The following is a 144,179-nucleotide window of genomic DNA, read 5'->3' as shown; positions in this document are numbered from 1 at the left end:
TGCAAAAACCTCCAAATGTTTCTTTAGGGTTCAAGAGGTGGAATACTTGGGTCATATTGTATCTCATGAGGGTGTTAAGATAGATCATAACAAAATTAAAGCTATAAAGGAATGGAAAATCTCCACAACCCTAAAGCATCTTTGAGGATTTCTCAAGTTGACAAGGTATTATCGTAATTTTGTTAAGGATTATAGGGAAAATAGTAGCACCTCTAACAACATTTCTGAAGAAATATGCATTTTTTTCGACTCCAAAAGCAACTAAGTCCTTTGAACATCTTAAAGAGGAAATGTTCCAAGCTCCGATTTTTGCTACTCCAGACTTCACAAAAACCTTTATGGTGGAATTTGATGCCTTAAAAAATGGGATTGGTGTTATTTTAATGCAATAAGGAATACCCATTGCTTTTGAAAAGCATCCAATCAAGGGAAAATATTTACACAATCCTATTTATGAGAAGAAAATGTTGGCCATACTATATGACCTAAAGAAATGGTGCCCTTACCTAATGGGAAGACAATTAATGGTAAAAATAGATCATGATAGTCTTAAATACTTTTTGAAACAAATTTTGTCTTCAAAAGAGCAGCAAAAATGGGTCATTAAGATGTTGGGTTATGAATTTGAAATCATCTACAAAAAGAGGAAGCAAAATGTTGTTGTTAATGTACTCTCAAGAAGGGATTAGGATGTGGAAGCATTGTTCTATGCCATTTCTATTATCCAACCTGATTGGATAACTCAAGAGAGGAGGAATGGAAGGATGATGAAGAGGTGTGGACACTCATTCAAAAGTTGTAGTAAGATTCCAAAACATCTGATACATTTACCAGGAAAAATGACTCATTATGGCACAAAGATTTCTTATATCTATGTAATAATTCTCAAGTCAAATAAAATATTCTTTTGGAATTGCACGCATATCCTTTAGGAGGGAACTTGGGAATTTTAAAAAATTACCACAACGTCAAGAAGAATTTTTTTTTGGATTTCCTTAAATCTAATATTCAAAAGTTTGTGGCATAATGTTTAGTTTTCCAACAAAATAAAGTTGAGATAATTAAGAGATCAAGTTTGTTACAACCCTTATCCATTCCAAGTTAGCATTAGGAGGAAATATTAATGGATTTTATCACAAGTTTACCCAAGTCCAAAGGAAAAAGTGTCATCATGGTAGTAGTTGATAGACTTACCAAGTATGCGCACTTTTGTGCATTATCTCATCCTTTTAAGTGAGTACAGTTTCTACTGCATTTATGGAAACAATTCAAAATCTAACTAGAAACCGAAAGATTATTGTAAGTGACAGAGATCCCATTTTCACTTGAAATTTTTGGACAGAAATATTTTCTTGTATTGATACTCGATTAGCTCATAGCTCATCTTATCATCCTCAATCTGATGGGAAAACTGAAATAGTGAACAAATGTTTGGAAGGATATCTTCATTGCTTTGTATCTGATAAATAAACACAATGGGTCAAGTGGTTACCTCTGGTTAAATGGTCGTATAATACTTCTTTCCATATTGCAGCAAAAATGGACATATTTATGGCACTTTATGGATATCATCCACCGTCCATCGCATCATCCTAAGAGAAAATTATAAGGTTCAAGAAGTGGAAGATCACATTGAGCATCAACAACAATTTCTCCAACTCTTAAAGGATAACCTCACTCTAGCACAGAATCGAATGAAACATCAAGTAGATCAACATCGCAGTGAAAGAGGTTTTGACGTACGCGACTGGGTATTTTTATGGCTATAACCATATAAACAAATGTCCCTCAAGCAAGCTAAGAAGGGTAATAAATTATCACCCAAGTACTATGGTCTTTACAAAGTGTTGCAAAATATTGGTACTATGGCATACAAATTGGAGTTTCCTGCATCTTCTCGAGTACACTCATTTTTCCATGTTTCATGCTTAAAGAAAGTTATCAGTGACAAGCTCCCAATTCAAACAATATTGTCAGAACTTGATGAGGAAGGAAAAATCATATTGGATCTTGAAGTAGTCCTAGCAACAAGAACTTGACAGCTACAGAATCAAACAATTTCATAGTATTCTCCTTAAGTGGAAGAACTTACCCACTGAAGGTTCCACATGGGAGGATGAAAATTTTATCGATAAGCATCTAGAACTACTCAAGCATTGAGGAAAACAATTTTTTGGAGAGATTCATGTTAGGTCCCTATAATAATACTATATTTCCCTTATTGTTATTGTTAGTGTAGCCCCCTTATTGTTATTTTCGTTCCCATGTAACCCCATATTGTTATTTTTGTGCCCCATAAAATCCCAATATTGTTATTATTGTGCCCTTACATTATTATTATTATGTAGGCTCTCATTATGTTGTGACCCCTTAGATTCCTATATATACCAAGCAGGTTTTGTCATTTGTATCATCCAAGAATTATTCATTTATGTGATTTGAAGGAGGTTCCCCCCTCAAAGAGGCTAATTTTCAAGTCGTTGATCTATTTTTTATTTTGTATTATGATCTGGTTGCATAACACTAACGGGGAAAATTTATTTGATCATTCCATTCGTGTGTTTATTTCTATTGGTTGATATGCCCTCTTATATTACTTAGATGAACATAGAAACTATATAATAATTAGATATTCAATTTAACCAATATTTTCCTTAATATCCACATGAATCTCTTGATTGATCTTTATCCCTAGCTTCTTCTTTTTTGTAATCATCATTGTGGCTTATGAATACTTTTATGAAAACTCTACTCCATCTACATGTTACCATCTATTCATCAAATATCATGAGTTAAACCTTATAAATTACACCTTAACATAGGCCATAAGAATATTACAATCAACCCTTCCCAATCAAAACATCAACTTGTTAGAAGACTAGGGTGGCAATAAATTGGATAAGACTTGTCAAACTTTTGTGACCACCAAAATAGATCCATCTTAACACTAAATCTATCAAGTACTAAGAAAGATCAAATCTTTGAAGACGTATATCATTTCATATAAATCTGTACATGTAATCTCACCCAACTTTATAAACTCACAACTTACCAAAATATATGTAAAAATACAAATTTGATTATTATTAAAGGATGTATCTTACAATATAAGAAAATTCCATATAAATATTTTATATTTATATTTATTTTTAAAATACTAATTGTTTTATCATATATAAATATATATATATGTCTTTATATAATAATTTTATTCTTACTTTCATGCATATGTATATATGCATTATACTTATTTATTTAATTATTAATTATTATTATTATTTTAAATCACCAAAATATAGTGAAGCGACTACCATAAAATTAAGTGTTAAAGCTTATTGGTAGAGTAGGAATTTAGTGGCCTATGATTGTACACCAAATTCTCACAAAGCTTCTAATCATGATATTTTCCATGAAGTCCAATTTGTGAAATTCTAATATTGTTACAATTAACTGGTTATTATTCACCTATCAATTCATTATTTTTCTTTTCAATTAATTATGGAAAACATTGAATAAAACACTACTGCAATTTCACAAAAACATAAATGAATCAAAAGAACTCAGAAAATTATTGCACACACACAAAATAATGGAAACCAATATTATTGGACAAATGTCCCTAGAAAACCCCCAGTGTGGGGAAAACCAATTTTGCAAATAAGTAATTTTATTAATTCTTCAACAAAATCTATGATGGAGAAATTATAATCATTTTCTGTAAATTAGAAAACCTATGAAAATTAATCTTATCACTTTTACAAGTTGATCTACCCTCCTAGAAGCAATTTGGAATCCTCTAATCAATTCAGCCTCCCTCCAGCTCCTGAATGGGTCACACGTGCAGCCTGGCTCATGCCCTTCTCTGGAAAACTTGCACTGTTGAGGAAATGAACTCGGCCCCCACTGGATTTTGATCTAAACTATAGATTTTGAATTTCCTATATAAATCTATCTCTCTGACAATCTATCTCCTTGCTCTGGTAATTCGTCCTCTCTGGAGAAATTTGCACTCCTTTCTGGAGAAACTTGCACCAATAGAAAATCGGCCTCTCTTTGTAGAAAGTAGATCTCCAAAAATAATCAGGAAATAATTGTGATAAATCTCATCCGAAAAGCATGTGCCCAAACACTACTAATATTAATTTGTTGATGCCCCTGTGTTGCCTCTACGCCCTTTCTACCACTGCAATTCTTTGTCTCGATGTTGTGTTCTCCAAATTTCCATTGATTTCCTCTTATAATCTCTTGTTAATGAATCAATGACCATGATCTAATCTCAATCGATGGCTAAGATCATCTTGACCCCTTAAAATGATTTTTCTAGAAGTCACTAGAGGAAAATTGATTTCCTCAATTAATTTTGATTGATTAAACCAATCCATTTCCCTAAGATAAACTTAGGAAAATCAATAAATTGGCTAATAGCTAATCAAGGTCTTTTATTGTGAAAATTTTTATAGCTATTGGATAAAATGTGTTCCTTAGCCTCATAGAAACCATCTGAGAATAGAACATCTATCTGAGCTACATAAATTAACAATCCCTCTTAGCAAGGAAGGTGCTCTGCATAACACCAAACTTGTCTCTGAATAAGATGAATCTTGCCTTCCCCAAAGCCTTTGTCAGTATATTTGCTACCTGGTCATCTACAGATATATATTGTAGTTGAATGATCTTGTGTTGCACAATCCTTGATGAAATGGTACTTGATGTCTATATGCTTGGACATGTCATGAAACATTGGATTCTCTAACAATTGGATGCAACTCTGATTGTCATTTAGGGCCAAAACCTCTCCCACTTGAGAGGAAAACTCGAACAAATTCTTGTTCTTATAGAGACTTCAATTGACGAATACCATGACCAAGACCCTTAACCTATTTTTCACTCTAATACCAAGACACAAAGCTTCCTTGATGAGGTCCTTCTTCCTTGAGTCAACGTTAGTCAATCCTCATTATTCTTCCTTCTTCTTGGCCACCCTTCAGAATCTTGGTCCCCTGGTTCAGCATTGTACTTCTTGTATATATTAAGAAATCCTAGCACATGAGTTTGACCAACTTTCATTCTTTGTCTTCATCACTCCAAAAGGAGACTTTTTCTTGCCACTTCATCTTGATATCTTTCTTTTTATTCACCCAAAATCCTCTGTCACTATGACTGTAATATTTTGGCCTTCTTCCTACAATCTATAGGTCTGCAATCTCACATGTGAGGAGGTAATTTGACCCAAAAAATAGTCTCAAAACAAAGTTAAAAACCTGTTATGCTCCTTCCCTTCTCCTTGTAGGTTATAGGGTTTATATTTGGTGACCTTCTCACTTCTTTATTTCAGACTTGCTTCATCAAAATTGTGTCTTCTGAAATGAGGCCGAGCTACCTATTTATAGTCATTGGAGCCTCCATAATAAGATGACATGAACTAAGGGTGAGTCGATGTGTCCTTTTGAGATATTTCATTATTCTTTTGAATCTGACTTGAAGGAGGTGACTTTGCTTGTTCTTGGAGATCCTTCTTATATATTTAATGACTCATATAAGAATGTAACATTCCCAAGAAGGGTCCTTCATACATGACATTGACTTAATTTGACTTTTATGACTAGATGACAAAAACCTAAAGGTTCACAATGGGAACCTTAACTAAAATAAAATTTCTTGATTATGAAACCCATGAATCAAGTACTAAAAAGATTATTTTCTTATTTTCATCAATTACATAAAATCACAATTACATATGTCATTATGAAGACTAAACCTAGTTACACTTTTCAACACTCCCTCTTAACTAGGTAGGTATTCATAATGGAACTTGGTCATTCTCAATCTGAATAATTTCTCATAAGAAGAGTTGGATTGGTAACCCATCTATATAACATCATATCAACTGCATTGTAACATTTTTATCTCTTCATGAGATATTAGATCAATGCTTGCGAGACCAACGATGTATAAACACCCTCATCATTGTCTCTCTCGGAACATACTCCACCTGGGTTCTCAGGTGTGTTCCACCAGGAATATTCTTATCTTGGATTCCCATTCCTCAAATAATATTGGTCCTTTATGACTACTCTTATCTTGGATTCCCTAACTCATCCTCAAAGACTATCAAATGTCAAGTTTTTATCCAATCCTCCATTCTATCTTCCCAAGTGAAGACAAGAATGATGTGTCTATATCTCCCTCTTAATTAGAGAGGACATATCTATTCCAGTAAAGGAATGTACTCATTCATGTGGAAGGAATGTACCTAAGCTCCCTCTTTGGATTAGGAATTTTTATTTTGAGTTTCTTCCAAGTAAGAAACTTATTTCCAAGCTCCCTCTTAATTAGGGACCTACAACATCCCTTCAGGTGGAGATGATTGGATAACCATCTACTTGAATAACTCCTCCTCATGATGTCATGAACTTCTTTCCATTATTCAGGAGTCTTCATGTTTTGGATTTCTTCATAGGGCACAAACCATCCATCACTTTCATCCATGAGTTAGTCTTGTCATCATCAGAAATTGATTCATCAGTTGAAGCCCATCCTGATACACAATAAAGATGCACCTTTCAAATTTACTATCCAACTTGGTTCTTTTATCCTTTAGAACATGTACATATGTATCATAGCCAAATACCCTCAGATGTGAAAGAGAGGGTTTCTTTAAAAGTCCATACCTCATGCGGGGAATTATCCTCCAAAGTTGATGAACGTGATCTATTAACTAGGTAACATGCAATCTCCACTGCCTCTACCCGGAATTCATGTCCTAACCCTAAGAAGACATCCCCACCATCATATTTCTCATACTCGCAGAACCATTCCCTATGGGGAGTGAAGTGAAAGGATGCACATGATTCAATCAACCATGTCTCATGGTATATATGTGTACTTGAAGAAGAAGCCATGTACACATCCCCACTTCATCTAAGGTGGTTTTCACAAGGAGCATCATCAAATCTCTTTCCTTTCTCAAGAGTTCTAGATCTATAGTCCTTTTTGAAGTGCCCTTCCTTTCTACATTTCCATCACACCCTTACAAGTTTTCCTGGAGATTTAGATCTCCCTCTAGATTTAGATCTCCCACTCAAGGACTTATTTCTGTTCTATTTTGGGACCTTCCTCGTAGAGACAAGGCATCTCCATTCTAGCCCTCCATATTTTTCCATCTCATCTCCTCCAATGACAAGGACGAGACTATTTCATCAAAATTCAAGCTAGTTGTATTGCTACCTATTGCAACAACCAGACTATCCCACGAGTCTCATAGAGAACACAACAAATTGATGCACTTATCTTCATTTGAAATTTTAATATCAACAAATAACAACTAGCTTACCACAATATTAAAGGCATTTAGATGCTCCGTCACTAAGTCTCCATCCTTTATCCTCAAGTTATACAACTTTTTTCCCAGGAACAGTTTGTTCACCAAAGACTTAGATTGGTACAAAGTCACTAACTTGTCCCACAAAGCCTTTGTCGTAGCTTCCCCTGATACATTCAACAATACTAAATCTGAGATACACTATTGTATTGTGCTCTTTACTTTCTGATCAAAATTTGTCCAATATTTATCTAATATTGTCGTTGGTTTAGTACCCATATCTACCATGCTCCACTGATCTGTATACACCAGCAGATACTCCATCTTGAGTTTCCACAACTCAAAACTCTGACCATTAAATGTCTTGATCTTTATCTTTCCACTACTCGCCATCTTCCTTCTTTGCAAGAATCGATCTCGCATATCTCCAACTGAATAGGGTCTACCATAGGCCCAAGCGAAACCTCTCAGCAGCAAAGGCATCCCCTTGAAGCTGAAACAACTCTGAAACCAAATGTAGGTTTTAACCCTGTATATAAATTACCTGCATATGAATTCTAAAAATAGAAAATAAACAATGGCGAGAGAAATAGATATACACAGAGATTTTCCCCTGGATCCCAAATTGGGACTACCAGATTGATTTTTCATTATATTCCTTTCAATGTTACAACACATTTATATACATGTCGAAGCATTCATAAATCCCATTCTATTAACCCTAGATTAGAACATAATCGTAGTTCCCTTAACCAAATCTACAAGATATCATAGGTAGAAAACCATCATGCAAAACCATATGAAAAACCCATGCACAAAACCATAGGTAGGTCCACCCACCTAATATAGGGTCAAAAAAAAAAATATCTTGGGGCGTTTCCTCGGACCCCATAGGGGGTTTCCACTACACTCAGTGCAACAAAGGGGGAGCTTCCCCCCCCCCAAACTTCGCACATGGAGCTAGTCATGGAAAGAATATAACACACACCAAACATTCTTCATGCCATGTTTCCATAAGTATCTCTCATCCTTCTACATGGGCATCAGTGGTGGAAGTTATCCATAGATCTTCCTTCGGAAACCCTACATAAACCCATTTAGATATTTGTTCAAAAATAGATATATGAACATTAAATCAAAATTACCTTTTTGATGGTCTCTCATCATGACATCTTTTGGTTTACATCAGCACCCTGCATACATGTCGACACATCTTCCAAAGATATATATTTTCAAGGGTCTCTTTCTTTTTAAAACTTCATTAGATTCTACATATATTTCATGGAGATATATTAGTCAAATTTCTTGGTTCTTATATGTTGATTTCCTTTTCCATGGTATCCATGATCTCTTCCTTCCTTTCTTCACACATTTCATTTCCAGTAATCTCCAATCATAATTCCTTCAATTGTTGTTAACCACTTCATATTACATATGGGAGCATATTATGTTTATTTGATCTAGTGAATGTGTTATCTATGCATTCCTACATTCCTTCAAAGAAGTATATCCTTCCTTTTGATTATGCTCTCAAGATGGAGCATTGATCCATGTTACCTGCAACCATATGGCATGACTCTACAATATTGAATATAAGCATACATACCTCATTTTCCTTTAGGTCATCTAGAATGTCTGCAACAGCTTCCTTGATTGAAAGAGATTTAATCCCATGATCTACTTTACCTTTTATGCCATCATGCAATCATCCCATGAATTCCACCAGTTTGGAATTTTTTATGAAACACATGCTTCCTCTCTTGATTAGTGAACCTTTCGATGAAGATTCCATCAGAGAATTTTGAGGATCTAGAGTATCCCCATCCAATAGATGTTTCCTTTTGACAGATGTACGCTGATCCTTGTACTAGATGACCTTTTTCTTTATTTTCTATAAGTACCACCTATGTTACTAGTGAGGTTTCTAAGAGCTATATCCTTCCATGGGTGACTGCCATAGACTTCAACTTCAACCATTTTTCATGCTTATCTATGAGCTCTTTCTTTCAATGCTTTTATGATGCCATGATGCACCCCATCATTTTCTTAGTGAATCGTAATAGTCATATCTTTCAATAGAATACTTAGGAACTTGAAAAGAACTTATGTGAGGAAGACTATCTCAATCATAATAGAGATCTCTTACTTACTCTTTCTTGGATTTCTTATTTTCAGTTTCCTTCATTTCTTTGGTGATATGGGTTTCTTCTCTTCCTCTTTTTTATTGTCCTTCTTGATCTTAGGACAATCTCTTTTGTAGTGCCCATATTCTTGACACCCATAGCATTGAATCTTAGCCATGTCCTTCTTCTTTTTCCGAGAACCAAAATTCCAAAATTTTCCCTTTATTCTTGTCATTGTAGCATAATATTAATTTTTTTCACCTTCTCCCACACCATATTTCGCCTTTAGTCTATATTCCTCAATATTGGAGTGTGACCATAGATCCTGGAATGGAGTAGCTTCTTTCTTCCCATAAATACTTGAAGTATAGTTACCCCACTCCTCTAGTAGTACATTTAGTACAAATGTAGTCATTTCTCTATCAGACATGACTTCTCCCAGATCTTGAAGTTGATCCTAGATATTTGATATCCTCATAAAGTATGAGGCTATTCCATATTCCCTTGACATATTCAACTTGTAGAGTTCTCGACTTAACGAGATGACTTCTCTAGTAGTGCTTATGGATTATAAGTCTACCAGTTTTTCATATGTTTCTTTTGAAGTTTTGAGCTTAGATACATATGGGATGAGGGGATCCTTAATGGATTTTATGAGAATCCTTTGAGACCTATCTTCTGATTTCATATAATTTTCAAGAGCTTGAGTATATTCCTTTCCTGGTTTGGTGATTGATCATTTGACATGTTCCATAACCTCATTCTCAATGAGATTCAGATCTGCCCTTTTCTTCCATGCAAGATAGTTTGAAGCCCTAACCAATTTGTTGCTTTCCTTGCAAAAAAACATTTTGATAGATTTAGATGTGGAAATAAATATACTTATTTGATAGGATGCTCCTTCTCCTTGATGCTTCCTTTATGTTGATGATGATATGGAGAAAATATAAAATTTCTCCTTAATTAAGATAGTTTTCTTCCAATAATAATCCTTGATCCCATAAAGAGGGATAAACCTTTGGATCCTTTGATGGTGGGGTCTTTATTGATGAATATCAATGATGAATTCTCGATGATGTCTTCAATGGTAAGAACTATGTTTCAATGAGAGAGATATCTCCTTAGAATATTGATGACAATGTTCTTGGTCTTGCTTGATGTAAAAGTCCTTTAACTTTAGGGTCTTTGAGGTCTCTTGAGATGGCTTGAGGATTCCAAACCTTCTTTGTAGACTTCTTATTTGATCTAAGGTTAATATTATTTATTTGTATATATTGACTTCAAGATGATCTTCTCTTTGATGCCTTCCTTGATATTTGATTCTTGATTTTCCCTTGATAATATTCCCTTCCTTGACTTAGTCACCTTAGCTCTGATACCATGTTGAGAAATCTAGGGCATAAAAATTAGGTGATTTCTATTCTATTGATAACTACTTGTGAATTGTTTTTACATATTAGATTAGGATATTCTTTTACATATGTTATTATAGTGTTATTCTTCATCAAACATATACCATTGCATAAACCATAAAGAGACAAGAGAAACAAAATATGGGCTATCATCCAGGGCCAAAACCTCTCCCACTTGAAAGGAAAACTCGAACAAATTCATGTTATTATAGAGACTTCAATTGACGAATACCAAGACCAATACCCTTGACCTATTTTCCACTCTAAGACCAAGACACAAAGCTTCCTTGATGAGGTCCTTCTTCCTTGAATCAATGATAGTCAAACCTCTTGCTTCTTACTTCTTCTGGGCCACCCTTAAGAATTTTGGTCCCTTGATTTAGTATTGTACTTCTTGTCTCTATTCAGAAACCCTAGGACATGAGTTTGCCCAAATTTCATTATTTGTCTTCATCACTCCAGAAGGACACTTCTTCTTGATACTTTGTCTTGAGATCTTTCTTGTTCTTCAACCAAAATCCTCTCTCACTGCGACTGTAATATTTTGGCCTTCTTCTTGCAATCTACAGGTCTACAATCTCACATGTGAGGAGGTAATTTGACCCAAAAAATAGTCCCAAAAGAAAGTTAAAGACCTCTTTTCTCCTTCCCTTCTCATTGTTGGTCATAGGGCCTATATTTGATGATCTTCGCACTTCTTGATTTTAGACTTGCTTCACCTAAATTGTGTCTTCTAAAATGAGGTCAAGCTGCCTATTTATAGTTTTTGGAGCCTCCATAATGAGCTGACATGAACTAAGGGTGATACAATGTGTCCTTTTAAGAGATTTCATTATTCTTTTGAATCTGACTTGAAGTAGGTGACTTTTCTTGGTCTTGGAGGAGCTTCTTATATATTTAATGACTCATACAAAAATGTAGCATGCCCAAGAAGGGTCCTTCATACATGACATTGACTCAATTTGAATTTTATGAGTAGATGACAAAAACCTAAAGGTTCACAATGGGAACCTTAACTAAAATAAAATTCCTTGATCATGAAACCCATGAATCAAGTACTACAAAAATAATTTTATTTCCTTCTTTCCATCAATTACATAAAATCACAATTACATATGTCATTATGAAGACCGAACCTAGTTACACTTTTCAATAGTCTCAACCCTTTAACCAAACAAGGCTACTAGAAGCTTCTGAAGCGAAATAGCCTCATGCATATCCATGCTCATTTCTGTGTACTTTTCCTTTGCATAACTTAGTGCCACGAAATTCTTCTTTCTGTTGTACCAAAAAACAACTCCTGATTTGATGTTGAAATAGCACCCTAAAGTGCTTTTCTGATCCACTATGTTACTTGCCCAGTTTGCATTAGTCTATCCAACCAACCTGGCACTATCACCTGTAGGAATTTACAGGGTAAGTTTCTTATACATAACACCAAAGGACACCGCTCAAAAACAGATTACAGATCAATACACCAGTATTGTTAACATGGTTAAAACCCTCAAAGAGGGAAACAGTCCACAGCCTGGCCAACACGGCCACTTCAGGCAATTTTTTAATAAAAGAATGAAAAATTGCATAAGCTTCTCTCATGAACGGTTACCCTACAAATGACCCTCCATGCTCTTTAAATAGAGATCATGGACCAATCAGGTGTTAAGCCACGAATCAAGTTTCGGTAATACCGAGGAGAGAATGAGCCGTCGGATTACTACATATCATGACCGTCGGATTGTAAGTTACAAAAGTACATATTAAAGAAACACACTTTACCTAACTCTACACTAGACCAAGTTATACTTAACTATTTCCTATGTGTCGGAATATCCTAACGTCCACCCTTAAGAACAACTTGGGATAGGATTGAAGGATGTACAAATATGACACAATAGGAGAAGGAAGGAGGCATTATTGCCTATCCCCCCTTAGTGACAACTTCCTGAACTCCAACCATAAATCAAAGTTTAGTAAACTTCGTCTCTATGAGAGCCTTTGTAAAGATGTCTGCAACTTGATCATCTGTTGAACAATATTTCACTTCAAGAACATGGTCGTGAATGACCTTTCTGGTGAAGTGCATGTGCAGTTCAATGTGTTTGTTGCACTGATGTTGGACTAGATCTTTGCATAGTTGAATGGCACTTTGATTATCACACCAAAGTGTAGTCGGATGTTGTTGCTGAAATCCAAACTCTAACAAGATCTGATGAAGCCACAGGGCTTCCTTACTAGCTTCTACGACACCACGATAGTCTGCTTCTACTGAAGAAAGAGAAATGGCACTTTGTTTCTTGCAAGCCCATGTAATAGGTCCTAAACCAAGAGTGAACACATAACCTGCAGTAGACTTTCGATCATCAGGGTCACCAGCCCAATCAGAATCAGTGAAACCAACCAATAGAGGAGATGCTTTTGTGTTGTAATGAATCCCAAATTGAACTATACCTCGAACATAATGAAATATTCTTTTAACTGCTTTCCAATTACTTTCATGTGGGTTTTGCATAAACCGAGAAATAATGCCAGCAACAAAGGAAAGGTCAAGATGAGAATGGGTCATATACAAAATTTTTCCTATAAGTTAACAGTATAAGGTAGCATCAACTTCAAGAGAAGTACAAGTGACTGAATTGGCTCTAGACTGAAAGGGATAAGGGGATGGATTACAGTCTTCCATGTGAAAATGGCTTAGAAGATCACATGCATACTTGGACTGGGAAAGGGAAATACCTTCCTTGGATTACAAGACTTGAAGACCAAGAAAATAATGCAAGTGTCCTAAGTATGTCATTTCAAACTTCTTTTTAAGGCTAGAATTCACATGGTTTATAAGGTTGGGATCACTACTAGTAAGGATAATATCATCAACATAAAGAACAAGAATGATAAGAGACTTGCCCACTTTCTTGATGTAGACAGTATTGTCAGAATGACACCTAGAAAATCCAGTTTCTAAAAGAAAGCTATCCATTTTGGCATACCAAGCCTGAGGGGCTTGCTTGAGACCATAAAGGGATTTCTTCAGCCGACATACAAGGCTGGAGTCTGTTTGTATAAAGCCAATAAGTTGTTCCATATAGATATCTTCATGCAAGTCCCCATGCAAGAAGGCAAATTTAACATCTATCTGATGGAATTTCCATTTGAAAGAGGCAGCAAGGGAAAGAACAAGGCGGATAGAGTTCATATTGGCAACAGGGGAGAAGGTTTCAGTATAGTTAATGCCTTCAACTTGTGAAAAACTCTTAGCAACAAGATGAGCTTTATGTTTATCAACTTTTCCATCTGGTCCATACTTGGTTCTATAAACCCATTTGCATCTAACAAGTTTTTGTCCCTTTGGAAGGGGAACAAGATCCCATGTATCATTTGCCAATAATGAACGGTATTCTTCATTCATAGTTGCATCCAAATCTGGATGTCCTGAAGCTTCTGCAAAGGTGTCAGGATCATAATTAGTTGAAGCTTGAGCTAGTAAAGAAGAGGCTCTATTGAACTAAGAACGTGTACGTTATTGATCTGTAGGATCACTGGTAAGAGCGCCCGCTGCATCCCAAGTAGCATGGACCCATTTTGGAAGTTGAGGAGCTGAAGGAGGATCTTGAGAAGGTGGGGGAGGATTTTCATCCTCGTTGTCATCATCTGAAGAAGAAATATTTTTAGAAGTATAAGGGATAGAGAGAGGTGGCACAATCGCCGAACTAGGCTCATAGGCCGATATATTTTCAGCAAACTTTACATCTCTTCTAATGATAAATTTTTTGGACTTAAGTGGAATAATTCTGTATCCTTTGAAATCTTTAGAATATCCAACAAAAATACATTTTTCACTCTTAGGTTCTAAAGCTTTATGTATCATCTGGAATATCAGCCCATGCTTCACTTCCAAAAACACGAAAGTGACTTACATCTGGTTTAATTGAGCTCCATGCTTCTTCTGGAGTGATATTCTTTAAAACCTTAGTAGGAGTGCGATTTATTATGTAATTTGCACAATAAATTGCTTCTGCCCAAAAATTAAGACTAAGTCCTTTAGATTGAAGGGTACAATTAGCCATTTCCTTTAAGGTGTGATTCTTCCTTTCAGCTACACCATTTTGTTGTGGAGTATATGGAACATTATGTTGCATTTGAATTCCATTCTCAGTGAAAAAGTTGATGAGTTTGTTGTTAACATATTCTTTGCCATTATCAGATCTTAGCTTAAGAATTTGATGTCCATATTGTTCTTCAACAAAGGCCTTAAAGGCCAAGAACATGTTAAATACTTCACTCTTGAGTTTTAAGAAGTATACCCAAGTGCGTCTGGAGAAATCATCAATGGAAGTTAAGAAATACTTGTAGCCAGAGAATGAAACAACTGGAAGTGGACCACATAAATCACTATGCACACGCTGTAAAGGGGTTGAGGTGTGCCAAGAGGCACATTTTTCAAAACTATCCCCAAGATGTTTTCTGAGTACACATCCGGAACAAACACCATCTTTGCAAGATACCATTGGAAGACATGTCACCATATTTTCTTTACATATATTTTGAAGGGAGCAATAGTTTAAGTGACCAAATCGCTCATGACAAAGTTTTCTCACTTCATCATTATGAGCAACAAATACCGAGGGAAGATTTGATGACCCAAAGTTGTTAAACTTATACAACCTTGTAGAATCATCAGTATTGCTAGTGGCTCAAATCTGTCTAGGATCTCTTAGGTCCTTAATTACAACATCGTGAGGTGAAAATTCGACGATTTTAACTTCACCTGAATGAGTTATCTGATATACAGATAGAAGGTTGCAGGATAAGGTTGGAACACATAATACATCATTGAATTGACCATTGTCTATATGAACAGTTCCAGTCCCTACAACACTAAGAGATCTATAATCACCAACATATATATTTTTGGTGCTACAATCATTTAAAGAAGAAAACATGGCTTTGTTTTTTGCCATGTGATAAGAAGCTCCAGAATCAATGAGCCACTCATGAGAATGAGAAGAAGAAGATACATTTAGTGCATATCCAGACCGAGATGCTTGACAACCACATGCAGAAAGTGTTATTCCTGAAGATGAAGTTGAAGTTTTGAGTGCTCCAAATGGATGTTATGCTTATTCATTACTACTTCTAAGGCTTCCATCTTCTTAAAGCATTTGGATTCTAAGTGGTCATCTCGATTACAACAGTGGCAATGTCTATCAGTCTTCTTCCCTTTGTTTTTATTTGCCTTATCGTTTTGTTGAAATATTTTTCATTTTGAGACTAAAATGTATTAGGACCCTTGTTTGGTTTAGGACCATTCTTTTTAGGATACGGATTCTTATGATTCTTTGAATTTGGTTGTTGTTGGGAGGCTAAGGCTTTCTTAGAAGAGTTTCCAAGATTAAGAAGACCAAGATGTAAGAGTTTTTCTTGTTCTCTTATTAAAGAATCACAAAATGCATCCAAGGAAGTGAACTTGTAGTCTTGTCCTTGAGAAATGAAGGCATCTCTTGTAGAATGGAAGGTGGAAACTGTTATGAAACCAGCTCAAGAAAAGATAGAAAAGATAGATCAACGCCTTATAATTCAACCTCTTCGAGGGGGAAACCTCCTTTACATTACATAAATGATCAATTATTCGATGATACAAATGAAAAAACCTCCTTTCTATATATAGGAGTCTAAGGAGTCACAATATAATCCAGCCGACCTAACAATAATAATATAAAGCCACAAAAATAACAATAGAGGGATTCTATGGGGCACAGAAATAACAATATGGGGGTAATAAGGGCACAACAATATAAGTAAGGGGTATAACTACAATAGTAATGGGGTAATCACTAGTATTATAGGGACCCAACATGCCCCTCTCCTTCAAAAAAATGTTGTCCTCAACGCTTGAGTAGTTCTGGATACTTCTGCATAAAATTCTCATCCTCCCATGTGGAATCTTCAGCGTATAAGTTCTTCCACTTGATAAGATACTCTGAAATTGATCGATTTCATAGTTGTCGAGTTCTTGTTTCTGTGACAGCTTTCGGTTCCAATATAATTTTTCCTTCCTCGTCAAGTTCTGGCAATATTGTTTGAATTGGGAGCTTGTCGCCTATAACCTTCTTTAAACATGAAACATGGAAAACTGGGTGCAATCGAGAAGCTGCAGGAAGCTCCAATTTGTATGCCATGGTACCAATCTTTTGCAACACCTTGTACGGACCATAATACTTTGGTGATAATTTATTATCCTTCTTAGCTTGCTTTAGGGACATTTGCTTATATGGTTGTAGCCGTAGGAATACCCAATCACCTACATCAAAACTTCTTTCACTGCGATGTTGATCTACCTATTGTTTCATTCTATTTTGTGCCAACACGAGGTTATCCTTTAAGAGTTGGAGGACTTGTTGTTGATGTTCGATGTGATGTTCCACTGCTTGAACCTTAGAATTTTCTCTTAAATATGATGTGATGGATGGTGGTTGATACCCATAAAGTGCCATAAATGGGGTCATTTTTGTTGTTGTATGGAAGGAAGTGTTATACCACCATTCAGCCATAGGCAACCATTTGACCCATTGTGTCTGTTTCTCAGATACAAAGCAACGAAGATATCCTTCCAAACATTTGTTTACTATCTCAGTTTGCCCATCAGATTGAGGATGATAAGATGAGCTATGAGCTAACTGAGTACCAAGACAAGAAAATAATTCTGTCCAAAAATTTCCAGTGAAAATGGGATCTCTGTCACTTAAAATAATCTTTGGGTTTCCATGTAGATTTTGAACTATTTCCATAAATGCAGTAGAAACTGTACTGGCTTTAAATGGATGTGATAATGCACAAAAGTGTGCATACCTGGTAAGTCTGTCAACTACCACCATGATGACACTCTTTCCCTCAGACTTGGGTAAACCTGTGATAAAATCCATTGAAACCTCCTCCCAACGTTGGCTTGGAATGGATAAAGGTTGTAATAGACTAAGTGTCTTAATTGTTTCAACTTTATTTTGTTGGCAAACCAAACATTCCGCCACAAACTTTTGAATATCTGATTTAAGGCCATCCCAAAAAAATTCCTTCTTAACCCTGTGGTAAGTTTTTAAAAATCCTGAGTGCCCGCCTAAGGGAGAAGTATGCAATTCCATAAGAATCTTTTGTTTTAGCTGGGAATTCTTACAGAGGTATAAGCGATCTTTGTACCATAACGAATCATTTTGCCAGCTAAATGTATCAGAAGTACTGGAATCTTGTTGTAGCTTTCGAATAAGTGCCCACACTTCTTCGTCATTCTTCCATTCCTCGCTTGCTTCGTTTATCCAATCTAGTTGGATAATAGAAATGGCACACAACAATGCTTCCACATCCTTATCCTTTCTTGAGAGTGCATCTGCCGCCACATTTTGCTTCCCTTTTTTGTAGATGATTTCAAAGTCATAACCCAACATCTTTGTGACCCACTTTTGTTGCTCTTCAGAGGATAATCTTTGTTCTAAAAAGTATTTAAGGCTGTCATGATCCGTTTTTACCTTGAAGTGTCTTCCCATTAGGTAGGGTCCCCATTTCTTAAGTGCATGGAGTATTGCCAACATTTCCTTCTCATAAATAGCTTTGCTTAAAAACTTTCATTTGATTGGACGACTTTCAAAAGTAATGGGTCTTTCATCTTGCATTAGAGCAGCACTAATTCCATTTCCTGAAGCATCACATTCCACAATAAAGGTTTTTGTGAAGTCCGGTGTAGCTAAGACCGGTGCTTGGCACATTGCCTCTTTAAGATGTTCAAAGGCCTTTGTTGCTTCCAGAGTCCATGAAAATGAATCTTTCTTCAATAATGTTGTTATAGGTGCTGCTATTCTCCCATAATTCTTAACAAACTTGTGATAATACCCTGTCAAACCAAGAAATCCTCACATATGCTTTATGGATGTGGGGATTTTCCATTCCTTAATGGCTTTAATTTTGCTAGGGTCTACCTTAACTCCTTCATGAGATACAATATGACCCAAATATTCCACCTCCTGGACTCCAAAGAAACATTTGGATCTTTTTGCATATAATTGTTTCTCCTCCATTAGTTGTAGCACCCTTTCAACATGTTCAACATGATCCTTCCAAGACTTGCTGTAGATTAGTATATCATCAAAAAATACTAACACAAGTTTTCTAAGGAATGGTTTGAAAATTGAATTCATCAAACCTTGAAATGTTGAAGGTGCATTGGTAAGGCCAAAAGGCAAGACCAAAAATTCATAATGACCCTCATGAGTTCTAAATGTCGTTTTCGGAATGTCTTCAATCTTCATTCTGATTTGATTATATCCCGAACGAAGATCCAACTTGGTGAAGAAAATTGATCCATGCAATTCATCCAGTAATTCATCAATGACAAGAATGGGGAACTTATATTTAATAGTGAGCTTGTTGAGCTCCCTATAATCCGGACACATGCGCCATGATCCACCCTTCTTTTGCACCAATACTACTGGAGTTGAGAAACAACTTTGACTCGGTTGAATTATACCAACCTCTAGCATTTCTGCAACCATACGTTCAATTTCACTTTTTTGGACATAGGGATATCTGTACGGCCTGATGTTTGGAGGAACACTTCTTGGAATCAGATGAATAGCATGATCATGATCACGCATAGGTGGGAGACCTTTGGGAGTCTCAAATACCTTGGAATGATTGTCCAGGACTTTTTGGAGATCTGGAGAAATAGATGATTCCAATGTGGAAACATCTAGCGAACATAATTGTGCAATTACACATCTTTGCTCCTTTTTTAGAAGCTTTGTCATGCCATTGGAGCTGATTATATTTCCTGGTTTCCCTGCAATACCCCTTAATTCAACTTCCTTTGCTTCCATAGAAAATTTGATGAAAATTTCTTGAAAATTAAAAGCTATTGTACCCAAGGATTGTAGCCATTGGACTCCTAGTACAACATCAGCACATCCCATTGGAATGGAAAGCATTGGGCTAGTCAATACATATTCTCCCATGGATAGCTTGATATTATGGCACTTTCCAAAGCAATTTATTGTTCCTCCATTTGCAATCATCACTTGACACTCTGGTGCTGGATATAGGAAGCAATTCAATTCTTTTGCTACCCTACAATGAATAAAATTTTGGGTGCTTCCTGAATCAATCAACACTATTACCTTTTTCTTCTTGATTTGTCCTTCTATATTGATGGTTTGAGGAGTGGTAATTCCCGCCAATGCATTACAAGATATGGTCGGATTTATTTGTTCTTCATCTAGGCTTTGTTCCTGGAGTATATCCTCTTCTTTTGACCTTTCTTGCTCCTTTTCTTCTTCCTCTTCACAATCTATGTAGAATAATTTCTTCTCAGCACACTTATGACCTTTTGTGTATTTGCTATCACAATTGTAACAAAGCCCTTTTGCTCTTTTTCCTTCTATTTTTTCTGGTGTCAACCTTGTAGGTTGTGGAAGACTGGGGGCAACAACGCTTCCGTCTTTATAGTTGTGGATGGTATGCTTCCTAGTTGCCATAATTTTGCTTTGCATTTTTCTTGCTAACCTGAATGCCTTCTTTAATGAATCAGGTTCCCAAAGGCGAACATCATGTTGGATATTATCCTTTAAAGACCCTATGAACACATCAATCCTATGCTCCTCTGGAATATCTTTTACCCTTATTTTCAATTTTTGGAACTCCTCAATGTGCTCCATTATTGAACCCTTTTGTTTGAGACTTATCAATTGGCTAAAAAAAGTGTTGTTTTTTGTATCCTCATAATGTGCTATCAATTCTTCCGTAAAAATTGCCCAAGTGATAAATTGTTTACGAGAACAAAGCCATTGATACCATACAAACTGATTTGGTTCCAAATATACAGTTGCTATACGTACCTTTTGTGCGTTTTGCACATTATTGAGATCGAAGAATTGCTCCATCTGTAATATCCATGTGGCGGGATCCTTGCCATCAAACTTCCTCATATCGATTTTTAGAATATGGTGATTCTTCGATCCAACATTAGCGTCTATGGAATCATGATTAACATTTCTTTTGTTCTCATCATGAGTTTCCTTTACTACCTTTTCACCATTAGTAAGTATTTCTTATAGAAAATTTGTCAAATTTGTCTTCAAATCTGCCATGCCTGTCTTCAAATTTGTGTTCAAATCTATCTTCAAATTGTCCATCTTAGCTTCCATTCCATTCATCTTAGCTTCCATGCCATTTATCTCAGCTTCTGTTAACTTTTGTGAGCGTGACATTTGTTGCACTTGTTCTTGTAATTTTGATATATCATGTAGCATTTCTTCCTCTTCTTCATGAGTCCTGCTAGAGCTTTCAGGTTCCTTACTAGGTGTTTGCATTTTCTTTCCTCGGGGCATCAGTTACCGATAATAATGCTCTACTATGCCCTTTGAATTCCTTCAAAATAAATTTTCAAACCATGCTTAAGCAAAAATTTAAAAAATCTACACACCTTTTTTCACTTTGTGGGAGCTTGATATTGTGTCTGATGTATCTCTGTACTTTCCAATCATCTAGTTCTAAATTTCTGACCAGTAGTAGCTCTCTATGTCCTCCTTCCAATGCCACCAGTCTGATCCAAATTGGATTCTCCAAGAAAGAGTTATGCACAATCTCCCAAGATGACCTGATTATAGACCTTTCCAGAAGAGCGAACTTGTATGAAGTTCCACGTGTACAATTTTCGATCTTTGGTTCTGAAAAAGATATACAAGAAACTACAGTCCGTCCTCTTTCTGTACCTTCTTACAAAATTTCAATCTGATTCCCAAAGAGAAATTTATGACGATTTTCCCCAAGTCACCTGTTTTGAATGTAATTCAAGAGTCTGCAAAAAGACCAACTTCCGCAGGTCATATCTCAGCAAATATCACGCGCAAAGCTCTAAAATTTGAAGCCAAGGTTCAACACAATTTCTTCTCAAATGGGTTTTTTTTGTGACTTCTGAAACATCACAAAACAAAAGTTATAGCGAAAATGGCACGATGACCTGTTTGGAGCGGCGAAACCCTAGAATCCAAAGCTCTAATACCAAATGTTATGAAACCAGCTCAAGAAAAGATAGAAAAGATAGATCAACGCCTTAGAATTCAGCCTCTTCGAGGGGGAAACCTCCTTTACATTACATAAATGAACAATTATTCGATGATACAAATGACAAAACCTCCTTTCTATATAGGAATCTAAGGAGTCACAATATAATCCAGCCGACCTAACAATAATAATATAAAGCCACAAAAATAACAATAGAGAGATTCTATGGGGCACAGAAAAAACAATATGGGGTTAATAGGGTCACAACAATATAAATAAGGGGTATAACTACAATAGTAATGGGGTAATCACTAGTATTATAGGGACCCAACAGAAACAAACACTGAGTAGGTTGGTCCCAACTTAGTAAGAATGGAATAGATAAGGTTACCATATTCTTTCTTAACCTTAACACCTTCCAAGGGAAGTCTAAGGGTCTTGAACTTGGACAAAAAATATTCAATGGAAGAAAAATAATTTGGGTCCAATGTAAACAACTCATTTTCGAGTTGATGGGCTCTAAGTTCATTTTTAATTCCAAAAACTTTAGTGATCTGTTTCATTGCTTCATTAGGAGTATCAAGTTCTACAATATGGAATCTAAGGTCCGGAGAAATAGACATCCCTATCAACACACGTGCTTGATCTTGCCTATTTTCCCATTTGGATACCTTATCTTCATCTTTTGGTTTGGTTTCTTGGCCTGAGGCTATTCTGTAAAGATATTTACTTCTAAGTAAATCCACAATGTAGGACCACCATTAGAAGTAGTTGGTGTTGTCAATAATAACATGGCATAGACTTTCCATTTTAACAGAAACTGAAGTTATAGATGCTAAACTAAGTGTTCCAATGGAAATATCTCGAAAATTTAGGCTGATTCAAAAAAAACAACTTTGAAAACAGCTTCCGGATGAAGTTATGGTTTTTTGAAGAAAAGTTGTTGAAGACGCCGACGAAGTGCAGGAATATGCGGAAATGAATGATAGTGTTATATTTAAAAAAAATCTGGCCCCTTTCCAAACTTAATCTAATTAGCTCAACAAAAAGAAAGACTTGAACTCAAGACCTATATCCTCATAAAGTAGCTTTGGACCAAGTGAGCTAGATTAAAAGGTTAGTAATTTTTGGAAAAGAGGAAGGGCCTTTTTTTTAGTCACTGAAGCTTTGGGATGCGTGCTTAATTCTTTTTTGCCTACAAAACAAAAAACACAAAACCCAACATGGACATACAAAAAAAAACAAATTGTACAGCTTGAAGTTAGCTTTAGCCAGGAACTAAATATTTTCCTCTCTGTTTTTGAGATCACACTAAGGCGCGGCGGAAAAGAGCATACGCATGAGAAAAATTCTTCCTTTCTATTTCTGATTTTCCCAGATCGCATAGAGTCACAGAGCAAAGAGCATATGCAGAAATGAAAGGTATAGATCCAGTAATAAAAAAAACAAAGAGCTAAATAAATCAAAATAAACAGAGAGAAAATAACTAAAAGCAAATAAACATTGCATACCTCCAGATCTTAAAAATGACGTAGCTAGGGCTACCAGAAACCTTTTTGCATCAAACGAAAGGGGTTCCTCACTATAGCAGATGTTCCTAACACAATAGAGTAGTCCTCTAGGCCCGAAAGCAGTCAGTGATAATAGATCTAGGAAACGACAGTCGGATGCAGTTCTACTGGCTTCAGATTTGGATCACCAATGGATCCGGCCCTCAAATAGCTCTGATACCATGTAGGAATTTACAGGGTAAGTTCCTCAGACAGAACACTAAAGGACACCAGTCACAAAAAAATCACATATCAATACACCAATATTGTTGACATGGTTAAAACCCTCAAAAAGGGAAACAGTCCACGGCCTAAGCCAACGCGGCCACTTCAGGCAATTTATTAATAAGAGAATGAAAATTTACATAAGCTTCTCTCATGAATGTTTACCCTACAAATGACCCTCCATGCTCTTTAAATAGAGATCATGGACCTATCGGGTGTTAAGCCATGAATCAAGTGTCGGTAATACCGAGGAGAGAATGAACCATCGGATCACTACATATCATGACTGTAGCATCATAAGTTACAAAAGTACATAGCAAAGAAACACACTTTACCTAAATCTACACTAGACCAAGTTATACTTAACTATTTCCTATGTGTCGGAATATCCTAACATCACCTCGATCATACTTTATCTCATACTTCATAGTTGATGGGCCTCTAAATTAGACATAAATTAAGGCTCATCTGACCATCCTTCAACCCCAAAAACCTCACTTTTTGCATTAGATAATGTATTTTTAACTTTAATATGTTCATTAGGAAGGTTTATGGATAATTGCATATTTGTGCCTAATATTATTTATTTTTGTGAAATATTGTGAGAATATTTGGATGGAGAACGAGGTAATCTAGGGACTTGCTCTCTACTATAGAAGGATCAATATTAAATAATAAATTAACAAGATAATCTGGAATTATTTCACAGCTTGTGGAGCTCCAATGAATGAGAAAATCTAGGAATGTGTTCCCTTCCATTTAATGTAGATTCCTAATATTGGGAACCAGATCCATTGGTCAGGGGGTTTTTGTGGGAAAAGCTTCCTCCTTTCATGGGGAATGATTCCTAATCATTTTTTATAAGTACCAAGTCGAATTTTCCTCTAGGGGTGGATTTTAATTAGTCTTCTTGGGGAGAGAAATCGTATTTTTTAGCTCCACTTTCATTTTCTGCAGGGATGTAATTATATTAATGGAAATAATGAATATTGGTGAAATTTTCAGCTTCTAAATCTTGGTCTCCTTCTTAGGAATCTGAGTTTCCTTGGGATTCTCCATCCCAGGAGACTCAGATCCCTTTAGTATCATTTAATTTTCTTCTTTTCACTTCTTATTCACATGCATCTCGTGTTCTTGTCTTTTTTCTATTTCTACATTTAGTATTAATGATCTCTTATTGTAGGATTGGGTTAAATGGTTGAAGTAAGTTCTTTTGCAGGATCACAACCATCATTTCATCTTTGGAACATATTTGGAAGGTCATAGTAATCATTGAACTACTTGGATTAGTTTGCTTATTCCCAAATCTAGATTTTTGGAAGTCTGTAAATTTATGCTATTTTTTTAGAGCATTCTAACGAGCTTCAATCGAGTTGATTCCATTTGCATTATATCACAAAAACATTCTAGTTAATAACAAAAATTACCCCATTTAATTTTCTCTTGATTAGGTTACTCATTTGATAGATTTACGAGCTCACTAGTTCGTGAATTTATAGATTTTAGACTAGTAATTTTATGCCATTTTTAAGCATTGGTTAACAGAGGTTTTTTGAGTGATTCAACTTGGAATGGAGACCTAAGACATCCTAGTCAATAAAAAAAATTGTCCCATCCAATTTATATTTGATTTTCTGAGTCATTTGGTGAATTATAGTTTCTTGTAGTAAATATGTTGTTTCCTGTAGTACTCTTCCAGCATGTATATACTTGTCTAGATTTGCTCAAGAAGATTGGTTTTGGTCCCTTAGGGTTGAATCATGACCCATGTGCTCTAAATAAATGATTAGGGAAGACTAAATTCCACATAAAACTTTCATCATTACTCATGCAAAACATTTCAACGATTTGGGTTAATGGACAAATTTATGCATTGGATAATGTTATCGCTCAGAAGTCTTCCCTAGAAGTTATCAGAAGAAGGAATAATCCGAGGTAACCACAAACCTAATCTTTTAGACTCAGGTTCTAGCCAACCTAAGTCAAGAGAGGGCTCTCTCTTTATAATTTACCTTTGTTTTGGGTGGGATTTTAGGCTAGTTCTTAGTGCTCATGAGGTTTTGATTTTGGTTGAGTGATGGAATTCTGAAAATAGATGGATAGAGCAAGGCCTTCAATCCATTGGGCTATCAAGTCAATCAAAGGATGGCTTAACTAGATCAGATCAATCACTAAAGGGAGAGATCACAGGGTAGGCTAGCAAAGCAAAAGGAAAATCTTCAGGTTCAAAAGGATGAGGTAGTCCTAACCAGGGTGAAAGGGCAATGAAGAATCCTTAGCCTGGGATCAAGATGAAGAGTAGGAGGTGATCATGAGAAAAGGGCAACTAAGAATCCTTTACTATAGACCTAGGGTGGAAACTATGGAAGTAAGGGAGCAATTAAGAATTCCCAAACTAAGATAGTTTAGCAGAAAACATTAAGAATGTAAACAGTCAAGACAGAGAGCATTAAAACCAGTTCTGAAATATCATTCCTAGTTTAACATTCAGATTTCATAGAAATATATATGATTATAAATAAACATAAAGAGAAATAGTAGTAACATGAGGGAGAGAATACTTATTCAATTTCTGCTTTACATAAGAATCCTGTGAAATGTCTTTACTTTATTCCTTGATTTAAGCAAGCCAATCCAATCTTGATACAATAGAACTTTAACTTGAGAGGAAAATGTCTATAGAAATGTCTTTGAATCCACACTAATTACTTCAAAATGTGAAGTATTTATACAAAAAATATTACAAAATATCTCATAACAGTTTGAGAATTAATCTAGGAAATCAAAATATCTTCAAGCATGAAGATAGAGACAGATGAAAAACTGCATCATGTTGTCCCGTTTATTGTGATTGTGCTGGTTGTTTGCGGTTCGAATTTAGCGTTTTAAGTTGGCTGATATTTGTATGTTGGAATCACCTTTTGTCTTCAATCTTTTACTGACACTTTTTAACCTGTTACTCTTTGACCGTGTTTACCTGTTTCATCTAGCTACCATGTAGATTTACAGTGGTAACTTATAGTAAATATGTCATTTCTACCCACCATTCACCTTCAGGTAACTTTACCTTGAGCATCCTTCTATATATCTCGTCTGCCTCAGTGTATTTGGAAAAATTTGGCTTGTTTACAAATAGATGCTTTACCTCATGCTCTAAGAAGAATAGATTTTCTAAATTATCATATAATACTTTCCCTGTGGGCAATTCTTTGACCCCTGAAGTGCTTGCTTGTTCTTTGGACAATTTCTTTAATCTATCAACATAATCCAATTGGGTCATAAGTTTTTCATCAATTACCATGGGATTGGGAAGGCCTTTATCCATTAAAATTTGAAGTTTTTTCATGAATCTGTCAATAGCGACCTACATGTCATGGCATTTTTCCTCCAGGTTAAGCATAAGGTTTCTTTTAGAAAGAACCTTTTTGATTTTGATGATGGTTTTAGTTCTGTCCTCCACACCAAGCTCATTTAGTTCATGCCTATTCTTGCTATTCAAGAATTTGATGAGTCAATTAGCATCATTAGGCTAGTCTCCTAGGTCTTCTTTTACCTTTTGTATTGCTTCGGTGGCCACTTTCACCAAATCTGTTTGCTCGAATATTATCTGAACTGATGGCCAAACATCATTGATAGAGTCAATGATATTGGCCCTGAGCATCTCCTTAATTTTTCCTAGTGGCTTTTGCAATGTTCAATCTTTTTCAAGGAACTTTATCCTCTCACCCATCCTTAGGGCTTTCTGTGCTTCTTCTTTCTGTTGTATTTGGGAAAGTTTATAGTCAGTTTCTAGGATTGTAACTTTCTCCTTAAGCTTTTTTAGCTCTGTAGCCTAGATAGACATGTCCTCCATGGCTTTCACTAACTCTGTTGTCTTTTTTGTTGATGTACCTGCAGTTGTAGACTCAGTTGTGACTGGCAGTGCTGTAGCGGGTGGAGTTGTTAGTGCTAAAGAGGCTGCCAGTGTTGAAGGGACTACAGTTGTTACTGTGGGAATAGCAGTCACTGGAGTGGTGGCCAATTCACTCTGTTTAGACTGAATCAATGTGTCCAACTCTTTCTCTGTTTCGTTCAGCTTATCATTTAGCTTAAGGACCAAGTCCATAAGCTCTTCTTGTCCTTTTTGTGTTTCCAAGACTTCTGTTGTTTGTGGATGGTGAAATGGTGGAACCTTGAGTTGTTTCTTCAAAGCAGTTATGTCATCATTCTTCCTTTTTAGTAACCTTTCTGTAGCCTTAACATCTTTGGGATCATGTCCCAGCTCTATGATTAAGTCCTCCAAGGACTTGATTCTGGTATCCTTGGCCTGTGAGGAGGCCTTCTCTAATTGAAACTGTGCTAATATATTATTCAGTGAATTTTGTAACTGGTGGGCTGCAATGGCTTTTCTTGTAAAAGTAGAATATACCATCTCTCCTGTCTGCTTATGCAATTCAATCTGGTCAATAGGATGTATGTCCTTTTCCAGTACTTCAGAATCTGTCTTCTGGTAGTCAGTTGTTGATCTGGGCTACTGAGTGGTGGGCTTCATGAAAGTCATCTGCATTTTGCCTTCTTTCACATCAAAGGCTACATAGGCCTTGTTTGGTTGGTGGGAGCCATTTTAAAGTACTGTGCATAGCTTTTGGCTTTTAGCCTTTCATTCCTGGCCTTTATTTCCTTGTACTATTCTCTGATATCTTGGTCTTGGTCAGCTAGAATCCTTAATGAGGACGCTTCCACACTTTGTTGTCTTTCCAACATCTGATCAGGTGTTGTGGAAGGTTCTTGTGTTCCTCCAAAGGGAGTAGCATGCCTACTCCCTTCTCTTTCTTTGCTTGTGGCTCCAACTGTTTCTTTTCTGAATTCTTGCTCGGAGAAAGGATTTAACCTTTGCCTTTTGACATATGTTTATGAAATGGCTCTGCCTGAAAGAGTGGCCTCCTCCCTATTCATTTTGAGGTTCTTCTCCTCATTTAAAGGAGTTTACAAGTTAGGGGGAGTACTCATATTGTGCTCTGGTAGTTTTGTTTAAGTCAGTTCTTCTGCTTGTTGTTCACTGTGTGCCTGCGATTTTCCTTGTGCTTGAGATTCTCCTGGCACCTGCAAGAAAGAACCTTCATCAAGCCTCCTCTCTAGATCAATTAATGCATTTTCAACAGCAACTTTAGTGCTATCTCTGTCCACTAGAGTATTCTCTGCCCATTCCAATTGATTTGCATATTTTTCTATCTCAGGGACTCTGTGGTGGATATAGGGAGACAACTTGTTTTTATGTCTTCTATTGCAGATGAAAGCAAAGGGGTCATATCTCCATATGAAGCTTTATTTTAGTTTGAGCCTTTGAAGGATTTCTTCTGCTTCTCTTCCAGCTTCTCGACTATTGCACACAAAGGGGCCTAGTTGATCTTTGATTCTGAGTTGAACCTTTTTTTAGCTTTAACAAAATCTACCTCATCTGAATTGATTATATGCCTATAGTACTCCAGAGTAAATAACCTCATTGGGAGGTATCTAGGTAGCTTGTATGGTGCTAACTCACAGCCATAGATCCTAATTTCAGAGTGATTTTGGTACAAGTATCAATCTCCCACTTTGTGTTGTTTTCACAGCTGCAGGATCCTCCTAATATCTAAACTGATCCTTGGAGGAGGACTTCCTAGCAGCATGGTCACTACATGATGTACAAAAATATCTATGAAGTCTGTGTATGGATATGGTGATTCATATTTGTGGATCAAAGGATTAGAGGTGATTTTAGGGGCGAATGTTCGCCCTTTGGCGAAATTAAGGGGTTTTAAATTTTTAGTGGGCGATTATTTTGTATCATAGTACATTTTTACAAATCACCTCAAATAGCCCACCTTCTTTTAAGGGAGAGGGTAAAAAAGGTAAATTTAGCCCTTGAAATTCGGAGTTACAACTTTCCATTCGCCCATTTTCAAGAATAGGTTTTATTTAAGTGAATCCTATGGGCCAAAGGCCCAAATACCATATTTATAAAAGAGGTATGGTAAATTAATAAAAATATAAATAAATGAGAAGTATGGTAAATAAATAAAACATTTTTTATATTTACTCCATAAGTCACTTTATATACATGAAAGGGTGTAAACAAATAAAAATATAAGTAAAGTGGAGGTATGGTAAATAAATAAAACGTTTTTTTTATACTTACTCAAAAGGTATGGTAAATAAATAAAAATATAAATAAACTAGACGCATGGTAAATAAATAAAACCTCTTTTTATATTTAGTCCATAACCCTCGTTCTATTTATGAAGGCTCAAGAAAGAGGTTTTATTTAAGTGAATCCTATGGGCCAAATACCATATTTGTAAAAGAGGTATGGTAAACAAATAAAACATGTTTTTATATTTACTCCATAAGTCACCTTATATTTACGAACACTCAAAAAATGCGTTATATTTAGGTGAAAACTATGGGACAAATACCATGGACTAGATTGTTATTAATACCATGCAAAAAAACATTATTAACCCTAATATTAGTATTAATAAAAATAAAAATGGCACATGGTATTGACCCATGGTATTCACCAAAATGGCACATGGTATTGACCCATGGTATTCACCTGGAATGTAGCCTATTTAAATGGGGGAATTAAACTAGCATAGATCCATCTTTACTCTGGATCTACTAACCCCCGAGAGGTATCAAATATCGTGATATGCAAACTAGCATAGAGTGAAAAATATTTGATCCGATCAAGAGTAAAAATGGATGTTGTAATTTAATGTATGTTAAACATTTTAGCTTGGTTAAAATAAAAAATAAAATAAAAATCAACTATTAATTTTATTTATTTTTATAAATTACTAATAGTAATTTTTAAGCTCCGGGTTTATGATAACCCATGGTATTGACCCATGGTAATACCATGGTATTCATGTGAGCATAGACTATTTAAAGGGGAAATTTTATCATCTTAGATCCATCTTAATTCTGGATCTGCCAAGTGCTCAGAGGGATAAATAGATTTCATCCCCCTAAGAGTGGTAGATGTGGAGTTAAGATGGATATAGGTTGGTTTTTATGATAATAAAGATATTAAATAGACTTAGGAAATTATATTGTAAAAACATCTTAAGGTGAATGGTTAAAGCATAGACATTGGACAAGTATATTTGTATACTTCTGTTTTAAACTGAAACAAATCCATAGCTAAAAGGAATGGATTGATTACACTAGTCATCCTTCTATAACTTTCCAACATATGCTGGAGTAAACAGATTGTAATTTGGGTCATTTTTCTAATTGCAAACCGGAACATACTTGTGTATTGGCAGGGTGGTTACGAGTTCCCTAGAAGTGATGAATTTGAATTTTTCTTGGTTTTATATATAGTATTAGTTTTTTTCTCATGTTTTCTGTGAATGGCACGGGTGAATTTTATCCTACACCTACTAGGTTATCAATATGTAATTTCGGTAATTTTGATTTCAAAAGATATTTTAAAGAAATGAAATGATTTCATTTGTGTATTCAATAAACACAAGATTTTATAATTGAGTAAAATATTCGCCATGCCTGGTGAGAGATTCCCCAAAAAATTATATATACATATCATATTATTCATAAAATCGCCTTCCATTTTTCCTATATACCATGGAGATTCGCCCATTTATTATACATGTAAATTTAGGGGGGGTTCTTAAAATTTTCCCTGCAAAGGATTCCAGAAGATCACTGACCTAGGATGACCTTTAGTGTCAAGATTTTCAAGAGTAAATGGGAATTTATCAGCTTGATAATATAAGAAAAGGTGGTACAAAACTGAGGAATATTTGAATACTCTTTCATTGCTCATTCTCAAGAATTGATCATGCATTTTGTCTGCTATGAATTTGGCATAATCATAAATGATGGCAGGGGGTTCTCCTGGAGTAAATATAGACATGAAATCTAGGATGATTTCATCAATATACTCACGGGTAGTATAGCCTAAGACACTAGATATTATTGACACAATGTCTTGGCCAAGTTTAGAAGATATGGTCCACATGTATGGGGGAGGGTCATTTGGAATATGTTTCTCTTCCATAATAAAGGTTTGGAATATTTCAGTAAGTCTGGCAGGGGTAATCTTGGGGAATTTTCTAGCAGGTCTCTAATGGAAATAGGGGTCAGATTTTGTCCTGGTTGCAGTTGCAACATTTCATTGACTAACTCAGCAGCAATGGTAAAAAGTATGGTTTGGTCAGGGGATATCACTGCTCTTTTACTGGGAATGTAGTTTGCATGGAAATAATGAACAATCTCAAGGAAAATGTGCACCTCAAGGAATTTATACTTGGGAAAATTAGACTCCCAAAGACCTATTTTATCATCTTGGTTTAGGTATTGGTCCCTGTATTGGCAATACAGTTTGATAGGGGATTCACGGACAGCAGTGTCCTTAATTTGGAAATCTTTATCTGCTAGAGGGAGATGGTCTAAGTCCATATGGGGAGTTGTAATTGGCCTGACATCCATGGCAATAGGGCAGACATTCTTAGTTCTTGTGGATTTAATAATTGGGGGACAAAACTTACACTTTCTTGAGGGCAATGGGGTTTTTCAATCAATTAGGGAAATTGAGTTCGAATGCAGAGTAGTTTGGGGTCGCAGTACAGTTCCTTTACTTTATTTCTTAATAATTTCTAAGCAATAAAGTAACAGGCTCAGGAATGAGATAGGGTTTCTGGTGAATTTGAGTAAATACCTGGAATTTCTGGGAACTTTGGCTCTGAATGGGTCGACGGGCGACTGTGCACGATTTGTAGAAGTTCTACATGAACTGGAGTGCAGACAGAGAGTTGAGTGGCTTCTACAGGTGGGCGGTTGGACGTAGGTTGGCATTTTGATGTCGTTAGTTGCGTGCATGGAGGTCAGGGATGTTTGTTTCCACGATAAAACAAAAATAATGAGGTTTTTTGGTTTTATTAACAAATTCAATGATTTAGCAGGAATATGGGAATAGTAGTACATTTGGCTTTTAGCGGGATGACGTGATGCTTTTTCGTTTAGCAAGAGGCGATAAGCGGGTTTGTTCGCACTGCTTTTGTGGGCTAGGTGTTTTTGGGGGAAGGTCACCCGATCCCACTCATCGGGCACCTCGTCGCATTGGGGCCCAAAGAAAAACAACCCATATCGGGTGGGCAAAGTTCGGGTGTTGAGGCTGCCTGATATGTTTAATAACTGTTGGATTAAGGGGAGGCGATCGCACGGTGATTGGGGTGGGGATTTGGTACGAAGGGTAATGGATGGGCCCGACTAATATTTAATCACGGCGGGTTTTAATCAAATGATGATTTAAGGTGGGTTTAGGGCGTCGGAGGTGATTTTATTGGCAGAGGGTTTTGATTACTAATTAATCGATGACCGATTAATTAACTCATTAGTCAGGTTTCGGTATTAATAAAGTTTATATTCAAACTTTTGGGGGCAGGGTATTAATAAAAAGGATTTATTTATAACTATAAAGGAAGGGTTATTTCTTTTCTTCATGAATTATTATAGATAAACGTTAGAAATTTATATGATAATGTTGGAGGATAAAAAAGCGCTAAGTATAATGTATCAATTGCCTTTGTTTGCTTTTAGCACACATATATTATGACTTAGGCTAAAAGTATTTTTGGGTTTTTTGATAAAATGAGTCTTTTTCATGGGGTGATCACTTTTCCTAGGGTAACAAGATTTTATCCTTTAAAAATGGGTTTATTAGGGGAAAATGACTTATCCTTAGGAAAATGGTGTTTTTCGTAGGAAAAGGGATTTGTTTGGGATTATGAGTGAATTGAAGGGGGGTGAATGTTTATGAGGGAGTTTTAGTACTTAGGACCTGTAAGTCATTGGGCCGAGGGTCTGGTCCCTCCAGATGTCAAAGAAATTCTCTGAGCCCCTTTGACATAATATTTTGGGTACTTAAGACTTTTTATTGGAAATTAGTTAAGTGCAAGGTGTAATGAGTGAGGGAAGTTAATCAATTTGACTTTGTGGACTTGATGCATGTCCAATTTTCATACATACTTAGAACTTAGATGATGAAGGTGAATAATATGCTTTTGTCTAACAATCATCACAATTCTGCAACCTTTCTTCTACTTACCCACCTACTCATCCTACCATTTTTATTAGGGTGCACTTAAGCTGGAAAACCCTTATCAAAACATTTTTCTTTTCTTTTACAGTAGTAATCTAACTAAGTCTAACCTTATTACATCCAAGGGTTCAGATTAAACAGTTGAGCTCCTTTTATTCACTCTACCTAATCTACTTATCTGCCAAGATTACACTGTTTGATCAGATTTTATTTCTCTACCTATAAACATGAAATAGCCAAGTTTAAACATTTTGACTCTCATGGATTGTGGCAAAGATTACAAGCTACACACAGTCATTTATTTTGCACAAAAAGTAAATAGTAGTGGCATTTTGACTTGCACACTTTCATGGTATTTTCTTTTTTTTGGGTTCATATTTTCATCTTTTTTTACCTTTTTTATTCTTTTTGTCCTTTGATTTTTCTTTTAGGACATACCCTCTTTACATTTTTTTAATTTTTTGAATATGGAAAACATTTGCAGAAAGCAAAGGTATGTACATATTACAGGTTTAACCTCAGCCATTCAAAAATTATGACTCATATTGGTATAGGAACCTAACAGTGGCTCCACTTGGGGATGGAATTTCCTGGTGAAATGTCAAGAACTTGTAGATCAATGGCCATTCTGAATTGTTGTGATCTTTAATCTGTAGCTTTTCCCTTTCACTTTTCTGCATTGTTGCTATTTATGACAGTAAAAATTTTGAAACTTAGGGCCTTCTCTTCGGGCTTCAATACCAAAAATTCACTATCCAATCAACTCTAAACTTTTGAAAAATAGAATATGTACAAGTGATTAGTGAAATCAGCAACTAGGTTCTATGTAGTGCTTAAGCATTCGACCATTAACTGGTCCACCTTCTGCTTCTATGCCATCCAATTCTTTGAGGAAAAAAGCATTATTACCCCTAAAAGAATATATGATATATGGGCCTTTCCATAGGAAGTCAAACTTCCCATGTTTACTGTTATCCTCTCTCCTTGAATCCCATTTCAAAACTTTATGTCTTAGGTCAAAATATTCTGCCTTAGTCCTTTTGTCAAAAGCTTTATTGATCCTTTCCTGCACAATTTGGGATCTAATGTACACTTCTTCCCTGTTTTGTTGTAAGTGAATTGTCTGGTTGATTCTCCTTTGAATATCATTTGGCTCAATCTGCACCTCTTGGAGTAATTTCATCACTGGTGTTCCCAAGGAAGATGGGAAAACAACCTCCATTCCATAAACTAATTGATAAGGATTGGTGCCATTGGATTTCTTTGTGGTCAGCCTATCTGCCCCCAAGGCATTTACTAGCTTTTTGTCCCAGGTTTTCTTGTTATCTTCCAATAATTTTTTGATGATATTCACTAAGCTCTTGTTGGAAGACTCTACTAGTCCATTTATTTGGGGATAGTAGGTTGTGGAGTGACCCAGGGTTATGTGATACTTGTTACAGAAATCAATCATTCTCTTAGTTTTGAAATTTGTTGCATTGTCAGTGATGATTTTGGTGGGGCATCCAAATCTGGACAGAATGTTGGCCTCAAGGAAGTTTATTATGAAAATGTCAATGGCCTGTCTTCAGGGTATGGCTTCTATCCACTTTGTGAAATAATCTGTAGCAGTCAAGATCCATCTATGTTGGGCAGAGGAAGGGGGATGGATTTCACCAATGAATTCAAGACCCCACTGTTGAAATGGTGCTTTGGCAGACATTGGTTTCAAAGATAAGGTTAAAATTCTTTTCTTTCCTTCAAAAATTTTGCATTTATGACATGAGGTTACAAATTTCTTTACATCAGAAAACAAAGTGGGCCAACAAAAACTAACTCTTAGAATCTTGTCAGCTGTGGTTTTCTAGTAAATATGTCCCCCACAGTCACCTACATGAAACTCCTGTAATACCTTGTCAGATTCTTCTTTTAATAAATAGATAAGAAAGATGCCTTCATGATTCCTCCAAAATAGAGCATTGTCAATTATGCAAAACTGTAAAGATTTCATTTTTAAGAACCTACTTTTAGTCCTGGATAGTTTAGGAGAAGATTGTAAATTTTGTAAAACATATATGATGTCAGCATACCATGGTGATTCAATAAAGGCATGGCTGATCGGTGGAGTCGCCATCTCGTCTCCATTATACATTTCTTCAATGAAATTTATGTCTAAGGCCTAACAGTTCGATTCAACCATGAGCTTGGCTAAACCTTGGCCTTTGATCAATTTTGTAGGTTTAATTTCTAGGTCATATTCTAATATAGTAGCTATCCACTTCCCTCTCTTTCCATCTGCACCATCCTGAGTTAGGATGTCTTCGACCACAGTGTTGGGAACATAAGCTATTACATGGGAATATAAGATGTAAACTCTGAAATCTTTGATGGCTTTAACTAAAGAAAAAGCTTGCTTTTCCATTATATTATACTTTAAAGGGGCATCCCTCAGGGCTTTGCTAAAGAAGGCAATAGGTTGTTCAAAACCCTCATCATTCTTCTACAGTAGGACTGCAGCAATTGTGTGTTCTGAGGCAAAAGAAAATATAATGAAATCCCTATCAAACATTGGACTGATTAGAACTGGTGTTTGTGTTAAGGCTAGCTTAATATCTTCAAAAGACTTCTTAGCCTCAAGTGTCCATTTAATATTCGAATCTTTTTTCAACATGTTATTTAATAATCTAATTAGTTCTGCTAAGTTAGAAATAAATCTTCTAAGAAAGTTTATTTTACCTAAAAACGCTTGTAGTTCTCTTATGCTCCTAGGATGTGGTATCTGTAAGATGGCTTCAATTCTTCCGGGATCTATTCGGATACCATCTTTAGAGATTATGTGGCCTAACATTTTTCCCTCTTCCAACCCAAATAAAGATTTTTTAGGATTCAAATAAATTCCATACTTTCTACACTTGATAAAGACCTGCCTTAGATTATCTATGTGTTGTTCATCAGATTTAGAGAATACTGTGATATCATCTAAGTATATTACAAGGAATTCATGGATTTCCTTAGCAAAAGCTATCCATAGCTCTTTGAAAGGTGGCCCCTGCATTCTTTAACCGAAAAGGAATCTTCACATACATGAATGTGCCCCATAAAGTAGTGAATGCAATTTTTTCCTGGTCATCTGAGTTTACTAAAATATGGTTGTGACCAGAAAACCCATTTAGTAATGAGATCCTAGTTGAACCTACTACCCTTTGTAATATGTGATCCATTTTGGGGAGAGGGTAGTTGTCCTTGAGTGAAACTTTATTGAGATTCCTAAGATCAACGCATAGTCTAATCTCACCATTTTTCTTTCTTGTGGGCACCAAATTAGAAACCCAATCAAAGAATCTAATTGGTGCTATGATCATGGCTTCATACATTCTTTTGATTTCCTTTTCAATAGAAGGCAATAGAATGGGGTTAATCCTTCTAAGTGTTTGTTTAAAAGGTTTCTGATTTTATTTTAAGGGGATGGTATGTTGTATTATGCTGGTGTCATAAGACTTGAGGTCCTCATAACTACAAGCAAAAACATCTTGGAATTCTTTTAGCAGTTCTATGTATTTCACTTTTTCAGCAGGAGGTAAAGACTTTGAAAGTTTTATCAATTTAGGATCTTCCTCAGAGCCTATGTTACACTCCTCTATGTCATATTTTAAGGGTTCCATTTTCGGCTTTCTAGGGATATCGTTTGAATCAAGCAAATCCTCTAAAGGAGTTAATCCTTTGGGCAAAAGATTGTATTTGAGGTTGATGATTTCAGAGTCTTTGTCAATTATCTCAACAATTTCAATTTGCTTTATGTTTTGAATATCTGATTTTGTAAACTTTCTGGGATGGAATCTATCTATCTCTGAATCTTCTAACCTGTTAATTTCTATTTTATCTGTAAAATCAAGATCTAGTGTTATGTCAGTGTCTATGTTGCTATTTACAAATTCTTCCTCTAAAGTTAGAAAATTGTTTATTTGTTGATCATTAGTGAATACTTGACATTTTTTTAAGTTGTCAGGGATAGCAGGTCTGTGCCTAACCTCAACAATGTACTGATGGTTAGGTTGAAATGGTAACTTACAAGTGTTGTCAAACATTGCTAAATTATGAGCATGCATATTGTGTTTTCTTGGGATGACTGCAAGCTTAGTTTCTAAAAAAATATTCAATATTTCTACAATTGTTCCTCTATAAAAACCTAACCTGGGATCTCTAGTCGTATATACAGCATTGATTTGTTTTATAACCAATTTAGAATCTCCCATAATAGAAACTCTTATGGCTCCTAACCTTTTAACAAATTTGAGGCCTAAAAGAAGTGCTTCATACTCGGCCATGTTGTTAGTGCATTTGAAGTTTAACTTGTAGGCATGGCCCTCTGAGTGATCATTTTCTAAATTGTAAATCCACACTCCTGCTCCTGCACCTAGTTTGTTCATTGACCCATCAAATTCAAGATGCCATAGTATTTCATGTTCATAATTCTTACTGTCTGGGGGAACAAAATCTTCTTTGATTAAGGTATCTTGATCATCTTTTCCTCTAAAAGCTCTTGAATTTGGACAATTTGATTTTCTATTGCAACTATAGTTTCTTTTGGTTCTGAAGTAATGTTGTTTGAAGTGTTTTCTTGGTTTGGTTCAGCATTGTACAGAATGAAAGAATCGATGTTAGAATGCATGGAATATATAGGAAATTTTTTAGGCCTCTCCTAGCTAATCACTACATACTTCATCAGGGTCTCTCTGTATAGTTTTTTTAGGATGTCCAAAGACTAATATTGTAGCATATGACATGTCAAGTTACAGGGATCCTTGGATTTTAGCTCCCCATGATCTAGACAACAGCGTGCCATATTTAGGTGGTATATCAGCAACAACTATATCCATAAGAATGGTCTTAGCAGGGTACTGCACTAGGGAAACACACAAATATTTTATTAGTGTTAGGCACTTAACTTGACTTGGATCGAATGAAAACAGGTCCTTGTAAGGCCTAGTGATATCCAAGTTCAATTTTTCCATAACAGATTTAGGCATTAGATTGTGTGAAGCCCCAGAGTCTAGCATAGCATTGTGTAGGATTTTATCGTAAATGTTAAGGATAATGTAAAAGGGTGGTATCCCTCCTTCCACTGGTTTTCCATTAACATCAGGACCAAAAATTAACTCAAGCTGATCATCAAATAAGTTAACAGAGTCTTAATTCTCAACGAAGTTTAAAGATTTTCTAATCTGAGATTTGTAAGTTTCATGTTTAATCAGTTTTGTTAAAGGAACCAAGATTTTCCATTTGGCCACCTCTGCCCCCAAACTGAAAGGCAAAGGGGATTTCTCTGTTTGAGTGCTTGGAATTTTAACAGCAGGGTTTGGAGCAGATTGTTCTTCTTTTTCAATGTTTGGAGTCTTTTTTAGTGGCTTTTCTAATACAATTTCTGGAGATTGTTCCATTGTTTCCTTGGAGGGAACTGGAGTGGAAGTTTCCTCATTCGAAGGTTGGTCATTGGTTACATCTACAATGGTGGGACTGGGGGGGTTCTGATTTGGTCTAGAGAGGATTTGGAGAGTTTTTGTAACTGGAACTGTTTTAATTTTCTTAGGTTGATTTGACACTGCTTTCTTGTTTTGGTCCGGAGCATCAGTGTTCTTTTTACTCCTCAAATTGTATTGTTTGTGCACTTCAAAGATAGCATAATCATACCCTTGCTTGTAATCGAATCATTCTCCTGATTGTGTTTGCAACCACTGAATCATATATAACTCTTCATCATCTTTAGTCAAAAAGACAGTTTCCTCCTCATCTAATCCCATTAAGTTAATTTGGGTGTCTTGTTCAGGGTCTTCTGAATGGGAAGTTTCAGCATAGTTTTCTTGAAAATGTGGCCTAATATTCTGATCAGGTCCATTTTTTCCAGTGTTCTGATTTTGATTCTTTCTAAAGTTTGGATTTCTCACTGGAGGTGCCTGTTGATTATCCCAGTGAGGTTTTCTTTCAATGTTCTCCATCCTATCCATCAGTTTTTCCATTCCTTTGGCTAGGGCATCCATTTTAAGGTCAAAGGGTGAGGTTTCATCTTTCAAGAGTTCTCTTTGTTCATTCCTAACCCTAGCTCTTTTTGCTATCAGATTAGATTTTACACTAACTACTACACTCTGCATATCTTCTAGAGTTGGTGGATTTCTTTCTCTAAGTTGAAATGCCATATCAGTGTCAAACCCGTCTGGAAACTTTATCAGAGCTAAACTAGGTGGGGGTCTAAGGTCGACTAGTATTGCATTGTACACATTGTTAAATCTAGTATAGTAGTCCTATACTGTTTCGTTTGGTCCTCTCTTGATGTTTTCATATTCTGAAAGGATCTATAGAGGATTCTTTTTCTTTTTGCATCTATTTAAAAATTGTTGGTAAAATACTTCTAAACTATTTATACTATTGTTAGGTAAAGATCTAAACCATCTTCTCACATCGCCAGCTAGAGTCTGGGCAAAAATTCTCATTTGGACATCTCCAATATCGATTGCATGCAATTCAAAATGATCTGTCATCTTTCTTGTATTTTTTTGTGCAGTGTAGGATCCTGTGCCATCAAATAGGACAATTTTTCTCTGGTAATCTGGTGGCATGGCACCTTGTGGAGTAGGCATCACAAGGGGGGCATACCTGTTTTCCATGGCTCTAAGTTGGGTAGGACTAAGAAGTGGAGTTTGAGTACCAGAAGTTGATACAATGGGTAATGGAGAACTGGGAGTGATAGGTGACTGATGTGTAATGGTAGGTTGGTGGGGAAGTGAAGGTATAAATGGAGGTATGGAATGAACTTCAGAGATGGAAGGGAATAATGGTGAACTAAAGGAAGTTGAAACTGATTCAGAAAGCTCAGGGATATTATCAGTAGAAAGGGATGACTGAGGGGAATTTAGAATGTATTGATCAATTGACAAGTTTGCCCTTTAGATTTCAAGTTCTACTGTAAATTCTGGATCTAGAACTATGTCATCAAGTGCACTCTCAGACCTAGTTCTAAATAGGGAAAGGTCAAAAACCTTGTCAAAGGGGAGATCTTCTAAAAACAACCACTCATCCAGGTAAGAATTTGCTTCAATTGAAGGTGTAGGACTGACTGAGCTTTCCTGTATTCTGGATGTTCTTGAAATCAGATTAGGATTATCAAATACTTAGGGAGGGTTTGGATCAGGGTTGGCCCTAGTATAGTGAGTTCTCCTTAAAGCCAGAGTTTCAAACTTTTCTAGTTACTTTATTTTTATGAGATTTTTTTAAACAACTTCTAATAAGTCCTTCAAGAGACTTGAAATAAAGATTTGAAATTTATCAAAGATTTATTAAGCCTGAGGGTTCGATCCCCAGTATGGTCACCACTATGTTATCACTCAGAAGTCTTCCCTAGAAGTTATCAAAAGAAGGAATAATCTAAGGTAACCACAAACCTAATATTTTAGACTTGGGTTCTAGCCAACCTAAGCCCAGAGAGGGATCTCTCTTTATAATTTAACTTTGTTTTGGGTGGGATTTTAGGCTAGTTCTTACTGCTCATAAGGTTTTGATTTTGGTTGGGTGGTGGAATTCTAGGAACAGATGGATAGAGCAAGGCCTTCAAGCCATTGGACTATGGGGTCAATCAAAGAATGGCTTAACTGGATCAGATCAATCACTAAGGGGAGAGTTCACAGGGCATGCTAACAAAGCAAAAGGCAAATCCTCAGGTTCAAATGGATGAGGTAGTCCTAACCAGGGTGAAAGGGCAATGAAGAATCCATAGACTGGGATCCAGATGAAGAGCACGAGGTGATCATGAACAAAGGGCAACTAAGAATCCTTTACTATAGACCTAGGGGGGAAACTACGGAAGTAAGGGAGAAATTAAGGATTCCCAAACTAAGATAGTTTAGCAGAAAACATTAAGAATGTAAACAGTCAAGATAGAGAGCATTAAATCCAGTTCTGAAATATCATTCCTAGTTTAACATTCATATTTCATAGAAACACATATGATTATAAATAAACATAAAGAGAAACAGTAGTAAAAATGAGGGAGAGAATACTTATTCGATTTCCGCTTTACACAAGAATCCTGTGAAATGTCTTTACTTTATTCCTTGATCTAGCAAGCCAATCTAGTATTGATACAATAGCACTTTAACTTGAGAGGAAAATGTCTATAGAAATGTCTTTGAATCCACACTATTTACTTCGAAATGTGAAGTATTTATACAAAAAATATTACAAAATATCTCATAACAGTTTGAGAATTAATCTAGGAAATCAAAATATCTTCAAGCATGAAGATAGAGACAAATGGAAAATTGCATCATGTTGTCCCTTTTATTGTGATTGTGTTGGTTGTTTGCAGTTCGAATTTAGCTTTTTAAGTTGGCTAATATTTGTATGTTGGAATCACCATTTGTCTTCAATCTTTTACTGATAATATTTAACATGTTACTCTTTGACCCTGTTTACCTGTTTCATCTAGCTTCCATGTAGATTTATTGTGGTAACTTATAGTAAATCTGTCATTTCTACCCAGCGTTCACCTTCAGGTAACTTTAATTTGAGCATCCTTCTATATATCTCGCCTGCCTCAGTGTATTTGGAAAAATTTGGCTTGTTGACAAATAGATGCTTTACCTCATGCTCTAGGAAGAATAGATTTTCTAAATTATCATATATTACTTTCCCTATGGGCAATGCTTTGACTCCTGAAGTGCTTGCTTGTTCTTTGGACACTTTCTTTAATCTGTCAACATAGTCCAATTGGGTCATAAGTTTGTCAAAAATTACCATGGGACTAGGAAGGCCTTTATCCATTAAAATTTGAAGTTTTGTCATGAATCTGTCAATAGCGACCTGCATGTCATGGAATTTTTCCTCCAGGTTAAGCATAAGGTTTCTTTAGAAAGAACCTTTTTTATTTTGATGATGGTTTCAATTCTTCCCTCCACACCATGCTCATTTAGTTCATGCCTGTTCCTGATGTTCAAGAATTTGATGAGTCAATTAGCATCATTAGGTTGGTCTCCTAGATCTTCCTTACCTTTTGTATCGTTTCGGTGGCCACTTTCACCAGTTCTCTTTGCTCGAATATTATTTGAATTGATGGGAAAAAATCATTGACAGAGTGAATGATATTGGCCCAAAGCATCTCCTTAATTTGTCCTAGTGGCTTTTGCAATGTTAAATCTTTTTCAAGGAACTTTATCCTCTCACCCATCCTTAGGGCTTTCTGTGCTTCTTCTTTCTGTTGTATTTGGACAAGCTTACAGTCAGTTTCTAGGCTTGTCACTTTCTCCTTAAGATTTTTTAGCTCCGTAGCCTGGATGGACATTTCCTCCATGGCTTTCACTAACTCTGTTGTCTTTTCTGTTGATGTACCTGCAGTTGTAGACTCAGTTGTGACTGGCAGTGCTGTAGCAAGTGGAGTTTTTGGTGCTAAATAGGTTGCCATTATTGAAGGGACTGCAGTTTTTACTTTGATAATAACTGTCACTGGAGTGGTGGCCAACTCACTCTGTTTAGACTGAATCAATGTGTCCAACTCTTTCTCTGTTTCTTTCAGCTGATCATTTAGCTTAAGGACCAATTCCATAAGCTCTTCTCATCCTTTTTGTGTTTCCAAGACTTCTGTTGTTTATGAATGGTGCAATGGTGGAATCTTGAGCTATTTCTTCAAAGCAGTTATGTCATCATTCTTCTTTTCTATTAACCTTTCTGCAGCCTTAACATCTTTTGGATCATGTCCCAGCTCTATGATTAAGTCCTCCAAGGACTTGATTCTGGTATCCTTGGCCTATGACGAGGCATTCTCTAATTGAAATTGTGCTGATATATTATTCAGCGAATTTTGTAACTGGTCAGCTGCAATGGCTTTGCTTGTCAAAGTAGAATATACCATCTCTCATGTCTGCTTATGCAATTCAATCTGGTCAATAAGATGTATGTCCTTTTCCAGTACTTCAAAACCTATCTTTTGGTAGTCAGCTACTGATCTGGGCTGTTGAGTGGTGGGCTTCATGAAAGTCATCTGCATTTTGCCTTCTTTCACATCAAAGGCTTACATAAGCCTTGTTTGGTTGGTGGGAGCCATTTTAAAGTATTGTGCATAGCTTTGGGCTTTTAGCCTTTCATTCCTGGCCTTTATTTCCTTGTACTTTTCTCTAATATCCCGGTCTTGGTCAGCTGGAATCCTTAATGAGTACACTTCCACACTTTGTTGTCTTTCCAACATCTGAGCAGGTCTTGTGGAAGGTTCTTGTGTTCCTCCAGAGGGAGTAGCATGCCTGCTCCCTTCTCTTTCTGTGCTTGTGGCTCCAACTGTTTCTTCTCTGAATTCTTGCTCAGAGAAAGGATTTGACCTTTCCCTTTTGACATATGTTTGTGAAATGGCTCTGCCTGAAGGAGTAGCCTCCTACCTATTCCTTTTGAGGTTCTTCTCATCATTTAAACAAGTTTGCAAGTTAGGGGGAGTACTCATATTGTGCTCTGGTAGTTTTGTGCTTGTTGTTCACTGTGTGCCTGTGATTTTCCTTGTGCTTGAGATTCTCCTGGCACCTATAGGAAAGAGCCTTCATCAAGCCTCCTCTCTAGATAAATTAATGAATTTTCAATAGCAAATTCAGTGCTATCTCTTTCAACTAGAGTATTCTCCACCCATTCCAATTAATTTGCATGTTTTTCTATCTCAGAGACTCTGTGGTGGATATAGGGAGACAACTTGTTTGTCTGTCTTCTATTGCAGATGAAAGCAAAGGGGTCATATCTCCATATGAAGGTTTGTTTTAGTTTGAGCCTTTGAAGGATTTCTTCTACTTCTCTTCCAGCTTCTTGACTATTGCACGCAAAGGGGCCTAGTTGATCTTTGATTCTGAGTTGAGACCTCTTTTTGGCTTTAACAAAATGTACCTCATCTGAATTGATTATCTGCATCTAGTACTCCAGAGCAAATAACCTCATTGGGAGGTATCAAGGTAACTTTTATGGTGCTAACTCACAGCCATAGATCCTAATTCCAGAGTGATTTTGGTACAAGTACCAATCTCCCTCTTTGTGTTGTTTTGACAGCTGCAGGATCCTCCCGATATCTGAACTTATCCTTGGAGGAGGACTTCATAGCAGCATGGTCACTACAGGATTTACAAAAAGATCTATGAAGATTGTGTATGGATATGGTGATTCATATTTGTGGATCAAAGGAGTCCAGAAGATTATTGACCTAGGATGACCTTTAGTGTCAAGATTTTGAAGAGTAAATGGGAATTTATCAGCTTGATAATATAAGAAAAGGTGGTACAAAACTGAGGAATACTTGAATACTCTTTCATTGCTCATTCTCAAGAATTGATCATGCATTTTGTCTGCTATGAAATTGGCATAATCATAAATGATGGCAGGGGGATGTCCTGGAGTAAAGATAGAAATGAAGGCTAGGATGATTTCATCAATATACTCACTGGTAGTATAGCTTAAGACACTAGATATCATTGACACAATGTCCTAGCCAAGTTTAGAAAATATGGTCCACATGTATGGGGGAGGGTCATTTGGAATATATTTCTCTTCCACAATAAAGGTTTGGAATATTTCAGTAAGTCTGGCAGGGGTAACCTTGGGGAATTTCTCTAGCAGGTCTCTAATGGAAATAGGGGTCAGATTTTGTCCTGGCTGCAGTTGCAGCATTTCATTGACTGACTTGGCAGTGATGGTGAAAGGTATGGTTTGGTCAGGGGACATCACTGCTTTTTGACTGGGAATGTATTTTGCATGGCAATAATGAAAAATCTTAGGGAAAATGTGCACCTCAGGGAATTGATACTTGGGAAAATTAGACTCCAAAAGACCTATTTTATCAGCATGGTTTAGGTATTGGTCCCTATATCGCCGGTACAGTTTGATAGGGGATTCACGGATAGTAGTGTCCTTAATTTGGAAATATTTATCTGCTAGAGGGAGCTGGTCTAAGTCCATATGGGGAGTTGTAATTGGCCTGACATCCATGGCAATAGGGGCATACATTCTTAGTTCTAGCGGATTTAAGAATGGGGGGGGCAGAACTTATAGTTTCTTGAGGACAATGGGGTTTTTCATTCAGTTAGGGCAACTGGGTTCCAATGCAGTAGTTTGGGGTCGCAGTGCAGTTCCTTTACTTTATTTCTTAATAATTTCTAAGAAATAAAGTAACAGGTTCAAGAATGAGACAGGGTTTCTGGTGAACTTGGGTAAATACCTGGAATTTCTAGGAATTTTGGCTCTGAATGGGTCGACGGGCGATTATGCATGGTTTGCAGAAGGTCTACGGGAACTGGAGTGCAGACAGAGAGTTTAGTGACTTTTGTAGCTGGGTGGTTAGACGTAGGTTGGTGGTTTGATGTTGTCAGTCATGTGCATGGAGGTCTGGGACGTTTGTTTCCACGATAAAACAAAAATAATGAGGTTTTTTGGTTTTATTAACAAAGTCAATGATTTGGCGGGCGTATGGGAATAGTAGTACTTTTGGCTTTTAGCGGGATGACGTGATGCTTTGTCGTTTAGCGGGAGGCAATAAGCGGGTTTGTTTGCACCACTTTTGTGGGCTAGGTGGTTTTGGGGGAAGGTCGCCTGATCCCACTCATCGGGCGCCATGTCACATCGGGGCCCAAAGGAAAACAGCCCACATTGGGCAGGTAAAGTTCGGGTGTTGAGGCCGCCTTATATGTTTAATAACCGTTGAATTAAGGGGAGGCGATCGCACAGTGATCGGGGTGGGGAGTTTGTACGAATCGTAGTGGATGGGCCCAACTAATATTTAAGCACACCGGGTTTTAATCAAATGATGGTTTAAGGCAGGTTTAGGGCATCGAGGGTGATTTTATTGGCGGAGGGTTTTGATTATTAATTAATCGTAGACCGATTAATTAACTCATTAATCGGGTTGCTATATTAATAAAGTTTATATTTCAAAATTTTGGGGGCGGGGTATTAATAAAAAGGATTTATTTATAACTATAAGGGAAGGGTTATTTCTTTTCTTTGGGAATTATTATACATAAACGTTCGAAATTAATATGATAATGGAGGAGAATAAAAAAGCGCTAAGTATAATGTATCTATTGCCTTTGTTTGCTTTAGCACACATATATTATGACTTAGGCTAAAAGTATTTTTGGGCTTTTTGAGAAAAGGGGTCTTTTTCATGGGGTGATCACTTTTCCTAGGATAACAAGATTTTATCCTTAGAAAAAGTGGTTTATTAGGGGAAAATTACTTTTCCTTAGGAAAATGGTGTTTTTCTTAGGAAAAGGGATTTGTATGGGAATATGAGTGAATTGAAGGGGGTTGAATGTTTATGAGGGGGTTTTTAGTACTTAGGACCTGTAAGTCAATGGGCCAAGTTTCTGGTACCTCTAGAAGTCAAAGAAATGCTCTAAGCCCCTTTGACTTAAGATTTTGGGTACTTAAGACTTTTTATTGGAAATTAGTTAAGTGCAAGGTGTAACGAGTGAGGGAAGTTAATCAATTTGACTTTGTGGACTTGATGCATGTCCAATTTTCATCCATACTTAGAACTTAGATGATGAAGGTGAATAATATGCTTTTGTCTAACAATCATCACAATTCTGCAACCTTTCTTCTACTCACCCACCTACTCATCCTACCATTTTTACTTCTCTTTATTAGGGTGCACTTAAGCTGGCAAACACTTATCAAAACATTTTTCTTTTCTTTTACAGTAGTAATCTAGCTAAGTCTAACCTTATTACATCCAAGGGCTCAGATTAAACAGTTGATCTCCTTTTATTCACTCTACCTAATCTACTTATCTGCCAAGATTACACTGTTTGGTCAGATTTTATTTCTCTACCTATAAACATGAAATTGAGACATGAAATAGCCAAGTTTAATCATTTTGACACTCATGGATTGTGGCAAAGATTACAAGTTGCACACAATCATTTATTTTGCACAAAAAGTAAATAGTAGTGGCATTTTGACTTGCACACTTTCATGGTCTTTTCTTTTCTTAGGGTTCATATTTTCATCTTTTTTGACCTTTTTTATTATTTTTGTCCTTCGATTTTTATTTTAGGACATACCCTCTTTACATTTTTTTAATTTTTTGAATATGGAAAACATTTTCAGAAAGCAAAGGTATGTACATATTATAGGTTTAACCTCAGCCATTCAAAAATTATGACTCCTATTGGTATAGGAACCTAACAGATAATACAATGATGATTTTCTTGATTGCCACATCCAATGAACTCTGTTAATGGATCTAATCTCTTTGAAATGTAATGGTTGACATTTAGTTCATGATCTTTACTTTATGCAATTAGAATAGGTTTCTTTCCTTGTATTTTCCTTCTTGTAATAAGTTAAGGTTTCCATTTCGAGCATTTCATTTTCTGCGATTAGTCTAGGATCTGGTTTTATTACATTCACTCCATTACATCATGATAGCAAAGGAAGGACACATTCTATGTTGCAAATATAGTGTTGATGACTCTTAAGTTTGTACGAACCCCGAGTTGATAACTAAAGTTGGTAGTCTTGGGAGTTGTAACATTCTTGTTGCAATCCCGAGGCTCATCACTTTTTGGCATCATTGTTGGGGAAGTGACAAAGTATGCATTGTTTTCTTCCCTAGTTGATTCATTTCTTTTACTTTATGCATAAACAAAAAAAAAATCATTAGGCATATTTCATTTCAAAAAAAGAAAATTGCATTACATTAGCATTCTTATTCAAAAAAAAAATACTTCCCCACACCAATCCCCCCCCCCCATTTGATCATGTGGTGCAGTAAGAGCCACATCACCCTTCATTTTTGCAGGTAGAAGAAGAAGAGGTGGTAGAGAAGGAATAATAAATGGATGGCAATGATGATAATGAAGAAGATCCTCTTGAATTTCTCATTCAAGATACTGATGTCAATATGCAAATGAATAACATCCCTCCGTATTTTCTTCCAAACTTTCATGGTCTAAAGTCAGAGGATCTGGAAACCTTTCTCTTTGAATTTTAAATCATTTGTAGATCTTATGGTTACTTATTAAACACTCAAAACTAAGAATGTTTCCGGCAACATTGAAGGATAGAACGCTTAAATGTTTCATGAGTTTAGGGACTAATTCAATAAGATCATGGAATGATAAGCAAAACATATTTCTAGAAAAATATAAATATCATGATCTTAAAGAAGATATCTTTAGACTGGATCAAAAAGAAGATGAGAGCCTTGAGGATCTAATAGAGAGGTTCATGTATAATGTTAAGAGGGAAAAAATATATTATTTAGGATCTGACACACTAAAACCTCATACTTAGAACAATTAGGGATGAGTAGATTGATCTCCTTGATCGCATGAGTAGAGGAGACGTATACCAGCTGTCATTTGAAGAATTTTGTGAAACATGCAAACACATATCAAGAGGAAGGGCAAGAGTAATTCAATCAGCATCAAGATCGGTAAGTCGCGCTAAACTTGGAAATTTTCTTTATAACCTTAAAACACAAATTCTTAGCAATCTAAGTGAAGTATAAATGTTAAGAATACAAAATAATAAAAAATAATATGATGAAATTTGTGTTGTCCATGCAGAATCACATGATGTTAAATATTACCTCTCATTACCAAGGTTGAATGAATTTTACCAACAGGACAATGGAGCAAGTCAATTGCTAATGTAGCTATATTATGTAGCTCCAAGAGGACCATGGAAGCCTATTCAACCTGATATGATGCAAGAACCTAATTCATAATTTCAAGCTTATGCACATCCATCTCAAATTAATTGGAACACACCCTTTCCTTGGCAACCTTGTCCATATCAACCCCAAAACCATTCATGGCAACAAGGTTGGTGAGGAACTTATGGGAGCCATCCACAATATCCTCAATATTTTCCTCAATATCATCCATACCCAACTCCATGTTATCCCTACCATTCACCTCCACCACAACCACATCCATCTCAAATATCTACTCCCACTCAACTAGTTGTACCACCATTTCTGAATCCACACAATGAAGTAGCTCAGCCCACTTACAATGTTGAGGTACAACACTTCCAAACATCTCCTCTTGATCTAAATGGTATCCATATTAGCTCAGGAAGAGTATCACAAAAAAATTCTCTTGATATCATTGAAGGAAAACATACAAAAAAAGAAGATTCAAATGAGAAGACCAAAGAATCATGGGCTCCACTTGACGAAGAACAGACATCAGAATCAGAGATTGGGAAAGTGCCCTCATGTTTACCATCAGATCCTCTATGTGTTCAAGAGAATAATTAGAAAAAAGAAGAAGATTTGAATTTCATGGAAGAAGAATACATCCAAGATTATCCAAATCAACAAATGGACCAGGAGCATCACAACTATATTGAAGTATGGTCCCAGCAAAGTGTCAAGTTGCAGCAACCCACTCTTCTTCAACAATTCATGATCTCATCTCAATGAAATAAGTCGGTCTCTCATATTTAGGCACCTTTCAAATCATATATTTCAAGCCTACACACCAATTTATTTGTCATCTCGATGTGCACTTGGCTTCATTAGAATTATTCCTACACTTGAAAGTGATTTTGTTTTTTCAAGTAGAGTAGGATAGGAAAAAAATGAAAATGAAGAATAAGAGAAAAAATAAAATATCAGGTGAAAACCTCCTTTGAGGTGCCTGAGATTGGCTCATTGATTGAAAACCTTGATGAAGTAGTCAATGGGTTGGAAAAAAAGAGAAAAAAGAGAAAAAGAAAATATTATAGGTGAAAACCTCCTTTGAGGCACCTAAGCAGACCTACTAGTTGAAAACCTCATTGAGACAACTAGTACGCCTAGAAGAAAGAAAGGAAAACATATAAAATATTTTCTCCATATATCTATCTGATGAATGCACGTAATCTCCAACTTCTTCAAGCAACAAAAGCAAGTTGCACCAAAAAAGAAAAATTGGTCAAAATTCTAGTCAAAGGAAGTCAAACTTGGACTTTCTCCTCCTTTGCTCAGATGCTCCAGAAGTACCAAGGCCATGCCAATGCATCACCCTCATCTATTTCCACCATCCACTCATCATTTCCAAGCTTTTACTACTCATTTTCCTTGTGGTCCTAAAATACTACAAGAAGGCTCTGTTTTACAATAGGACATAGAAATACATAGAACAAAAAAATATTTTTCTCATATCTTTAGAACCATGCATCCATTTGTGAGGTTATTTCAGGTGGAGATGAATATGGATGATGGTAACATTCTCAAGTGATTACAGCAAATTCCAGTGCACAATTTTTGAGAAATCGGTCTCCATTACCTACAGCCATTTTTTTATTTTCTCGAAATCCGTGCATCCATTTACAAATTTGTTTCATGTGTAGATGCATATGGATGATCGTAACATGGCCAACCAATTTCATAAAATTCCACTGCACATTTTCCAAGAAATCGACCTCCATCAACTTCATCCATTTTTAATTTTTCTTGAGATTCGTGCATCCATTGGCCAAACGTTTTTATGGGGAGGTGCATAAGGATGATGGCAACATGCTCAGAAAATTTCAAGTCAATCCAGTATACCGTTTGGGAGATATGTGTTTAAACAACATGCTACAAGGTCTCTTGTCGTACTAAAGGATGTCCTAGTTTACTACAGGAAATAGGCTGAAAGCTATAGGAAGGTATGGAAGGTGAAATAAAGTGTGGGAAAGGTATCTAATGGTGGAGAAAGGTATAGGGAAGGTGAACATCACCCATGGCTAACCCCAACACTCCAAGAAGGTCGGGTTTGACTAAGATAGCTTGCTCATGGTAACTAGATGACAGAGGTTTAGAATTATGAAGCTATGAAGACTTGTGTAGAGGAAAACAAAGGAAATCATCACCTCCAGAGGACCATGGATCGATCATCAACTCACCAGCAACATGTATCCATCTCCAACAACCATCAGGTAGGTACAAGTATGCAATATTCTTGACCTCTTCTCTTGAGCATATTATAGTTAGAAATTTGTTGTCAGTGCATTAGAGATGAGATTTTATAAACTAAGGATGATTCAGCAGTCTCGTCCACCTTCAACTAGTTAATTGTAGCTCACCCCTTCACTCCTGCAATGTTGAAAAGACAAATTAGTGAGGGTGATGATTTCGAGGAATAGGGACAATAGTTAAAAGAAGAAATTTCTGCAAAGGCCAAGCCACCACAGCACTCCAAACCCTCTATCCACTTCATATCCACTATCTATCCATCATTTATCCATCCGATTTCATAAGAAAAAATTTAATATTTTTCAAGAACAAACCCTACACTCTATCTCACCCTGAAAATTTCTTGAAAAAACACATAAAGCACATCCTCTCCATTTTCACAAACCTACACTACTCCCTCTAAGCCCTAGCATCATCCTCCAACCTCTCTACATCATTTCTCATCACTCCCATACAGTTAGAAGACCCTGAAAGAGAAGGAATTACTGCTACAGGAAGGCAGAATTTTGCTACAAGAAGGAAGAAATGAACAAATTGTGCTAAAACCCAAAATGTCAGTGCCTAAGAGATACCTAATCACAACAGAGAACTCCAAGGCCATTAGGCAATCATCTATGCCACAAAAGAGAAGAAGGCAAGAAAATACAAGAAGGCATTCACCATCAAAATAGAACTCATATTGCAGTGACGAAAAGAGGATTTCCAAGAGGTCCTAATCTCTTTATAGCTTTTTTCCAAGGCCTAAAATATGTTATAGAAAGGGGAAAAAGGCATGGAAGTCAAGTTGATGGCCTACCCTAGGCTCAGACTACCTTTTCTACTCAAAACAGGCTTAAACAGGTTGATACAAGGTTTCTTGTAGTTACTACAGGCTGCTACACGGTTTCCTGTAGTTACTACAGAGTGCTACAGTGTTTCCTATAGTTACGACAAGAATTACTACAAGATGTCCTAGTTATCGTCTAAAGGTGTTTTGAAGGTTTCATAGGTGTCCAAATGGTAGAAAAAGGTAGCAGAAGGTTTGAAAAGGATGTGGAAGACCTTACAAAACTGAAAAATGTTTAAGGACCCATCTTGAATAAGGGTAAGAAGGCAAGCTAATGGTCTCAAGAAACACAATTATTTTTCTATGCACAAATAGTTTTGGAAAAATGAGTGAAAATGGAATGAAGGTTTCAAGGGGGTGGATATGAATGAAATGCATCTACAAGTCAACAGAGTTCACTTGTAAAGAGGAAAGTTATGTTTTTTTTGCTTGAAATACTGTTAAACAATCATGAAAAGAACAACCACATTTTTGTGATTGTCCTTGTAGAACTTACATCCAATATTCTTAAGAGAAAGGATTGAGGAATGCACAAGAGAGAGGCCACCAGGGCCACGAATGAGGCACAATGAGGTCACTAAGTTTCTCAACGGATGAGAAACACTTTCAGCATGGGGGTATGATGGGCCTCTAAATTAGACATAAATTAAGGCCCATGCCTCTAAATTAAGCATAAATTAAGGTCCATCTAACCATCATTCAACACATTAAACCTCTCTTTTTGCATTAGATAATGTATTTTTAATTTTAATGTGTTCGTTAGGAAGGCTTATGGATAATTGCATATTTGTGCCTGATATTATTTATTTTTGTGGAATATTGTGAGAATATTGGGTAGATTATGGAGATTTGGAGGAGATAATATAGGGACATGCTCCCTACTATAGGAGGATCAATATTAAGTAATAAATCAATAGGATATTCTAGAATTATGGCACAAATTGTGGAGCTCCAATGATTGAGGAAATCTAGGAATGTGTTCTCTACTATCTAAAGTAGATTCCTAGTATTGGGAACCAGATCCACTAATCAATGGATTTTGGTGGGGAAATATTCTTCCTTTCATGGGGAATGCTTCCTAACCATTTTGTATAAGTACCAAAGTGAATTTTCCTCTAGGGGTGGATTTTTATTAGTCTTATTGTGGAGATAACTCATATTTTTGCAGCTCCACCTTTATTTTCTGCAGGGATGTAATTGTATTGATGGAAATAATGAAGATTGGTGACATGTTCAGCTTCTAAATATTGGTCTCCTTCATAGAACATAATTTCCTTGGGCTTGGCCATCATAGCAGCCTCAGAGCCCTTTTGTATCATTAACTTTTCTTCTTTTCACTTTTATTCACATGCATCTCTTGTTCTTGTCTTTTTTCTATTTTTGCATTTAGTATTAATGATTTATTGTTGTAGGATTGGGTTAAATGGTTGAAGTAAATTGTTTTTCATGATCACAAGCATAATTTCATTAATGGAAAAGCTTTGGAAGGTCATAGTAATCATTGATCTACTTGGATTAGTTTGTTTATTCCCAAATCTAGATTTATAGAAGTCCCTTGTGACAAATAATAGTAAATTTCTGTTATTTTTTGGAACATGCTAACGAGCTTCAATTGAGTTGATTCCACTTGAATGAGATCAAAAAAACCTTCTATTTAATAATAAAATTCATCCCATTTCATTTTCACTTGATTAGCTTAGGCATTTGATAGATTTACTAGCTCACTAGTTCTTGAATTTCTATATTTTAGACTAGTAATTTTCTGCCATTTTTTAGCATGGGTTAACAGAGGTATTTTTGAGTGATTCCACTTGGAATGGAGACCTAATACACCCTATTCAATAACATAATTTTTCACATCCAATTTAGATTTGGTTTTCTAGGTCATTCGGTGAATTATAGTTTCATGTAGTAAAATTGTTGTTTCATGTAATACTCTTCCAGCGTGTATATATTTTCCCAAATTCTCTCAAGAAGATTGGTTTTGGTCCTTTAGGGTTGAATCATGACCCCTATGCTCTAAATAAATGATTATGGAATATTAAAGACCACTTAGGACTTTCCTCTTTACCCATGCAAAACATTTAAAAACTGGGTTAATGGACAAATTTATGAATTGGATAATACAATGATGATTTTCTTGATTGCCACATCCAATGAACTCTATTAATGGATCTAAACTCTTTGAAATGTAAATGGTTTACATTTAGTTCATTATCTTTACTTTATTCAATTAGAATAGGTTCCTTTCCTTGTATTTTCTTTCTTGTAATAGGTAAATATTTCCATTTTGAGTATTTCATTTTCTGCAATTTGTTTAGGATCTTATTTTATTACATTCACTCCATTACATCATGATAGCAAAGGAAGGACACATTGTATGTTTCATATATAGTGTCTATACCTCTTAAGTTTGTATGAATCCTATGTTGATAATTAAATTTGGTAGCCTTGGGAGTTCCAACATTCTTGTTGCAATCCTGAGGCTCATCAATAGTGTTACGCAAATATCTCAGCACATGTTTCAATGTCGTCCAATGCACTCTCTTTGGCTCCATCATGAACTGAATGAGAGATTTTACTACATAAGATATATTTGGTTTTGTGTTAACCAAATACATGAGATATCCTATCAATTTCCTATACAAGTTGGGGTTCGAATCCTTCTCCCTGGATGCATGTATCTCTCTCCAATTAGTCATCTTGGGTGTGGACATGGCTCTATGATCCTCCATCTTGAACCTCTTCAAGATCTCGATGTAGTATTTCCCTTGTTCAAGTAAAATATCACTTTCCATCTATCATACCTCTATGCCTATAAAATAGTGCATGAGCCCCAATTCCATCATCATGAACTCAGTTGCAAGGTCCCTCTTGCACTCATTTATGAACCTTATTGAACTTGTAAGAAAAAAGTCATCCACGTCTAAGACAAGAATGAGTACATATCCTCTAACCACCAAGAAGTAGAGTTTCACATTTTCCTCACTCTTCACCAAGGCCATGCCCTACAAGTATCTGTCGATGTGCTCATACCATGCCCTAGGAGCCTGCTTGAGCCCATATAAAGCTCTCTTCAACCTGCACATGTGGGTCTCTTCATTGTGTGCCACAAATTCCTCTGATTGTTCAATGTATACCTCCTCCTCTAGTTCACCATTCAATAACTTTTCCTTGACATCCATCTGATGGATTTTTCATACAATTTCTATTGCTAATGATATAACGGCTCATATAGAAGTATACCTAGTCACAAGAGAATATGTCTCCTCATAATATATTCCCTCCTTCTGAGAGAATCCCTTAGCCATGAACCTAGCCTTGTATTTCTCGATAATACCATCTACAACGTGCTTAATCTTATAGATCTAGCATGATCCAACTACCTCCTTGTCTGTCAGTCTCGATACAACCTCCCACACATTGTTCTACATGATTGAGGAGTATTCTCAACCATTGCATCCTGCCAGATGCTATGCGTCCTCTTGATAGTTCGAAGGCTCGCTATCTACCAACTGACTGACCAACACCATGTAGCTAGTGTACCTCCTTGGTTTTCTTTTCTCTCTCATGCTTGTTCTAGGAGTCCCCCCAAACTTTTGATCATCCTTGAGTGTTTGTTGAACCTCGCAGTTCCTCCTACCAACAATGCAGTTAGGAATATCCACCTCTATATCCTCCTGATGCATCTCCCTAATCTCTTGCATTTGTTGCTCCATGTTATGAAAACCCTCAGGAACATCTGCACCTGAGCTAGTACTCATACTAATGATTGTATTTGTGCTCTGTTTCCCCTAATCCTGCTACTCAAATTTAGGAGCTTTTGATAGCTCCTCACTTTGATCGTTACCTAATGGAAAATATGTATACCTCATGTATGTCTTTTCCTCCATGAACTTGAAATCTCTCCTAACAATGATCTGTCTAATCCCTGGAATAAATATCTAATAAGCCTTAGAGGTTTCGTTGTAACCAATGAAATAACCTCACTCTACAGTCAGATCTAGCTTTGAATGCATGTCTCCTAGAATGTGATAATATGTTAGGCTTCCAAATATATTGAAATGACTGACATATGGCCTCTTCCTTGTGAATGCCTCCTCAACTGTCATATTGTCAAGCACTCTACGCAGGACCTTGTTATGTATATAAATTATCATACTGCATGCCTTAGACCATAAATAGCATGGGAGATCTTAGTCATACAGCATCGCTCTCACTTCCTCCAAAATAGAACAGTTATTCCTCTCAATAACCCCATTATATTGCAGGATGTAAGGAACCATCCACTTTCTCCCAATTCTTGCCCTGGTATAAAAATCGTGGAATTCATTATTAGTGTACTCACCTTCATTGTATGACTAAAGCATCTCGATCCTTTTTCCCATCTCATTCTCCACTAGAGCCTTAAACTCCTAAAAGCAAATGAAGACCTCATAGTTAGTATTCAAGAGGTAGATCCAGGTCTTTCTGGAGAAATCATCGATAAAAGATACAAAGTACTTGTATCCCCTGAGATATTTCATAAACATTGGCCCACATAAATCTGAAAGCACTATGTGAATTATCCCCTGTGATCTATTGTCACTCCTTGTAAAATTTGTTTTCGCAAACTTCACAAACACACATCCTCTACAAACGTCATCGTGTTCTGTGCCCACCTCTGGAACATTTGTCACTCTCTCATGAAGAAATATAAGTGCTCCATGATGTATATGGCCCATCCTCTTATGTCATGGTTCCCACTGATCCCTAGGATTTTTGTTAACCAATTCCTTAGGAGTGTCCATCTACAACCAATACAATCGGTCAATCCTAACTCCAATCGTTATAGGTTACCTTCAATCCTTGTGCTTCAATAGAACATCATACCCTTTATCTTGAAGGATAGATATGAAGATCAAGTTCATCCCTAATCCTGGTACATGCAACACTTCATGAATAGGAATTGGCTTGCCATTCTCCCTCTGAAATAGAACAGTCCCTCTTGTAATTGGATTGCAATTGGACTTGTTCCTCATTTGAATATGAAATATGATATCCTCGTCCTTATAACTAGAGAAATACTCTCTAACTCTTGTCATATAGAATGACTTTTCGTTGTTTATACACCAAACACCATGAGAAGTTGATCTAGATAGTTAAGAGATCAATGTAAATTCCTGATCCATCCTATTAGAGAGCTCATCTGCACAAGTTGAAGTTGTTTCTTCCTTCTTACCCTTCTTCTTCATTTGTGGGTAATCACTAACATAGTGGTCGAACTCATGACATCCATAGCACTTGAATTTCGAAAGGTCATTTTTCTTCTTATCACCTTTTGAGCTTGATCCCTTGTAGGATCCTTTCTTTTCCTTTCCTTTTCTTGCTATAGGTATGTTTTCATGTTCCCTCTCAACCTTCGATTTTTTGTCATTATCGATGCTACTTCCATTAACTAATTTGAGCCTAAGCTCTTCTTGAGTGAAATCACTCCATAGGCAATCCCATCGTGGTAGTGTATCTCATCCATTGATCACTTAGATGAACACATCCCACTACTTAGAGAACCCATTTAGGGCTATTTACACCAGCTCATCATCACTTAGCTTATCTCCAACTACAGCCAATTCATTCGTGGCAAGTCGAACTCTGGTGAGGGAGGAAACTACGTCTTCACCCATTTTCATCTTGTTGGTCCTAAGGCTTTCTCTAAGAATCAATTTCCTTTTTTCTGTAAGATTTTGGTACAGGTTTACAATCACGCCCCACATCTACATCATTGTGTCCTTCTCTGTGATATGAGGGACTATATGGTCCTTGACTCCTTCAAGGATAATCCTCTTGGCTTTGGCTTTCTCTTTTTGGTAGGTTTCCATTTGTTTTGGATCTGTTGGTACAGATATAAGATTCTATGCATACTCCTTTAGTCCATATTCATCCAATAGAAAAGACATTTATATTTCCAAATGCAAAATTTGGAGGCTTCATCCAATCTGCCATTATCTCCCAAACCTATTGCATATATCTATGAAAATCTAGCGTAACCCAAATAATCTAGAGAATATAAACTAGGTTAAAATCTCGAACTTTCTATTCATGTTCGTGCGTATATCCTCCTTCTACCCTCAAATCATCTCTAATACCATGTGAAATTTTAATATTTTTGTTGTTCATTGTTTATTCACCTATCAATTGATTATTTGTCTTTTCTATTAATTGTAGAAAATACTTAATAAAACACTACTGCAAATTCATAGAAAAATAAATGAAGCATCTAAACTAAGAAAATTATTGCACACACACAAAATAATGGATGCCAATATTTTTGGACAAATGTCCCTAGAAAAATTCAACAGTGGGGAAAACCAGTTATGCAGACGAGTAATTTTATTAATTCTTCAGCGAAATTTGTGATGAATAAATTACAATCATTTTTCGTGAATTATCAAACCTCTGAAAATTAATTATGTCACTTCTGTAAGTTGATATACCCTCGTGGAAGCAATTTGACCTTCCTCTGTCTCTTGAACAGGTCACATGCCCTAACTGATGCCCTTCTCTGAAAAACTCACACTACTAAGGAAATGAACTCAGCCTCCACTGGATTTTGATCTTAGCTGGAAAATTTGACTTTCATGTGCAAATAAATCTCTCCGACAATTTGTCTCCTTTCTATGGAAACTAATCCTCTCTAGAGAAATTTGCACTCCCTTCTGGGGCAACTTGCACCATTGGAAAATCGACCTCTCTGTTGAAAATCGATCTCTAAAGATATCAAGAATATTAGAGAAATTTCTAGGTTTAAAATGGGCCTCCTAAGGAATATTATAAAATAATAGTGGAAATAAAAATAAAAAAACAAAATTAGATTACCTTATCAAGTTTTGGAGGAAAAAAAAAAATTATTTTTCAACTCGTATTTTCAATTTATCTCCCTATGATTTTACTCAAATTTCTAATGTGGGCACTCGTTGGATGCATAATTTAATTTTTCATCCAAGGAGTACCCATTTTTCATACTTTCTACGGACCCTACTACAAGAAAAATGTGAAATACATTAAAAAAAAAAATGCAATCATGTTTTTTCATGTATTTCAAATTTTTCGTTAGGTACATCGAAAGTATGCAACATGGGTGCAACCATGGTTTTTCATGTAATTCATCTTTTTCATGTAGTAAGTTCCATACAAAGTATGCAACATGGATACTCCTTTGATGCAAAATTAAATTATGCATCTAACGAGTGCTCCAGCTCAAAATTTGAGTAAAATCGTAGGGAGATAAGTTGAAAAAATAGTTTTTTTTTTTTTTTTGACTCCAAAACTGGTGAATCATCCCCCATTGTTTAAATCATCATATTGAATCCTATTGATTCTTATAAAGCTGATTTTTGCTGTACATTTTTATTCTGAAGCCCGTTTTTTACCTCAAAATTTATTTAATGATCATTATGATAAATATCCTCCGGAAATCTTTTTTTCCCTTAGAAAAAAATCATAATTTCCATTAATTTTGAAAATTACATTTTGTAGATGTCGAAGCATTGCAAAGACAAGGTTGTGTAGCCTGACAAAAAATGGTTGACACAAGTGTCAAATACAAAGAAGAAAGTAAACTGCTGAAAAATAAAACCATGCCTAGAGCACTGAGATGCCTAGTGGGGGGAAGATCAAGTTTTCCTCCCCTTTTTCTTCTCTACTTTGCGCCACTCGCCTTGAACCGGATGCATGGGAATGAGTTGTAATGGGTTTTCCTCACCGGGTCGAGGGTTTTCCTTGTCTGAGTCCGAGGTGTCCGATTTATGCTGCCTTTTGGTTCCACTGAGTTCCATTTTGTCTGAAGTCTTTTCCGGTTGCGATTCCATGGCCGTTTGTGGAGTTTGTTCCTGCAGTTCTGCTTGGCTGTTCTCATTTGGGCTGGGCAATTCCTCCTCACTTTCTTCCTCTTCCTCAGGGTCTGGTGGGGGGAATGTCCACCCTTTTTTTTCCCGGATTTCCTCCTTCTTTGGCTGTCTTTTTTGAATTCTGGGCAGGCATTTTGTAGGTGCCCTGTCTGCCTGCATATTCTGCATCGGAATGTTGTGTTTTCATAATCTATTGTTTGCATCCAGCAGCGATCTTTGTGCTTCAGTGCTATGCGGTCCGGTAATCCTTTGCTGAGATCAACCTCCACACAGATTCGTGCGAAAGTGTAGATTCCATCTTCCACTCGCTGGGTGTCCATTTTAATATATCTGCCGAAGGAGTTTCCAATGCAGGCGATTGTCTTTTGGTCCCAAAAATGTGCTGGAAGGTTGTGTAGTCATACCCACACTGGCACCCTAGAGACAATGAAGGTGTTTGTGTCAAAATCTGGGGTCCAAGGTGTAATGAAGAGACCTGAAGATCCCCAAAACCACTGTCCCTGCTGTATAACTGCGTCCCTGGCCTCTTCAGAAGGAAGTTTGACTATGAAAAATCCTTTGGAGCAAAGCATGACGTCACAATTAAGAGACCATTTTGTGAAAATCCAATGAAAAAGGTCCATGGGTTTTGGCCAGAAACCGTTGAAGCGACAGATGAGGGCTTGTCTTTCATAAATGTTGCGCACCTCCTCTGCTTCTGTTGTATCTATTGTTAGTTCAGGTGTATATTCCAGTTGCTCCACGATATATGGGTTGGGTTCTGTTCCGTCCTGCTGTGGGGTTGTAGAGGAAGATTTTCCCCATTGTAGAATATGCTTGTATGATGTTCCTTCACTTTTGTGTTGCTGGTGTGGATCTGGCTTGTGTTTTGCTTTAGATCCACTGCCCTCTTCTGTTTGTTTTCGTGGGCCATTGGCTGTTGCGCCTCCCCGTAGCCGCATGTTTACAATAATATTAGATCCTGGCTTGATGTTGTAAGATCTAATTGCGCTATGATCTTGTAACGATATGCCCTCAGAGAGCAGATGTTGATATCCTTCCGGGAGGCCGGTGTGGTTGGCAATGTTTTTCTTCAGATTTGAGACACTATCTGAAGCTTGAACCCAGATTAGGTTGATTTCCCAGAGGGGGGTTTTATACTGATCTGAAAGTGTGGATCTGGTGAGGTTGCCGCCACAGAGGCTATGAGAGCAGTTCTCCTCTGTTTTGTGTTCTGGTTATCCTCGTGCCTTATAGCCCCTTCTGTGATTTGGGGGATCAGATCAGTGAAGAGTGCCTATTCAGGTCCCATCACCATTACCGAGGCAGGGTTCTTGAAAGCACAGTGTAACAGGTGGCTGAAGATTTGCGCATCCCCGTTCGGCCAGAGTTCCAGGGTACATAGGACTTGGCGATTCCTTTGCTTGTTGGCCAGATCCGATAGATCCAATCCAGATCTGGAAATTTTGTCTCTGCTCCCAGCAGGCGGAAGCAGCTCCGATTCATGCAGTCGGCCTCTGTTGTTTTCAGCGTTGGATCCGATGAAAAGACCCATCCTATCCAAGTCTTTTGCATTTTCATCTCCAGGAATGATAGTTGTATCCCTTGGAGGGGCTGTGAGGCCAGCCTGTACCAGGCCGGGAAAGAAAAACCCTGCAGAAAATTCGCTAGAGACGATTGCATATTGCTCTAATGATCTATGGATTATATATGTACCTGAGGCCTCGAGGGATTCCAGGAGCTGAGTTTTCTCAGAAATTGTTGAAACCGTGGACTCCCTGGTAGGAAAGAGGGTGGGATGGCTGAGATCAAGGTGAGTTTTGTCTGCATGTCGACCTATGTAGCCTGTTGCGTCTATTATGTGCACCCCGCTGCTTCCCATCTCGGCTTTTGCAGGTACACAGATCCGTTCGCCGAGTCCCATGGAGATGGCGCCAGCGGCCACTTCAGCAAGGCCGGCGATGAGAATAATGGAGGAAGACACATCGGCTCCGGAAAGCCCTGCAACAGCGGAGAGCGATGAAGGTCTGGAAGTGGCGGCGCTTCCCAAAGATCTGTTGAGTGCGGACGCAGAAACTGAGCTTGTGGTAGAGAAAACCACAGTGGCAGCCATTTCCAGAGATCGTCCGTCCAATGTTTATCTTCATAAATCGGATTTCATGATAAATATCCTCCAGAAATCTTGTCTCCAAACACTATTGATTTTAATATGTTGATGCCCCTGTGTTGTCTCTACAACATTTCTATCACTAAATTATGTGTCCCGATGTTGTGTTCCCCAAATTCCAATTGATTTCCTCTTATAATCTCTCGTTGACAAAACAACAACAATGATCTAATCTCAATCAATGGCTAAGATCATCTTAACCCTTTCAAGTGACTTTTCTAGAATTCGCTAGAGGAGAATTGATTTACCTCAATTAATTTGGATTAATTAAGCCATTTCCCTAAGTTAGAATCAATAAAATTAATAAATTGCCTTATTAATTCTAATCAAGGCCTTTTCCTGTGAAAAAATTTCTAGTTATTGGAGAAAATATGCTCCTTAGCCTCATAGACACCATCTAAGACTAGAAAAGCTATCTGAGCTACATAAACTAACACAATTTGTTATAACATTCCATGTCTAGACTAGTACTCACAATTAGCTAGTGTTTCATAGGAACAAGGCAAGGATGTGCTTTATTTGTTTTCTAGAATTTTGGGATGTGGTGTTTGGGGAAACATTTCTCCACGTTATCCTTTTGGGGAAATATGGAAAATACAAAGGGATATGTTACCCCAATGTGGGTGTGTGTTTCCCTAAAATGGGTGCTTGTGGGAATCCCACTCAAAAAGGGTTGGGTGTCCCCTCAAAAATTTTCCTAAAAACAATAAAATTATGTGTGGAACCCTGATATTCAACCCTAGAGCCCTAGTAATTCTTTGTCATTAATGGTAATGATAATTTCTTAAGTAAAAGACATCATTTTACTTAAATTTTTACCATTACCATTAATTGTTTCATGATGTTTGAGAGTGATTCCAATCTCATTGGATTTCATATGGAAAAAGTAAAATTTTGGATCCCACTCAAAATCCAATGGACTCAGCAATTTTCAAAAATTTGGGATTCGAGGGATTGCAATGTTTCTATTAGATTCTATCATGTATGTGGGTATGTAACTAGCATTTAATCAAAGGAACCAAGCCCTCTATGTACCTTGATGTTGATGGGATTGATAGTTTCCTTCGTCATGACCCTCGTAAAAATGTACCCATCACTCAAACAAAATATTTGTTTAACATGTTAAGGTTTTTCTATGTTATTTTTATGCTTAGATGGTGATGTTGATAATCAAGATCCCAATATAGGCAATTATTTTGATGATATGTAAATATTTTTTGTAGCATGATTTTTTTTGGAGTATAAAGGCCATCTAAAGTCTCTTTGTTAATGTATTTTTGGTAAAAAGATGGATTGTAATCAATATTATTTTGGTTATAAGCACACATGCAATAAATATGAGAAAATTTGCATATTTGTGTATAAAGGTTTGGATATGCACATGAATATTTATGTATTTTTTTCAAAATTTGAATATTTATGCATTTTTTGGACAATTGTTTTTTGGGTATACTTTTTTTCTAATTCCCAAATTTTGTGTCAACTAGTTTGATGACTAGTTCGGTTTTGATAACATTGGTTCATTGTCCATTGTTCATTTTTAGTTTTAACTTTTGAGTAGTTTTAGATATTTATGACCTTATACTGAGTCTAGAAACTAAAGACATTAGACCAGTTTTTGGCTTCTTACCCTTTACGTAATTTCATTTAGACTTTAGTATCTAATATTTTTCTTAGTACTAAAATGATAAATATTTTTTTTTCTATTTCATTGAATCATTTATGATGTATGATTTCTTGAAAAATGTAACAGTAAAGGTATTTTGGCTTGTCCCTTAGCCAGTGAAGACCTCAAATTTTGCTTCTCCTGGTATGAGTGTGAACTCATGAGTTATATTTCAATTTGGATGATTTATTTCCAATTTACTAGAATAATTATCAAGTTAGCATGTGTAGAGTTGGAGCTTCAATTAAGTGGATTCTTCATCAATTTGACAATAGAATGAGGTGGTAGTTACAAGTTAAGTTAGAGAGAGTTAGTCTTCAGTCTTGATTAAAGGAAGAAAAAGTTAGTTATTAGATTTCTAGTAGCATCAAACAGGTGTTCTAGTCTTGATTTATGTCTAAGACTCTAACAAATACGATATCTCCAAAACCTAGAAAAGGTTTCAAGAGAAAACACCTAGATACCACTCAATTAAGTTAATTGATCAATAATTTAAAATGCCTAAGTCTAACTTAGGAAAATTGATTAATTAATGGGAATTAATTGAGGATATTGACTTATGCCCTAGATACTTCTAGAAAGTGACATGGATCAAGTCTAAGATGATATTATCCATCGATCATGATTAGATCTTGGTGGTTGATTCTCCAACGAGAGATTATAAGAGAAAGTCGATGGGTTGGAAATAGACACAAGGGGGATAGCGAGTTAGCCAAGGCAGTTCAGGTTTCCCAATGTGTAGTATTCAGTGAAGGAAAAAATTTGAGCCAAAGAGTAGCAGAGGTTGTAGCAGGGAGAATTTCCATAGAAATTCTCTAGTGGTTTTCCAGTTTCCAGCATCAAGGAAGGGAGGCTAAATTACCCAGCAGAGAGGCCAAGTTTTGCAGTGTTATTTTCCCAATTACCAGATTGAGTTATCGAGAGAGGTTTGATTCAGTTGCTAGTGCCCATAAATATAGACAAAAGAGGGAGAGAGAGTTAACCAAGGTAGTGCGAGTTTCCCAGTGCGTAGTATTTGGTGAAGGAAAAAATTTGAACCAAAGAATAGTAGGGGTTGTAAGAGGGAGAATTTCCAAAGAAATTATCTAATGATTTTCTAGTTTCCAGCATTAAGGAAGGGAGGTTGAATTACATAGTAGACAGGTTGAGTTCTGTAGCATGAGTTTCCTAATTTCTAGAGAAAGTTTCCCAGAGAAGTTTGATTCAGTTGTCAGTGCCTGGATCTAGCACTAGGAAACTTAGTGAATTGTTTCCAAAGGCAGGGATAGGAAATATGGCTCACCTAGAGGGGTTTCCATGGCATATTGATTTATCCATAGGCAGCAGTGTGTACTCCTAGTCTGGCAATGTGAATTGCCAAGGAAGTATGAGTTTCCAAAGGAAGGCCAAATTGAGTTGGATTGAGAGAAAATTAATTTTCGTAGTTGATATATAATTTTTGGAGTTGAGCTAAGAAGGCTAGCAATTATAATTATTTATTTTGTTGCATAATAAAATAAACCCTCATCTACTACACCGATTTTCCCTTCAGGGTTTTTTTGAGGATTATTAGTCCAAAATAATTGTGTCAATTTTTATGTGTGTGCATCCATTTCTCAGTTCCTGATTTTACCTTGGCAACATTTTATTTAATTGTGAAGAATTGTAGTGTTATTTATTCGTTTTTTGTCATATAACAAATAAACTGCTAATTAGTTACGAGAATAAATTCCAGTTTTTGCAATTTCAAGAAAAGTCCACATGGTATCAAAGAATTATTGACCAAATCATAGGCTCAGAGGCCAAATATTAGTAGATCATGAAATTTCAGAGGGAGATCTAAAACACAAATTTTAGATCTACACAAGCCAAGATAGAGGTGTGAATTGTTGGGAAAAAATTTATTTCCAAAAGCAAGATGCAAGAAAAGTTCGATTTGCTCATAAGAAAAATTTATAGGCACTGTGGTTCTTAGATAGAGAGTTCTGGAGAAAATATTAGTTGATTCACTGAGTAGATCTAAGCGCAAAATGTTTGCAACAAGTATTGAAGTTACAAGTCTTCATTGGGTAGGAGGAGAAAGGCAAGTTGAGGGGATTTCCAAAATTTCTCAGAGGTTTTCCAATTCTAGCTTTAGGGAGGAGATCTGTGATTTCCAATAGCAGCAAACCAATGCAGGCAAATTAATTTTCCAGTGCAAGTTTACCAGAATAGCTAATTTGAGATGCAGAGATTATAGTTCATGTGCTAGTTCCCAGAGGACATATGGAAGGTAGAACTAATAGTCTCAATGAGCAATTGAAGGAAGTACATTAGATGGAGAAGGATTTCCAGAGGAAGATCTACACATTCTTAAAGGAGTGTGAGTAGCAAAAGAAAGGTCGAACATGAAGGAGAAGGATATTTCCAAATTTAGTCTCCAGTTTATTTGAGTTTTGCGAGATGGCTTCAACAGAACTCACGAATCAGGACAGACTTGATGGAGCCTCTAATTTTGGCATCTGGAAGGCCATAATGTAGTTTCTATTAGATGAGCATGGTTTGAAGGATTTCATGAAAAACATCATGGCAGAGCCAACAGTTGCACAATAGTTGGCTGACTTCAACAAAGAGATGGCCAAGACAAAGAGGATGGTCTTAGATGAGGTTCAAGATCATATTGTTCCACTCATTTTAGACAAGACTACAACAAAGGACATGTGGGATGGCATCATAAATTTGTATGAGAATCCATCGAAGAATTGAAAAATTATTCTCAAGGAGAAGTTGACGAAAAAAAGATGCAGAAGGGTGAGAGTGTGACTTCCTACCTCACCAGATTTCAGAATGTTTGTGATGAGATAGTAGTTGTAGGAGAGAAACCTAAAGACGAGGAGTTTGTGTGAATTTCTCTAAACAGGTTTACCTAATAATGTCTTACCTTTATTCAGGGGATCATTGGGTGAGATCATCTACCAGATTTGGAATGCTTGTGGATTGATTTCACACAAGAGGAGCTAATGCTCATAATTTTCGAAGGCGCCCCTAGAAACAGCAACAATAGGGGATAGAAAGTTGACAAGGAGGTAGAAGAGAACATACCCCTTGCGAGTAAAGGGGAGATAAAGAAGGGCCTCATTCAAGAACAAAAATAGAAAGGAGACAAGAAGAAGAAAAAGGACCTGTCAAAGGTAAAATCATTCAGATGTCGTGAGTTTGGCCACTATATCACCCAGTGTCCCAAGAGAAAGAAGGAAAAGAAAGGGTAGGAGCATGTGGAAACTTTAGCAGAGATAGATGAGTTAACCTCCAAGTTGGAGGAGTTTGCATTGATAGTAGTTATACCTCCAAATGGAGGAGGAGCATGATGCTTCATAGTTGCAGGATCGACAGGGTCCATGGAAGAGCAGCAGTAGTTGCAACATACTCTCCTCATAGATCATTACATTTTCTATAGGGGCCCACATTATTTAGTAGCAGGAGGATCAGTTTTTAGCAAGTACATTCAGATCTTGAGGAAAAATGTAGATCTAGCTGCAATCAGTTATTAGAGAGGCGCAAAGACAGTTGGGCGTAATTAGATACTCAATAGACAAAGCAGAGATAGTTTTAGTCATATACTCAAGGGATAGTTGCAGAGCCAGTTGAAGATGTAGGAAATTCATGTTATTGAAGGAGGAAGTGTGAATTTCCCAGTTGCAGATTGCAGGTGCAGTTCCAGCCAAAGTGAGACTCCTAGAAGGAGTTTCCATCGAGGATATATTTCCCAGTTCTATTTCAGAAGGAGATCATGTGAGATCAGACTCGCAATTGCAATAGTTGCAGCAACATTGCAGAAATAGTAGCAGAGCAGTAGCAGTAGTAGTGTGAGGTGGATCATAGTATGCCCAGTTGTTGCTAGATAGTGAGAACTAGTTGTATCGCATGTATCAAACATCAATAGTGTGAACAATCCAACGACATGTTGTAGACGAGAGATTTGATGGGGAGAAGAGAGAACACATTCCTTGCTAAGAGGGAGTGTTAAATTTTTGGTAGCATCGGACATGTTTTATAATCTCGATTTGTGTCTAAGAGGCTAAGGAATAGGAGATATCCCAAACCCAAAAAAGGTTTTGGGAGAAAACACCTAGAGACCTCTCATTTAAGTTAATTGATCAATAATTAAGAATGCCTAATTCTAGCTAAGGAAAATTGATTGATTAATGGGAATTAATTGAGGAGATCGACTTATGCTCTAGAGACTTCCAAAAAGTGGCATGGATCAAGTTTAAGATGATCTTAGCCATTGATCACAGATAGATCTTGGTTTTCGATGCTCCAATGAGAGATTATAATATCAAATAAATGCGATGGAGATAGACACAAGAGGGAGATAAAGTTATCCAAGGGAGTGAAAGTTTCCCAGTGCACAGTCTTCAGTGAAGGAAAAAAATTGAGTTAGAGAATTGTAGGGGTTGCAACAGGGAGAATTTCTCGAAATTCTCTAGTGTTTTTCCAATTTCCAGAGTCAAGGAAGGGAAGTTGATTTACCCAGCAGAGAGGTCAAGCTCTACAGTGTGATTTTCCCAATTGCCGAAGCGAGTTGCCAAAATAGGTTCAATTTAGTTGCTAATGATCGGATGTAGCACTGGGAGGCCTAAGGAATTATTTCTAGAGGCAGAGATGGGAAGAATGTCTCACCTGGAGGGGTTTCAAATATATATATTGATTTATCTAGAGGATGCGTTTCATATTCTCAGTCAGGCAATGTGAATTTCCAAGGAAGTGTGAGTTGCCTAGGGATGGCCAGATTGAGTTGGATTGAGGGAAAACTAATTTTCGTAGTTGAGATATAATTTTTGGAGTTGAGACAGGAAGGCCAAAAGTTGTAATTCTCTATTTTGTTGCATAGAAAAATAAACCCTCATCTGTTGCACTAGTTTTCTCTTCGAGGTTTTTTCGTGGACTGTTAGTCCAAAATAATTGTGTCAATTTTTATGTGTGTGCATCCATTCCTCAGTTCTTGATTTTTCTTTTGAAACATTTTATTTAATTGTGAAGAATTGCAGTGTGTTTTATTCGTTATTTTTCATATAACAAATAAATTGCTAAACAATCAAGAGAATAAATTCTAGTTGTTGCAATTTCATGGAAATTTCACATTAGTCTCCAACGTTAATTGGAGAGAGAACAAGTTAATAACTATAGTATTGATTTGGTGAAAGGATGAGAACTCTCAATTAGCTCTCAATCAAAACTCAACTTCTAAAATAGAATTGGGCCTCCTTGCATGTTCGAATTGGTTCTATAAAGAGGAGGATGAAGGCATAGGAATCAACATATTTTTTTTCACAGTATTTTTTATTCAAGATAGTTCACGAGTTTCTGAGAGTATCTTTGATTGTGGAGAACACAAATCTTGCCTCCCAAGAAATAAGATATTGCAAGTGTGCTAGAATTTAGGAGATTGATTATGCGTAGTTTTGAAGATTTGGGGTCCCAAGAAATAGGAGGTAGGTTGTGCACAAGGAAATAGGAGGACTTGCACTAGGAAATATGGTTTCCAAGTGCACAAGGAAGGAGTTGGGATAAGGAATTACAAGGGAAATTCAAGTATTCAATAGGGGAATGATTGCGAGCTAGAGGGTTGAGATCAAGCAATGACCAAGGTAGGTTGACATCAATTGTATTAAGCTTAGATTTGTGAGAAGAAGTAATATGCTCTCTCAAGAGATAGATTTCTTTATAATAGATACAATTGCTCAAGAAAAATCAATAAAATACCATATCAAGGAAGAAAGTTTTCCTGTTGGGTTTCTTGAGAAAATAAGTGTGTCAATTTGTATGCATGTGTTTTTATCTTTCATGTTTATTTTGTTGCTTATGAATTGTTAAGAAAATATATATCTTGGTGAAAGTAAACTAGGTTCATCTTTCAGTTATTCATCTAAGTAGTTGTAGAGTTTCATGGAAATTTAACATGGTATCGGAGCAAAGATCAGTATAAATACCAACACTAGATTTGCTAGTTAGTGGATAGCACAAATCAAGCAAAAGGCTTGCACTATAGTTTGAAGAGTAGAGAAATTCTTTGGATAGTAGTATGGCATTCCAAGGACTAAGGTCAAATCACAGTTTAGAGGGAGCCTTAAATTTCTTCTCATGGAAGGAGCGGATATTAGTGGTGTTGGAAGATAATGGTGTGCTCAAGTTTGTGAAGTAGCCAATAATGCCACCTCAAGGTGCCCAAAAATTGATCCAGCATAATAAGAATGACACCAAGGCAAGGAGGATCATTCTTGAGGAGAACAAGGACCATGTTATCCCTTGTCACCGTGAGAATAAGACAACATATGAGATTTTTAAAGCCATCTTAGATCTATATCAGGGTTCTAGTGATGCTACGAAGCTTGCTCTCAAGGAGAAGCTAAGTATCTGGATGAGAAAAGGAGAGCCCATCGTCATGTATCTTTCAAAGTTAACTCAGGTTTGGGATGAGCTAGGTGGAGTGGGTGTGACTATAGTAGATAGTGACGTTGTGAGTCTTGCACTTCTAGGACTTCATAAGTCTTGGGAGAATTGCCAGGATGCAATAAGTGCCAAAGAGAATATTCCCAATTGGGAGAGGCTATAGAGTGACTGCATTCAAGAATAAATTTGAAGAGGGACAAGAGTTGGGAGATAAACTCCGACAGAGAATGAGGAGAACTTTTCTACAAGGGCAAGGGGCCAAGGAGTGGCCAAGTCCAGTCAGAAGGGCAAGAATAAGAAGAAGAAGGATCTAAGGAAAGATAAAGTGCTTACATTTCCATGAGTTTAGGCACTATGCAACTAAGTGTCCTAATCAGAAGGATTCCTTTAAGTATCATGTGGATGAATTAGCTGAGGTAGATGTGTTTTCTTCTCAGTTTGAGAAATATTTCTCATTGATAGCTTGCATGGAAAGTTTAGCAGGAAACAGTGTATGGTGCATTGATTCTAGAGAATCCTTCTATATGACCAAGAATAAGGAATACTTTAGCCACCTAAAGATGAAGTACATGTAGTTCCATATTGAGCTAGGAGATGATGGAAAGTGTGTGACTAGGGGAGTTGGTATTATCAATTTTGGGAGGGAGTCAGGTAGCTCTCCTCATCTTAGGGATATCCTCTATGTTCCAAGCCTAAATAATAATATTGTTTTTGTTAATACCCTAGAGGATAAGGGTTATGATTACATCATCAACAGAGGTAGGGCTTACCTCAAGCACTTAGCTTTTAGATGTGTGAAGCACATAGGTGTGAGGATGAAGAACATGTGCCTATTGAGGTTGAGACAAATGCAGCCTTGAGCAGCAAGGCAGGAAGTGCATAGAGTAGAGACGTGAGGTTTAAGGAGAGCATAGCTTTGAGGAAGTCCTTAGAGTGAGAGCAGTTTGGAGTACCTAAAGAGGAGCTACTCACTCCCAAGTAGGATCCTTAGCTAGGATCACAGATTGAGTCTCAGACAGGTGGCAAGAGGGTACACAGTAGGAAGACAAAGAGTTAGAACAGGATGAGGAGAAGAGACCAAGGTGAGTGGAGGTAGCCACTTAGTCAGTGACTTCTATTAAAAGGAGAGTTAGAGCCAATTGGGAAGATGAGGTTTTTAGGGGGGATCAAGAGAGAGTTGGCATTCCCAATACCACATTCAGGCAAGGTAAGTAGCCACAAAGGTACACTGGGTATATGGCACTAATGACTAAGTTGGGAGACTTAGAACCAAAGGGAAAATCAATAGTAGGCTTAGATGGGGTGTAAAAGGTGGGTCATAGGAGCATGGTTGGAAAGAAAATGTCTTTAGATCAGATTCTGTAGCATGAAGTAGGGTAGTAAGATAGTTCAAAGGGAGCAACTACAACAATGGATAATGTGGTGGTGTTGGAGACAAATTTAGGTGGAGGATTTTCTTCCAGGAGTACCTTCCTCACTAAGAGGGAGTGTTGAAAATGTAGTGAGTAAAGGTCTTCTAGCTTGTGCATTAACCAATGAAGACCTCAAGTTGTCCTTCTCCCAATATGGGTGTGAGATCATGACTTAGACTTCATTTAAGATGAGTTATTTCTAGTTTACTAAAATAATATTCAAGTTAGCATGTGTAGAGTTATAGCTTCAGTTAAGTGGAGTCTTCATCAGTTTGACTATAGAACAAGGTGGCAGTTAAAGGTTAGTTAGAGCAAGGTAGTATTCAGTCTTGATTGAAGAAAGAATGAGTTAGTCTGTAATGTTGATTGGAGAGAGAAAGAGTTAAGAACTCTAGTATTGATTGGAGAAAAGACAAGAAGAAATCTCAGTTAGCTCTCAATCAGAACTTGACTTATAAAATAGAATTGGGCCTCCTTGCATGTTCAAACTGGGTCTATAAAGAGGAGGACAAAGGCATGGTAATCGACATTTTTTTGTGCAAAAGTTTTGTGAGACAAGACAGTTCATGAGTTTGTGAGAGCATCTTTTATTGTGGAGAGTGCAGAGCTTTTGTCCTAAGAAATAGGAGATCACAAATGCGCTAGAATTTAGGAGATTGATTGTGCATAGTTTTGAGGAGTTGGGGTCCTAACAAATAGGAGTCAAAAAGTGTGCAAAGAAGTAGGATAACTTTCACTAGGAAAAATGATCCAAACTTGCGCAAGGAAGGAGGTACTGAGTTAAGGAATTACAAGGGAAAGTCAAGTATTCAACAGGGGAATGATTGTGAGCTAGAGGATTGAGATCAAGTACTGATCAAGGCAGGTCAAGTTCAATTGTATTAAGCTGAGATTTGTGATAAGAAGCATTATTCTCTCGCAAGAGACAAATTGCTTTGTAAAATATCCAATTTCTCAAGAACAATTAATAAAATACCACATCAAGGAAGCAGGTTTTCCCTATTGGGTTTACTGAGAAAATAAGAGTTTCAATTTGTGTGCATGTGTTTTTTATCTCTAGTGTTTATTCCACTGCTTATGAATTGTTAAGAAACTTTGTAACTTGGTGAAAGTAAAGTAGGTTCAATTTTCAATTATTCATCTAAGTAGTTGCAGAGTTTCATGGAAATTTAACATAATTTTTCATTGTAAGAATATTTCATTGTTGGCATATATATATATATATATATATATATATATGTATGTATATATATATATGTATGTATGTATATATATATATATATATATATATATATATATATATATATATATATATATGCCAATAATTAATTGCATGTTCAAACTGGGTCTATAAAGAGGAGGACAAAGGCATGGTAATCGACATTTTTTTGTGCAAAAGTTTTGTGAGACAAGACAGTTCATGAGTTTGTGAGAGCATCTTTTATTGTGGAGAGTGCAGAGCTTCTGTCCTAAGAAATAGGAGATCACAAATGCGCTAGAATTTAGGAGATTGATTGTGCATAGTTTTGAGGAGTTGGGGTCCTAACAAATAGGAGTCAAAAAGTGTGCAAAGAAGTAGGATAACTTTCACTAGGAAAAATGATCCAAACTTGCGCAAGGAAGGAGGTACTGAGTTAAGGAATTACAAGGGAAAGTCAAGTATTCAACAGGGGAATGATTGTGAGCTAGAGGATTGAGATCAAGTACTGATCAAGGCAGGTCAAGTTCAATTGTATTAAGCTGAGATTTGTGATAAGAAGCATTATGCTCTCGCAAGAGACAAATTGCTTTGTAAAATATCCAATTTCTCAAGAACAATTAATAAAATACCACATCAAGGAAGCAGGTTTTCCCTATTGGGTTTAATGAGAAAATAAGAGTTTCAATTTGTGTGCATGTGTTTTTTATCTCTAGTGTTTATTCCACTGCTTATGAATTGTTAAGAAACTTTGTAACTTGGTGAAAGTAAAGTAGGTTCAATTTTCAATTATTCATCTAAGTAGTTGCAGAGTTTCATGGAAATTTAACATAATTTTTCATTGTAAGAATATTTCATTGTTGGCATATATATATATATATATATATATATATATATATATATATATATATGTATGTATGTATGTATGTATGTATGTATGTATGTATATATATATATATATATATATATATATGTATATATATGTATATATATGTATCTATATATATATATATATATATATATATATATATAGATATACATATATATATATATATATATATATATAGATATATAGATATACATATATATATATATATATATATATATATATATATATATATATATAGATATACATATTAGAATGAAAAATTATGTTAAATTTCCATGATTATATATATCCCAACATCCTTTCTCCCATAAATTTCCCTAAAATTTTGGGTTTCTCCCACACACCCCCTTTACATCTCCTTGTTCCTGCATCCCATCCCAAAAACTTGGTGGAACATTGTTATTAACCTCTTACCATCCTGAAATAGCACTCACATCCAACCTTGCATGCATCCTCATAAACCTCCCTTCTTTTTGTTATTCCGCGAAAACATTACATCAGTCTAACGGAAGAATCCCACACATCCCTTTTGTGTCTCCTTGTTCCCGCATCCCCATCCCAAAAAATTGGTGGAACATTGTTATTAACCTCTCACCATCCTAAAATAGCACCCAAGTCCAACCTTGCACTCATCCTCATAAACCACCCTTCTTTTCATTATTCAGTGAAAACATTACATCATTTCAATGGAAGAATACAAGGTTGACAAGATTCAAAGCATCGCCCTAGAAAGAAAAGATAAGAGAATGGCAAATACATGGGAATTCCTAGTATGTTGTGCAAATGATTTGATAGATCTAATTGCAAGACTCCATATCGTATCCCCAAAAATCTAACTAGCTTCATATCTCTGGATTGCAAGACTCCATATGGTATCCCAAAAAATCTAACTAGTGTTACCTTTTTTAGTCGAAGTTTTGGGGGTGAAAGCAGTCTTTTGATAGTTCAATGTAGATTTGCACAATGGCCTGTCAAGATGGAAGACTAGAGTTGGAACTCGATCTTCGGATTTTATATTCTCAGCTACATGGGTTGTCCACAGTCTCTTTCACCATAGACCATGGAAATGCTTCCTCAAATTCAGATTATTTATAGCAAACATATTGTTGAATTTCCATTTCTGCTTTACGATATATTAATCACTCCAACAGATTTTAAGAATTCTAGTTTACCCATTCAAACAATTTGGACTTGGAAGGTTCATCAGAACATGCCCTCATGTAGAGAGGCTCTTACTTAAGCTATAGGTGAAGAAGGGTCTCTTCATGTGGGAAGGCCTTTGAGATTTGTCTACGAGACATTGGAACTCTTGAACCTTAATTTCTTGCTAAAAGGGAACTACTCAGATCAGACCAAACTATAGCTCAACTCCAAAGCCTCATTCCTAAAAAGGATGTTTTAAACTTGAACAACAATACTCCTGTCATGTCCTATTTGGAAGGATTGGCATGATCCATAAGCTATAGCATTTATATCAAATTTTTCTTGTACGACATTCATTCAAGGTGATAATTTATACAAAATGGGATTTGGAGAATGAGGAAATGAAATTCAATGCGCACTTGAACACAGTATTGGAGCAAAGGGTCTCTGTTAAAATTGGCATCTAGGGCCAAATTCCACTTTAAACAACTCATTTGATGGAGATGATGATTACATTGAATTCCTCTTTTCGAGAGGACCAAAATTGATCTAAAGATCATCAAATTTGAACAAGCGGAAATGTGTGTTTGTATTTATGCCCACACATGAGTAAATTGTCAAGGTCGACCACATCATCATGTAGGCTCATGAAGCCCAAGACGCATGTCACTTCACCCTCAACGACTTGTATAAATATAAGTGAGCTCTCACCCCATTTGGCATCATCATCATTCACGCATTCTTCTCTCTCCTTCTCTTATTGGTTCGTAAATCTATTGGGCATATTATTTCTCTCACACATGTGGCAAGGAGGACAAATTTCAGACATAATTACAAAGCCAAAAATTTCAGTGTTTCCTATAGTTTTACCAGCATTGACTTTGAATTTCCAAGTAGATTTTGAGTTTGATCTTTTGGGAAGTTTTCTGTTTTGGCAGGCCACACTGTTTTTCACAGAAACTGAGTTGTTCTGAGCACTTTGACTGTAGAGATAAATTGCAGAGTGAAGCAGACTTCAGGATAGAGTTTCACCAAGTTTGATCACTGACTTTGGGACTATTTTCGGATGACTTTGACCTCCTGTTTAGGCCAAGTTTGACTAAGTATGACCAAGTTGCTTTAAGGACATTTTGTTGCTACTTCAACCAACATTGACTTTCTGGTTAGAGTTGAATTGATTACAATTAACTGACAAGGTTTTTTTGACTTTGAATTAGATAGTCAACTTTGACTTTTTGTACTCTCTCTCTCTCTCTCTCTCTGTTGAACATTTGATATAATAATAAGAAGAATTGATCAAAGGGTTTTCCCCATCTTGGGGTTTTTCCCTAGCATCTTCCAAATTTGGTGTCCTCTTATCTCAGCTTGTCTTCTTCATTTTGTTATTGCTTGTTCTATATAGACTTATTGTCAATGTGATTAATGGTTAATTTGATTGCTATTGGAAACTAAATTGGAAATCGTCATTGGGTTGCTAAAGGACATTGAAGTAATTGTGTTAAGCATAGAACATACCATTGTTAACTAAAATTAGTATGGTATCAGAGCACAAGTGAATACAAAGCCCAAGCAAGAGAGAGAAAATAAATCACTAAGGGAGATATGTTAGATAAGATTATTGGACTAGCCTCAATGGCTATTACATCTTACTTCAAATTTGAGGATAAGCTCAAGGAAAAATCTGACTATCATGCATGGAAGATGACTTTGGTCTTGACTTTGGAAGAGCATGATGCCATGGACTATGTGCAGGGAAGAGTGGTATAGCCTCTTTCAAATTCACTTGCTATTGCAAAGACAAAGTATAAGAAAGGTGAAGTCAAAGCTAAGAAAATTATGATAGACTCCATTCAAAATCATTTGGTTGCCTATATTTCTGATTTGGAAACATATAAGGAGATGTATGATAAGCTAGTTGGGATGTTCAAAGTGAACAATGAAAATAAAATCCTCTTTCTCAAGAAAAAGTTGAATGACATCAAGATGGATAAAGGGGAGTTTATCCAATCCTACTTCATGAGAATAACACAAATCAAGAATGGCCTACTATCTATTGGAGAAGCTATTGCTAACAGGGAGCTCACTCTCATTGCACTTGGAAGTATTTCAAGAGCATGGGATGTGTTTAACACTACCATTCTCAAAAATGATAGGATACCTAGTTTCGATGAATTATTGGCTCGATGTACTCAAGAGGAGATGAGGATGATGGAAAGAGATAAGCCCTCAAATGGAAATGAACCTACTGCATTCTTCACTCATGCAAAGAGGAAAAAAATGTTGGTCCAAGGCAAGAGGGTCAAGGATTCAACAAGGGATTCAAAGAAGGAAGAAAAGGAAGGTGTTACAAATGCAACAAGTTCTGCCACTATGCTAAAGAGTGTCATCACAAGAAGAATCATTCAAGGGATGATGACGAAAACAACAACAATTTCAAAGGAAATTTCAGTCAAAGGAACAACAATTTCAACAACAAAGGAAAGAGGAATGCTGCCGCTACTCGAAATGGAAATGGTCGACCTCCCAAAAAGACGAGAAATATTAGGTATGATGAAAGTAATGTTGTAGAAAACCAAAATTAGTTTTATCTTATTTCCACTCTATCTACTGCCTCTCCTTTGAATACTTTAGATCATTTGTTGATTGATAGTGGATCCTCGAGGCACTTCACTAGGTACAAGGAGGCCCTCTCAAATTTGGTTGAAAAGAAGACTAATTTGGAGATAATGCCACCTACCCTGTGAAAGGGATAAGTATTGTCACTCTTCACTTGAATAAAGGTCAAACCATTCATCTACAAGAAGTGTTGTATGTGCCTAATTTGAAGAAGAACATGGTGTTTATTTCTGCAATGGAAGATAAAGGCTTCAAGGCATAATTCATTGATGGAAAGGTACGTATCTAGAAAATAAACCCTAAAGATGAATTTAGTCTTGGATTTAGGGTTGACGGTCTCTGTCAAGTTGGTGGAAGTCCTTTGGGAGCTTTAGCAAGCAATCCTTCACTTCAATCTGAACTATGGAACTGGATGTTAAAAAATCATAAAGGCAGAAAGATTTTCTTGTACTTCATAATTACTTATGATGTTCTTGAATTCTTATTAGGTTTCTTTATATATTCTTTCTTTTAGTTCATCAAGCAATTACCAAAGTAATAGCACATAAAGCAATGGATATGATATATAGGCTCACAGCCAAGGAAAAACCCCTCTCAAGGGGAAAACTCATTCAGTAATTATTCCTTCAATAGTTTTTTAGAGATATTCCAAGACTCTAGACCTTGACCCAAACTTTCCTCCACACCAAGTCAGCCTTCCTCTTCTCTTGCAGGTGATCCTTCTTGACCTTGTAGTAGCAGCAACAATGGCAACACTTTCTTCGACCCAAGAACTTCGACCTTGCCTTGGAGACTTCGATCTTCACTTGAATACTTTGATCTTATCTTAGAAACTTTGATCTTGGCCCAATACAAATTCTAGAGCCACAACATCATCCAAAAACAACAACTTTTACCTATAATTTGATTTGGTAGCAACAACATGCAGCAACTGGCTATAGCATCAACAAGAGAAATTTTATATTCCAAACTAGGGCATGAGAGAGAGATGCACTAAAATTTTGATCCTCCTTCCTTCCTTCTCCTAGACCAAACTCAGACTTCCTTTTCTTCCTTCCTCTATTTCACACGTTTTCTAGCTTCAAGAGATATCGAACTAGCTTGTTGTGTGTGTTCTTCAAATGGAATTTGAACTACTTCATTTATAGTCCTTTGGTGAGGTTGAATAGCTCTTTTTACTACCGACTTGATCATCCTAAGGAAAACTTGGTGTGGAGGCAACATAATTCATATTTGACTCAATACTTAACCTTTTTACTTGATTCAAAACCCCAAGAAGGGTCTCTTTAAAATTACAATGACTCTATTGACTCAGAATAAATCCTAGAAGTCCTAAATGGGGGCTTTGACCTAAAACATGATGACCCAAGCATGACACCCATGCTTTAATAAGTCATAATAATAATAATAATAATTCTTTTCTTTATTCTTTTGACAAGTACATTACAAGATGACTCAAATACATTTAATGAAGACTGAACCTAGTTACATTTTCCAACACTCCCTCTTAACTATGGAGGTATTCATTATATACAAGTAAAAGGAATATCTCAACTATATGAACCATGAAGAACTTTAGGCACTGCAATGCCATGGACTAGATTCCTAACTAGGGAAATCTATCCATGTGGTACTAAGATGGACTCAAGATTTTAGCTTCTCTAGGTACCATCAAGCTTACTTACTAACCACCAACCCAAGGATCCAGGTGTGTATCCAAAAACATAGCTCTATAACCAACACCACCTTTCCAACTTCATGATCTAGATATCAACACAAAGTGTCGGTCATATGTCCTCCCAGGAAATGCTTTACTCACAAAGCCTCAAAACCCCCTGATCTAGAAAATCAAGGATAACCAATATCTCCCAATCATCATGATTGGTAACCAGCATGCTATCAAAACCTTCGAGAGATTCACATGTACAAACACAACCCCAATCAATAATATGATTTCACATGTGCATAATCAAATAAAACCTTTAGGGTCTTTCACACAACAGATGTTTCTCCTTAACACAGTAGGATTATCAAATAAGTCTTTAACAGAAGATTCCTTATTCATGCACTTTCCTTTCCTACTTTATATATAGCAACATATTTTCAAAGTGAATTCTCCAATAAAAACTATGTTATTCCCTCCCTCTAAACCAAGGATATTTCCTCTATCAAGGCTCCCTCTTAACCCAAGGAGATCAGCTTTTTCTTTATGAAATCAGAGAATCTTTCATGGCTTCCATCCATTTCATTAGAGTTATCATTACCATCTCTATCCACATCATGATTATCACATCATCGAACATCTTCACCATATTGAATATTGTGTACCTGCACAACTTAGATAAAAAGTACAACCAAATCTTATAGAAGCATGAAGTTAGCAATATCAGAATTACATAATCATTTCAACTTTATCAGATACCCAAACTTAATTACAAACAAGCGACACATACTCTTCAACATCTTGGTAGGGACTTTTTCATAAACCCTAGACTACTTCATAACAACTTTCATTACATATAGGGTTTCAATGTTTCTTCCAAAGTTATGACATGCCCTACTACAACATATAGAAAACCATAGAAACAATTCAAACAAGTATAGATCTACTAAGTATTTAACAACTTTCATAATTCATATGTTAGACTTCTCACTAGGGTTTCATACAAATCCTAAATTTCATACATGATATTTAACAATCAAAATCAATTACAGCTTAGTCATCAGCATGACCAGCTTCCACTAGGGTTAGTTGCAAACCCTAAATTTTCAATCAAACATCAATCACAACTAAAAAACAGATTACACAAATCTCAAATTATCACATTTTCGTCATACAACATATATTTTCACTTCTAGTAAGGTTTAACCCTAGAATTCACAGACACTTTCATCCTAGAGAAACAGACTTTGACTAGGGATTAGTTCCAAACCCTAGGACTCATGACCATAAACAATTAGGTAAATCTATATATCTAGGATTTCATCATCATGCATTAGCATATCACAGCATGTGTTAGACACAACTATCAATAAGAGTTAGACATATAACAGACTTGATCAGACTAGGGTTTGATAGGACAAATACACACATCCCAAGGAAATCATTTCTAAGATATTATAAGGGTCTTGCTTACACATTCCACCAAACCTTAATGAGCTAGGGTTTCAATATAAGAGCATAGAAAACCATAAATTACCAATACTCAAAGGTTCGGGATTTTATACATTATCATTCAACGCTAACAAGTTAGGCTTTCATGATCATACCAAAACCCAAAACATGACATCATCAATAAAAAATTCAAATAGCATTTCTCAATAACCCTAAGCAAGTTTTATGGTTTTAGATATTAACATTAGCATACCCTTAGGTTAGGATTTTCCAAAGAACCTGTTTAGGGTTCTATAAAATCAATTAAGAATATGAGTGGGGTAGATTTTTCAAGTGATGAATCACCAAAAACAAGAATCATTATGATTCAATATAGTTAGACATAACAATGTTAGTAATAGATTGTCAATGAATAAGCATTCATTATAAAGAGATCAATGTTTTGTAGTTTAAGGCATACCTTTGTTCGTTAACAAACCTTGTCTTAGGAGGCTCTCTTTCATACTCCTTGAGGATATAGTAGATGTTTCCCTAATCAAGACAATAGAGAGAGAACGGTGATTAGTATTTAATATAATCATAACTTAAATGAGTACATTAAACCAAAAACTGAAAGGAAATGAGATACTTATCTTTGGGAGACGTTGGGGGCTCCTTCCAAAGCTTTGAGGGATACCTAAAAACTCATAAAACCAAAAGAGAATGTCTTTTACAAAAACATGTCAAAAACCTATAAATTCTAAAACATCAAAAATACAAAATAGGATATCTAAGACTAAAAGAAAAGGACTTAGTAGTTTTAAGTCCTTTATGTCAAACACTTTGGTTTTGGATTTCTTTGGATCTTCTTCTTTAGCAATGTTAGCATGATCTCTATCTCTCTTCTTATTCTTTGGAATGTCAAGACAATCACTCCTATAGTGACCCTTCTTATGGCATTGATAGTGTTCTACGTTGCACATGTCAACTTTCCTTCTTGGTCATTTTGATTTCTTTCCTTTGTGTTGAGCAGTATAGGAATTTGAAACTCCTTCTGCATTGGAAACTACAGAGATCCTTAATTCTTCTTTACTAAAGGCAGTCCATAGTTCTTCAAAATTGGGAGCTTCCTCCAAATATTAAGTCCTGCAGCAAATGCACCCCAAGTAGGTGGCAATCCTAATAGAGAAATGATCACGAGTTCTTTGTCTAGAACAGTTTTATCAATGGCCAAAAGATCATCTCTAATTCTTACTATCTTCACAAAGAAGGAGGTCATTATGTTTTCTTTAGTCATCTTTGTGGTCCTTAGTTCATTATGCAAACTTGCTAATTGAGCAATGTTCTTAATAGTGAATAACTTTGACAAAGCCTCGTACATTTCTTGAGCATGATTAATGTTGTCTATAAACGGGACAAGATTGTCCTTTATTCCTTATACCATTAGTGTCATGGCCACTAATTCTAATTCTCTAAACTCTACTTTATCAGCATAATTGGATTCATCTGCAAGCTTCTTTACTTTTCTTTTGAACAAGTCTAGAACCTTGTTCTTTTCAAGGATGAAGTCGATCCTCTTCTTCTAATACATGTAGTTTCATACTCCGTCAAGTTTTTTCTCTCCCTTGATTGTGTTAGACATTGTCTCTGAAAATAGTAGACTTGTTCCTTTGAATAATCTTTTTGAATGGTTCCTTGATCAAGTGCTTGAGACTGCCTTTTTCTTCTTTCTTCACCAAAGCTCTAATACCATGTTAGAAAATCAGAAAGGCGGGAAGATTTTCTTATACTTGATAATTACTTGTGATGTTCTTGAATTATTGTTAGGTTTCTTTATATATTCTTTCTTTTAGTCATCAAGAAATTACTAAAGAAATAGCACATAAAAAATGGACACAACATATAGGCTCATAGCTAGGGAAAAACCCCTCTCTAGGGGAAAACCCAATCAGTAATTTTTCCTTCAATAATTTTTCGAAGATATTTCAAGACTTTATACCTTGACCCAAAGTTTCCTTCACACCAAGTCAACGTTCCTCTTCTCTTGCAGATGACCCTTCTTGACTAGGCAGCAGTAATGGCAGTGGCAGCACTCTCTTCAACCCAACAACTTCGACCTTGCCTTGGAGACTTCGATCTTCACTGGAATATTTCAATATTCTCTCAGAAACTTAGATCTTGGCCCAATAAAACTTATAGAGGTAGCAGCTTCCAGCAACAACAACTTCTACCTATACTTTGATCTCGTAGCAGCAACTAGCTACAGCATCAACAAGAGAACTTCGATCTTCCAAAGTAGGGCATGAGAGAGAGAGAGAGAGAGATGCACCAAAATTTCGATCTTCCTTCCTTCGTTCTCCTAGACCAAACTCACACTTCCTTTTCTTCCATCCCTCCTTCTCTTAGACCAAACTTGTACTTCCTCTTCTTCCTTCCTCTATTTTGCACTTTTTCTAGCTTTAAGAGATATCAAACTAGCTTGTTGTGTGTGTTCTTCAAATGGAATTTGAACTGCTTCATTTGTAGTCCTTTGGTGAGGTCGAATAGCTCTCTTTGAGGTCGACTTGATCATCTTAAGTCCGACTTGGTGAGGAGGCAACATAATTCATATTTGACTCAATACTTAACCTTTTTACATGATTCAAAAGCCCAAGAAGGGTCTCTTTAAAAGTACAATGACTCTATTGACTCATAATAAATCCTAGAAGTCCTCAATGGGGATTTTGACCTAAAACATGATGACCCAAACATGAAACCCATGCTTTAATAAGTCATAATAATAATAATCATAATTATTTTATTTATTCTTTTGACAAGTACATTACAAGATGACTCAAATACATATAATGATGACCGAACCTAGTTACATTTTCCAACACTAGAGATTTGCCCACTTGCAATGCAAAACCTTACCTGGGGTAAGGAAGATGGTCATAGGTATGCCTAAGTTCAACATTAATCATGAAGGTGTGTGTCAGGGTTGTGTAGCTGGAAAACTTACAAGGGGACCATTCCCTTCTAGTGATAGCCAAACATTTGATATTCTTCAATTGGCCCATTCTAACCTATCTGGTATGTTGCATGTAACATCGTTGGGAGGATACTTATATTATGCAATCTTTGTGAATGACTATTATCACAAAACATGGATCTATTTCTTAAAGAAGAAGGATTAAGTGTTCAAATGGTTTTGTTCTTTCAAAGCATTGGTGGAAATTAAATAGGGAAGAAGATCAAGATATTGAGGACCGACAATGGAACTGAATATGAATTAAATGAATTCAACGAATTTTGCAGAGAGGTTGGCATTAAGAGGGAGACAATTATTCCATACTCTCATGAGAAAAATGGCATTGTTGAAAGGAAGAATCGAACAATCATGGAAGCCACTCATGCCATGCTCCATGATCAAGGTCTACCAAAGTTCTTATGGGGAGAAGCTTCCAGCACTACCGTGTATGTTCAAAATAGGAGCTTGCATCAAGCATTGGATTTCAAGACACCCGAAGAAGTTTTCATTGGTAAGAGACCTAATGTTTCTCATTTTAGAATATTTGGTTGTCCTATGAATTTTCATGTGCCTTAAGAGAAAAGAAACAAGTTGGAAGCATATGGGAAGAAAGGTATATTTGTGGGCTACAGTGAAAATTCAAAGGCATATAAAATCTATGGGTTTGGTCAAAGAGATGTGGAAGTAAGCCATGATGTCACCTTCGATGAAGATACCTCCCTTGAGAAATCCAAAGATCTACCCATTCCAAGGAAGGAAAATAATGATGTTGCGGAAAAATAGGATGAACCTCCGACATATGAGCTTATGCCTCATGTTGAAGGCTCGATGGATCCCATTGATCCACCTCCCGGTGATCCCTCTACCTCAAGGAAAATACCTTTGTGGCTGAAAGATACTCTCGAAGATGTTGAAAGACATAATGCTCCAAGAGGGACATTTCGGGAAAGTAATAAGTCGAACAGGTATCAAGGATATTTGGTTGTTATGAGTATTATTGTTCAAGCTAAACCATGCACGTTTGAAGAAGTCATAAAGAACAAGTATGGAAGGATGTGATGGTTGAGGAATATGAATCTATCATGAAGAATGATGTAACGACCCTCCATTGTATGTAACAATTTGTAGACCTAAGCTAAGAAAATCTAGGTCTGATATGTAACAATGAAAGTAAATATTTTATTATTAAATTAATTAATTTCTTGGAAAAGAGAGACACCAAGAGATGAGATTCTTGCCAAATCCCATTGGTGAATGGGAATGGATAATTCTTTCATGATAAGACTTATAGATCCAAATCTAGATAATCTTAATGGATTTGGAGATCAATATTCATTAAGCTACTTAGCTGGAGAAAGATGCCAAGTTTAAGAAAAACATAAAAGCCTTGTGGGAGAGAAAGGAAAGCTTTTATGAGGAAAAGCCTCGCGGGAGAGAAAGGCGAGCTTTTCTGAGAAAGCTTAGGAAAATGGATAAAAAGATCCATAAAAGCAGGATGCCGCTAATGGAAATCATATCATGAAAGAGGGTATTAAATACACATTAAAGAGCTGAGCAGGAGGTAGTTGATCCATGGCAAGAACTCTCGGCTCGGGGGTGAACTGGTAGAAGACAGTTCTGGGTTGCGTGGCAGTGCTCGATTTTCTAAGTGACATTCTTTACAATTTCTCTTGTGCTATTTTTATGCATCCCACAATAAAACAAATAAATTATTTAATTTAATTTTTCTAAATAGTAAATATTGGAGGAAAAACTAAACCAATTTTAATGTGTGGAAGATTATACAATCTGATCATGTCAAAGCATTTCTAATCACTGCATATTACCAGTGCAATAAAGAAATGAAAAATGAAAAATAAATTAACAATAAAAATAAAATAGGAGGACTTGTTTTATGGTATTTAAATTTATGTGCAAATAAAAACCTTAAGTAACACTTATTTTTAGAGTTTAGTTCCGCAACAAATAAATTCAAATATAATTTAAAAAATTTTAAATAGCAAGTATTCAAGTATTTAAAGCATTATTGCATGCAACATTATTGAATAATCATGTTATATCAATAACCTGCACAATGAACCATTAAATAAAGCCTCGCATAAAAATAAGGTACGGAAAGAAAAGAAATAAATATATATTATTAAATAAAAAACCTAACAGACAATGAACATTACCACTATAGAAAGTATATGATGGCCTTAAAAAGAATAAGTCTTCATCTTTGATGCACTATCATCCTTCAATCTTCCCAAAAAGTCTCTCCCAAAAGGCTTCTTCCCAAAACAACTTCGGAAACAAACCCTTACATGATCTTTTATGTTTCTAGGAATTCATCTCCCATGTAGTTTCTGTAACTTGCAGTAAAATTACATATATATGTACTCCTTAATTTTTATGTAGTGAATTGCTCAGCTCAGATGTATAGTTTTGTGTGTTATCTTTCATTCTGAGGATGATTGAATTCTTATGCATGTGACCCCTATTGCATCCAAGTGTAGATTTAGTGATGGGAGCATAGTAGGTAGTCATTAATACTTGGGTCAAGGAGCTATATGGCACATGTTACTAATGGTAGAATCTGCATGTGACCACTATGCATGAGTATAATTTCATGTACTAACTTTATTTATGAGATGATTATATATGGATGCATGGGATAACTATTGAATCTAAATTTAATCACAATTAAATTTAGTGAAGGAACATAGTACATCTTTGAACTTATGTGATATATTTATTTTAAGGTGGTAAATATTTATGCATGAGACAATGATGTATGTGGAATAATTATGTTTTAAGGCTTGAAATTGTATAGCTTATGGTTCAGGTTATCTATGCTATGCATTATGCATTATGGGAATGGCATCCACTGAGGCTTGTTTAGCTAATTATTCATATTGCATAAAATATGTCTGTAATACTTTCGACTATGCCAGTAGGACTATGATCATGGTTCATGGCCATGCTAGCTATAGTAGATTCAGGATAACATTCCATTAATGCTTGTGTGGAGTCATCAAAGAATCTTATTAGTTTCATACCATGATTGATTCTTTTCTTCAAGTTATAATTTATGCGTAAGGATTGATGTGGAGTGTAAGTTTATTAAATGAATCTAAAGGTCCACATCATGGATCCAGTAAAGAATGGAAGGATTTTGTAGTATTGTGCCCAGGGAGTATGTGAAAAATGGTACTGAAGCTCTAAGTTCAAACATTTTGGCCTATGGGCCAATCCACCCCTATCAAATATGAAGGAGTTGTAGGTTTTGTTCCAATAATAGTGCCTTAAGGTATTAGAATTCATAACCGTTGAAATTAAATTTTAAAATGAGTTAATGGAGTGGGATGTTGAAGCAATAGTATATATATATATATATAAGTTTGAACTAGGGTTGTGTAAAACGATGGATTTTGGTATGGTTAAAGGTTGATATTTAGTGAGAAGTGGAAGTTTTTATTTTGCTTTTCAAAACATGTAACAAATTGTGTTTTCAAATTACCAAAGGGATAAATTAAAGTTGAAGAAGTTCGTCCTTTTGACCAAACCTTCATCGTATCTAAATCACACAATATCAAGAGTCAAGTCAAGAAAGTGTGAAGCCAACAAATAACATTTTGTGCTCCACGTGTTCATATAAGTTGCTTGTTCTCATGTTCATATAAGTAGTTTCTGTATTACGAAAATTTTATTTACTTATTCGAATTGGAGTTGTCTATAATGCGACTTTTTGAGATTCCGGTGACGGAATCCAGCGGAAGAAATGGAGATGAAATCATGATTTGTTGCAGTTAAAATGGTTTTTTAACTGCATATTCGGATTCAGCACCCTGAAAAACCCCTGGGACGCTTTCATTGTGCAGAAACTAGTTATCAAACTTGGATTTCAATAAATTACTGCCGGATTTTCACCGGAAAAAATCGCCGGAAAGGCTTTCAAAAAGTCGCGTTAAAGACTACGGCATTGAATTAATTCTCATATGAATGTGTATATTTTCAGTTTACACATTACAACTAAAAGTGAAATCCTAATAACCAAATCAACATTAATAGATACTAGTTCTAGTGTTGATTTGAATATCTAAATTTACGATGTCCATGGAGGCACGAAGAAAATGTTGGGGACAATAACTTGATTTTGGAATTTGATTTCTTTGGAGAGATACCTGGAATATCATTCAGTCCAGACACTGAATCCCTTTTTGTTGATATGACTAGTCATCCATTCTGTGGTCTCATTGAATATAGCAGAAGCCATGAATATTTTTATCTTGATTCTTTAATATCAAGTTCCTTGATCGATTATTTAGAAAGGTAAATCACAAACCCAAGCCTAGCAACTATATGTCGAGCTAAGCCCACAAGAGACATTGTTTTACACTACACGTCCAAAACTTCCATGGCAGCTTGGCTGTGCAATCCACTACAGCCTTTCATATTAAACAAAGGCAGTGCCCTCATGAGCTCCTCCCTTAACTTGTCTCTTAAGTTGTGGGTTCTAAATAAATCGCTTGGTTTGACCATTGAAGGAATGAGGATAAGGCAGGAGTGAAACTTCATGAATTGGAATCTTACTCACAAATTTGTAAAAACAAAAACAAAAAAAAATCTAAACCTTTGAGCTTTAAAGCATTCGGAGGATCTTTGAGCTTTAGAGCATTCAGTGGATCGATTAATTCAATCAAAATCGATTCGATATGCATGCCATATCAGTCATGGTACTCGAATCGGATAGAGGATTTTATAGATTCCACTTCGGTCAGAGAAAATCACTTTAAAGATGATTGGTTCCTTCGATCCACAAAGCTATTTTCTCTACTCGGCTTATGTACTAAGTTGGAGATGTTTCCATAACAAGTATACATGTGGATAATGATGATCCAGTTTTTTGTTTTCTTTCAGTTCTTTGCATTGTAGACGGAGGCAAAGCATAATTGAGGTTGTCATAAAGTAAATTATCTTTAAATAAATAGGGATTTTCCTTTCGTTTCTCTACATGGAGGTAGGAGGTCGGTCGTCCAGGTGTAGTGATTGACATTCAGGTAAGGTCCGTATAGTTCCTAGGTACAACGAAGCATGCAAAGAGACAATTGACAGGAAAGCTAAAAGAGAAGCAGAAGCATGGTGTCCCAGGCAATTGATTTATAGACAACACTTTATCAAGTCAATATTATAAGTCTCTAGTGCAAATAAACATTGCATTTATTCGTTAATTCATTGTTTGTTCGACCTTGAATATAAGCCTGAATTAGTTGACGAGTTCGATAAATATTTTTCCTCACAGCATGAAAGAAAATCTGAAAACATCCTTATCTCAGCCTGATGTTTAGACTGTAGTCCCATATTATTAGAGGCGTTTATTTGGTGGGCGATATCAAATAGCAAGTTGATGTAACGGGTAGTTGAAACTACAAATTACATAAACCTACTCGGTTTGTTCATATAGTGAGTAAACCCATTGTCCTGGAGTTTAAACTAGACCTAAACGAATGGATTATGCCTCTCTCGCAAAGGAAATTAAAGCTATGAATTGGTGGTATTAATGCGTAATGCATATCTTCTATTTACTACCTCCTCGGAGTTGTCTAAATTCATTAAGCATTCATCCTTTCTTATTTTGCATATGAAGATTTCAAACGCGTGGCATGATTACATGCATGTGTTTTACATATAACGTATGGCTCTTAGTATGATGGCATGCATTTTGAGGCCTAGAACTTGTAACTAGTAAGCTAGTAGTTCTCGTGGAATTGTGCTATTAGTGGCAAATCAACTATAATGTGTGAATTGATGATGTGGACTATTGTGGAAATGGATTCATGTTGTTTAAGTAATTTACTTGTGCTGACATTTTTTGTTAAGACATGTTTGCCTTACAATTGGGAATACGAAGGCACCTGGGATTGAAGGTAGGCTTCATGGTGAAGCGCCTCCATGCAAGCTTGCACTTAATGCTTGAGGAAATTGGTCTGGATGGCATCACTTTCGCATCACAGTAATAAATCTCTTTCTAATATTGCAGTCTAAAATTCCAGAGCTATGGTGATGCATTGCTTGTTGTACCAACAAATTAAAATGTTTATTATTTATACGCACTTCATAATCATCTTTGTATTTTATCTTGAAATTCGCAAGTCTATGTATTATGGTAGTTGTAGATGCACAACTATATAATTATTTTAAAATTGGTATTAATTGTCGAATGTATAAATTATGTATAACCAAGCTACACAGATGTGTGTGTATAAGTTATATGGGCTATATTTTTATTATGCATAAAGCGCCCATAAAAATGTGAATACTTCTCCTTGGAGTTACGTGATTAAATGATACTGTGAGGGTTGTGAGTTCATCTTTCCTCGTGCTGCATATAAAGAATGTTGGGGATGAACGAGGATAATGCCCCAAAATCAATGAGGGGATTACATTCATGGAGGATTAAATCTTCACTATTCATATGTTTACCTACATAAATGGCTCAAATTGTGTGCATATATGCATACATGGCACCTTACGTCCTTACTATGAACTGCAATTGTATGCATGAAAAGATTATGTGCTTTCATGCATGGATATTTTCCATGATTTAAAAATAAATTTAAGATATCTTACAGTAGATATAGACAAACTTGATGAGTAAACCAGAAGACATTTAATCCTTACAATTATATCGAAATTCTCAAATCTAAGTATTGTGGATAACTATAGTAACATCAGGGGGAGAAAGAAACTATGAAAGTTTTATGGAAACAAACAATTCTCCAAGGTGTTATGTAACATAGAACCTTGTCATGTTGTAGTGGAGTAGAAAATAATGCAAACAAATAGCAAACAATTAACATGTTGATTTTTCTTAATAAGTAGAAATGGTTAACCATCAATTGGTTACTCTTTATTGTGCCTATTTATTGAGTGATGTGAAGATTAAACTTTTATTTCATTATATGTTGTGGAAGTTTCCCCAAAACTTAAGTTATGGTTGAATGCTCTTGTGAGGGCACAAAGACTCTATACCATAATTTAAAATTGGTTTAAGATACTTACATAGTTTAAAATGTTCATGGTAGAGCCGGAGGAATGAATAAATCTGTGATAATTGTAAAGTATGTGGTGTTGAAAGGAGTAATGATGGATAAGGAAAGTTTGAATTCTATGATTAACTGTGCATTAGTAGATATTTCCTTCCATAATGTCCTCAAATTTTTCTTGCTCATATTAAAATTAAATTATGAGTTGTATGAAGAAGGAATAAAACAAAACTAATACCTGTAAAAATAGTCCAGTGAAGGACATAACTTAATGGAATAAGGTTTATGCTTATAGAGATCCTAAGAAATTATGACATATGAAAGGAAGAAATTGTGAGCTCTTATGTGGTAACGGATGAACAAAACAAGTTCTCTTCCCATAAGTCATGGCCAACATGAGGAACAATAAAAAATAAAAAGTATGTGGATGGAATCTATATACGTCACTCGAAAGTAGTTCATAAAATTCTATCAATAGTACTAGAAATTGATGGTTCATTAATTGGTTTCCAACCTAGAATAGATTCTGAAGGATTCTATTCATGAAATTCCCATGAAATATCATTAAACTCATGAAAGACAGGTCTCTGTATGTGGTATGAGACTATGTATTTTAAAATTGTCTTTCAATTTAATATTTTGTGTTAATTGGTGCATCTACGTGTAATGATGCAGTTCATTTTTGGATGTGGTGTTGCCACTCGTTGAATTGTTTAATTCACCCTTAGTGGAAGATGCTCCAAATGTACACTGATGAAGGAAACTAAACCTTAGCAGGTCATTATTCAGAGATTCAGTAGCAACATGCATGCCTAATTACATATGCATAGTTTGGAACCCACTAGTTCTTTTGAGTAAGGCAATATCTAAATAATTGTAACTAACATAGATAAGAGAGACAAATTATATTCCAACCTAGACGAAATTGGGATCAGAGTTGTGAAGTGAATGCACACAGGAAACACAAACAATGTAAACTTTGAAATGGGAACTATAATCTCAAAACAGGAACTCTGGCCAAAAAACGCCAAAAAAACATCAAAAACAGTGTTAAAAACGAAAAGTGTGTATACTCGAATGATGGTTTTTTTAAGGGACAATTTTAAACATGTTTTAAAAATGGCAGTGAAAACGAAATTTTCATGCAAAATACAGCTTGAAAACGAAAAAGTGATTATACTGGAACGATGACTTTTTTTTAGGGTCAATCTTCAAAATTTAAAAAAAATGCTAGTAAAATGATCCAACAACTAAAAATGACTCATAACTTCTCATTTAACACCATATGGAAATCAAAAATTTTATTTCAAGATACGATGCATACATCAGTTTTTTTTTTCTCAGTAAGACTACTCTAGGAAATTATATTATGTACAAAGTAAAATTACATGCAGTGAAACTAGTTTCCCATGGCCAGCGATGGCACTGTGGGTTTGCAGCTGGCATTAGCTTACATTTGTGTTCAAGCTGCCTCAAAACCTCATCAAAATTCATCATTTAACTTTGACAATGCCCTCGCAGGGGCTGTGACTCAAAAAACTACCCTCGCAGGGGCAACCTTGGACATTTGCAAACTCCCAGAAAATACTTAGTGACTGAATCAAAAACAGAGAAAGACCTACAGACAAATTACCAGACCCATTCAAAAGCATACATTTTATCCCATGCATAGTAAGCGACCGAGACAGAAGACCACAAAACAGGACCTGAATAGAAGATGGATGGTTGAGCTACTCCTCTGGTTCCATCTCCTCCGGCGCCATCTCCACGATCGGGACCCATCCATAGCCATCCTGGGGGTCTGCCTGAACTTCTCCCACTCTGGACGTTGACGCCTCCTGCGTCTGAGTTTGGACGGGCGCCTTTCCTTTTGCATCGGTCGCTTGTCCCTCAGCCTTGTCCGTCTGGTTCGCAGAGGGCAATTCTCTGCTACTTGCCCCAGCATGGTCCTCCTCTGTGTCCCTGACGAAGAGGACTGAAATATGGGCATTAAGATTTCCCAAATTGAATACGGCGGTGCCAAATGCTGGAAGCGCTGGCGGTCCTGGCGGTCCCTCATTCGGATTGCAGGAGTCCAAGAACTGAGATGCTTGCAGGTGGGGAGTTCCAACTCGGCGATAACAGTAACAGCAGCAACAATGGTGGTGTGCATCTGCTGCTGGAGGGCGAGAAGATCTCCCACGACCAGATCCTCTTCTACATGGTTGTCGTTCTCTTGTTCTGGCCATATTGACGAAGGAACTGGCTGCTCGAAACAGAGCTTCCACTTCACGGTTCCAATTCCCAGCACCGGCAGGTGGTGCCTTGCTATCTCTCCCTTGCAATGCGGGTGGTTTAGAGTCCCCAGAGTCTGCCAGAAGGCAGAGAATGTTCCAGCACGTCTGCACAGCGAGCTGGTCTTGCTGAGAATGGCGCAGCACCAACCTTGCTCCCACCTTAATTCCCATGGCGTGCTCTTGAAACTTGAGCGCCATGAATGCGCTCTGCTCTCACCGCCTACCACCATAAATGTCATTACGGAATGGAGCAAGAGCTCCTTCATTTATTCCTCCTGCGTCATGTCTTTCATTCCTCCACGGGCTGGCTCGTGGCAGCTCTCGCTGGCTATGTGGCCTTGCCATAACACTTGTACCATCACCCGCATCCGGGTATGATGCATACATCAGTTAGATAAACTGTCTTAAACAATTATTCAAAATCACTCATATTTTCTTGCACACCATCAGAATTCACATCTTCAGATGAGTGACTGGATGCTGACAAAGATGTTCCATATTCTTCTCTTTCTTCAACTAGTTCCCCTCTGAGTCCACATGCATGCCCATCATTTCAGGTTTCAAAATTCTTCTAGATCTACGACTAGTTTTAGCAGACTCCCATCTCAACATTGTTCCTTCTGGTAACAACCTTTTCAGAATCTCTATCGTCTTGAAGTGAAGAGTTCCTCTCTTTGTTAAATTGAAGCCATAAACAAGTATGTCAACATCCTCCAATTTTAATATGTCTGTGCGGCGACGATTTATATTCGTACCCTTTCTTTTTCTCTTTCCGCCATTTTTTTTGTCAACTACCATCTCTGGCTTATACACACCATTGAATGGGTGTGTATTTGTGGCATACAATGTACTTCAACACTTGTAACATCCTTATTTTCTATAAAGACCTTTATAACTTTAGAAAACCAGAATGGATAGCCATTTGGATCTCCATTTGCTAGCACTGTGATCATGCAACCCTCCTTAATATCCTGTATGGAACCCCTGTAAAGGTCTTCCATGGCTTCACGTTGTGCACGAGACCTTTTGGAACCAATATACATCTCTCTTTCCTCTGCCTGTGAAGAATTAATAATACCTTGAGATTGTTGTTGTTCAACAATGTTTATTTCCTCATATGCATTCGACACAATTTTGTGGCCAAATAAATGGATTTTTCAAAGGTATATCTTCATTTTTTTTTGTTGAAATGATATCACTTTGATTATTGAAAAATGACTCTCACCAAACTAAATCGGCAATGTCAAAGTACTCATATGTATATCTAATACATTTTTTAATTTCTTCTAGGCAATCAGAATAATTTATATCTCTATTTTGTCTGCGTGCATTATGAACTTCACCAACTAATTGTAATAACAATATTTTTGATGCAAATATTGGATGATCTGGAATGAACTTCAAAAATTGAAAACCTGATGACGGTGCCCATTCTGCAGTAGTTGAATATTTCTTGCCCCATATTAATGTTTTCCCATCAATTTTTTTGATACGAAATTGATGTTGGAAGCTAATGTCATTAAGTTGTTCAATGCATTTCCCCTCACCATATGATCCCATAATAAACCTTCACATGTCAACAGTTTCTTCCAACACATCAAAAGTAGGCTCTGGCATGTATGATTTCTTAATACATTCAATTAATGATGGCAAGCTCCCAACTTCCTTCCTCCTCAATGTGACTGAAAAATGACTGAACATCTAATCAATGGTCATGAGTGTGCCCAACAAGAAGGAAACCAACCTTTACCTTCTGAAAAATTTTCGATTCAACAAGCATGTTTAGATATCCAAAAACAACTTGATTTTTGTTTTCACAACAAGTGTTGTCCAATTGTAGATACAAAACTTCAGGAAGATTACCAGACCAATGAGAAAGCACATCATGAATTATGGTTATGGTCATATTTGCATCATTATGAATATTTGGAGCTATGAAGTACACCTTTGGCAACATTTTCCCATTGAAGACCATACAACCGACCAAGTGATACTGAATAAAATTTTCCTCTTGTAAATTTTTGGGTGTGCGAACAAAATGTGGTAAAAGTGTTTTCTTCTGGTCCATACCATCAATTATTAATCTCTAATATTTATTTGGATTATCGTAACACTTCTTTCGATGCTTGTACAAGTTTTTCCTTTCATTTGTTTATTGTTCATGATGCTCCTGAAGTTCTTTGACAATTGAATCTACACAACATAAAAGAAAGCCATTAAGAAATATGTTTTCATACTTGATGAATATACCATTTTAAAAGTTAAAGTTATGAATGCTTACCTCTTTTTGACCCTTCACATTTGTCCCTTTTTATTTAAGAGAAGCACATGTATTGCAAATCCCCATCCTTGTCTTCTTAGGAATACAGACATTGTTGAATTCTTTCTTCCATACCTTCACAAAATATTGATATGTAATAAACCGGCCATGTCCCTCAGCACCTTCTGTATATTCTTTGTATAAGTTGTATATTTCTCGTCTTGAAAAATGATCTGGAATATGTATTGTCTCCCTATTTGGCATACACTCTCCATGCTTTGAAAAGAAATATTTCATCCATGACATTGCAGTGTTTGATAATGGCCCAAACTGTCTTTTATGACGTACTTCAGAATAAAATGTGGGATCCTTTTCCAAATTTTCTTAAATTCTCGAGAGACGAAAATTCCCAATCGAATGAAAAATTTTGAAAGCTTTTCTACAGATAAACAAAGTCCTAATATGATATTCATAACCTAACAATGTAGATTGCATGCACCCAATTAAATATGAGTTTTGCATGATTTTATTCATTAACAAATATCTCTTCCTGCTCTCTAATGCAAATTTGAAATCCATATGTTTCAAGCAATCTTTTTGGCAACATTCACTTGAAATGAGTGCGCTGATAGAACTTCTTCTCGTCAGATATTCTGCTCTACCCCTTGTATAACTAGAACATCTTGCATTGATACGAAAAGGTCTGCTCCTACTCCTCGATACAATATTTCTTGGCAACATCTCCATCATTGGATCATCATTTGTATAAGGATTTTCATCATCATTAAGAGGAATGTTATCCACACTATGATCAACTGTGCTTTTCAAATACTGACTTGGAGGATATTCTTCATCTTCCCCTTCTTAAGTGCTACTGTCATAATCCTTAGAATTCGGACTCAATGGAAATTTTGACTCGATGTTTATTGGATATTCTTGCTCATGTGCATTTTCAGTGCTGCTCTCATAGTCCATAGAATTAGGACTAAGTGCATCATCCTGTCCTTCATCATTGCTACCATTATACTCATTAGAATTAGGACTAAGTGCATCATCCTGTCCTTCATCATTGCTGCTCTCATAGTCCTTAGAATTAGGACTAAGAGGACATTGTGACACTCCATTCTTTTGAAATTCATCATCACGCTCTTCATCACTGTTGCTCTCATAGTCCTTAGAATTAGGACTAAGTGGACACCGTGACACTCCATTCTTTTGAAATTCATCATCCCGCTCTTCATCACTGCTGCTGTCATAGTCCTTAGAATTAGGACTAACTGGACACCGTGACACTCTATACTTTTGAAATTCATCATTCCACTCTTCATCAAAGCTGCTCTCATAGTCCTTAGAATTAGGACTAACTGGACACTGTGACACTCTATACTTTTGAAATTCATCATCATGCTCTTCATCACTGATGCTCTCATATTCTTTAAAATTAGGACTAAGTGGACACTTTGACACTTCATTCTTTTGAAATTCATTATCACGCTCTTCATCACCGCTGCTCTCATAGTCCTTAGAATTAGGACTAAGTGGACACCGTGACACTCCATTCTTTTGAAATTCGTCATCATACTCTTCAACATTGTTGGTCTCATAGTCCTTAGAATTAGGACTAAGTGGACACCGTGACACTCCATTCTTCTAAACTTCACCATCATGCTCTTCATCACTGTTGCTCTCATAGTCCTTAGAATTAGGACTAAGTGGACACCATGACACTCCATTCTTCTAAAATTTGTCATCAAGCTCATCATAATTGTTGCTTTCATAGTCTTTCAAATTCAGACTAAATGGAATCTGTGACTCTTTATTTATTTGAAATTATCCATCCCCTCTTTCATCAGTGCTGCTCTCAGGATCAAGACTAAGTGGAAGAATTGAATTTCTATTCATGGTGGAAGAATTCCCGCTATATTCATCCATATGAATAGAGTTGTTACGCGATGAATATTTTGATGCTGTATAAATCGAAACTTCACTATCAGGACAATCCATCCCTTTCAAATAGAAGATGTTGAATGATACAAATGGAGAGTCTCCTAAAGATATTATATAGCTAGAGAATGAAATTTTCCCTCCAAAAATTCATCCCCCAAAAAGGTTTGCGAAAATATTTCCCTCCTAAAAGTTTGTGAGATTTATTTCTCTTCATTATTTTATTCTACAATTTAATGAAAAATGCAAACTAAATCTTTTTATGAAATAAATCATTAAAGTTAAAATTGTAAACTACAACTTCTACCTAAATCATTTTAATAGTCAAAGTATATAATATTTACTAAACAATTGAATGTCTTTTTCAATTTTTATAATACATTCTGAAACAAATTAATCCCACATTCACCCCGTTGTAAAACAATTCCATAATATTTGTTTTATCATATTTTCCTTCATCGCCATAAAAAAATTAACTTGTTAAAAGTTTTTAAAACTAATTAATCCTGCATTCACCGTACGGTAAAACATCTCCATAATTTCACCTATATACTAAATTCCGTTATCACTATTACTCACATTACATCAAGGTTTTATGAGGTTCATTGAAAGACTTGGAGTGAATTTGTGGAGCAGCTACATTGATATCAACAACATATTCAACGAAGAATTCCCACAATTGAAAGGTCAATTAAATTTTTTTCCTTGAAAATTTTCATATTAAATTAGTTTAATGAAGTAGATTTTTTTTAAACTTTTTGTCAGCCAAATTAACCAATACTTCCATCGTGAGCATGCTTTGCTGGGCACCCCCATCCCGTAATTGGCCGACCACCCACCCCCTTCGCACACCCTACCGGCCCCTTCCCCAAACCGCACCGTCCCCTCTCCCACCGTGCACCCCACCACACCCTCCCCTCTCCCACCGCTACCTCCTACCCCCTGTCGCCCACCGCCCCTCACATCCCTTCACACCACACCCCACCTCGCAATCCCCCCTCACATCCCTCCGCACCACACCCCACCCTGCAATCGGATGGCCACCCCACCCCACCGTTACCCCCCTTCCACCCCTACCCCCTCCCCGTACTCACCCCCTCAACCCCCCTCTGACCCCACTCCTACCGCCCCCCAACCCCCCTCCTACTCCCCTCCCCACCCTTCCCCCTCACCCGCACCCCTACCGCCATCCCACCCAACCCCTACCCCCCTTCCGCCCTTACCCCCACCCCACACCCCCTCCTTACCCCCCGTCCCCCCTTTCCCCACTCCACCCAACCACTCACCCCTACCCCCTCCCTCACGCCCCCTCCACCGACTCCTCTCCTAACCTCGCCCTCTCCCCCCTCTCTCTCTCGCCCACCCCTAACTCTGCCTTCCACCCCACCCGCCCCGCCGCTCCCTCCCTCGGCCACCCGTACCCCTGCCCTTCCCCCCTCCCCCTCAGCCCACCCACCCTCCGCCCCATCCAACCAACCACCCCCCCCCCCCCCCCCCCGACCCCTCCCTCTCCCACCTCTACCCCCACCCTCTGCCCCCTCCCCGCGCCACCCCGGCGGCTCGCCTGCCCGCCCGCCTAGGTGGCCATCCGATTCCCGGAATCGAACAGCCACTTGGGCGGGGGGACGGGTGAGCCGCCGAGGTGGTGCGGGCAGGGGGCGGAGGGCGGGGGTAGGGGTGGGCGAGGGAGGGATAGCGGTGGGCGAGGGAGGGATAGCGGTGGCCGAAGGGGGGGAGGGGGGGGTGGCGTTATGCGAGGGAGGGATTGAGGTCGGTGGAGGGGGCATGAGGGAGGGGGTAGGGGTGCGTCGTTGGGTGGGGTGGCGGAAGGAGGAGCGGGGGCTATGGTGAGGGCGTGGGTGGTAGGGATGGAAGGAGGGTAGGAGGGGAAGGGGGGTAGGAGTGGCATGGGATAAGGGTTGCGGGGTAGGGGGTAGAGGGGGAAGGGGGGTAGGGGTGGAGAGGGGGAAAGGGGGCAGGGGCTTGGGAGGGGAGGAGGGGCGTGGGGAGTAGGGGTGGAAAGGGGCGTTGGGGGTCGGATCATGGGAGGAAGGTTGGGGGACGAGCGGTCGGAGAGGAAGGTGGGTAGGGGTGGCATGGGATGGGGGTTGGGGGGTAGGAGAGAAGGGGGGTAGGGCTGGAGTGGGATGGGGGTTGGGGGTAGGGGTAAGGGGTGCGATGGGAGGGCAGTTGGGGGTCAGGGGGTAGGGTGTAGGGGCGGAAAGGGGGTAAGGGTGGAGTGGGGTGGCCGGTCGATTGCGAGGTGGGGTACGGTGCAGTGGGTCGGAGGGGCATGAGGGGGGGCAAGGTGGCTGGGGGTAGGCAGCAGGTAGCGATGGGAGAGGGAGAGTCGGGTGGGCGGTGAGACAAGGTGGGGGAGTTTGGGGAGGGGGCCAGTAGGGTGTGCAAAGGGGGCACGTTGTCGGCCGATTACGGGATGGGGGTGCCCAGGGGCGAGCGTGAGGGGGTGGGGGAAGGGGGCGTGTAGGGAGAGGGGAGGGGTGGCTATGTAGGTAGGGGGTGTGGGGGTGGAAGGGGGGATCGGGATGCCTAGATCGTGCGGTGAGGAGTTGTGCAACCCCATCCTGTGCCACCATGGCTGCCCGCCTGTCCGCCAGCAGAGGTTGCATGATTCTCGGAATCACCCGCCACTCCACGAATGGACGGGGTGGTGTCGGTGGGCTTCTACCATTTCTTAATGTTAATATTTTTTTAATTTCAATTATCTGATTATACAAATTAAAAATTTATGATATATTTTTGTTGTGGATTTAAGTTAATATGTTTTCATTATTTACTGATTTATGTGTTTCTATTTTTTAGGAAAATGGCATCAAAGAAGATTTGTGTGAATCTTTCTGGACCAAAGACTCTTAAAGGTGCATCTTCAAAAAACATTGGTGAACGAACTCTACCTGAGCTCATGGCTACAAATCTTTCAAGTGCCTCAAATGATAAGAAGATGGTTTCAGACTGGAAGAATTCAAAAGAGGTGAAATTCCCATCAAGAATCTGGTATGTGAAAGAAAGAGAAAGCTAAAATGTGAATATATAAATCTAAATATTGATATACCAAATGATAATGGAATTTTTGAGTTGATGGGAAGAGTCATAGATATGTGTTCGATACCGGACACTGAAGTTTTTTACATACTTACAAAAGCTCCCAAGTCACATGAAAGGATTAAATATCGACTATCATATTCATTGTATGACACGAGAGAGGGATCTACAAAGTTGTGTAAACAAATCGTAAATGAGATGAAACAAAACATCGTAAGTATTGTTATTTATATTTGTATTTTGCGTTATTGAAAGTGTCTCGCTATATTTTTTTAACTTTGTTTTTATTGACATATGATATTTTGTTTGGAAGAATTTTGTTGAAATTTGTTCAATTAAGTTGGAAGGCATTCATTTCATAGAGTATGATATCATGAAAGTTGTCAGCAGTTTTTACTCAGTGTCAGAAGAAAATATGGAAAACAAGGAAAATGTAGTAATTGATAATGCTACAAAACTACATCCAAAGGATCAGAAAAAAAAAAAAAAAAAGGCCTCTAGCGGATAAATCTAGCAAGGGTAGACAAGTTACTTTTGAGGACGATGAAGTTGAAACTGACAGTAAAGCATATGTTGTCGTTACTGAAGATGACATTGGAACTGAAAAGAGTTGTAAAAGACCAAAAATAACAATGCCCAAGAATAAATCTGTTGAGAATGTTATGACGAAGAAAAGTAAAGTTGAATATTTTGAAGTAGTCATTACCCGCAGTCAAGAACCTAGTGAAACTTCAAAAGAAAGCAGAAAAATTGTTACACCAGGAGCTGATTTAGAGGATGGCATTATCAAAACAAAACAAAATGTCATTCAACAGAATTTGACAAAGAGAAACTTAATTGATGGTGGTCGTACATTTTAGCTTAATGTCAAACAAAACTGTAAGGCAAGTGAAGGACAATGTCAATATCAAGTCAGAAAGCCACACCATCTGCATGTTCACAATTTGAAGACATTGATGAGGTACAATCCATATGCTCATGTGGTTAATTATGTGCTTCTTGTTGATCCAGTTCAAGTTCCCAACAAAAAAGCATTTGATAAGTCAAAATGTTTTGAATACAATTATTATGTGCTTGGGGGGAACCATTCTGTAAAAGCTCAAAGACAATTGATGGAGGAATATCCCAATAATCCACGTTTTGAAAGAATGAAATGTATCATTTATGTTGGTTTATCGGATACAAAAGCAAAGTTAGTGGCATGGGATCATAATTCAGATAATGAATATAGGATGTCTATGACTTTCATCCAAATGGTTAGATTTATTCATATTGAATTTCAAGAAAAATTTGGTGGGGATAGGATAAATGTCACTACAGATTTCCGAAGGGAATGTTGTATGGAAATAGGCTATCAAATTAAAGAGAAACCCAACTCAAAAGGTGGAAAACACAACCTTCGTAGTGATATATTCAGAGGTGTTGATAACATTTCCCAATTTGCATTTAGAACTGGAGATGTTTGGAAGTTAATTGATGAGATTTTTAGCATGTGGGAAAACATTGGCATTAAAAACCAGAAGGTCAAAAAGTCTAAGCCATTGATATGTGGCGGTAGTAAATTAGCTCCTGAATTGAAGCAGCTTCCAGAAGATATTACTATCACACCTTAGAGAGCAATGCAAGGAGTGAAAGATGAAAAAATTGTCAAAACAATATTATCTCGTGTGAAGTCAGAGGAATTATCATTGGAGGAAATGTCTGAGGAATTTCAAAAGTAAGTTTGTTGAATTATTTTTATTTATCTCTAGATTATAATTTTCTTTTAAATAAAACATGTTGTTTTTTGTAGTATTTGTTATACATATCATTATATTAACTTTTTGTTACTTTATCTATGCAGTCACAAAGTTTACATGAAAATTTAAGAACAAATGGTTAAATTGTTGAATGAAGATAGTTGGGATGATGTTGTACGCAACTATCTAGATTCAAGTTCTACATCAACATTAAAATCTTTTTATCTTGCATTTAAAAAGGTGTTTTGATTTATATATTCATTTTTATTCATCTGTGTACTATTTTTAATTTATAACTTACACATATATTTGTTTATTTTATAAAAGATGAAGGAGGATGATAATGGAGTGCCAACTAGCTTCAGAACCTTTATTGAAAAAATAAAGATCGAAAGACTAAGGAAGCAATGTATTAAAAATGTTGAACTTGATCCAACTCTTACTCATTTCATTTGGAATAGGCTAGACACTATTCAATATCAAGTAATACAGGGCGACTGTGAAGACATTGCTAAACTCATACCTAAAAGGGAGTATGCCCTAGTTATTGCAAATATTCCCCATGGTTTCAATATTCCAAACATTGACTATGATAGTGACCCTTATACTTATCAAGCTCTTATTAAAGTGGTTGCGGGATTTGTAGAAGTCACATCATCACCATTATGGAAATTTGTGACATTTCATTCAGACACATAATTGGCAATGTTATCGTCAAGCTTCAAGGGGAAAACAAATTCAAGGATGTAACTTACATGGTAAGACGTTTAAAATGTATATTTGATTAATGTTGAAAAATTCATTTATGTACCAGTTGATTGAATTTTTACTATTTCATGTTATAGGAAAAAGTCAAACCTTTTTAACCGTGAAGATCAAGTATTTATAAATGATTGTGAGTTCATTCATATTGATAGTTGGGCAAAAGATGATAGCTATATGTCTATGATTTTTAAACGGGTAGACGGAAATAGTCATAGCCAAATACTGACTTATGATGTTGTTGTGAGAAAACTAACATATGAAGACAAATAAGCAAAAGGAGAGATAGTTAACATTTATCAAAAACCACAATTATTGATTAACTATCTTATAGACATATGTTCAAATGAAGGAGATTGGGTTCTGGATTTATTCTCTGGCTCAAATAAGTTTTATTATATGGAATTGAATTTCAATATGTTAATTTTTAATTAATATGTCATTGTACTAATTTAATTCATTATTTCTTTTGTGGTTGATAATTAGGTACAACACTAGCATGCTACCTTCAAAAAAGAAGAAATTGCATTGCAATTGAAAAAGATCCATTACAATGGAATTTCATTCAGCAAAAAATTAATGCTCTTCAATTTCTTCCAGATAAAATGCAAGAAATTGGGTTGAAGAAAGGGGACTTTAGTAATCATGTGTGGCAAAAAAGGCAAAGGAACCTCAACCACCATTACATGGGATGTTTGGAAAGACATACATTGGGAGATTCGCAGACATCAAAGATCCATTAGAAGACAAAAATGAGCAAAAGGAAGCAGAAAATAGTGTGGAAGAAGACAATAATGAAACTCTAGAGGACGAAGAGTTTGGATTACGTGACATTGTTGATTAAATTTAGGTTATGCTTGGAAATCAAGCTCATTTTTTGTAACTATTAAGTAGTTATACTTGCAATGTTTTGACTTTGACATTTTATGAAAATAATATACACTCAATTAAGGTTGTTATGCGTTCAATATTTGTAATATGTGTTTTTCACATTAATTTTTAAGTTAATCATTATTTTATTTTTTTTAAAGTGATTATTAAACAGTGTAAACTTTGAAGCGGGAACTGATACTGTTACCCGTTTCGTAAAGATAGCGAAAAAGTGACCTCATTTTAAAAAGTGGTGATGCAGAACACACACATTTTTTTAGAGCATAGTTTTTGGCATTTTAATTTTTTTTATGTACATTACGTTTTAGAATGGTAGTGATTTTTATGCTGATTTAAAAAAAGTGGGTATTCTGCATCACGCCCTTTTTTAAAAGCCCTGTTTATTGGCTTTAAATTCTCTAATGTATAAAATGTAAATAATTATTTTGTAAATTTGATAATTTTTTAAGTGGTCGTTTTCTTCATATTTTCTTGTTTTTATTTTAATTTTAATTTTTTTGTAGTGAGGTTTTTATTGTTTTGCATTTTTAAATTAGAAAATTGATATTTTGAATTTTCGATATTCTACATATTTATACATCATTAATTAATTTTTCAATCCACATGAAATAATTGTTTCTAAAAAACAATATTTTTTAATAATGGACATAAAAATAACCATTTTTAACCTAAATATAACTAAAAAACTATACGTTTTGATAATTTTTTGCTAGAATTAACATGTCAAAATCACAATTTTTATACGAAAATTTTAACTAAAAATGGTTAAATAATAGTTTTTTTTATGAATTTCATATCAAAAAAAAATAATAATCTTTTTTTTCAAAAAATAATGATTAACTTAAAAATCAATGCGAAAAATCACATATTACAAACATTGAACGCATAACAACCCTAATTGAGTGTTTATTCTTCTCATAAATTGTCAAAGTCAAAACATTACAAAGCTTGATTTCCAAGCAAAACTTTAATTTAATCAACAATGTCACGTAATCCAAACTCTTCGTCCTCTAGAGTTTCATCATTGTCTTCTTCCACAATATTTTTTGTTTCCTTTTGCTCATTTTCCTCTTCTAATGGATCTTTGATGTCTGTGAATCTCCCAATGCATGTCTTTCCAAACATTCCATGTAATGGTGGTTGGGGTTCCTTTGCCGTTTTTGCCACACATGATTCACTAAAGTCCCATTTCTTCAACTCAATTTCTTGCATTGCATCTGGAAGAAATTGAAGAGCATTAATTCTTTGCTGAATGAAATTGCACTGTACTGGATCTTTTTCAATTGCAATGCAATTTCTTCCTTTTTAAAGGCAACATGCTAGTGTTGTACCTAATTATCAAACACAAAAGAAATAATGAACTAAATTAGTACAATGACATATTAATTAAAAAATAACATATTGAAATTCAATTCCATATAATAAAACTTACCTGAGCCAGAAAATAAATCTAGAACCTAATCTCCTTCATTTGAACATATGTCTATAAGATAGTTAATCAATAATTGTGGTTTTTTATAAATGTTAACTATCTCCTTTTGCTTCTTTGTCTTCGTATGTTAGTTTTCTCACAACAACATCATAATTCAGTATTTGACTATGACTCTTTCCGTCTACCCCATTAAAAATCATAGACATATGGCTATCATCTTTTGCCCAACTATCAATATGAATGAACTCACAATCATTTATAAATTGTTAATATTCATTATTAAGAAGATTTGACTTTTTCCTGTAACATGAAATAGTAAAAGTTCAATTAACTTGCACATAAATAAATTTTTCAACATTAATCAAATATACATTTTAAACGTCTTACCATGTAAGCTGCATCCTTGAATTTGTTTTCCCCTTGAAGCTTGACAATATCATTGCCAATTGTGTGTCTGAATGAAATGTCATAAATCTCCATAATGGTGATGACGTGACTTCTACAAATCCCGCAACCACTTTACTAAGAGCTTGATAAGTATAAGGGTCACTATCATAGTCAATGTTTGGAATATTGAAACCATGGGGAATATCTGCAATGACTAGGGCATAATCCCTTTTAGGTATGAGTTTAGCAATGTCTTCACAGTCGCCTTGTATTACTTGATATTGAATAGTGTCTAGCCCATTTCAAATGAAATGATTAAGAGTTGAATCAAGTTGAACATTCTTAATATGTTGTTTCCTCAGTCTTTCGATCTTTATTTTTTCAATAAAGGTTTTGAAACTATATGGCGCTCCATTATCATCCTTCCTCATCTTTTATAAAATAAACAAATATATGTGTAAGTTATAAATTAAAAATAGGACACAGATGAATAAAAATGAATGTATAAATCAAGATGTCTTTTTAAATGCAAGATAAAAAGCTTTTAATGTTGATGTAGAACTTGAATCTGGATAGTTGTGTACAACATCATTCCAACTATCTTCATTCTACAATCTAACCATTTGTTCTTGAATTTTCATGTAAACTTTGTAACTGCATAGATAAAGTAAAAAAAAGTTAATATAATGATATGTATAACAAATACTACCAAGAACAATATGTTTTATTTAAAATATAATTATAATCTAGAAATAAATAAAAATAATTCAACAAACTTACTTTTGAAATTCTTCTGATGTTTCCTCCAATGATAATTCCCCTGACCTCACAAAAGATAATATTGTTTTGACAATTTTTTCATCTTTCACTCCTTGCATCGCCCTCCAAGGTGTGATAGTCATATTGTCTGGAAGCTACTTCATTTCAGGAGTTGATTTACTGTTGCTACATATCAATGGCTTAGACTTTTTGACCCTCTGGTTTTTAATGGAAATGTCTTCCCACATGCTAAAAATCTCATTAATCAACTTCCAAACATCTCCAGTTCTAAATGTCAATTGAAAAATGTTATCAACACCTCTGAATAAATCACTATTTTTGTTGCCTTTTCCACCTTTTGAATTGGTTTTCTCTTCAATTTGATAGCCTATTTCCATACAACATTCATTTCGGAAATCTGCAGTAACATTTATCCTATCCCCGCCACATTTTTCTTCAAATTCACTATGAATAAATCTAACCCTTTGGATGAAATTCATAGACATCCTATATTCATTATCTGAGTTATGATCTCATGCCACTAACTTTGCTTCTATATCTGATAAACTAGCGTAAATGATACATTTCATTGTTTCAAAACATGGGTTATTAGGATATTCCTCCATCAATTGTCTTTGAGCTTCTACAGAATGGTTCCCCCCAAGCACATAATAATTGTATTCAAAACATTTTGACTTATCAAATGCTTCTTTGTTGGAAACTTGAAGTGGATCAACAAGAAGCACATAACTAACCACATGAGCATATGGATTGTACCTCATCAATGTCTTCAAGTTGTGAACATGCAGATGATGTGGCTTTCTAACTTGATATTGACATTGTCCTTCACTTGCCTTATAGGTTTGCCTGACATTAAGCTGAAATGTACGACCACCATCAATTAAGTTTCTCTTTGTCAAATTCTCTCGAATGGCATTTTTTTGTTTTGATAATGCCATCCTCTAAATCAGCCCCTGGTGTAATGATTTCTCTACTTTCTTTTGAAGTTTCACTAGGTTCTTGACTGCTGGTAATGACTGCTTCAAAATCTTCAGCTTTACTTTTCTTCGTCATAACATTCCCAACAGATTTATTCTTAAGCATTGCTACTTTTTGTCTTTTACGGCTCTTCTCAGTTCCAATGTCATATTCAGTAATGGCAACATATGCTTCATTGTTAGTTTCAACTTCATCGTCTCAAAAGTAACTTGTTTACCTTGCTAGATTTATCCACCAGAGGCCTGTTTTTTTATTCTTTGGATGTAGTTTTGTAGCATCATCAATTACTACATTTTGCTTGTTTTCCATATCTTCTTCTGACACTGAGTAAAAACTGCTAACAACTTTCATGATATCATGCTCTATGAAATTAATGCCTCCCAACCTAATTGAACAACTTTCAACAAAATTATGCCAAACAAAATATCATATATCAATAAAAAACAAAGTTAAAAAAATATAGTGAGACACTTTCAAAAACGCAAAATACAAATATAAATAACAATACTTACGATGTTTTGTGTCATCTCATTTACGATTTGTTTACACAACTTTGTAGATACCTCTCTCGTGTCATACAATGAATATGATAGTCGGTATTTAATCCTTTCATGTGACTTGGGAGCTTTTGTATGTAAACAACTTCAGTGTTTGGTACCAAACACATACCTATGACTCTTCCCATCACCTCAAAAATTCCATTATCATTCGGTATATCAATATATAGATATATATTCACATTTGTGCTTTTTCTTTCTTTCACATACCAGATTCTTGGTGGAAATTTCACCTCTTTTGAATTCTTCCAGTCTGAAATCATCTTCGTATCACTTGAGGCACTTGAAATATTTGTAGCCATGAGCTCAGGTGGAGTTCATTCACCAATGTTTCTTGAAGATGCACCTTTAAGAGTCTTTGGTCCAGAAATATTCACAGAAATTTTATTTGATGCCATTTTCCTGAAAAATAGAAACACATAAATCAGTAAATAACAAAAACATATTAACTTAAATTAACAACGAAAATATATCATAAATTTTTTATTTGTATAATCAGAATCACCCAGCCACCCCTAACGGGCGGGCGGGCGAGTGAGTCGTTGGGCAGGCGAGAGGTCGGGTGAGGGACGATGGGGCAAGGTGGGCAGCCGGGCTAGTGAGGGATGGCGGGACGGGGTGGGCAGCTGGGTGGGTGAGGGCGGGCGGGGTCAACGGGCGGGCCGGGTGGGTGTGGGCGAGAGGGGTGCGTGGGTGTGGACGGGCGGGCAGTGGGTGGTGGCGAGTGTGCGAGGGGTGTTGGGCGGGCTGGGCCGGCCCCCTTCTACCCCCACGCGCCCACGCCGACCCTCTTCCCTCACACCCACTCACCTCCCTTCACACACTCCCTCACCCCCTCACACAAACCCGCCTCTCCCGCACCCCTCTCGCGCCCCAACCTACCTGACCCTTCCCACACCCCCTCACACACTAGGCACTCCCGCGCACCATCACCTACCCGACATCCCCACACAGCCCAGCCCACGGCGTCCACCTCCCTACCCACCCTTCCACCCGCCCTTGCCATCCCTTGCCCTCCCCTTCTCTGCTCGTCCCCTCACCCGCACGCCCTACGCCCACCCTTCCACTCGCCCATGCCCTCCCCCTCACCCGCACGCCCTCCCCCTCCTCCCCCACCCTTCGTCCACCCCCATCCCCCCTCACATTCTAAAAGGGTATGCATTAACATTCTAATGTAGAAAAAGTAAATCACGAATAAAACATTCCAAAATTAATTATGTATATATTATATGAAAGTAGTGAAAATAATAAAATTCTTACATTTTATTATTTTTTTAGTCAAAACTTTCATAGATCTATCTTGATTCTATATTTAATAAAAATGTAGAAGAATAAAAAAGCATGTAAACGTTTTTTAAACTTTGCGCTCAAAATGATATTTACATCTTGATATCTACTAAACCAAAAAATCTAATATCTTCAAATTTAAAACAATTTATTTTAATATTTCATTTAATATATGTCTGATTTTTTTAACAAGTACAAAAATATATATGTAATGAATAAAAAAAATTGAAAATACTAAAATATTTGACCAAAAGTAATTATAATATACCGCTAAATATTTTAAATAGAAAATATATCACCTAGTCAGGCACGAAACAAAATGAACCATGCACATTAAAAATCTTCAAAAACTTAACCATGAAAGAAGTTAAAAAAATTGTTTGTAAACAGAAGGTGTATAACAGAAGTTTCCATTAATTCAAAATGAGTAACAACCATCGTGAGTGACAACCCTCCACCGCCCTCCCCTTCACCCTCTGCCCTCTCGCCCGCACGCCCTCACCCCCACCCACCTTCTCACCCACACTTCCCCTTTCCTAGCCCCCTCCCCCCTACGCGCCCTCTCCCTCACCCACGCTCCCCCGTCCTCCCCCTCACCCGGCTCCCTCTGCCTCACCCCCCTCTCCCCCGCGCTCTCCCCCTCACCCACGCTCCCCCCCTTCTGCGCCCCTCATGCCTTCCCCCTGTGCCCCCCCCCCCCGCACCCCCTCCTCTCACTCCCTTCCCCCCCCCCTCCCGCGCCCTCCCGTGGCCTGCCCGAGGCCTGTGCCACCCTGGTAACCCGCCCTCCCGCGGCCCGCTCGAGGCCTGCGCCACCCCGACAGCCCGCTCCCCCACCCGACCGACAGCCGGGCGATTCAGCCGGTCTAGCGGGGGGTCGGGTCGCCGGGGTGACCCGCGGCCAGGCAGGGGGTCGAGCTACCGAGGTGGCGCAGGCCTTGACCGCGTCAGACCAGGTGGGGGGGCGAGCCGCTAAGGTGGCGCAGGCCTCGGCTACGCCACCTCAGTGGTCCGCCCCCCCCAGCCAACTGGCCAGCGGGGAGGGGAGCGGGAGGGGGCGCAGGGGGGAGGAGGGAGGAAGGGAAGGAGGGCAGGGGGTGCGGGGGAGGGTGGGGGAAGGCGGAGGGGAGAGGATGGAATTGCCTGGGCGCCAGTCGAGCAGGGGGGCAGGCCACCGGAGTAGCGCCGGCCTCGGGTGGGCCGTGGGAGGGAGGGAGTGGGGTGCAGGGAGAGGAGAGGGTGCATGGGGGGAGAGAGGGTGGCGGGGATGAGGGAGGAGAGGGGAGGGGAGCGTGGGTGAGAGGCAGCGGTGGGGGGGGAGAGGAGGAGAGGTACGAGGGCGGGTGGTGTGAGGATGCGCGGCTGGGAGGGGAGAGGGAGAGAGGCACGGGAGAGCGGGAGGAGTCGGGTGAGGGAGCGGGGGAAGCGGCAAGGCACAGGGTAGGGGAGAGGGGGAAGGTGCGCGGGGCGGTGGGGTGTAGGTGAAGGGGGTGGTGACGGAGGTGGAGCAGGAAAGGGCAAGGTGGAGGGCGCGTGGGGGGAGGGTGTGAGGGGTAGGGCGTGCAGGTGAGTGGGTAGGGAGGGTGCGTTAGGAGGACACGTGGGTGGGAAGGAGGTGATAGGGGGGTGTGCAGAGAGCAGGTGAGGGGGAGGACGTGCGGGTCAGGTGGTGGGGAGAGCGTGGGTGGGGAGGCTGCATGAGGGGGAGGTCGTGCGGGTGAGGGGGCGTGGGTAAAGGGGTCGATGTGGGGTGTGGTCGGGTGGGTGAGGGGGAGGGCGAGTGGGTGTGGGTGAGGGGATAGGGGCGACGTGGGCGCATGTAGGTGGAAGGGGGTGGTGCGGGTCGGGATGCGAGGGTTAGCGAATCATGTGGAGATGTGGGGGTGAGAGGTCTAGGGGGTTGGTGGTAGGGGATGAGGGTGGTGTTGAGGGGGCGGAATGTGGAAGGGGGGTTAAGGGGGCAGGGACGCAGGGTGTGGGTGAAGGGACTGAGGGTGTTGTGGGGGCGGCGGTGGGCGTGGCAGGTAGGGGGCAAGTCGGGCTAAGGCGCCCACCTTGGCAGCTCGCCCGCCCGCCGCAGGGGTTGGGCGATTCTCAGAATCACCCAACCCCGCGATAGGCAGGCGAGCAATCGGGTCGTCTCCACACCCCCTATCGCCCCCCCACGCCCTCACAACCCACCCGCTCGCTCAACCTCCCGGCCCACCCCGCGACACCACAGCAGCCCACCTATGGCTATTGGGCGATTGAGTTTGATCAAGCCCACCATGCTCACGACGGACGTAATTGTTATTTTGGCTCAGAAAAATTATTAATTTAAAATAAAAATAAAAATAAAAAAATCTTTTTCATTAAACTAATTTAATATGAAAATTTTCAAAGAAAAAAATTTAACTTACCTTTTAATTGCGAGAATTCTTTATTGAATATGTTGTTGACAGCAATGTAGCTGCTCCACAAATTCACGAGTCTTTCAACGATTTTCAAAAAACCTAGATGTGATGTGAATAATAGTGATAATGAAATTTTAATATATAAGTGAAATTACGGAGATGTTTTACCGTACGGTTAATGTGGGATAATTTGTTTTAAAATATTATAAAGTGAATATTGTAGAATTGTTTTACAACGGGTTGAATGTGGGATTAATTTGTTTTACAATATACTATAAAAATTAAAAAAAAAATCAATTGTTTAGTAAATATTATATACTTTAACTATTAAAATAATTAATGTAAAAGTTCTAGTTTACAATTTTAATTTTAATGATTTATTTCATAAAAAAACTAGTTTACATGTTTCAATAAATTGTAGAGTAAAATAATGCAAGTAAATAAATCTAACAAGAAGAGCGGCAGATCTGCATTTCCTTAAAAACTGTCAGGACAACAACCTCATCCCTCCATTTGCACAGGTTAAGCATAGATTGCAGAACAAATATATCTTCTTCCTCATTAGTATTTATTCTGCCTTATTTCTCTTCTTGTATCATCATTCTTCAACCCTGATGATGGATCCCACTTGGGATTTGAAACGTTGGTATAAAGATGTTCAAACTGTGGATTCTCCGATCACTGATTCAAAAGACACAAACCACAGATCTCTTAAATCCAAAATCTTATCCCTATACGGAGGGGATACTTGGAGTGAAATCCTTTTACTCGAAAGATGTAGAGTGAGGATAACAAGAAGAGCGGCAGATCTGCATTTCCTTAAAAACTGTCGGGACAACAACCTCATCCCTCCATTTGCACAGGTTAAGCATAGATTGCAGAACAAATATATCTTCTTCCTCATTAGTATTTATTCTGCCTTATTGCTCTTCTTGTATCATCATTCTTCAACCCTGATGATGGATCCCACTTGGGATTTGAAACGTTGGTATAAAGATGTTCAAACTGTGGATTCTCCGATCACTGATTCTAACAAACTTTTTGAAAGAAAATATTTTCGCAAAAAATTTTGGAGGGAAATATTTTTGCGAAAATTTTTGGAGGGAAAATTTCATTCTTTAAGCTATATAATATCTTTAGGAGACTCTCCATTTGTATCATTCAACATCTTCTATTTGAAAAGGATGGATTTTTCTGATAATGAAGTTTCGATTTATACACCATCAGCATCTTCATCGCGTAACAACTCTATTCATATTGATGAATATAGCGGGAATTCTTCCACTATGAATAGAAAGTCAATTCTTCCACTTAGTCCTGATTCTAAGGACTATGAGAGCAGCACTGATGAAAGAGGGGATGGGTAATTTCAAATAAATAAAGAGTCACAGATTCCACTTAGTCCTACTTCTAAGGACTATGAAAGCAGCAGTGATGAAGAGCATGATGGTGAAGTTCAAAAGAATGGAGTGTCACGATGTCCACTTAGTCCTAATTCTGAGGACTATGAGAGTAGTAGTTTTGAAGAGCGTGATGGTGAAGTTCAAAAGAATGGAATGTCACGGTGTCCACTTAGTCCTAATTCTGAAGACTATGAGAGCAGCAGTTTTGAAGAACATGATGGCGAATTTCAAAAGAATGGAGTGTCACTGTGTCCACTTAGTCCTAATTTTAGGGACTATGAGAGCAATAGTAATGAAGAGCATGATAACGAATTTCAAAAGAATGGAGTGTCAAAGTGTCCACTTAGTCCTAATTCTAAGGACTATGAGAATAGTAGTGATGAAGAACATGATGATGAATTTCAAAAGTATGGAGTGTCACAGTGCCCAGTTAGTCCTAATTCTAAGGACAATGAGAGCAGCAGTGATGAAGAGCCAGATAATGAATTTCAAAAGATTGGAGTGTCACAATGTCCACTTAGTCCTAATTCTAAGGACTATGAGAGCAACAGTTATGAAGAGCGTGATGATGAATTTCAAAAGAATGGAGTGTCACTGTGTTCTCTTAGTCTTAATTCTAAGGACTATGAGAGCAGCAGTTATGAAGGACAAGATGATGCACTTAGTCCTAATTCTAATGAGTATAAAGGTAGCAGTGACAAAGAACGGGATGTAGCATCTTCAATAAGTAAACAGTCACATTTTTTACGTAGTCCTAATTCTATGGACTATGGGAGTAGCACTGACAATGCACATAAGGAAGAATATCCATTAAACATCGAGTCAGATTTTCCATTCAGTCCGAATTCTAAGGACTATGACAGTAGCACTGAAGAAGGGGAAGATGAAGAATATCCTCCAAGTCAATATTTGAAAAGCAGAGCTGATCATAGTGTGGATAACATTCCTCTTAATGATGATGAAAATCCTTATACAAATGATGATCCAATGATGGAGATGTTGCCAAGAAATATTGTATCGAGGAGTAGGAGCAGACCTTTTTGTATCAATGCAAGTTGTTCTAGTTATACAAGGGGTAGAGCAGAATATCTAATGAGAAGAAGTTCTATCACCGCTCTCATTTCAAGTGCATGTTGCCAAAAAGATTGCTTGAAACATATGGATTTCAAATTTGCATTAGAAAGCAGGATGAGATATTTGTCAATGAATAAAAGCATGCAAAATTCATATTTAGTTGGGTGCATGCAATCTACATTGTCAGGTTATGATTATCATATTGGAACTTTATTTATCTATAGAAAAGCTTTCAAAATGTTTCATTCGATTGGGAATTTTTGTCTCTCAAGAATTCAAGAAAATTTGGAAAATGATCTCACATTTTATTCAGAAATACGTCATAAAAGAAAGTTTGGGCCATTATCAAATACTGCAATGTCATGGATGAAATATTTCTTTTCAAAGCATGGAGATTGTATGCTAAATAGAGAGACAATACATATTCCAGATAATTTTTCAAGACGAGAAATCTACAACTTATACAAAGAATATGCAGAAGGTGCTTAGGGACATGTCCGGTTTATTACATATCAATATTTTGTGAAAGTATGGAAGAAATAATTCAACAATGTCCATATTCCTAAGAAGACAATGATGGGGATTTGTAGTACATGTGCTTCTCTTAAATCAAAAAGGGACAAATTTGAAGGGTCAGAAAGAGGTAAGCATTCATAACTTTAACTTTTAAAATTGTATAGTCATCAACAATGAAAACATATTTCTTAATGAATTTATTTTATGTTGTGTAGATTTAATTGTCAAAGAACTTCAGGATCGTCGCGAACAACAAACAAACGAAAGGAAGAAGTTGTACAAGCATCGAAAAAAGTGTTATGATAATCCAAATAAATATTTGGTTTTGATAATTGATGGTATGGACTAGAAGAAGACACTTTTATCACATTTTGTTGGCACACCCAAAAATTTATAGGAAGAAAATTTTATTCAGTTTCACTTGGTCGGTTGTATGGTCTTCAATGGGAAAATGTTGCCAAGGGTATACTTCACAGCTCAAAATATTCATAATGATGCAAATCTGACCATAACCATAATTCATGATATGATTTCTCATTGCTCTGGTAATCTTCCTGAAGTTTTGTATCTACAATTGGACAACACTTGCCGTGAAAACAAAAATCAAGTTGTTTTTGGATATCTAAACATGCTTGTTGAATTGAGAATTTTTCAAAAGCTAAAGGTTGGTTTCCTTCTTGTTGGGCACACTCATGACCATATTGATCAAATGTTCAATCGTTTTTCAGCCACATTGAGGAGGAAGGAAGTTGGGAGCTTGCCATCACTAATTGAATGTATTAAGAAATCATACATGCCAGAGCCTACTTTTGATGTGTTGGAAGAAACTGTTCACATGCGGAGGTTTATTCTGGAATCATATGGTGAGGGGAAATGCATTGAACAACTTAATGATATTAGCTTCCAACATTAATTTAATATAAAAAAAAATGATGGGAAAACACTAATATGGGGCAAGAATTATTCAACCACTGCAGAGTGGGCACCGTCATCAAGTTTGCAATTTTTGAAGTTCATTCCAGATTATCCAATATTTGCATCAAAAATATTGTTATTACAATTAGTTGGTGAAGTTCAGAATGGACGCAGACAGAATAGAGATATAAATTATTCTGATTGCTTGGAAGAAATCAAAAAATGTATTAGATATACATATGAGTACTTTGACATCGTTGATTCAGTTTGGTGGGAGTCATTTTTCAATAATCAAAGTGATATCATTTCAACAACAACAAATGAAGATATACCTTTGAAAAATCCATTTATTTGGCCACAAAATGTGTCGAATGAACATGAGGAAATAAACATTGTTGAACAGCAACAATCTCAAGGTATTATTAATTCTTCACAGGCAGCAGAAAGAGAAATGTATATTGGTTCCAGAAGATCTCGTGCACAACGTGAAGCCATGGAAGACCTTTACAGGGGTTCAGTACAAGATATTAAGGAGTGTTGCATGATTGTAGTGCTAGCAGATGGAGATCCCAATGGCTATCCATTCTGGGTTGCTAAAGTTATAAAGGTCTTTACAGAAAATGAGGATGTTACAAGTGTTGAAGTACATTGGTATGCCACAAATACACACCCATTCAATGGTGTGTATAAGCTAGAGATGGTAGTTGACAAAAAAAAATGGGGGAAAGAGAAAAAGAAAGGGTACAAATATAAATCACCGCCGCAGAGACATATTAAAATTGGAGGATGTTGTCATACTTGTTTATGACTTCAATTTAACAAAGAAATGAACTCTTTGCTTCAAGGCGATAGAGATTCTGAAAAGGTTGTTACCAGAAGGAACAGTGTTGAGATGGGAGTCTGCTGAAACCAGTGATAGATCTAGAAGAATTTTGAAACCTGAAATGTTGGGCATGCATGTGGACTCAGATGGGGCACTAGTTGATGAAAGAGAAGAATATGGAACATCTTTGTCAGCATCCAGTGACTCATCTGAAGATGTGAATTTTCATGGTGTGCAAAAAAATATGATTGATTTTGAATAATTGTTTAAAACAGTTTATATAACTGATGTATGCATCGTATCTTCAAATAAAATTAATGATTTCCATATGGTGTTAAATGAGAAGTTATGAGGCATTTTTATGTTGTTGGATTATATGTCTTAATTATGATAAATTTTATTGTTCAAAATATCTACAATGCAATATTAAATTAGAGATATAATGTATGTTTTATTCAATATACAAATAATGACTTTTGAATTCATTTAGTAATGTAATTTGTTCATAATGTCATGGTTTTTTAATTTTATAGTTGAAAAAATTTCAATTTCTTTTGTATCTAACATGTTATGGTTGAAAACATGTTGAATTTATACTTAGGAAAGAAAAATAATATTCTACCAAAAACATTAATGTGTTTTTTCCCTCATAAACAACTTTGTTTGGCACATAAAAATTTGGTTTTACTAGCATTTTTTAAAAATTTTGAAAATTGACCGTAAAAAAAAATCATTGTTCAAGTATCATCACTTTCGTTTTGAAGCTATATTTTGCACAAAATTTTCATAGTAAATTTCGTAGTCACTGGCATTTTTAAAACATGTTCAAAATTGACGCCTAAAAAATAAAAACATCATTCCAGTATACATACTTTTCGTTTTTAGCACTGTTTTTTATATTTTTTCGGGGTTTTTTTGCCAGAGTTCTCGTTTTGAGTTTATAGTTCCCGTTTCAAAGTTTACATTGTTATTATTATTTTTTTACATGAAATTCATAAAATAACAATTATTTAACTATTTTTAGCTAAAATTTTCGTATAAAAATTGTGATTTTTGCATGTCAATTGTAGCAAAAAATTATCAAAATGTGTAGTTTTTTAATTATATTTATGTTAAAAATGGCGATTTTTATGTTCATTGTTAAAAAATATTGTTTTCTAGAAACAATTATTTCTTGCCGATTGAAAAATTAATTAACGATGTATAAATATGTAGAATATCAAAAATTCAAAATATCGACCTTCTTCTTTAAATGTGCAAAACAATAAAAACTTCACTACAAAAAAATTAAAATTAAAATAAAAACAAAAAAATATGAAGACAAATACCACTTCAAAAATTATTAAATTTACAAAATAATTATTTACATTTCATATATTAGAGGGGGCAAAAAAAAGCCCTGGTGTAGAATTACCACGTTTTTAAATCAGCATAAAAAACACTACCATTCTAAAACGCAATGTACATAAAAAAAATTATAGTGCCAAAAACTAAGCTCTAAAAAACACGTGTGTTTTGCATCACCCCTTTTCAAAATTTGGTCACTTTTTCGTTGTCTCTACAAAACGGGTAACAGTATGAGTTCCTGTTTCAAATTTTACGTTGTTTACAACTCATTGTATGCATGAAAACATCATACATTCATAATTTTATGACCTTCATAACTAGGTCAATGGGACTTACACCCAAAAGTATGAATACATAATGGAAGTGTAAAAGAAGCTCCTAGTACTTCTCGGTTAATAGTAGAAAGACAGTATTAAGCTTAAGAGTACATTCTCAACAGTTCACTCAAATTCTAATGTGTAAAATTTTGCAACTTAAAGTGTGCAACCTCAAACTCCACAACCTTAATGTACATATCCATCCAGATATAGATGGGGTTCTATTAATATCTCACAAATAAGAACCTTTCAAAAAGATGCTTCCAGTAGAATGATTGAAGATCTTACAAATGTACTTCTTGTGGAAAGTGATAAGGTAAAAATGATCAGTGTGTTTTTACTTTATATGAACAAAGTATACTTGCAGGCTATATATGGTGGTGCTTGATGCCTTAAAACAATTCAAAGCAGCCTAATGAGTAGTAGGAATTGTATACTAGATTTGGAATATCACTGGTCAGAATTAATAAATCAATCTTTGGTAAACCAAAAGGTTTCGTATTAATACAACTTATGATAATCAAAGGATCTTAGGTTGCATGCATCAAGTAAAATGGAACATATAAAATGTTCTAGACAAGGAAAAAAGAGAATAATAAATATTGCAATAGCTTCTTGTTAAATTAAGAAGGTGATGGCTAAGTGGCACTGGTAATCAGGATTGTTGTGCACAAAGATATTGGTTATCTAGCAATCTATGCAAATAAACAGACAACTGTACAATATGAAATGCATATTTTGTACCACTATTTCCTATCAAACAAACTTGGAGAAGTCTTCTTGTCAGAGTGCATTAATAGTGTTGTCTAGTCTGAATAAGACAACATAACAAGTATTGCATAAACTAATTTGATAATGGATAAATAGGTTATATTCTTGTCTTCCAAGGGTCATCTAATGCCTAAGGTGAGGTGTAAACATGTAAATGACCTAGGTTCGTAGCCTAGTACACATAATGCCTAAAAACATAAAGAGTGTGGAATGGAGAACCTTGTGATCTTCACTTATGATTTATGCATAGATGTGGGTACATACATGTTGATTTTTCAACTAGCTTTGGATAAAAAAGAACAACCAAGAAAGCAGATGGCATAACTAGGTTATGTGTGGAGTACTTTTGAGTACCAAACAATTGTTTTCTTGGCTAAAGACAAAGTTAAGATTGTTATTAAACTTCAAATATAACATTGGAGTCCATACTAGACTAACTATCATAGTCAATAGTTTGCTTTATGATTAAGTGGAGGTCATATTTTGTTGTTATTAAAACCTTGTCTATGGGACAGATTCAATCCCAAAACTCAAAGTTATGGGTTTTGTAAAGTTGTATTATGCATCTATGTTATCATTTGTTGAAAATTCCCTGCAACCACAAGATACATGAAAAATATTAGCTAAATAAAATCACTTGAATACTTTGACATAAAAAAAAAATTATGCTCTGGTTGCAAAAGTCGAACAAGTCCATGAATTCCTTATTCTCCAATCGACAAACCAAACATGGTTTGATTGGACTTACCTAAAAGTAGTGTGAATGAAAAATTACAAGAATTTTTGGCATAATACTAACATGGTTGAAAACATGTGGATGAAGTATATGTCATGCAGGTGATGCTATGGGCATTTGGTATTGGGCACATGTGTACCGGTGGTACTATGTAGAAACGGTACATATGGAACTAGTATGGATGCATGAATTGCAGGATGATATATTGCATGTATAGTGATACGTGCGTCATGCACACCATGTGTAGGTGCACATGGTTGAGGAGAAGTCACTAGATGATTCCCTGGCGTGGAAACTAAAGATAAGTATCAATGTTTTGTTCGATGTTAGTATACATATGACATATGATCCTGATTTATGATGGTTATGTATGGGTTATGATTTTGATGGTTACGTTTGAGCTAACCTAATATGATATTTTATACGTTTAACTGGTCAAATGTGCTAGTTTGACTGGTTGTGACTAATGCAGAGAAATGGCAAGAAGCAAGTTTTCGGCAAGAACACAAATGCATTGGAAGAACATGCATTTCTTCCTATTGTTTAAATAGAATGGAAATGAGGAATCATTGTTAAATAGTGGGAAACATTCACCCGTAGTTACTCAAATAATATCACTATTCTATCAAGTTATGACATTAACTGTGATAAACAAATTGAAATTCTGCATCTGAAAATCTCACACAAAATTGATTGAAAAAATGGTATAGGTAGCAATGGAAGGAGATTTGCTAGTAGAACTCTTTTGTAACCGATGTATTGGAAAAATTGATTCAGGTGGCAAGGCCATGGGAACCTATAATGTCATAAACAGTTACCTGTGAATAAAGACATAAATTATAACATGCAGTGATACACCAAGGACGGTGTAAATTTAAGCGAGCATGTAACACCCCTCCATTATATGTAACACTTTGTTGACCTAAGCTAAGAAAAGCTAGGTCTGATATGTAACAATGAAAATATATACTTTATTATTAAATAAATTAATCACTTGGAAAATAGCGACACCAAGGGATGAGATTTTTGCCAAATCCCATTGGTGAATGGGAATGGATAATTCTTTCATGATATGACTTCTAGATCAAAATCTAGATAAGCTTAAAGGATTTGGAGATAAATATTCATTAAGCTACTTAGCTAGAGAAAGATGCTAAGTTTAAGAAAAAACATAAAAGCCTTGCGGGAGAGAAAGACAAGCTTTTATGAGGAAAAGCCTCGCGGGAGAGAAAGCCAAGCTTTTCTGAGAAAAGCCTAGGCAAATGGATAAAAAGATCATTAAAAGCGAGACACTGCTAATGAAAACCATATCATGAAAGAGGGTACTAAATACTCATTGAAGATATCAACATGAGGCAGTTGATCCATGGACAGAACTCTCAGCTCAGGGGTGAACTAGTAGAAGACAGTTCTAGGTTGGGTGGCGGTGCTCGATTTTCCAAGTGACATTCTTTCCAATTGCTCTTGTCTGAATCACTTGCATGGGATGTACTGTATGTGTACTCCTTACTTTTTATGTAGTGAATTGCTCAGCTTAAATGTATAGCTGTATGTGTTATATTTAATTTTGAGGATGATTGAATTCTAATGCATGTGACCCCTATTGCATCCAAGTGTAAATTTAGTGATGGGAGCATAGTAGGTAGTCATTAATACTTGGGTCAAGGAGTTATATGGCACATGTTACTAATGGTAGAATCTGCATGTGACCACTATGTATGAGTAGAATTGCATGTACTAACTTTATTTATGAGGCGATTATATATGGATGCATGGTATAACTATTGAATCTAAATTTAATCACAATTAAATTTAGTGAAGGAAGATAGTACATCTCTGAACTTATGTGATATCTATGTTTTGAGATGGTAAATATTTATGCATAAGACAACAATGTATGTGGAATAATTATGTTTTAAGGCTTGAAATTGTATAGCTTATGGTTCAGGTTATCTATGCTATGCATTATGCATTATGGGAATGGGATCCACTAAAGCTCGTTTAGTTAATTATTCATATTGCATAAAATATGTCTGTAATACTTTCGACTGTGCAAGTAGGACTATGATCTTGGTTCATGGCCATGCTAGCTACAGTAGATTCAGGATAACATTCCTTTAATGCTTGCGTGGAGTCATCAAAGAATCTCATTAGTTGCATACCATAATTGATTATTTTCTTCAAGTTCTAATTTATGCATAAGGATTGATGTGGAGTGTAAGTTTATTAAATGAATCTAAAGGTCCACATCATGGATCCAGTCAAGAATGGAAGGAGTTTGTAGTATTGTGTCTGGAGGTATGTGACAAATGATGTATGGGATGTGGTGCCTAAACCCAAGGACAAATATGTAGTCACCTCAAAATGGTTGTACAAAATTAAACATGGAGTTGATGGGAGTGCTGAAAAATATAAGGCCATGTTCATTGCTTGAGGCTTCTCTCAAAAGGAAGCAGTGGCTTATGATGAGATACTTGCATCAGTTGCCCGATATACCACTATCTGATCTATTATTGCTCTTGTCGCCACTCAAAGATGGAGCCTACATCAAATGGACGTTAAGACTGCTTTCTTGCATGGCTCGCTTAAGGAGGAAGTCTACTTGGAACAACCTCAGGGGTTCGAAGTACAAGATCGAAGGACAAACGTATGCAGGTTGAAGAAATCCCTCTATGGGTTGAAACAAGCCCCTAGGGCTTGGTATGAGAGGATTGATAGCTATCTTATGAAGCTGGGATTTACTAGGAGCGATGTTGATCTTAACCTATACTTGAAGGTTGAAAAGGACATGCCTCTCAATTTGATCCTCTATGTAGATGATCTGTTTCTGACAGGTGTAGACCCTCTCATTTATCAATGCAAGAGGGAGTTAGCTTCCGAATTTGAGATGAAGGACCTAGGTCTGATGCACTACTTCCTAGGTCTGGAGGTCTGGCAAAAGCTAGGTGAGATTTTCCTTTCTGAAGGGAAATACATTGTGAAGTTGCCCAACAGATGTGGGATGGTGGATTGCAAGTCTGTGTCTACTCCTATGGAAATCAACTTCAAGAAGTTATGTGGAAGTGTTGTTGGGCCTGAATTGGCAAACCCTTCTAAATATAGACAGCTTGTGGGGGCCCTGATGTTCTTAGTAAACTCCCATCCAGACACATGCTTCATTGTGAATACGTTGAGTCAATTTATGGTCAACCCTCATCACATACATTGGATTGCTGCTAAGAATCTCTTGAGATATCTATGTGGCACAATCAACTATGGACTGAGATACTGCCGGGTATTTGAGTCTACATGGATATACTGATGATAATTGGGCTGGCAGTGTGGTGGATCGTAAAAGCACATTTGGATGTTGCTTCTCATTAGGATCTGCTTCAATTTCTTGAATGAATAGAAAGCATAAATTAGTTGCTCTAAGCATCGCCGAGGCCGAATACATTGCAACTAGTATGGCCTGTTGTGACACTGTTTGGTTGAGGAACCTCTTTAGTTAGCTATTTTAGCACGTGTTAGATACCACCGTGATCTTTTGTGACAACCAGGGTGGGATTTGCCTTTCAGAGAATCTCGTGTTCTACGACTGCTCCAAGCACATTGATATCAAGAACCACTTTATCTGATATATGGTACAGCGGGGAGAAATAAGGCTCCAACACATCAGGATTGATGAGCAGGTTGCTGACATCCTCACGAAACCCTTGGGGAAGGTCATATTCTTAGCCTTCTGAGAGAGACTTGGAGTCGTGGAAAGACCCTCCCATGAGGGTCCTGCTTGAGTTGAACATTGAGCTCTGGGAGCCCATGGGGGCTTGGGGTACTTCTTGGAGCTATGAGCGACCATAGGGTAAGTGGTTCACCTTCCCCTATAGGTGCGTTGTTTACAGGGTGAGTGGTTCACCTTCCCCTGTGATACCCCATGATGGTTAACATGTGTGTAGGGTGAGTGGTTCACCTTCCCCTATGATTGATGACACATGCATGTATGGTGAGTGGTTCACCTTCCCCTGTGATTGATATATGCATAGGATGAGTGATTCACCTTCTCCTATGGCATATGAGCAGGATGAGTAATTCACCTTTTCTTGTTGATGCCCCAGCATACATCCTACCCATGTAGTCCGAGACTCATGGGAAGTACCTCTCATCTGGGCAATGAGTTAGAAAAAGTGGATAAGAACCATAGCACTACAAATGGATGCATCATGTATTGTCATACTCCCTATGTCTAAAAAGCATGGTGTTCAACAACTTGATTTGGGATCAATTCTGATTGAGGTTCTACCTTTGGACTGACTTTTGTCAGTGGAGAGTGGTAAGGTCTTGTGACCCACTCTCAATCAATTCTTCTTCATTATCTATATCAATGTTCAACAGAGAAGAGATGATATACAGAAATGGTACATGGTGACATAATGGCATGATGATTGATGATGATAGATGAATTTGCAGGTGGAATTCTCTCTAGTTGAGAGGGAGTGTTAAAATTGGCAACTAGGAAAAATGCCATTTTAGACAAATCATTTGATGGAAATGATGATTGCATTGAATTCCTCTTTTCGAGAGAACCAAAATTGATTTAAAAATCATCAAATTTGGACAAGCAAAAATGTGTTTTTGAATTTATGCCCACACGTGTAAATTGTCAAGGTCGGCCACATCATCATGTAGACTCATGAAGCCCAAGAGACATGTCACTTCACCCTCAACGACTTGTATAAATATAAGTGACCTTTCATTTCATTTGGCACCTATATATTCATCATCTCCCATCACCAAATGGTCGGTCGTTGGTTAGAGGCTGGGAAAGGGAGTTAGGACCTCTCCAAAGATAGGATTAGACCCTCATCTCAAAGAAGTAGCTCATAGGGATAAGACCAAGAGGCCAAGTTAGGAGAATTCGACCTCATCTACGTCGAACAATCTCCAGCTCGCCACTCTGGAAGCTTCTAAATCACAAAGCTTCTCATCCTCTTTGGGAAAATTGCCTTTTTGGGATCATCACAGGTATACAAGTAAACAGAGTGATGTCATCACAAGTCGAGTATAGTGCAACATGTGATCATCACGGTTGTTGGCCTCATAAGAGCGATGATCCTCAAATTAGGGTTTAATATGAGTACACTGCATAATAGTCATGTTTTGGGCACTTCAGGGTATATCACAGGGAAGTGCAAGAGGTGTGACAAAATACTGTATAACAAATCATCATCACTCACACATTCTTCTCTCTCCTTCTCTCATTAGTTCGTACAGCTATTGGGCATATTCTTTCTATCACACATGTGGTAAGGAGGAAAATTTTCAAATAGAATTACAAGGCCGAAAATTTATGTCTTTCCTGCGGTTTGACCAGCGTTGACTTTGAGTTTCCAGGCATCTTTTGAGTTCGATTTTTGGGGCAGTTATTAGTTTGGGCAGGTCACACTCTTTGGCATAGAGACCGAGGTGTTTTGAGCACTTTCACTGTAGAGATAAATTGCAGGTTGACCACAGACTTCAAAACAAAATTTGACCAAGTTTGACCACTAACTTTGTGACTGTTTTGGGCTGATTTTGACCTCCTGTTGGCCGAGTTTGACTGGGTATGACCGAGCTGCTTTATGGACATTTTGCTGCTACTTCGACCAGCATTGACTTTCTGATTAGGGCTGAATGTGATTGCAGTTGACTGCAGATTTGACATGGTTGTTGTAACTTTGATTGGCAAGTCAACTTTGACATTTTGTACTCTCTCTATGCTGAACATTTGATCTAATAATAAGAAGAATAGATAGGGTTTTCCCCATCTTGGGGTTTTTCTCTAGAATCCGCGAAATCTGGTGTCCTCTTGGCTTGGTTTGTTTTTTGTATTTTGATATTTCAGGTTCTATTTACAGTTACTGTCAATTTGATTAATGGTTAATGTAATTGCTATTAGAAATTAAATTGGAAATTGTCACTAGGTTGCTAAAAGACATTGAAGTAATTGTGTTAAGCATAGAAGATACCATTGTTAACTAAAATTAACCGTCTCTTACCAGTTGACGGTCTTTGCATGGATGTTCATTTATGAGAGTTTACCATCGGAGTTTACCATCAAAAACTAGGCTTCATAAGTCTGTCTTCAGATGCACATTGACTGCATTGTGGATCACCGAGACAGTTTAGGCAGTTCACCACATTTTTTGGCAATGCAGATGCGCACTAGTGACGTTTGTGCTCGATCTCTCTTAAGGAACTTCTTACTGTCCATTTAGAAAAATTCGAGCTGATCTGCACTTTGTGATTTTTTTATATCATTTGCATCTCTCAGCACAAGCTGCCAAGCATTTGGAATTCTATCGAACTGCTAACGGCAGAATGTATGAGGCAGTGGATTTCTCCCAGCAAGGTTCCATTATACAACAAGCCATATGCCCTCCCACTCTCAGATCCTTTAAGATTCCCGAAATACTTAGTCATTGCTACAAAAGCTAGGCCCCCTTTTCAATTAACTTCCAGGATGCCACATTCAAAATAGTCGATGTTACTTTAAATGTGCTGTCTTGTTTATTGGTTTTCCCTTTTCTTTTAAACCATGGCAACAACGGTCCAAAGAGCATACTTGAGGATAACCTACCATTGAACAATGTAGTGGTTTTTCTTTATTTTTCTTTTAAACTATATACTTGAGGATGACAGACCATTGAACAATGTATTGCTTTTTCTTTATTTGTCTTTTTAACTATGGAAACAATGGTCCAAAGAGCATATTTGACATAAAGGGATGACCTACAATTGAACAATGATGCGCAATACTACTTGAATTGTAAGATCATAAAAGATAGGAAATGTAGCGTGCACTTGAACACAGTTTGGGAAGATAAGGTCTCTTACCGGTTGAGGTTCTTCGCATGGATGGTGGTTGATGAGAGTTTACCATCAAAGACTAGGCTTGCTAAGCCTGTCCTCACAAACGCGCATTGACTGCATTGTGGGATTACCGAGACAGTTCAGGCAGTTTGGCAATGCAGATGCGCACAAGTGAATTTAAGTTCAATCTTAAGCACCTTCTCAATGTCCTTTTGGAGAGATTTGAGCTTGTTAGTTTTCTAATACCCAGCATTTAATTTAACAAGTATTCTGAGATGCAAGAACTGAAAACTGAACTGCAAAATTAACTTACTAAATATGTTGAGTATTCTAACAAATAATAGCAGCAGAAAATAAAATTATGAAGACACAAGCACACAATAAACAATACACCAGAAATACCCAGGAAACCCCAACTGGGGAAAACCTGCCAACTTGTGTGTTTTATTAATCTGCTCAGCAAAATCTCAGGAATTGATTACAAAATACTGGGAGAAATTCCCTTCCAATTCTGTTCCTCAACACACCAATCTGTGCACCCTTGATCTACTCGGCCTCTCTCATGCGCAGCTGTACAGACTGTACAGGGTAAGACTACCTCCTTCGCAAGCCAACTCGGGTCTGAAGCTCTGGCTCTAGAAATCCCTTGAGGCTATTTGACCCCTCCCTGCTTTACACGCTAATCTGGAAACTCCTTGCTGAGCTCGCACTCACAAATCTCTCTAGTGCATAATCACGTGATTTTCCAAGTCTGTGCTCTACTTTATAAAATCAAACTAGCACGTCAACTCAATTCAAACTGGTCACTTTAACTCAAGTCAAACTGACTTACTGAACTCAAGTCAAACTGAGAATAAATCTCCATGCATAGCAGACTTCGATTTACTATTTTTGACTATAGGAAAATTAGAGAATTTTTCTAATTTTCCTAAGTCAAAAGAGAAGGTAAACTGAGCCTTAGCTTCACTTGTAGGTTCCTCTACCAAATTTAGTGCACTTCTAAATTTAGCAGAACCCTTCAAATAACAGAGCTCATCTGTACTTTTGAAATTGTTTTATATATTTGCATCTCTCAGCACCGGCTTCTAAGCATTTGCAATTCTATTGGGCAATCAAAGGCCGAATTTATCGGGCAGTGGATTTCTCCCAGCATGGTTCCATTATAGTACAAGCCAATCCCCTCTCAAACTCAGATCCTTTAAGATTACAAAAATCCTTAGTCATTGCTACAGAAACTAGGCGCCCTTTTCAATAAACATCCAAAATGCCCATTCAAAATAGTCAGTGTTAGTTTAAATGTGTTTCCTGTTTATTAGTTTCTATTTTCTTTTTCTTTTAAACCATGGCAACAATGGCCCAAACAGCATTTTTGGCATAAAGGGATGACCTACCATTGAACAATGTATTGTTATTTCTTTTATTTTTCTTTAAAAGCATGGAAACAATGGTCCAAAGAGCATACTTGACATAGGGGAATGATATAACATTGAATAATGATGCACAATGGTATAGTGAATTATAAGACCATAAATATACCCACAAAGATAAATAGGCTATCTTGTATTTCAACTATGAACCATGATAAATACTTCATTAAAAATATGGTTATAATTAGGATAGACTCCACTAAACTGTAGAATGTCACGGCCTACAATGCATATCTTAGACAATAAAATTTAAGAACAATTGAGGATTAGAATATGAGCAGGAATATATAAAATTTAAGAACAATTGCGTACTCCTGAATCACATTAATCAGCACAAATCTTACAAAAAAATGTGGCAAATCACAGCTCTCTCAGTTTATCCAGCGTATTTATTTTAAGCAATATAAAAGTTGTAAGAATTGAATTAATTCCTGTAATCTTGCAAAGACAATGGAAAGGAGAAACTTGGTACCATCCCCGCATACAAGTAATACTGCCGAAACTACAACTTTATCAGTATTGGACTTACAGGGTAAATAGTATCACATGACAGCTTCATCAGCAGATTATCCTACAACTTTCAATGAACGAATGAATTGAAGCAACATCTGCAGTGATGTTCCTCGACAGATAAATAGCTTTGACACAAATACTGCCGACTGTCCAATATTCTCATAAAGAATATATTCAGGCCAAGAAAAATGCTGCCCTCTTGATGCCTGGATCTAAACTGAGAAAAATTATGAAGCTCAATGAAATAAGGAAGCCAAATAAACTACATAAATTGGTACTAAACAAATACCAACTAATGACTATGCTCCATTTGCAAGACTGCTATTCTTGTTAGGCTCAAATACATACTTCAAAAGTGAATCCTTGATTGGCATCAGCTCTGGAAATGCTTCCTTCAATTTGAACGTATCCAGTTCATTGTTGCTTCGAGGGGCAACTATCACTTTAGCCTGTTCTTCAAGGTTAAAATTTACCCACTTGAAGTTCGGATCAATGTAATCTCTGTACATTTCCAAAATCTCATTATGGCTGACAACGCCTGGATTTGTAAAGTTCCATATGCCTTTGCAATTTCTTTTTGCCATCTCAATTGAGATTGGCAACAACTCATCAAGTACAGTCATGCTGTTTGGTATGTTAACTACTTTATTGTAACGGGTGATTTTTGTAATAAAATTGCGAGGGTTGCTCAGATCAGATGAGATAGGCATTCGAACTCGAAGGGTGCAAACATTCTCAAATTCTTTCAGAAGCTCTTCAACCTGAATCACAACAAAAGCAAGCATATGAGAAATGGTTACCTGGAAATGTGACCATCCTCACATAAATGTCTACAAGAAAATCCATTCCTCAGTGAAACACCGGCAACTAAAATTGAAATCGCGTATAAACAATTGAACTGTAAACATATTAAAGGGAAAAGCAATATTCTACTCTGACCTATTCTAGTCAAGAAGTTTCCAGATATCTTACCATGGCCTTTGTCTTAGAATAGAATGATCCAGTGAAGTTTGGACTGTCTTCCTCCCCGAATCCAATACCACTGCCCTCTGGGTGAGCATCATTATATTCAAATATACACCCAGTAGCAAAGTTCATGAGTAAAAGCCCTTGTTCCCTGCAGACATCTGCCAGATTCAAAGTTCCTACTACATTGGTACGAATAGTCTCTGGCTTGTGAGATTCACACCAGTCAACATTAGGCCTACCAGTCACACCTGCAGCATTAAAAACATGGGTGGGCTTCACATTCTGGATATCCATCTGAATCTGAGACCGATTTTCCAATCTGCCATTTCCATACTCAAAGGAAATACCTTGTTTCTCACATATCTGACCAAGAAGGCCCCCAATCCATCCAGTGCGACCATAAATCAAAAATTTCAAGGCTGGTTTCTGAGAGATACTTTTCGAGGGAATGAGCATTCGGTCCTGTTTCGAATTATTAACCTCTGGAGAAATAGCCGAGGCATTCTCATCCAAGCTATCAGAGAGTCTCCCAACTCCGGCCATCATCTCTAGGCCATCAGAGAGTCTCCCAACTCCAGCCATCGTAAGCATTCGAGGATGAGGTAGCAAAGCACCAGTAACATCACCCCACCAATCTGGATGACTTATATACCAGTCCATTGTTTTCTTCAGTCCATCTTGCCAAGTCGTCCGCTCCGACCAACCCAGATCCTTCAGCTTCTGATCGTCAAGGAAGTATCTCTGATCATTGAAAGGCCTGTTGTCAACAAATTTAATAACCTTTTCATGATTGAGGGAAAATAGTTTGCATATATCCTTAGCCACATCAATAACTCTCCTCTCTTTCTTTGTACCGATGTTATAAACATTTCCTACTTCGCCACTGTGCAAAACAACCTCAAATGCTTCTGCCACATCCTCACAGTAGAGATAGCTTCGAACATTCGATCCATCTCCATGAATGGGAAGGGGTTTACCCTGCATGGCCAAAAGAATGAATTTTGGAATGAGCTTCTCAGGGAACTGATTGGGCCCATAGACATTGTTACCTCTGGTAGTAATCACCGGCAAGCCATAAGATCTTCCGTAGGCCATGACAAGCATTTCTGCTCCAGCCTTGGTAGCAGAGTAAGGATTCGTAGGAAGAAGCTGGGAGGCCTCGTGGTTACCCACAAGAGCATCCTGCTCAGTCTCTCCATAAACTTCATCAGTACTGACATGAATGAACCGCCTAATCTGCCCCGTAACTTTACAAGCCTCCAATAGGACATGAGTTCCGTAGATATTATTCTTCGTGAACTCGAAGCTGTTCCCAAACGAATTGTCAACGTGGGTCTGTGCTGCAAAATGCATGATCGTGTCTATTCCTTCTGTGATTAGAAGATAATTCACCAGATCTGCACTCGCAATATCTCCCCTCACAAATTTGAAATTGGAGGATGATTTTGAAGGCAACAGATTCTTCAAATTGGAGCAATAATCCAGTTTATCAAGCACAACAATCTTATACTGGGGGTATTTTCTGACCAGCCTATTCGCTACATGAGAAGCAATAAATCCAGCAGCACCCGTGATGAGAATGTTCTTGGGGGTATAGCTCTCAGGAGCCATTTTTATTCGGTTTATTAGGTCAAGGACACAACCAGATCTCCCCTGAAAGAAACCCAAGTGCGCAGATCCAGGGTAAAAAAATACCCAAATGATGTTTAGGCTCAGATCTTGCTGCGGAAAATGCAGGAAATACTCGAATGAAGTAACGGGTGTTTTCTTGTGGACCCTGAAGGAAATACGAAGGCAGATCTAATCAAACTAATACTCAGATCAGACAAAAAAAGAAACACAGCGATTCATGCAAATCAATCTCAAACTGCAGGCCGAAATTTTCCCAAGAGGAGTAAAAACAAAAGAAAAATGAAAGAGGACTATGAATTCAAGCTGAAAGCATAAATGTAAAAGGAAATATACAAAGAATAAATGAAGAGAATGTACCTTCAGAGGTCAACAATTCGATTTTTGTGCGTCTCTCAAGCAGAACTTCGGATGCCTTCAACGAATGAAGGGATAGATATTACCTATATAGCCCGGACGCCTGGCAGTTGTGTTAAAGGGCACATTTTAACTATTTGAAGGGTCGCCAAGGAAGATGATGAGAAGCAGCAGGAGTAGTCAGGTTTGAATCGGATGTTTACCTGTCCCGCAATCACAGCCTTTGAAAAGCCTGATTTGTAGTTAAAAAACAAGTTACGATCCCCTTCATCGTTTCTTCAACCCACGTCACTTTTTTCAGCTTTCACGATTATGGTCTTCGTTACGCAGAGAGAGGCGGGCCGGGCCGGGCCGGGCCGTGTTGTGCAGAGAAAGCGTGTGTTATATTCCCACTCGTCGCTTGTAATTCTGAAAGTGAAGTGATTGATAGAAACATTCACAACGCGTTTATGAAACCACAGGTCAAAGTCGGCCTAAAATCAAAATCTCAAGTTATTAGCGAATTTTTATATTTTTATTGAAAATCAAATACCAAAAATTACATATTTTTCCAAACAAAGAAGAATCAAAACCAAAGATTACATAGGTGTCTTATGATCAACAATATCAGCAAATTAAAAATAAACTAGGATACCCTTTAAGCTACGGGAAAAGGACGCCGAAAATTAAAAATAAACTACCATACCTCTTAAGCAGGGGAAAGGGACGTCGAAATAAATACAGGAGGTTATTTTTTATTTTTTTGGATAGAGGAATTGATAAATACTTGCCATACATACAAGGTTGATCTTCTTATTATTATTATGATTATGATTTTTAGGTGAATTATTATTATTATTATGTAGGTTGATCTTATTATTATAATTTTTAGGTGAACTGTAACTATGATTTTCATGGTTATTAAAATAATTTTTAGTGAATTATTACTATGATTTATAATTTTTTAAGTGAATTATAACTATGGTTTTTATGGTTATTACTATAATTTTTAGTTGAATTGTGTTGGGTTGATTTTAATAGTTATCATTATAATTTCTAAGTGACTTTATGTAATGTGATATTTACTTTACATTTTCACAAGTTCACCAAGTGAACTCTCAAGCTAATACATAAGGTCACATTATTCAAAAATGGTAAATATATTTTTTTGAATAATTTAGAAATAACTAATAACTAAACTTTATGCATGCATTTATTAATAATCAAATTTGTAATATTTATAAAAAGCAAGAAATGTGGATATGTTTGTGATACAACGGTTTATTAGATTTCATATAAAATGTATATATATATGTGTTGAAACCTTGAAAGGAACTACTGGAAAGAAATACAACTAAATAAATAAAATAGAAAGTAATGAATTTGAGATAAACAAATTACAAAGTAACAAGTGGGATAGTTGCATAGCAACATAATCCTTGCCTCTTTTAGTAGTTATTGGTTTGCTAGCATGATTAAGGCGGTGTGGGGCTTGTGCTAGGAACCCGTGAAACATATTTTACAAAACATCTGCGACCCGATGATAAATCCCCTGATACTTGTCATGGGACTTGTATGTCTCTTGCTTCTCTTTATACACGCAGATTCACTTCCTTTAGAGCTTTCCTTAGCTCCAACTTTACAATGTAAAGATGACTTGTGTCATCCATCGGCCAATGTATTATATCTTGTCTCGCGTCTCCGTCACTTACACTTGGAATCTGTGGAACATATTTTACATAACATCTGCAGCACGATGGTAAATTCCTCGTTACTTGTCATAGGACTTTTCCGTCTTCCTCTTCTCGTTATATTTTCTCTGCTCCCATTATGAGACGTGAATGCTTCTATTAAATGACATAAAGATCCTCGTTTAGTTTGTTGTGTTAAAGAGTGTATATATATCTGAAGATATGTTGTCCTGCCAAAGAAGAGGGGGAAAGGAGGGGGAGACACATTTTTTCCTTGTTTGAAATATAGATTTTGAGAAAACAACATTTCCAATTCATTCATACTATTGAAACCACAAAGAATCATATAGGAGCTCGTTGCCTATTGCTATTTCAAATTTCTACCTCAAAGTTTCCAACCGGTAATTCTATTTCCATCTTCCATTACATTTCAATCTATAAATTGTAGACATGAAGGGAAAAGCGGTTAAACCCTCACCTGAAACCTCTGTTAACTTTGACAAGTTGCCCTTGATTGACCGAGAGGTTGACACTCATGAAACCTAGTGTGAATTCAATTTGTATGAGCTTCGAGCCTGGGCATATCAAAGTTTTCAAGATTTGCAACATATGTCATTAGTGTGGGAGTCTTACTTGGCCCAATTTATCATACCCTAGACTCACCCATTTCCCAAGTTTGCCACATGGTGTTTCGAAAGATATCTTCCAAGCAAATAGGTAATAGTGTCAATGATTGGATCTGTGTTGTTCTTTATTACACTTGAATCTATTTCGCAAATGTTAAATCTTATAATGCCTAATGAGGGCAGACATTTAAGTGAATAAATCCTAAGGCAATTGTATTATGAATTAATCTTGGAGTAAAAATATATAGTTCTTTCATCCTTTTACCTCTAATGCTTCATTACCAAAACACAATCCACCATAATCTCCAAATATTTTCTCAGAGACATCAAGACATATCATTTTAATGATTTGTTGTTTGCTAGGATATGAACATGACCAAACAATAGATAAAGTCATATTAAGATTTTTATCTTCTATTTCACCAGTTAAATAATCCTTTACAAGATTTCACTACAGTCGGTACCTTGTTGGGCATTGGGTTCAGCACTTCCCGTGTGTTTTGTGACATGGACTAACCACCTCTCATGAATCCTAACTTTAGCAATTGTTGTAGAGACATATGCCTACGAGTTTTAATCTAACGACAACTTTGATTCCAACATACCTATATGATGTTATTAATGATCAATTGACAAATTACAAGGTCGCCAAGTCTTTTAGGTACCAATATGTTCTAGTTTATATGTTCCTATTCTTTCAAGTGGACAAGCTTTTTGGTGTACAATTGCAAAGGCATCATTCCAATGGCAATGTTCTTTCAGTTATTCACTAGACCTCGATGTTGAGAAAGCGTTGTCAGGATTTTTCATTCTCATACTTTGTTAATTAGTTTTTGTTAGTTTCTTTAAGTCTCATGTATGATATATTTACACCAAGAATGTTCACAGAAATAAAGAGAATTTTACAGCTTAGCGATGCAGTTAGAGTGGGAGATTGGTATCTATATAAGGAATTTACTGAGATTAGAATATATGGCAGTGAATTGGCACTATAGACTTCCAATTTTCCTTTCTATTAGAATTTTTGCTTTAGAATTTATCAAGTAATGCCTAAATGTAGATCATATTCATTTCTTGGCTAAAAAATGCCTTGCACTTTTTAAATTGAAGGCATAGGTTGGGTCATTTGTGGTAAATACTAGAGCAGTTGGTGTAGAAGTTGAAACCATGTTATAGGGAATGAAGTTTGCACAGGGACTATGACCCTTATGGGATTATTTCAAGTAAAAATGTTGAACATAAAGTAGCTCCTTATAAGCATGTGTCAAATCCTCAAGTGGAACATTATGCTAATAAGGAGATTTGGGAGTAGAACCCTGCACTAGTTGTACAACAAGCTTTTAGAACAAATCAAACATCAACACCAAATATGCTAGAAACTACTCAACAAAGAGAGAAAGAATTAAAAAGGTCGTTTTTGGACACTTAACGAATAGCTTCTGGGTCACAGAGTACTAAATTTAGAGTGCAAAAGAGATAAACAATGGAAGAGCTAGAAGTTTCAGTCATGGAGGTCACATCAAACAAACTTGTTCTAAATTTAGAATTGTTATCTTTAGTTGTTTAGGATCTCGAGTATCATTATCTAGTATGTCATCTGCTACTTCTTCCAAGCAGGAAAACATCTTCTCTCAATTTATGGAAATCAAGGCAAGAGGCTGCAACGAGCTTTGGAAATAGGGCACAGTTTCACAAACTAGATTGTTATCAGCCCTAGATTATCACAAGGGTTAGCTCCAAATGGCAGTCTTAGAGTCAAAATCCCAAATCATTAAGGTTGCACATGATTACAAAACTTCCAAGCTTACAATTGACCTAAAACAAATACATATGATTGATCAGATGGATCTTCACAAACAAACAGGGGAGATGTTATGTAAAAGTCTATCAAGATCAGTTGCAGTTGTTGCTAGACTTGCAAATTCATTGACTACGGTGAATAATTAGCTTAAACAGGAGAAGATTTCTACGAGAACTAAACAGATGAAAATCAATAATCTAGAGAACATTATTATCAAGCTAGGATCATATTCAAATGACTCAACTTCAATTCATGAGTTAATAAAGTCCAAGGGAAAGGATATCCAAGTGTTTAGGAAAAAGCTTAATTCATGCCAACTTTAGAGCATGTCCAAACTCCATAGTTAGAAGCAATGCAAAAAGAGAAGGAGAAGTTACTTTCATTAATTATTAAACTAAATAACCAATTGGAAAAGTTGGAAGTTCATACTGAATGTTTGTTAAAGGAGAAGTCAGAATATAAATGTACAATAACCAGCTCAAAAACAACAGTAACAGAGGGAGATCTTTCAGAAAAATTAGCAAACACAAATTCATCACTCAGTTTAAAGGACCAAGAAACTAAAAAATTTGAAGAAAGAATTTAGACAAGCCAATGAGGAGCTGGAAAATAATGTAATATTCTAACCAACAAACTTAAGCAAAAAGCTTTGTTGCAAAGTTAGATTGACTGGTATAAGAAACAAATTGATTGGTGCATAGCCATTAATAGAAACCAGAAGAATATTGTGGATATATATTGTAAATTATATTTCATATTTATGGGAATCATTTGTAATAATTGGTCATGAAACAAATTATTAAAGATTGCATAAAACACAACAAAGCAGGTCAATTAAAAATTAGGGAATAAATCATCAATAGTGAATAGAGTGATTAAATGCCTCAATGCCAAAGGTGAGGAGCAGCTCAAAGTATTACGGGTTCATCACATAATTGGTTGGGTATTAGAAACCAATCATGTTATCATTAAAATACATTTATCCAGCAAGTGAGGGAGAAGTGTGGGTTTTGGAAATTAGATCACTACTAAGAGGGGCGTGAATCAGTTGTGATAGCCTTTATATCAATTTTATAACTTTTTGTTGGATTATCAATTTGCAACACACACCCACAATATTAGGTAATCAAAACATGAAAGCAACAATAAACTCAAAGCATAATAACCATGAGAAACATCAACACAAGCATGCACACATAAGAAAGCAAGTATTTTTGGTGTTAAACCTTTCAGGAGAAAACCACCCTGTTGTTGTTGCATTGCTCAATTCTTCTATTAATTTGTTGAACAAATTTTACATGGATTATCTTGCACCCATAAGACAGAATACTTGGCTTGCATAATAGTATGTTGACACCTATCAGTTAGGAATTCTATTTCTCTCACAGATCTATGAAAATTTATCTGTTGGAATCACCCACGACCAACAATCCTCGCCCAAGACCCATTGGACTATCCAACACAGATTGGATGGATAAATGTGTTCTTTCTACTGAATACATCGAATCATTGTCTACTCTAAATCCTCCATGCATCCACTTCCTCCATGCAAACCACGTTTGATATATTTTCAAATTGGGTTCTCAATCTTCTCAACATGAGCAACCCAACAACACCATCACTTTGCACACAAAATCTGAATTAAAAACTTTTCCCATAGGAGGGAAATTCTTCTCTTCTCACATCAAAGACTGTGCTCTCAAACACATCATAAGCTATCAATTCTTCTCCTGTCTAAATATTGCAGCCTGCAACACAAAAAATCTGAAATTCTCCTCAAAATGATCTCTAATTTGCATACAACATTTTGATATAAATATGAAAAACTATGTGAGCAACTGTTGTAATCTCTTCTCACTCTCAATGCCCTCTCAATGGCATGCTCTCACACTCTCAAGAAGACCAACCAACCAACAACACTATTTTTATTTTTTTTACATAAGTAAAAGCCAAAATATCCTCAACAATTCTCCAAGTGAATACCATAGGCAAATACCATGGTTATGCCAATACCTAGGACACTTGTACCATGGTAATCTCCAAAACAATACCATGGGAAAATACCTTGGTTATGTCAATACCAAGGAAACATGTACCATGGTAATCTCCAAACCAATACCACGAGAAAATACCTTGGTTATGCCAATACCAAGGACTCCTGTAACATGGTAATCTCCAAAATAATACCACAGACAAATACCAATGTTATGCCAATACCCAGGACACTTGTACCGTGGTAATATCCAAACAAATACCATGGGAAAATACCTTGGTTATGTCAATACCAAGGACACATGTACCATGGTAATCTCCAAACCAATACCACGGGAAAATACCTTGGTTATGTCAATACCAAGGACTCTTGTACCATGGTAATCTCTAAAATAATACCATGGGAAAATACCATGGTTATGTCAATACCAAGACTATCTAAACCAAGGTAATATCATGTGCCAACCTACTCCACACACATACCAATACCATGGTAATGCTAATACCAAGAATACTTGTACCATGGTAATAGCAATACCAAGGTCATTTGTACCATGGTAATAGAAATACCAAGGTCATTTGTACCATGGTAATATCAATACCAAGGGCACTTATACCATGGTAATATTTTACTCATTCTCAATCAAATACCCAGGTAAACCATTTGGTTGCCATACCAAATACCATGGGAACCATCCTTGATAACATTGTATAGCTAAACAATCATGTGCATAACCAATGCATATCACTGTTGGACACCTAATCCTCTAAGGGTTGGTGTGGAAGTTGAATAGTCTAAGGAAGTCTAAGAGACCTTGGAATACGAAACCAAAGGACATATGAATGTATTATAAATGTATATCATTTGTTAATAATAGATAGACTCTCATGCTTATCTTAATATTTTGTTGTTGCCATGTATGTGTTTAACATGGTATCAGAGCGGGCATACTCCTGCCCTACTCCAATTTGAGCCACTTGTGTTGTGGCCTCTTTGTGCATGTCAGTTTTGCATTCCTGCGGATAGAACTCCCATTATTGTGTGGATGCCTATTTCATGCTTCACACTGTCCGATTGACCTCTCTTAGCTAGATTTGCGCTGGGTTCTCTATCCACTGCCTCAAATAGCAAAAACGCACCTGCCTAGACTCTACACCTGAACACTTTGTGTTTGATAGAAAATTGAACGACCTTTAAAGTCTGTGTTGCGTGGAAAACTGAGATGACCATGGTGAGTGCCATGAGTGAAGTAAGTATGTATTGCAACCATACATATTCGATACATATTCTGCATTGAATGGTATTTTGCGTTGAATGGTAATGTGTTGACTGTGTTTTGGATGAACATTGTGTTGCTTGACATGGAGTGATTGTCATGTGGTATTATTGTGTTCATAATACTGCATTACCATGATTGTTTCTTGGTTAACGCCTCTCCTTCCGTGTTAATACTCCTGACTCCGCACCATAATACCTCCTCTGTGTCAGTGAAATTATCAGTGAAATTGTGTTGGCATGTACACCATGACTGTACACAATGACTTTGGTTGCCTTGAATCATATTAGTATATACACCATCCAATTATATGAACGTTTCCCCTGCTGCCACATTAGAGGATCTATGGACTGCGACTTTCTTGTCCACAGGTGACTTCCCAAGAAGCTTGAAGCCAAGACTGAAACCCTTAAGTGAGCCAAGAAGCTGAACAAGCAGAATTGATACTTTGTTGGAGGCTGGAAATCCTTCCAGCTCGAGGTCTAGCGAATCAGGTGACAGTACCTAGTAACCATTGGATCAGTCAGATCAATGGATAGGGTTAATGGAAGATGAGCAACATAGATCTTATCGCAGGAGATTAAGTTAATAAATGGATGGATCACATCAAGGCACGTGTCGACAAAAGGGTGGAAAACGTGCAGAATAATGGAGCGGTCTTTATAGGCGGTAAGCAGTATCTCGCGTGCCCTAAAAGCTGTAAATGGTATTTTGCAAATTCACACGATTAACCTAAGGGGTTGACACGTAGCACGGGAAAACCACTTTTCTCGCGCGCTCTCGACTTGTTATGCATCGTGCAAGATTTCACGCAAGATTACGTGATAGCCGTTGGATCAAGCGGGATTGATCGACGGTGGAGATCGGCCAAGCTAGTTGGCGAGTAGGTGACGCGATAGTCATTCGATTAGATGGGTCAGATATGATGGTTATCACGTCAGAAGATGCATGTGAGTTAATTTAAATTTTGGACGCAAGAAGGTTATGAACTGGTGTTTTAATTCCTTTCGGTTTCGTGGAAAATTTGAAGGTTTGCCATATATCAGGTAAATTAAATAGTTCTTCTATTTTAGAAGAATAACTAAAATTGGAGGTTGGTGCAAGTTATTGCACGATAACCGTCGGATTAAGGACTGAGATCGACGACGAAGATTTAATGTGCTAAGGAGAGCATCGATATGTGAAAAATTTTGTGGAATGGAAGAAAGGTAAGGTTTAAGTGTGGGCTTCCATGGAGTTTATTTGGCCAAGAACGATTCAAGTCCTCGAATAGAGGTAGACTCGACTGAACATTGTGTGGACCCCTTCACTAATGTACAAAAGTCTATTTCATTCAACCATAGACTACACAGTAGAAAAATAATTTATGGCCTCTCTGAAAACTGTTAGCAAGAACATCAATGAGAAGGATAAGATTGTCTGAAATTTCAAATACCTCTACTATGTCAGTGACAATCACAAATCGTTCATAAGTTTTCAGGTAAAACCTCATGAAGAAAGAGTCCACTTGTTCTTTGTGTGTTATTCCAATCGATGCAGGAGGAATATCTCGAATGAGGACAACAAATTGTTTTGGTTGATTATATCTTTGGCTAAGAAGGATATTACAAAGTTGACTTCCATCCAGTTGAACAAAGATAGAGGTAGGTTATTGGCGTAAGAGCACAAAAGAAGTAAGAACTATTATGTGACTTTCTAGAATAGAGGATATTGCAGTAACATTGAATTGTGAGTGGCTGTTGCTTCTTCCTCATTGGTTAATAGTTATGATCAGTTTCTTTAAAGTGTAAGTTTGATAATGAAGAAAATGACCAGACTTGATAATGCATTAGAGTTGTTAAGTAGTAGCTCTGTTACCTCTAAACTAGAACGTAGAATATCTCCTCAACTGTGCATTAATTCTCTATTGAAGCATTGAAGTTTGTACACTCGTCCGTTGGATAAAACGCTAGATTGTGAACACATATTGTCAAGTTGATTGAAGGATGGTGCTATATGTGCATTGGAGCTACAATATATTTGTGAGATGGGATGCAGAGTAAATGTGTATATATATACAATGTGAGTGTTTAGGAATGTATGTGCATCTTTCTGCATTGTTTAGGTGCCATTCTTTGCATTGTGTAGTTGCAAACCATGGTATGTGCGTTAAATGCATGGTTAAACACTAATTTTGGAGTCATATTTATTGCTACTGAGTGCTGGTGAACTAGTGTTGTGGGTCAAATATGCCTCTACAATGTATTGGAAAAGCTATATGATTGCACCAACGTTGTTTACAAAGTTGTCTCTATAAATAAATATAACCATTGTTAGTGTATTCTCTGCACTTTATATAAAAGAAATATTTTGTGGAGGAGAGAAGACATTTGGATTGGCTGTAATATTGGTGCATTTGTTGTGAAATGGTTCTAATTGGTGAAGTATTAGAATTCCTCAATATTATGATACACTCAACGACTGACAACACATTCAGAATCAACAAAGACTCTCTCTCCAAAATTCAGACTTGTCTACAACATGCACAAGAAAACATTGCTTTTTTGCAGCTTGAATCTCAACTGCAGTAGGAAGAATTACAGTAGTGGAGTCATCATTCTGAACCTGTTTCTGTTCAGAAGATTGAAACAGACTCCCATAAATAACAAGACAATAATGTTATAGTTGATTCAGATCCAGTGCCCAATAAATCAGAAAAGTTACATGCAGATGCAGAAGTTCAGTTTGCACTTCTCTAGCCCATCATCAAACCTTGGGAAGAGCTTGTCAACAACAAGCATAGAACAGGTCTTGGATATGATAAGGAGGTTTCCTTTCATATTCCAGATTACTAAAAGCCCATCCAGTTTCAGAGTGTTGGATTCCTTCATGACAGTTCACCTTCAGCTGTTCCAGATTCTGCTCCTCTTCCATAGCAACAACAACAGATTGTGAAATACCAACACTGTGACCAAGTTGGCCATATGAAAGATCACTGTTTTGATCTTCATCCGTGTAAGCATTGTCATAAAACCAATCATTCTTCAAACATATGCTTTAGAAACAAACCTCCTGCAAGAACAAAGATTCATCTTGGATGGATTGCTTCTTGGTAATGGGCATCAACAACCAAGAAGATATTCCATTCATATGTCAGAACTTGTTCTAGAGTATTGAACAGTCTTGCAGTTGAATTTTCTCCATCATCTCACCTTGTATCTGACAAGGGGGGAAATGATGGTCATCTACAAGCTTCAAAGCCACATCAAGTAAGCCTGAGCCACGACCTGCCATACCAGATTCAGAGTTGTAGCCAGAGACAGAGATGCCCCTGATCATGCCTTCAGTTGGTGATGTCTCTTCAAAGAATTTGGGACACTTCCTCTAGTAGAAGGCTTTTGCTTCTTGCGAGTTTTGGAAGAGTTCCAGGAATTGCATTAAGCATTCCAAAGTTGTTGGTCATCCTTAAAGCATCACAAGTTGAGACCTCCCTTTTCAGGTTGAGTTTCTCCCTTTTATGCGGGGCAAGACCTCCCTTTCATGGTTGAAGGTTTCCCTCTTCAAAACATCAGGAGCACTTCCTTTAGTAGAAGACATAAGCTTCATGCCAGACTTGGAAGAGTTCTAGGAACTACACTAAGCATTCCAGTGTTGGTGGTCATCCTTAAATCACCTCCCTTATACGAACATTTCAGAGAGCACATTCAGCCTGGTGCTACCGTGCATTTTTGCACATTTTGTATTACAACTCTCTTCTTGGGCTCATACATAACCCTTCGGATTAAGGGGAGGAATGTTGGACACCTAATCCTCTAAGGGTTGGTGTGGAAGCTGAATAGTATAAGGAAGTCCAAGAGACATTGGAATACGAAACAAAAGATCATATGAATGTACTATAAATGTATATCATTTGTTAATAATAGATAGACTCTCATGCTTATCTTAATATTCTATTACTGCCATGTATGTGTTTAACTATCGCCATCATCCAACTCTATGCAACAACATGATCACAACATGAGTACCATGACATCCTCTGCTCACACTTTGTATGCAACACCTGCAAATCACAGATCCATCCACACATCTTTGATGAGCACCAATATTGCAGCAAGGATGCTACAACTCCTCGTGCTATAGACTTTACTTCATCAACCCGGGGTTCGTACAAACTTAGAGGTGACAGTGTTGTATACACAAATAGATGTAATTGGTCTACTCTTTGTCACTGTTGAGCTGGGGTGATAGACCACTAGGGTTTCTCAAACTAGCCTTCTATTGACTAGAAGAAGTCTGATTACCAATTTGGAGAAGGGAGATCATTTCTAATTGGAAGAAAAGAAATGTTGTCTATTGCATGAAGGAAATATTGAAAGAAATGCTTGCAAAACAACATGAAATCCTCTATCTACTTGCTAACATAATTTTCTTGCAAAAGAACCCTATTTTAACACATGTGAGATTTTAACTAGTCTAAGCATGAAATCTAATCTAAAGAGTGCTAATCTGTTGTGTGCAAGAATAAATATAAAATAACTTTTTCTCTTTTCTTTTTGCTTGAAAAATGTAAATGATAATCTTACTTGGTTGTTATGAAACCAGCTCACAAAAGGATAGAAAAGATAGTTGAACGCCTTAGAATTCAACCTCTTCGAGGGGGAAACCTCCTTTACATTACACAAATGAACAATTCTTGGATGATACAAATGAAAAGACCTCCTTTCTATATATAGGATTCTAAGGGGTCATAATATAATTAGAGCCGACATAACAAAAATAATGTAAGGGCACAATAATAACAATAGTGGGCTTCTATGGGGCACAATAGTAACAATATGGGCACTACATGGGTACATCAATATACTAAGGGGGTTGTACTAAGGGGCTACACTAGTAGTATATGGGCCTAACATGCCCCTCTCCTTCAAAAACTGTTGTCCTCAATGCTTGAGTAGTTCTTGATGCTTTTGTACAAAATTCTTGTCCTCCCATGTGGAATCTTTAGTGGGTAAGTTCTTCCACTTGATGAGATACTTTGAAATTGATCGATTTCATAGCTGTCGAGTTCTTGTTTCTGTGACTGCTCCACGTTCCAATATGATTTTTCCTTCCTCTTCAATTTCTGGAAATATTGTTTGAATTGGGATCTTTTGCAACTTTTGAATAAGTGGCCATACTTCTTCCTCCTTCTTCCATTCATCCCTTGCTTCGTTTATCCAATCTGGTTGGATAATAGAAATAGCACAAAACAATGCTTCCACATACTCATCCTTTCTTGAGAGTGCATCTGCAACAAAATTTTGCTTCCATTTTCTATAGATGATGTCAAAGTCATAACCCAACATATTCGTGACACATTTTTTCTGTTCTTCTAAAGATAATATTTGTTCTAAAAAGTATTTAAGACTATCATGATGCATTTTTACCTTGAAGTGTCTT

At 36.9% G+C, this 144,179-nt stretch overlaps 1 protein-coding gene across 2 annotated transcripts; it reads right to left on the bottom strand.

Annotated features, from left to right (window-relative positions):
• Nucleotides 1–128,298: 128,298 nt before the first annotated feature.
• LOC149228743 (trifunctional UDP-glucose 4,6-dehydratase/UDP-4-keto-6-deoxy-D-glucose 3,5-epimerase/UDP-4-keto-L-rhamnose-reductase RHM1-like) lies at nt 128,299–131,814 on the bottom strand. Of its 2 annotated transcripts, none has more exons than XM_089378352.1 (4): nt 131,599–131,814; nt 131,399–131,498; nt 129,413–131,186; nt 128,299–129,201 (listed from the first exon to the last, which is right to left on the bottom strand). In XM_089378352.1, exons 3-4 carry the CDS (start codon nt 131,018–131,020, stop codon nt 128,740–128,742), a joined length of 2,070 nt encoding a protein of 689 aa, XP_089234478.1. In that variant the 5' UTR covers nt 131,021–131,186; nt 131,399–131,498; nt 131,599–131,814; the 3' UTR covers nt 128,299–128,739. The 2 variants fall into 2 exon arrangements, with proteins under 2 accessions (XP_089234478.1, XP_089234479.1); XM_089378353.1 differs by having other exon boundaries at nt 131,399–131,481.
• Nucleotides 131,815–144,179: the final 12,365 nt, after the last annotated feature.

Source organism: Pinus tabuliformis, chromosome J (genome assembly GCF_031772625.1).
Source record: "Pinus tabuliformis cultivar Carrire ecotype Pingquan chromosome J, CPIR1, whole genome shotgun sequence".
Classification (NCBI taxonomy): Eukaryota; Viridiplantae; Streptophyta; class Pinopsida; order Pinales; family Pinaceae; genus Pinus; species Pinus tabuliformis.
This window is presented reverse-complemented; position numbering and strand designations above follow the sequence as displayed.

Bases quoted from the DNA above. Each gene is read 5' to 3' on its own strand.
- LOC149228743 (XM_089378352.1), bottom strand. From the start codon at position 131,020: ATGGCTCCTGAGAGCTATACCCCCAAGAACATTCTCATCACGGGTGCT. The intron at 129,202-129,412 runs GTAAGATATCTG...GTTGTGATTCAG, and splicing joins ATTCTAAGACAAAGGCCATG to GTTGAAGAGCTTCTGAAAGA.